General features: G+C 38.1%; 6 protein-coding genes across 12 annotated transcripts; 3 read left to right on the top strand and 3 right to left on the bottom strand.

Annotated features, from left to right (window-relative positions):
- Positions 1–2,688: 2,688 nt before the first annotated feature.
- On the top strand, positions 2,689–12,930 carry wdr41 (WD repeat domain 41). The gene is made up of 13 exons (XM_081391279.1): positions 2,689–3,215; positions 4,721–4,836; positions 5,614–5,662; positions 6,579–6,707; positions 6,786–6,848; positions 6,997–7,108; positions 7,826–7,888; positions 8,057–8,158; positions 8,267–8,451; positions 8,541–8,662; positions 8,737–8,822; positions 9,652–9,788; positions 11,939–12,930. Exons 1-13 carry the CDS (start codon positions 3,168–3,170, stop codon positions 12,077–12,079), a joined length of 1,353 nt encoding a protein of 450 aa, XP_081247405.1. The 5' UTR covers positions 2,689–3,167; the 3' UTR covers positions 12,080–12,930.
- Positions 12,931–16,159: 3,229 nt separating this feature from the next.
- On the bottom strand, positions 16,160–72,827 carry pde8b (phosphodiesterase 8B). The gene is made up of 22 exons (XM_081390062.1): positions 72,417–72,827; positions 54,749–54,805; positions 48,712–48,902; positions 47,547–47,606; positions 47,349–47,406; positions 46,310–46,398; positions 46,143–46,221; positions 45,312–45,452; positions 45,074–45,162; positions 44,651–44,705; positions 39,495–39,546; positions 38,134–38,211; positions 37,573–37,649; positions 36,386–36,550; positions 27,132–27,189; positions 25,345–25,474; positions 25,040–25,238; positions 22,176–22,393; positions 21,958–22,096; positions 21,705–21,872; positions 20,800–20,929; positions 16,160–18,210 (listed from the first exon to the last, which is right to left on the bottom strand). The coding sequence occupies exons 1-22, from the start codon at positions 72,696–72,698 to the stop codon at positions 18,101–18,103; spliced, it is 2,625 nt and encodes an 874-aa protein (XP_081246188.1). The 5' UTR covers positions 72,699–72,827; the 3' UTR covers positions 16,160–18,100.
- LOC308705510 (uncharacterized protein) lies at positions 30,976–34,356 on the top strand. Its single transcript, XM_081390556.1, has 3 exons — positions 30,976–32,078; positions 32,230–32,765; positions 33,028–34,356. The coding sequence occupies exons 1-3, from the start codon at positions 30,984–30,986 to the stop codon at positions 33,032–33,034; spliced, it is 1,638 nt and encodes a 545-aa protein (XP_081246682.1). The 5' UTR covers positions 30,976–30,983; the 3' UTR covers positions 33,035–34,356.
- Positions 72,828–77,911: 5,084 nt separating the features above from the next.
- aggf1 (angiogenic factor with G patch and FHA domains 1) lies at positions 77,912–90,683 on the bottom strand. 7 transcript variants are annotated; one of them, XM_081390291.1, is made up of 16 exons: positions 90,578–90,682; positions 90,435–90,491; positions 89,657–89,877; positions 89,405–89,504; positions 86,891–87,078; positions 84,905–85,042; positions 84,600–84,800; positions 82,188–82,692; positions 81,902–82,004; positions 81,775–81,826; positions 80,411–80,512; positions 80,157–80,322; positions 79,954–80,033; positions 78,671–78,798; positions 78,426–78,525; positions 77,912–78,329 (listed from the first exon to the last, which is right to left on the bottom strand). In XM_081390291.1, the coding sequence occupies exons 3-16, from the start codon at positions 89,858–89,860 to the stop codon at positions 78,123–78,125; spliced, it is 2,274 nt and encodes a 757-aa protein (XP_081246417.1). In that variant the 5' UTR covers positions 89,861–89,877; positions 90,435–90,491; positions 90,578–90,682; the 3' UTR covers positions 77,912–78,122. The 7 variants fall into 7 exon arrangements, with proteins under 7 accessions (XP_081246417.1, XP_081246419.1, XP_081246418.1 ...); XM_081390293.1 differs by having other exon boundaries at positions 77,919–78,329; positions 90,660–90,682; XM_081390296.1 differs by lacking the exon at positions 82,188–82,692 and adding an exon at positions 84,198–84,264 and having other exon boundaries at positions 77,950–78,329; positions 90,578–90,683.
- A 16,145-nt stretch (positions 90,684–106,828) lies between these two features.
- crhbp (corticotropin releasing hormone binding protein) lies at positions 106,829–110,434 on the top strand. Its single transcript, XM_081390772.1, has 7 exons — positions 106,829–107,138; positions 107,804–107,897; positions 108,134–108,291; positions 109,105–109,315; positions 109,514–109,656; positions 109,769–109,886; positions 109,986–110,434. Exons 1-7 carry the CDS (start codon positions 107,052–107,054, stop codon positions 110,138–110,140), a joined length of 966 nt encoding a protein of 321 aa, XP_081246898.1. The 5' UTR covers positions 106,829–107,051; the 3' UTR covers positions 110,141–110,434.
- Positions 110,435–125,530: 15,096 nt separating this feature from the next.
- On the bottom strand, positions 125,531–130,730 carry s100z (S100 calcium binding protein Z; the record flags this gene model as incomplete). Its single annotated transcript, XM_081389989.1, has 2 exons — positions 125,531–125,689; positions 130,590–130,730. 2 exons carry the CDS (start codon positions 130,728–130,730, stop codon positions 125,531–125,533), a joined length of 300 nt encoding a protein of 99 aa, XP_081246115.1.
- Positions 130,731–144,179: the final 13,449 nt, after the last annotated feature.

The following is a 144,179-nucleotide window of genomic DNA, read 5'->3' on the forward strand; positions in this document are numbered from 1 at the left end:
GAAGCATAGTTTCTAGTTTACATGAGATGTAGACTGAATAAATCCTTATCTTTAGCAAAATAAGCAAGCTGACATTCAGTACAACCCTTATTATTTATTTAGAATACATACAAATGTAATTTACGTCTTTTAGTTTGTCAAGAGATGTAAAGCAACGTTTTTAAAGACTGCGCATGCATGTGAACGTGCTCTACTAGCCTATGTAAGAACGAGCCAAATATTGAGTCTGGTAATAAAGCAAAATAACTGAGAAAAATTAGAAATGGTCTTCAGATGCCATGTCTGTAACTTATATGACAAAATCTAGCGTTAATTCGATCTCAAACAGATTAATTCAAATAAGTTATTAGTCCACCACGTGCGAGACGTCATAAACCAACGTGGTTGAACGATACTTTGCGACACACGGTTTCGGGAAACAGTCGTGACTAGCTAGTTGATTTCTCCAACGATGCATCGTACTATGGTAAAGCAGCGAGCTATATTGTACGGGAAACGCACCCCTGAAAGTGATTCCAACGTTGTAACTTTGGCGTAGACCTTAAAGGCCCGTTCAATGACGATAACTATAGGCTAGTAAGTTTTTAAAATCGTAGCAGAGTCCACACCACAACTGATAATGGCACGTACAGAGGAACGACAATCCTTGAAATCACTTTTTGTATGATTTTTTTTTTTCAGCTGATGAACTATAAAAACATTGACAGCCAACCAGAATCCACCAGACTTTACTTTCCAGGGGTGCGTTTCCCGAAAGCATCGTTGGCCAACTATGGTCGCAAGTTCATCGCAATGTCCATTGAACTCTATTGGTAACGACGGAACTTGCGACCATAGTTGGCCAACGATGCTTTCGGGAAACGCACCCCAGAGCATTTAAAGTGGCCGCAAACAATGTCATCTTGCCTTGTTATGGACACTAATATAGTTTATTACTAATATAGTTTATTAGGACAAGAACTGCTTGGTGTGGATGGGCCTCAAGAGCGATAACTATAAAGATAACTATATTAGGGTCCACGGCTGTCAGTGTTTTATGGTTCATAGAAAAAAATCGACAGAAAGTGATTCCAAGTTTCCAACGATGTCCTTCCCGTGTCGTTATCGTTATAACAGTTGTTTGGACTTCCCTGTTAGCACAGAATTAGAACAATTATTAAACCTCAAAGTTATAGTTATGGTCCTTGGCATAGGCAGATTAACCATTGGCAATTGGGCAAGTGGGGGGAACCATGCAAATATTTTCCAATATTTAGAACAAAGGGTCCTTGTTGTAACCAGCTACAGTTGACCTCTCTTTACATTGTATGGATTCTATATATTTGCGCATAGGCCATGCATTTTTATTGCATTTCTTTTTCAGGAAATGTAAATGAACTTTTAATTGCCAACATTTCTTTCCATCCCTACTTTAATTTCTTGTGCATTTTGACATTCCTGTATTTTCGTGGCCCTTGTTCAGATAACCAACACAGTTACATCTCCCTCCATCTCCTCCCCTCCCCTAGCTCCCTCTCTGCCCTTGAGTTTTTCTATTACCTTGTGGAAAGCACCTCGCCTGGCATGACAAGCGCAGCGGATTGACACTAAATCAGAAATCAACGCTAGAGCTCAGCATGAAGGTCACACTCGCTCACACACTCGTCTCTATCTGAGAACACATGCGATTCGCTCATCTGTGAGTGTGTGGGCCTGTATTCTCTCTCTCTCTCTCTCTCTCTCTCTCTCTCTCTCTCTCTCTCTCTCTCTCTCTCTCTCTCTCTCTCTCGAAGGGTCACACGGGCCCTGTGGGATTTTGAGAGGGGCCACATCTCTGTAAGGTGGGGTGATGGTAATCCTCAAATAATTACTCAGCATACACACAGAGTCCATCACTCTCACTCTTTTGAAGACCTGAGGCAGAATGTCGCCAGAGAGAAAGGCTTAGGCCTACTTTAATCAATTTACTTGATCATTCAGTAGGTGCGATACTGTAGCCAAATGCCATACTGTTGCCTTTATGCGTGTGAATAATACATTTGGGAAGAGATCATAGACGTTTCTGCTCGAATATACTGAATTTAATCCCTGAAGCTGTGGATAACCTCGTTAGATTCTCAGTTCACAGGCGTGTACGGCCTCAACAACAGGGGTTTCGAGTTGGTTGGTTCATACTGCCATCTAGCGGTTCCGTGATGAACCACAAGAACAGCTATATTTAAAATAATAATAATAATAATAATAATAATAATAATACAGGGCTAAAACATATTTAGGTTCAGTTACCTGCAACAATCTTACAGGAAAACATACACATAATATTGCAGATAATGTTTTGCTTTGTATATATAAACTAGCAATACATTTTAAAATACTACTAGGCTACTACTACTACTATGAATAATAATATTGTTTACATAAAATGTTTTGTGTTTGTAATAAACCATAATACCAGGAATACAATTCAAAATAATGATGATGATAATTATGATGATAAAAATACAACAAATAATAATTTAAAGCATAATAAATGATCTACAAGAGTTTAGCTTGCAGGAAAAAAATACATAAACACAATATCACAGATTGCTGCTTAATTTGTATTAAATTGAGACTGTTTCATCTAGAAACCAACTTGCAGCGAATGATCAAATGTAGACCTTTGGCGTTTTTCACTTCGAAAACACCGTGGGTCACGTGTGTCCCCTTGAAGCTTCCGTAGTTAGTCACATGAGTTCGCAGATTGTTTATAGTCAGTCAGCAGCTGGTATGTCGCTGTCATAGATCAGGGACAAATCTGGTCAGAAATGCACTGAGTGATAAAAGATGATTTTATATGAACGTTTCCGAACATCGACAGTGATTTGACTCCTTTATCCGGTGTAACTGAAGTGTTTTTTTGGATTGAAAGCAGAACCGGAGCAGAACTGACACACTGTATCAGACGTGTCCTGTCAATCAGAAATCGCTACAGTGTTTCGATGTGTCACAGTTGTAAATACAATCCAATAGAGATTCAGTTAACGCGACTGATTTTATGTTTTAATAAAGAGTATCAGCAGAACGCAGCGCGCGTCTCCGCCGGGCGGTTTCGCAACATGCACAGACACTGATTTGTCTTATTATTCATTTGCATTAAAAATCTGTCCGTTTGCATGTATAATCAGCTGGCTTTTTAAAAGCCCAGCATGTTGCGATGGATTCTGGGGGGCCGAGAGGCGCAGGGGACAGTGGAGGTGAGTACAAGAACACACTATAAACCAGAGATACAGTGGACATGGGTCATTCTGTGAAACTGCTGTCTGTTTCATTTCTCTTTAAGATTATATTACATAATGCCATTAAGTGTTTATAAAGTGCATTGTACCATCTATCAATATATGTAGAGATACAACTATGCCAGGATTGACAGTTCAGACTTGCTAGTTGCACTAGTCCATAAAGTCATGCAAGATGTTTATTAAAAAACAACAACAATGTGATGCAGATTACAAGTTATATATATATATATATATATATATATATATATATATATATATATATATATATAGAGAGAGAGAGAGAGAGAGAGAGAGAGAGAGAGAGAGAGAGAGAGAGAGAGAGAGAGAGAGAGAAGAATACACAGTACCGGTCAAAAGTTTGGAAACATTAAGGTTTTTTAATGTTTTTGAAAGAAGTCTCTTAACCTCCCCAATTTATTTGATCAAAAATACAGTAAAAACAGTAATACTGTGAAATATTATTTAAATTTAAATTAACTGGTTCCTGTTGTAATATATTTTAAAAATTTACTCCAGTGATCAAAGCTGAATGTTCAGCATCATTACTCCAGTCTTCAGAGTCACATGATCCTTCAGAAATCATTCTAATATGAGGATTTGCTGCTTAAGAAACATTTATTATTATTATCAATGTTGAAAACAGTTTTGCTGCTTAATATTTTGGTGGAAACTGTGATTTTTTTTCTGCCTCTTGCTCTTTAATGAATAGAGGGTTCAAAAGAACAGCATTTATTATAAATATAACTTTTTAAAATATTTTATTGATTTCATAAATTTCTTTACTGTCTTTTTAAATCAATTTAACATGCCTTTGCTCAATAAAAGTATAAATATATTATATATATATATATATATATATCTTAGCTCAAACTTTTTTATGGCAGTGTACCATGATTTTTTAAAAAAGCAGCTAAAACTGTTTTCAACATTGATAATAATAAGAAATGCTCTTAGAATGAATTCTGACGGATCATGTGACACTGAAGACTAAAATAATGGCTTTTGTATATAATATATACAAATATATATATTTCAAAAGAAACCAGTTAATTAAAATTGTAATAATATTTCACAATCATATTGCTTTTACTGTATTTTTGATCAAATAAATGCAACCTTGGTGAGACTACTTTCAAAAACATTAAAAAAAACCTTAATGTTTCCAAACTTTTGACCAAAATGTGTTTTATTTAATAAGACAGCACAGAAAAAAAAGAGTAAAGGTAAAAAAGAAAAGAAAAAGCTGTTATAAAAGTCACAAAAACTGCAGTTTTGTAGCATAACTCATGCCCATTTTGTTGTCATTATTTACCAATAAGCGGAAGATAAGAAGCGAGTTTGAGTGTCCAGTTCTCTTAAAGACAGGCCGACGCAGTCCAGCAAACAGCAGTCATTTCAGCACATTCTGTGCTAGATTGAAGCAATGATTCGTTTGTCTATTATATTCTCTCCGTGGGCAGAAGAGCGCGGCGCTGTTCATTGGGGAGGAACAGCCCAAAAACTGTTTCACGGAGATGCAGGTGCTGAAAGGACACTTTGACATTGTTCGATTTCTGGTGCAGATTGATGACTTAAGGTGAGCAATCCTCTTCTTCTGCCCCTGACCAGTGATTGACAGCTAAGACCGAGTCAGATAATCTCCAAAAGCAAACTTACAGAGCGTGACAAGAGCTTAATCATCACAGCTTCAGGGAGTTTGGTGTGTGTGCACTTCAACACACACTTGATGGTGTCCGTCGGCTCCGGGCCCGTCCGCATTAACCGCTTTTAAAAAGCTCATGTATATACAAACACACAGCGCAGGGCAGGGGTTATTTTCCTTGAAGAGAGTGTGTGTGTTACGGCTGGCTGCTCCTGGTGATCTGGGTTCAGTAGGAGTGTTTCAGGTGAGGGCAGTGTGCAGAACACACTGATTGCTTTTAGAGTCCCGAGTCCTGTTTCTCTTCTCCAAAGCCTTTCATACTTCCTCCGTCTCATCCCTTTATCATAGTTTCATTCTCCTGTTCTTCCTGAAGACAATTCGTTTCTGAGCTCGAGAGGTCAAAGGTGACCACAGCCTTTGTTAAGATCCAATCAGAAGAGAAGAACTGTCCTCCTAGTGCATGCTTTTTATTTCAAGCAGACGATGTTGGTTGCGCTTTATTTTACAGTGCTGTTTCACATGTACTTATTATAGTAGTGACACTGAGTAATAACTAGGGACTGACCCTGACCCTGACCCTAAACTTAACACGTGTAGTTCGTTACCTTAAATTACATGATGTTTAATATAGTTTGTGGTTTGCTGTATTTAACCACTCCACTAGTTAATGCAGATTAAGTACATGCCCTCTGTGTGTGTTGTGGTCGTCAGGTTTGCCTCTGCCGGAGACGATGGTCTGGTGCTGATCTGGAATGTTGAGGTGAGCAGAACTGAACATCTGGAATATGCTAATCGTATGTAAATGATATGTTAATGATATGGTAAATACATGAAATAGGTTAGAAGTCAGCCTGGTGCTGGTTGATTGTCTTTTGGCATAAATAGCATAAAAATAATATTAATAATAATACTAGCAATAATAAAACACTTTAATATTGGTACTAATAATAATTAGTGCTGTCAAATTGATTAATTGCGATTAATCACATCTAATTTAAAAGTTGTGTGTGCATATATATATATATATATATATAATAAAAAAAAAATATATATATACAATAATAATATATATTATACATATATTATAATATTTATTATACACGCATATGATGTACACAAAAAACTTTTACGTTAGATGCGATTAATCACGATTAATCGATTTGACAGCACTAATAATAATTTATTGTTATTAAAAAAAACTAATTTTAAGACCTTTGCATTGTGACACCACAGTTCTAAAAAGCCTTCTGTATTAAATATATATAATATATATTATTTTATTTAATTTCTCTCTCTCTCTCTCTCTAGAAATATATACATGTATATGTATGTTAGATGCTATTAATCGCAATTAATCGATTTGACAGCACTCATTTATATATATATATGTATGTATGTATATATATATATATGTGTATGTATATATATATATATATATGTGTATATATATATAAAATCTTTTCACAATATTGAGCTTGATGTATTCATATTTTGCAACAGTTTTTGGGAGGGTGTTTTTCTTTGTTCACACTTTAATAAAATAAATAAAAATGTAAGTTTTAATTTGTCCATTGTCATATTACTACTGTATATTACATAAACTCTCTGACCTCAAGCTCAAAATAAGTGAAAAACCAGCACAATTTGTTTGTGTGTGTGTGTGTGTGTGTGTTCAGACTGGTGATTGTTTGTTGGAGTTGCGCGGCCATACGCAGCAGATCACTGCGATGACATCATACACCATCATCAGAGGCGGAAACACACACACAGCGCTCATTACAGCATCATCAGACCGAACACTCAGTGTATCCTTTTACACACACGCGTGCTGCTGAAGTGAGTGTGTGTGTGTGTGTTGATGGTTGTCCTTAATTCTACAGCAGTTATGGGATCCAGATTCAGGAAACCGAGTGCAGAATATATCTGATCTCCAGTCCTCTGTGAAGGTACAGTACGTGAACCGTGTGTGTGGCCAGCTTCCTGTTTCTGTGTGCAGATGGTTTGGATTGTGTGTGTAAACAGTTCTGTTCCTCTTTCAGTGTGTGTAGGTGGATTCTGTGTGTTTGCACACTGATTGATGTGTGTGTTTTTCAGTGTTTACTGGTGTTGGATCGCTTGGACGTCTGGCTCTCGGGTGGAAATGAACTGTGTGTTTGGAACAGAGACTTTGAGCTGCAGTGTAAAACAGTTCATCACAGTGATGAAGGTACACACACACACACACACACACACATTAATAATGTAAATATGAATAAAGTTCCCGTAGAGCAAATTCAACACAGGAACTTCTGCCAAAGATCAGAAACTGTCTGTAAAACACAATAGAATTGCCAAAATAATTGTTTTCCCACTACTTTCAAATGTCTCTTATGCTCACCAAGGCTGCATTTTTAAAATCTAAAATACAGTAAAAACACTAATATTGTTAAATATTATTACTGTTTAAAATAACTGTTTTCTAATTTATTAGATTTTAAAATATAATTTATTCCAGTGATCAAAGCTGAATTTTCAGCATCATTCCTCCAGTCTTCAGTCACATGATCCTTCAGAAATCATTCTAATATGATGATTTGCTGCTCGCGAAACATTTCTGATTGTTGAAAAGAGCTGTGCTGCTTAATATTTTTATTAATATTTTTTAAATAATAATATTTTTTAATAATAATAATATCGATTTTCAGGATTCTTTGATGAATAGAAAAATCTTTTGAATAGAAATATGAATAGAAATAGAATATAATTCTTTTGTAGCACTATAAATGTCTTTACTGTCAATTTTTATGAATTTAATGCATCCTTGCTGAATAAAAGTAATAATTTCTTTAAAATAAAAATCTTACTGGCCCCAAACTTTTGAACCGTACATGTACAGTGTATTTAAATAAAATTATTTTAATACATTTTCTGCTTCATTCTGAAGGAATCTCAGCTATGCTGGAGCTAGCGAAGAACTTCATTGCAGCTGCCATGGATAAAGAGATTGGTAATTTTTGAATACCTAATTTTTTTTTATGGTACTTGTATTTTACAGTTTTAAAATTTAGTTCAGTTTAAAAATGAGTAGTAAAAACTTAAATGTTGCAGCTATTTTTATCGTTAAGTTTGCTTGTTAGTTTGCTTGAATGATTTGAAGTGATTTGTGATGTTTCAGTGATTTTTAAGTTGAACCTGTCTGGCTCAGACATTGTGGTCGTGGCCATGCGTCATCTATCTGACCATCGGGACACCATCCATTCTCTCATCAACATCAACGGTGAGACGTTTGATCCTATATTCATTCCCCATACACACATTAAGATTGTATCTACTACCAGCTTGTGTTGAGTATTGTTGCGTTTAGTGATGCTATTGTTCATCTCAGACGGCTTGTTTGCGAGTGGCTCTCATATCGGTGAGCTCATCATCTGGGATTCAGTGGATTGGACGATCCAGGCTTATGAGCACATTGTGTGGGAGGAGCCAGCAGTAGACAGCCAATCAGAGGTCAGGCTGACTCAACAGAAACCGATTGAGAAGTCCATTCGACACATGAGCTCAGACGGAGAGGTAAAGGAGTGTTTAGAAACTGGCTTTCCATTATAAATCGAGAAAATGCATTTATGAATGATGATTGTCTCATGTAAATGTTGCCTCAGTTTATAGTGGCAGCTGTAGGCAGTGGTCTGTATGTTTATAATGTGCCGATGAAGAGCGTGGTGGCGTACAGGAAGATCGCCCATGACTCCAATGTCTTGCACACCATGCTGCAGAAGGACGGGTATGAAAGGCGTCCGATACGTTCTCCAAAACATCTTTTGTGAAGCATTTGACTAAAGCAAAGTGTGTTTTTAGGCAGTTGATGTCGTGCTCTGAGGACGGCAGTGTGAGGATGTGGGAGTTACAGGACCTCCCCCTTCCCGCTGAGCCCGCCTCCTCAGGTGAGCAGGACACGCCCCCTCTCACAGCTCAAGCATCCATGCGTTTGATCTTTTAAATGCCCTCTCACCCCTTTCCTCTTTCCATCACAACCCACATCCTTCCTTCCCTCTTTCTGAAACTGATCCAGATGTTCTCATGTCATCATTCATCTGGCCATCCTGTGCAGAGTGATTCATGTTCAGTCCAGCTGCTGTAAAACTATAAACCGAGAGACGTCCTGAACGACCACCAATATTTAAATCGAACAGCTTTGATGTTCTTCATTTGCCCATAATCCAGTGTCTATTAATAATAAACTATGATAATAAATGTTATTATAATAACATAAGAGATGATAGTATATAATGTTATACTATTTCTAATTATTACTCAGGGATACTTGATTCTGATTGGCCTATTGCAGCAATTGTAATTTTGGGATAATGTCTAGATGACTATATCCCTCGCTTATATAACTTAAATATATCTTTAATATCCTAATTATTTAGTTATAATGGTAACACTTCACAATAAGATTAGTTAACATAAACTAACAATGAACAATAGCATTTATTAAGTTTAGTTAATGTTAATTTCAACATTTACTAATATATTTTTTTAATCAAAAGTTGTGAAGCTGTGAACTAACATAAACATGAATGTATTTATTAACTAACTTGAACCAAGTTTAATAAATTTTGTAATTTTTTTTCTAACAAATATGACTGAAAACAGAAGCTTGTAGGTTTCTTTTGAAGTCTAAATGAATCATAATGATTTTACATGATCATGAGTTCAGTGTATTTTTCGAGTGGTTCGGCCAGTTGAGATGTTTGCTCTCTCTTTCAGGGTTTTTTGGCATGTTTGGCACTTTTGGCCGGTCCAGTAAGCAGTCATGCCCTCCTGTCACGAAACTCCCAGAAGTCCCTGGTCTGCGCTCGCTAGAACTGAACGGTGATCTGATTGGTCACTCTGGAGCTGTGCAGGTACAGTACACATGTGGGTAATGTGGCACGGGTGATTTTTCTTTGACTACTGGGATCGACCTAGCTTCACGATCTAGTTTTAGACGAAAGCTTTTGATTATGAATGTAGAAACAGTGTCTTATTAGGAGTCATTGATCCTGGATGGAGCAGAGAATCGTTTTGACCTGCAGTTTAATTAAACTTTCTGACAGAGTGAAGGATGCGATCTACATACAAGTCAGCTTTCGCATTGATCACCTGACATGTAGTCTGTTTCACCAGCACACCCATCACATTAGCATTATGTTATCAAGTCATATTGCATGTTTCAATAAACTTCAGCAAGTTTTATTATTTGCTTATCTTAAAGTGATTTAGGCATGCATATAAAACAAGAGGGATGAGTAATTGATGACATCTTATTACACATTCAAATCTGAGCTTGGCAGGATTTTTTTTTTTTTTACTTTAAATATACATATATATATATTTTACCTATAAACCCCTTATCTGACTATGAAAATGTTAGTTTTGAGGCTAACAGGAGCAGATTTGACTTACAGTAGCATTTTTAACCCTGAAACAGAAGCGTCAGAAGAGGATGAGAGGGGTGGAGGACAGGAAAAGAGGCGAATTGAGACTTCATCTAATGACCTACACTTCTATTATTAGTTCTGTGTATAAAGTTTAAGAATGTTCTAGTTCCTGTAGCTGCTAGAGATTTGGCTCCAGCAATGCCAAGGTCACGGGTTCAACTCCCAGGGAACTCGCATAAAATGTTAAAAACCGATAAAATGTTTGCCTTGAATCTACTACGGCATCATATGAATGCTGACACTTTTAGTTACGTAAGCTGGATTTCATGCGCGTTGGGTAATTTTTTGTCGTTTTTTTTTTCTTTAGATTAAAATATCCTTTATTTTATTGTCATTTGTTTTAGTTCAGGTCAAGGATTTCTTACTCAGTATTTTGTCTTGCTTTCCAGTACAAATAAACTTTCTTAAATTTAGCCTACTTGAAAAGCAAAATGACTGAAAAATGGATCAAGATGAAGTGAGTTTATACTTAAAACAAGAACAAATATCTGCCAATAGAGTTGGAAAAATAATCTTGTTTTTCCTTCAAAGTACTTTTTTTTTTCTGACCCCTTTGGTTGTAGATATTTGTTCTTGTTTAATCATTAACTCACTTCATTTTAATCAATTTGATAGTCGTTTTGCTTCCTAAGTGAATTTCTTCATTTCGAATTTTTAGATATTTGTACTAAAAATACTAAGATTTGAATTTATCAACAAAAACATTTTAGTTGTCGTGAAATGTCAAACCAAATATTCAAACGTGCCAATGCTTTCTGCTTTAGTTATACTCTCTGTAAGTTACTTAAGTGTCTTAAGTTTTTAAGTGACGATTTGTATGAATCACGACGTGATTCGTGTGGAAACTTACGATTTTTAGAAAGCACGTAAGCATGAAGGTCCAGCCTTAAACTTAACCATCAGTGGGAATATTCAAATCATATTGAATTCACCAATTAGCCACTAAAACATAAAATAGTGTGTTGGACAGAACTTATACAACCTGACGAATTTTCGTAGCTTTAGCCCAAAATATGCCACTCAGTTTATGGCTTATCTTAATGGCATTTAACTTAAGAATAACAAAAATGTATTTATCCACCTACTTTTTTTCCAACGCGGAAGCTATCTGTGAATGTGTGCAAGCCAGTGTTTATAACTATGACAATACGTTCAGATAATATGGTGAGAAATACCAGTTTGCAATATCAAGCAGCATAACACAAGCTGTTTTGTAGGCTATTGCTAAAAATAACTGAAAGCGGAAGCCAGGCGGTCACTGTGATTTTGCCAAGACATGTTCCTGGATCAACATATTTTGTTGAGCTGGAAAAACTTTCCTGTCCTAACCCTATCCCTACCCATATAAGTCATCCCTAACACTGATGTAGAAGCACCTAACCCTGCTTTCAAGCCTAAACTTGACAAAACTGTAAACTTGTCCCTCAAATCTGATTGGTTGATTGGAATGTTGATCCAGGAACACGTTGCACTTGGTGAATCACGTTCACCGAAGCCAGAAACATTCAAGTTGCAAAAGTGACGTGGATACGTTATGTAACTAAAGGACTCATTTAATGTGGCTTGTGTTCCAGATGTTCCTGAGTTTTAAGGAGAAGGGTCTGGTCACCTGCTCCACGGATCACCTGCTCATCGTGTGGAAGGATGGAGAGATGCAGTCTCAACTCCGCAGCCTCGCCGTCTTCCAGAAACTGGAGGAAAACCAGGAACTGTGAAACCTAACCTGCAGACATTTCCCCCATCATCTTCAGGTCGTGTTTTAAATATGAACACCTTTCTTTGCCTTACTAACATCTGCATCACATCAGTGTTTTAACTTCAGATTGTTTCAGTATGATACAGTGCTTACAATGTTGTGATTTTAATTTGTTGGTTTTATAAGTGTCTTATAGTAAACTTCTGTTGATTTGTATATATTGTGTGATTGATGCGAGTGTAATTTTAAAACTGATTTTTTTTAAAAGTGCAATGGTACCACTTTACAATAGTCTTATTTGTTAACATTAGTTAATGCATTAGCTAATATGAACTAACAATGATCATTTTGTTACAACATGTATTAACCTTTGTTGTTATACAGTTGTTCATGTTAGTTCACAGTGATGCATACAACTTTTGATTTGAATGTATTAGTATATGTTGAAATGACTAATATATGTAGATATTGCTCATTTTTGGCTGATGTTAACTAATCTGGTTAAATGAAACCAAAATAGTGATTCTGAATACCTCTTGAATGTATGTTTCTGTATTTCTGACAAAAGTGCAGTTGATTAAAGCTTGGTGTGTCCATGTAAAATCAGATCACAAACACGTTATTGCAAATTTTTATTTTTGTGTGTGTGTCACAAACACAATGGTTTCAGAGTTGGAGTGAAATCTCGAAACGACAGCAGATGTAGAGACAGAATCAAACAGAAACAAAGCAAACAGAAGTTTTATGCATTTCTTTTGTACAACTGACAATACAAAAAAAAAAAAAAAATTCCTTCGACAAAGCAACCTGTTGAATGACATGTGACCACTTTTACCTTTTAGTGATCGATTTGTTCAATAAAAAATAGTTAATATACATTTGCGCAAGAAAAATGCTAGTGTGCATTCCCAGTACTTCAAAAATACAGTAATTGGCACAGAATCTGCACTCATCGATACAGTTCACGCTCGCTAATCGACAAGGCTGCGTCTCATCCGGTTCTCAGAGCAAGACCCGCCCCTGGCTATGATGTCACTGTGAGGTCATAATGGTGTGCCAATAAGAGAGCCCTTTGATTGTGAGGGTGAAGTGTGAAGGGTGAGACTTTGGAAAGATTCACAACAACGTTCAATATATGACCGTGGACTAATCCGTCATGAATTTATTCACCTTTTTTTTAATACTTTAGGTAGTTAGGTAAAGTTAGTAAGGTAGTAAAGTATGCTGTACTGACAGTAGCTATGTTTCCATCCAGTTGTAAATTTAACATGCACAAAACTGGAATAAAGTATTAAAGCACCATTTCCATCCCATGTGTTCAAGAGAACAAAATTGGCGCAAACAAACGGTAGTAATAAAAATGTAAGGTGTTACAGTCAGGGAAGCCACTGGGGCATAAATGACGTGTCTCAGAGTGTGCACACATCGCAATCAAAGCTGTCATGATATCTTTCGTTCATTTGCTGGTTTTTGGGAACGCAATCATGTGAAAATTAAACCAAATCATTCAGATGACAGATGCCGTTTCAGAACGACCAAACCAACTTTTGAGCTGCTGCGCGATGCAATTGGTCCACTGGTTATTTCAGTTATCCAATCACATCATCTGTTGAAGCAAAGTCACGTGAGTTTGTTGTTGCACATCGAAGGATTTATTTGGTAAATCTGTTTCCATCATAGTTTATGCACACGTCTTCTTATTAGATACAAATGTACCCACCTCAATTGTGTATTTTATGCACATTTGAAGAATTTTTATGCATAAAAATAAATGGATGGAAACACAGCTAGTTAGTGATAATGGACGGAGCATGAGCGCTTCCCATGAGCCTGAGCGTTGAGATTCTCTGAATCTGAAGACGCAGCTAAAATTAAAAGTGAACCTATAACATAACAGTAACCATCTCTAATTAAAGAAATATTTAGGCTCAAGTTCTCAACAACATTGATGTCATAATATTGACCTCAAAGCTAAAATAATTGTGACTGCAAAAATTACATCAGTAATGCTTAAATAGAAGTTCATCCACCTTAGAAATGAGTTCCAGCTATAAAATCATGACTTTAATATTACAACAATAATATTATAACTTATAATAAATGTATTTTTTCATAAATATGAGCTTTAATGTTTCTGATTTTAAACCCTCTGGAACTTTTAAGTACACTACTGTAACTGCGATATTTGCTTTGCTTTTTTAAAATAAAAGAAGATAAAAAAAATGTACAGAGGGATGAGTCAAGATGATTTTCTATTGTGTTCGAAATTATGCAGGAAATTACAGGAAATTCTGTACTGAATCCAGACTGTTTCTTTACGCACATCATCACTAAACATTCAACAACAAAGCCACCAGTAACTAAATGATCCAACAACCTCCGGAACAACTAATAATCCTCACGTTTATATCACAATGGACTTCTGAAAAGAAACAATCACATGGTCACGTCATATTTTAAATCTGCTGTAGAATCTCATCATCAGTGTTGCGTGAATGAGGACCGGTTTAACCCACCACGTGTCTATAACGGAGATTAAGGCATCAGCTTCAGTTTGCTCTCTACACTCTACATATTCATATTAATATCTTTAAAAGAGTCCATATAAATTCGTAGTCAAAACATCTGACTTTCCCTGGTTACGTTGTGTACTTCAAATTACCTATAAAGCCTGAGTGTGACAATGCAATGAAATGTTTTGTTACTGAGCAGGATAATGCAGGTCTACAGAAGACAGGAAGAGAGAGGATGAGCGGGGTGGAGGACAGGAAAAGAGGGAATAGACACATCATCTTCTGACCTACACTTCCACTATTAGTTCTAGTGTGCTCTATGGCTTATCTCTGTCGGCTCCAGACCCAGAATCAGACCAGATCGAGACTCGTCTGAGAATCTCCACTGGAATTTGTTCATCGTGCAAATTTCATTTTAACCATGTCATTTGATTTCGCACCACAGGATGTCAAAACGGATCAAATTTACCATTACACAATAAATGAGAGCATGTCCTGTCCGTAAATTGGGCACATTTGTGTACTCTACCAGTCAAAATTCTTAATTTTTACAATTTAAAAGAATGTTTTTCAAGTGTGTCCAACTGGTAGTGTCATGAGAAAATTTGTTTGTTGTACTTTCCTTGATTACTGATCATAAGGACTTTAGGTAACATGATTAAACAGCTATAAAAAAAATGTTTTTCCTAAGAAATAAACAAACACAAGCTCATTGATACTTGTTAATTCATAGTTATGTGAAATGCAACTACGTAACACTATCAATAGAGTTAAAATTATAGTCCAAGTTGTTCCCTATTTGAATTTCTTTCTTCTGCTGAACACAAAATATATTTTGAAGAATGTGTGTAACGAACAGTTGATAGTCCCCATTGACTTCCATAGAATGGAAATATATACTATGGAAGTCAATGGGGTCCATCAACTGTTCTGGTTACACACATTTTTCTAAATATATTTTGTTGTTCAGCAGAAGAAGGGAATTTATACAGGTTTGGAACAGCTTGAGGTTTTTTGGTGGTGAACTATCCCTTTATATAATGCATATAGTTCTTTAGATTTACCACTAGATGGTGACAAGAGCATCCGCCATAATTTGTACTGCAGCATTTGTATCTGTAGAGCTAAAAAAATAAAATAAAAAAATGGCATGCATATATAGTATATTATAACATAATTCTTAATGCATTTATATAATAAATCAGTTCTTGTACAAAATTGTGACCACAGTTGTAGCTTTAAAAAACACAACGCATTTAAAATTCATAAATCATTATCAAATTTCATGTGTTAAATCATTGTGTATACCAGTGGTTACACTGAAACACTTTACACATGCACTTTTTTTTTTTTATTGGAAAAAAATAATCCCTGACATCATCTGGTAAAAAATATTGTCTGAATCAAAAGTAATGATTTAAAAATGTTAATATTGGCCAAAACCCACTGATATAGCATGCATTAAGAATTATACTTTATATAATACTTTATATAATACATTACATATAGAGGCTTCAAAAGTGCTACCAAAACCACTGTTCTACCCTTATGACCACATTAAAGCAACAAGAAAAAAGGGAGGGAAACAGATAGAATCAGGAAGGATGAGAGAACAGGAAAGAGGAAAATCAAAACCCTGCGAGCTGCTGAATGTGCACCACATGCCTTAAACTGCACAATGCTTAAAAACACAGTCACTGAGATGCACTGCCAACCGAAGAACAACAAAAACAGCTGCTGCCATCTTACAAGGGCATTGCAGACCCAGACCCGTTTATGTCATTATGATGTCATCGCACTCGCGGTGGTGCTGGTGAGTTCTAGAACGGTCGCTGTGAAGTCATCGTAAAGACAAAGCTCCTTTCCAATTGCGTCTACACAATGTATTAAGAGTAAAAGGCTGAACGTCAACCGAGTTATAAACATTTCACAACTTCTTACTAAGCCTGTCTGCGAGCCAACGCAATTCAGATACGCGTCCAACTGTAATCCGGAAAGTGCCCAAATAACAAATGACACTAACAGTTACACTTTAAAAAAACGATTTCTTAAAAACTTCTCACCAATCGGTCAGTGTGACACATTTCAAGAAATCTAAATTAGTTTCAGTCGCAACGGCTTCAGCCAAACATCTGTTTAAAACTCATCATCGTGTTTGATTATAAACGTACTTTGGCACTGGATGCTTTTTGGCCTACAAAAGGTGAACGTTTGAAGCTTGTCGGCGATGTGTGTCTATGGTAAAAGCAGAACCGAGATTACGAACGCGATATACAGCTGAGCTCATTTTGTAAATAAATAATACTTAAAAATGGTGTAACACTAATAATACGTGCGAGTTCTCCAGTCAGCATGAGCAAATGTGTCAGTGGTCTCGTTATGAGGCTGTGCTGGAGTTTAGGTTTACACACAGATTAGGGAATGTTGCGTCCGTACGGACCATTGCGTGAAGTAGGAATGTTGACTGCCATGTGTAAAATGTAAAATGTTCTCATATGCTTCATATTTATCACTAAGCACATCATAACACACACACTCGTTCTCTCGCTCACACACACACACACACGCATCATCAAGCTTCACGTTATTACAGTATGTGTCTGGATATACAGTGTTTCTGAGAAATATATTCTTTGTTATTATTGGCTATTTATATCAAAATTATTGATTATTACACACCAGTCCTTGGAGTCTGAGAAAGGCTTGAGTCGTTCTGATACAGAAAATGCTGGAATAATGATAGCCCGCAGCAGGCTGATCCGTTGCAGTTTTTACATTCTCACACACTGAATCGTGTTCAGTGCTGATCAATACCAAATTCATCGTCCGAATACAAGCAAGTCTTCAGTTCTTCCGGTTTGGCAACTTGACATTTGCTTCTCTTGACAATATTCAGTCAAAATATTCCATCTGCATTGAATTTGATCAAATTAATAAGGGGGAACATGTAGTAGGACTGAAGGGAGTGCCCCATGGCTCTCTACTGGGTCCTTTGTGGTTTCCAAAGTAGTTTAGTCCTACTGACACAGTTTTCCTCCTTATAACTGCTTCAGAGTCCAAATAAAGCCCTTTTGGCATTTGGATCTATGACCCCACATATCCGTAAATATTATATGTGCATGTGTATAGTTACAGACCTCTCTGAGCATACACGTTTCAGTCCCAGTGTACATCCCATAGTTTAGCGCATATAGTATATACAGTCCTCCGCTGGACTAAGATCAGTCTTTATCTTCTAGCGTCAGACATTAAAAAATATCATTAAAAATAGCTGAAAGAACACAGAGGATAAAAAAAAGAGAAGTGAAGAAAGTAAAAAGATGCTGGAAGAGGACTGTATGCTGATAAAGTGCATTCATTTTGTCGTTTGTTTGTGTTTTACCCTTGTTACCGGGCGATTGTCGCTAGGGGTGGAGCGTCGTAGGGAAAACAGGGCTGTTTCAGTGGATGGAATCTTTGAGGCCCGGCAGAGATGCTACATTCAACCTCTGACCTTTGACCTCGAGGGTAAGGGGAGTCATGAGGGTTCACGGAGGAGGTGGAGGCCGCAGGCTTTTACATTTCATCTCATCCAAGTTCTTCCAGTATTTGTAGTTCTCCGCCAAATGCTCCATCAGACCTGGCAAACTGGCAAATGCTTGAGAGAGAGAGAGAGAGAGAGAGAGAGAGAGAGAGAGAGAGAGAGAGAGAGAGAGAGAGAGAGAGAGAGAGAGAAAATTAGGTCTGGGCAGTTAACAATAGTTGACAGCCTGATAACTGTAATGAATTATTTTGAGAAATGTATCCTTTTATTCAGCTTGCATTAAAATGATTTTTTAAAAGTGACAGTAAAGACATGGTACAGAATATCTATATTTCAAATAAATGCTGTTCTTTTGAACTTTCTATTCTAGAATCCTGAAAAAATTAAGGTTTTCACAAAAATATTATGCAACACAAATGGTTTTAACATTGATAATAATAAGAAATGTTTCTTGAGCAGCAAATCAGCATTAGAATGATTTCTGAAGGATCATGTGACTGAAGACTGGAGCAATGATGCTGAAAATTCAGCTTTACATCAAAGGAATAAATTACATTTTAAAATGTAATAAAATAGAAAACAGTACTTTTAAATTGTAATAATATTACACATCATTACTGTTTTACTGTATCTTTGATCAAATAAATGCAGCCTTGGTGAGGATAAGAGTCTTTTTTCATAACAGTAAGCAAACGTTGTTGATTCTAATGTTTTTCTTTTTCCTCATATTACCATCTGTTCCGTTGCATTGGTTTCTGGCAGACGGACTACAGACGGTAGACTGTGCATGTTTTTGTTTGCATGAGTGTAAATATGGCAATTTGTATGTTCTCACATATGGACGCACTTTCAGATCCTCCCGAGTCTTGTTTTCAGTGCCCCCCCCCCCCCCCCCCCCCCCGCTGAATCTGTCACACACGCACACGCACGCACACGCGCACGCGCACGCGCACGCGCACGCGCACACGCACACGCACACGCACACGCACACGCACACGCACACGCACACGCACACGCACACACACACACACACACACACACACACACACACACACACACACACACACACACACACACACACACACACACACAGCTCCTCTATGATAAATTGACCTGATCGTGACCTTGGGAACTAAATCTGCGGAGAGCTCAAGAGATTCTGCTTCACTGCATCCTGACCCCAGACTACGGAAATCAAAGAAACACACACAGATGCACATTCTTTCTCTCTCTCTCTCTCTCTCTCTCTTTCTCACACACACACACACAGACACACACACACCCCTGTCCCTCTCCACGATTTTTAAAGTTTCCGTGACATCACGGCTGTTGCGTGTTGACAGTGCGCAGGTTTATTCTCTGGAGTTCAGCTCAGTGGGAAACACTGAACCTAAAGTTTCCAAAGCTCACCACCACAATCATCTCAACCTCTGGATAACATTATCACAACCTTTCAGCAACCATCTAATAGACCCTCGTGCTTCACCCCTCCGGTCCAACATCTTCTGCTGCTAATGGACCATTTCATCTCTTTTAGGAGAACCAGATGAGTCAAAAGATGTCTGGGAAAGTACTCTCTCTCTCTCTCTCTCTCTCTCTCTCTCTCTCTCTCTCTCTCTCTCTCTCTCTCTCTCTCTCTCTCTCTCTCTCTCTCTCTCTCTCTCTCTCTCTCTCTCTCTCTCTCTCTCTCTCTCTCTCTCTCTCTCTCTCTCTCTCTCTCTCTCTCTCTCTCTCTCTCTCTCACACACACACTCACACAAACATACTGTAATGCTTCCACAATATTTTGTACCAGAATGATAATTTTCAACTCAATATGTGGTGAATATTTGTAGAGCCTGGATGTTTTCATAGAGCTGAAATATTTATGTTATATGGACAAAGGAAATATAAAATTCATCACAAACAGTTCAAATTATCACAGTGATCTTAAGGCAAGATCTATTAGACCAGTTTCTTGATCATTTCTGGCAACATGTTTTTAGTCACTGAAAAATATATATATATAAAAAAAAAACCTGAGTGGGATTTTACCAGTTTTGTGTAAACTATACAGTATGAAGATTAACATTGCTGTTTATTTAAGTCTGTGTACATATGAATAAAAATGACTATATTTTCTGTCTTGTCTTCAGAACTCAGTTATTTTTGTTGTTGTTGCTTTTTTACTGTATTTTAGTTGGACAACATTTCTAATCCTTAAATCTTGGCAACTGTGGCTGTGAGGAAGGTTTATTATAGTTAACTAAAACTAAAACCATAAAAAATAAACATTTAATAAAACAAACATAAACTGAAATAAAATTCAGCTAGTTGCCAAGGAAACATTTTATCTTTACCTTAATATATTAAAACAACTAAAACTAAAACTGAAATGAAAATTGATAAAAACAATATAAACATAAAAAAAAAGAATAAAAATGACAAAATAACAGCAAAATCATTAAAACTTAAACTAAAGTTAAAATGAAAGTGAAAAAAAAATAAAAATAAAAAATAAATAAAAATATTAATAAAAACCATAAGAGTATCTCTGTGATACTAAAATAACACTACTATGAGGCTGAAAGCAAATTTCAAAGCAAAATACATACATTTTGAGATAAATATCAAAATAATGTTTGATCTATGTGGCACAACCCTAATTGCTAGAATGGGCAGAAATCACCAATGTATTGCACATGCGAGTATGTGTATACTTACCATCCCAGGCATCAAACATGTCCGTGATGAAATAGTCGATAAATGAGATCTGGGATTTAGGAATGCTGCAGGTATTCCGGTCAAACACTGGCATGACAACCGGCAAACCTTGTCTTTTCTCCTCATCAGTCTAGGGACAGAGGGAGATTCCAAACACAGAAAGCAAATGATTAGAGAGTGGAGACATGTTATTGTAAAAAAACATGGTATTGTACAAATACTTGAATATATGCTGTATGCACACACACTACTGTTCAAAAAAAAAAAATTTTTAAATGTAAAAAGATTTTAATTTTTTTTTCAAAATGTGCTCACCAAGGCTGCATTGATTTAATCAAAAATAGAGTAAAAACAGTAATGTTATTACAATGTAACAGTAATATTATTACAATTTAAAACAACTGTTTTCTATATAAATACATTTATTCCTGTAATGCAAAACTTTTCATTCATCAAAGAATCCTGAAAAGAAAAAAACATTTTCCAAAAAAATATTATGCAGCACAAATGTTTTCAACATTGATAATAATTTCTTGAGCAGCAAATCAGCATATCAGAATGATTTCCAAGGATCATGTGACACTGAAGACTAAGAGTAATAATGCTGAAAATTCAGTAAAAAAAAAATAAAAATAGAAAAAAAACATTAATTTGAAATAGAAACAAAGCAAACGAAGAGACACACGTCTGAAAGGTACTGTATAAATATAGATTTTTTCACCTTAATTTTTATCAAAATGCAGTAACATCTTAACACTTCTCACGGTCCAATCAAATCCCGATGAATAAAATCAAGTCTTGCCCTACATTATTTACAACTGAATACTCGGATTATGAAAGTTAAATGACAACATAAAATTCGACATTGTAAGCATGTGCTTGAGCATGTGACTGACTGTGTTTACCTGAGCAAAGTACTCCTCTGAAATGCGACCAGCCCATTCGATGCAGTTCTCCAGAGGTCTGCAGGGATTGGCCACATCGGCACATTTAATCAGCATCCGTTTAATTAACAGACGATTCTCAGGAGAGTTGCGAATACTGGCCTGTCCCTCACAATCACTGCCTTCACTCTGTTTCACATGCAGATCAGCAGTGGTTAGATTTCACTCTTACATATGTACAGTATGGAAACACAGTAACTAACGTGTGTCTTACATTGGAGCTCGTCTCCTCAATGGCACTCATGGGTTTGTTGATGCTGTTTACGAACTTATTGACGTGTTCAAAGTGTCGAGTCATTTCTGTTGCCAACACCATGTCAATTATGGCTTGCCGTAGGGTCCGAAACTGAGTCCTGAATATTGAGAGGTTGAGAGTTTAGTACTGGACCAATGTGAGTCATGTAAAATGTATGATTAAGCAGACTCTGATACCTTTCCATGTTTTTGAAGATGTTGCACTTGCTGTCTCGTACAGTAAGCTGGAATGCGAGAGCGGCGTGGTGACTCTCCAGGACGGCTGTGTCGTTGTACAGAATCGCCAGCTCACTCCCCGCATTGCACAGGAATGAGTTGGTACGGCCCGGGTGATCAACATCATGGACTGTGGCTGCCAATAGCGCTGCAACTTCATCTAACTGGTCAAGACTGCCCTGCAAACACAGCAGAGACACCGTTGGTGTAGGCAAGGTCTAAAAGTAACCCCACATTTTTTAGGTTGACTGACTGATTAATCACTCTGATATTAACAGCATCGGTCAGTAACTGTGGAAACTTAACTGGCTTCGTCAATTAATAATGCACAATTTCGGTTTCAAATATCTTAGAGTGAATTTCGAATAACTATTAAGATTTAATTAAAATGAAATATTAAAAATGAATGTTAAATATTAATATTGAAATTATTATTTAAATGTTTTGCACTTGTATTCGAATAATCAATGAATATTATTGTTTGTATATCTAAGAATATCTAAGTCTATTCATTGTATATATAAGAATAAAATACTAATATAATATAACAAAATATAATATACTAACTATTATATATTTATAATATTCATAGGCGTAATTTGCGGGTGGGACGGGTGGGACATGTCCCCACCACTTTTTGCTAAAGGTCGATATTGTCCCCACCACTTTTGAAACATCTCAGGGCACGAATGTACCAATACAAATAGATAAAACATCTCCAGTTAACTAGCAGAGCATTCATTTAGTTCGTTTGTAAGAGGCGATCTAGCGCTGAAATGTGTTGTTTTTGAAATCAAGTGATCAAAGTGCTCGTTGCCGCTGCGATCAGTGGCGCGGATACTGTGTTCTCTTGAGGCTCGCGCAGTCTTCACTCGGACGCGCGCTTCAATCTAACACAGTCTCACCCCAAAACGTCACATACTGACGGGTCTTGACCATACGGCAACATACGACGAAAAGGGTACCCCTAAAACGTCCATATGTGACGATTCGGGTTATGGGTTGGTTTAGGTATGCGTTAGGGTACCGCTAGGAGGCGCTGCTGGTGTGCTTATGTCTTCGTCTCGTATGGACGTTTTAGGGGTACCCTTTTCGTCGTATTCCAGTAGCACCTCAATGCAGTACACAAGATCCGGGGGGAGGAGTCAGATCTTGTATAAGGGGTGGAGATTGGTAGGTTTAGGGGTGGAGATGGGTAGGTTTAGGGGTGGGTTTAGGGATCAGGGGGGGGGAGATTGGTAGGTTTAGGTATGTAAGGTGGGAGGAGTTGGATCTGGATCCGACTCCTCCCCGTGGATTTCATGTTCTGCATTGAGGACCATCTCTCGTATGTTGCCGTATGGTCAAGACCCGTCAGTACATGGCGTTTTGGGGTGAGACCGGGCTGTTCAATCCGTTGTGGAGACTCTCTATTCGTTCCGGTGATATTACAAAACAAAATGCATACAAACGTATTCTTGCCTGATATACAACCACTGATACAAAATGCATACAAACGTATTCTTGCCTGATATACAACCACTGATAAACATAATCGGTTTTAATGAGAAAAAAAGCCTATACGAGTGTGGATTAGAACCCAGAACCTCTGACACGCTTGGCAAAAGTTCTACCACTGGACCATTTCAATACACGTATTCATAATGGATTTACCCACACTAACATATAGGCTATCAAACCTCATTAAACGACAAATTAAACCCATGCACTATTTCAATCGATTGCTGGACATCGTAATGTTATTGTAAATACATCGATTTATGATTTAGCATTCATAAATGCCCCCCCCTTTAAAAAAAAAAACCCGTCCCACCCACTTTTTAAAACAAAGTTACGCCACTGATAATATTTATTAAAATATTGCAATTTTGAAAAAAATCTGATTCAATCCTGTTTACAATTTGATTTTACTTGACAACTGTAACAGTTAATTTAACATTTATTTATAAATAAATTATAAAAAAAAATTAAAATTGTATTTTATATTAATTTCATACTATTTTAATACTTAATATAATTTAATAAAAAAATGAAATATAAACAATATAATATAAAAATTATGTTTATATTATTTAGAAAAAATATGATGATTAGTTATTGAGAAATATAAGTCAACCCCTATTTGACAATTCAGTCTGGATAATCTTGATAAAATTCAGATTCAATCCAGCTATTATTTAGATTTTAATTGGCAACTTAACAGTATGGCACAACTTTATTTTTATATTTAATTTGTAGAATTATATATTTATTTATTTATAAGGAAATTATTTATACGGGACAATAATCCTTTTCATTATAATTAGACGACATGTTTTATTCATATCAGATACACATTGAGTAAGTAGCTTTAAAGTTTACTCCGATTTACTCCGATTCTCTGAACTGTGGCACAACAAACTATCATGGCGGCGCCCATCCCGCATACAGCTCAACTAACGCGATCGTTATAAAGGTGTTTAAACACAAAACACATCCACTTGCACATATATGACAATCGGAATATCAGATATTTCATGCTATAGCTAATACATTTGTGAATATTTTTAATAAAAAAGGAAAAATGACATAAAAGCAGATCATCATTCATTCAGTGCTGTTGTGGTTGCGGTGTGTCATGTGACAAGCAATGACGCGTCACCATGGAAACAATAAAGTGACATGTTCTAAATAACGATTGCCTTGAAAAACTCGCGCTGGGGGGTGAGTCAGAATATTTTAAACTTACGTGTGAAAAGGCTAAGGCACTTCTTTGACCTTACATTTAACCAAAGTATAAATTGAGACATTTCTGTTTCTGTATTCTGATTGGTTGCCAGGGTTACCTTGACTCGGTCCTTGCGCAGGAAGTAGGCTGTGGCGTGCAGAACGTCTGCGGCGTGTGTAGAATTGTGGTAGGAGTTGGAGGCGTGGTAATTAGCCTCGATCACCTGCAGCCACGAACGCAATGTGGCCTCTGTGCAGTTCAGGAACTCACACACGCCAAAAGCAGAGAAGATCTTCAGACCCAGGTATGAGAGCGGCCTGCGTACACACACACACACACACACACTATAGTACTCAGAACTTTTCCCATCAAAAATAAAGTTTTACACCACGAAGTGAACAGAATAATCTAAATTTATGGTACCTCTTGTGTGTAGCTGCTTCCAGCTCCAGGATATTGAATTCCCAGCATTCCTCCTCATTGAGCAGCTCTGCGATGGATGGCGGGATGTCGTTTAATGGCACAGGTACTGCCAGCTGACTCTGACTCATATCTGAGGGGGTCAAAGGTTCAGGGTCAAGATGGAATATGGCAGAAAGAAACAAAAACATAATTCAGACACCCAAATTATCATCAATCAAAAATGTACAACAAACACCCTGAGAGGAATTTTACATGTCTTGAGCAAAGCAGACATTTAACATTAATTTGTAATACTTAATAGTAATACCTTAATATACAGTACAAATTTCCTTTAAAATATTTGAGTATATTGTGAATAAATTACTATTAAATAATAAGCATTATCATTTAAATTTCAACACTTTTATGTATTCAAAAAAGATATTTTTTGTATTTCAAATAATATAAGCTTTCATTTTCTTTGTTCGACATTTCCTAGCCATTTTCTGCATAATCTAATTGTAATTAATAATGTTTAAGTGAAAATGATATCCTATGATGCCATATAATACATAATAAGTATGATCCTGTATTGTTTGATATCATTTGAAATGTCTCAGTGCGGCTGGTACAAAGGTCCCATTCCCACAGAAGTAAACCAAAAGCTAATAAATGCTTTAAGAGTTTAGAGATATTTAACTTACTGTGGTGGGTGTGCTCTAATGAAAATTTCCTTCTGTCCTCAGTAAGGTGTAAACTACCCAGGTCTGGAGACTTGAGTAATGCAAATTCCCATTGTTATCTCATGTTTCCATTTGAAAGAGGTTTCTGTCTTGGTCTGAGTATTTAAAGAGATGTTGCCGGAGACTCAAGGCGAGATTTGTAGTCAGATCAGCCCATAATGCAGCATTATGTATTTTTTTCTAATGTCTGGTATGCATCTAACACCACAAATCTACACTCAGGTTAGTAGCGGACTAAAATACAGCTTAGGTGGAGCATTGTGGCATGCCGACTGATATTTTAGAGCTCAGACTAAAACATTGGCATTAGTTAATGTATACTTAAAACTGTAGAGGCTAATAATGGGTTTCCCGTTTAGAGCAATAGAGTGTTGTTAGACCAATCTAAATAGGGTGAGCCTCAACCTCTGATTATTGTAATACTATTCTAACTAAATGTATGTGGGAAACCACGGCATGATTATACAAAGTTACCATTAGAAGAAGATAAGTTGGTCAGCTTGGTTCTATGGTAATGGTCATGACCTCTGGTTAGATATAATCTTGCCTTAATTAAGTGCGTTCAGATCTATGGGGACTAAACAACATATTCTAGAATGAGCAAGTAGAGTAAGGCCGTATAGAATATTAGTCAGTCACCTCTGTCTAATGACGAGTTCGTGATTATAAGATCGTATACTCGGCCAGTGCGAGACTCGAAGTGTTAAACTGTAGGAATCTGGATGAACAAGTGCTATTTCAATTTTTATTTCAATAATATTTGCGTAGATAAAATATTATACAAATGACAAATAACCAATTGGCATTCCAACCTAAATTCGAATGGAGTCAGATAAAAGTTTAATTGGAATTAAATTACTTTACCACGCTGAAAAGACCGAACTCAGAAACCTTCACTTGCTTATCGGAAACTGTCGTTGGTTTGGGTCTTTCAATCCAAGAAGGTAAATAGGGCAATTTTTTATTCATTCTGTTTTTATTAACAGTTTATTCAAAGCTAGTTTACAACATCCAACTTTTCATCCAACCTGTATTATAATAATAATTTTCAGGGCGAGAACTTACTTTGTAATGCACTTTTGGAGAAGACGTACTCGTTCCCAGAGAGCCTTCTGAGTCCATCCTGAATTAAAGAAAAATACACATCAATATATCTGACTGAAATAAAAGAGAAAAAGACTTGAGGAAGCCAAAATATCGTTTCCAGCCAACATAATCATAACAACACACTTAAGCACAGCACTACCACGCAACCCATAACTCTCCCGCGCTTGCACGCTCTCATGAGAAAAGCCATTTATCAGGCCTGGAGGATATTAAACACACAGAAAACAGATCCAGATTCAAATAGACTCATCCAGCACTTAAAACAAACTCTGTCTGAGATGTTGCAGGCGTAGGATAATAGAACTGTACATGCATAAATATGACACACACACATCCCGTCTGTAATGATCACAGGCTTCCAGCTGCACTATCTCAACCCGGATATTTCACTGTGTAATTGACCTCTGACCTCTCCCTCACAAGGTCACCCACCAAAAAGGTCATTTAAACTCTTGAGATTTGTGCATCGCATCCGCTTAACCTTCATGTAACAGAAAAAAAGTGACAATTATGAAAGGAAGCGACCTGAATTTGGCTTGTAGTTATTTAGCATTTTTAGGATTCAGAGCTACACTACCGTTTCAAAGTTTGGGGTCAGTAAGATACCGCCGCTAAAACGGTGTTTGCTAAAATCCAGCTCTGACATGAAATTTCCCTGTCCTATACGTCTTTCTGTTTGTAATAAATTTCTTTAATAAATTTCTCAAATTACAGTAGGCCTGTAACAGTCATGATATTTGTGGCTTTACAGTTTTTTTTTAAATTGCTCACAATTTCTGAAACTATAGCTCCATTTCTCAAAGCTCTACACACAAAACCACAAAATACACACACACAAGATGCAAACACTTCAGTCAAAACTATTTTAACTCTTCTAAAAAATGTTTTTGCATAGTAACTCTACACACAAACCATTAAATGATAAGCCACACACACACTAAACTAAAATGTAAAACACTACTATATTGTGTCTTTTGCTTGTTCAGTGTGCAGTGGAGTGTGCAGGAGTTTGTCACACATACATGTATGAGCATAAATACACTGTATATGCACAATTGATAAACTTAACATTTACTGAACTGAACTGAATCAACACTGAACTGACTCGATCTGAATAATGACACTATTGGCTTGTTAGAGCTGCTTTACAGCAGAATTTGAATTTGTTTCTATTGTGAAGCTGTTTTGAAACAATCTGTATTGTGTAAAGCGCTATAGAAATAAAGGTGACTTGACTTGTTGCATATTCAGTATATATTTACCATTTACAAAATAAACAGAAATGCAAGGGGGAAAAATTATTTCTTTCTTTCTGAAAAAATTTAGTTTTGATTTCTAAGTGATCAATTTATGTATGTGTTTTCACACAAGCGTTTGATGTAGGTAATCAGAAAATAAATGTGTACTTTGAATGGCAGTGTTTTATAAATGAAACACAAGAGCTGTTAGTTTTGAATGCTGTGTCTAATGTAGAGAACTGTGTTAAGCATTTTGCAAAAAAGTATTTTTTACAAATGCAAACTGAGTGTGAAGCATATTATGTGCTTGCAGTTTTGCAGACCTGATCTGAGGATTAGATATATGAGTGAATGGTTTCACTGAGTGAGCCTCAAGTAAGACTTTTAGTGTCTAAGCATTTTTAAAAAACTGTTAAGCAATATTGTAAAGTGGTATAAATAAATGTGACGTGACTTGATTGGATAGTGCTGAATTGCAGAGCTGGTCTAAATCTAAATCTCTATGATCAGTTGCTTTCTTTACTGCTGTTTTCTCACCGCTGTTATTTTTCTTGTATGTTTATTTTGTTATTGAGAGGAAAGTGCGCAGCACTTACAAATTCACTTAAACGGCGCTCTCATCAGTGTGGACGGTGTTGGGATGTTACAAAGGTATTTAAAACTTCCTTTTACCTCCAAGCAAAGAATGCCATACTAACACTTTGGATCTGTTTTCTGGTTTCTCTCAAGAAGAGGCCATGAATTATTACATGGTCAGTTAGGGTGACTCCCATTTCATTTGAAAGTCTATACCTTCTGTGTCTCTTCACTCCTCTTTTATCCTGCTATTCTCTTCCTTTCTGTTCATGTCTTCGTTCAATTTCTCCTCTTATACTTTCCACTACACCAATTTACCAATCTCTGCTCCCTCTCCTTTTTCCCTATTCTACTCTTCCTATCCACTGTATTCCTGACGACCTTACTGTGTGTTTTGAATTATGGGTGGCACTTCCGGTTTGGGGAACTTCCATTCAAAAAGGCTGAAACGAATAATTTCAAATCATAAGGTTGCCCTACAAATAAAGCTTATCCGTCAGTTTGACTGCATGAGCTGTCACTTTTCCTACATGATTTATTTTCAGACATCATGAGAATAACGTTATACTTGGTATTTTTAACGTAACATGTTATAGAATATCTATGGCAAGAGCTCTTTTCAGTCACTGCTTTCTTTTCCTCGTGATTATTTTCCTTTTTCCCTTATATCCGCTGTAAACGTATGAAAAAGGACAACATATACTGCACATTTGTGGTCTGTTCTCCCGAATTTAATTTACGATTCACTGGAATGCATGAAGAATCTCTCGTTATTCTCCTCAAATCCTCACGTCTCTTTCCAGGTTTGTTTTTTCCAGGTAAATGTAATTTATAATCTGTCAAAATTACGGAAATCACTTTGAAATAGTATCACGTAATGCTGAAGTTAATGAGCATTTTTGATTAAGGCAACATTAGTTACATTATACAGATTTATTACATGGCTTGGTTGAATTCTACTGTAGAATGCGGTCTGTTATTTCTTGATAACAGAGCGCTGCTAAAGATAACACACCGTTACCATGAAAAACAGAGCGTTGCTATGGACGCAGGATTCTAACCGTAGAGACGTAACAGACTATTTTCTTTAGCGGAAGCAATACAATCGTTTTTAAATCAATAAACTTCTTTTTAAATCAATATTTTGTGTCAAATTATTGATTTATTTGGTAGGTAGCCATGTAATAAGCGAGATAATGTAGAGTGAGGCGGTTGTTGTAGCGAATACAACCCCGACAGGCTGATCAGGACCCCGACGCGAAACAACCACCTCGTTCTACATTATCCCTTACATATATTACTACAGTGATATTTAACCCATCCGTTATTGCTGTGGAAAGATTCACGCTTTTGGGGTTATTTGGTCTGTTGAAAGTACCTTGTTGATGCTTTTACACTTTTACATTTTCTTTTAATGTTCGATGGTTGAAGGATGAGAAGATTAATGTCAACTCATTGCGACACATAACGTATTGCGTTCATAGAGCGAGCCTTTTCACTGATTGTTTACAGCTTAATGGAAGTTACACCCATAATTTGCGCAAAGCGTCATGGGGCGTAGGAATAAGGTGGATACCCTCTCCTTTCTTAAAGGAGATTTTTCACTTTTTCGACTTTAGTTAGTGTGTGTCACATGCCTGTCCTGTCTTGTGCTGCACATGGGTGTTTTGTTATTTTGGGCCATGTGCTCATGTCATTGTCTGATCCCTCCCACTTGTTATCTGATTATTGTTGAGTTTTTCCACCTGTTCCCTCTTGATTAGTTCCCTTTATAAGTCCCCTCTTGTTTGCAGTCTGTGTCGGTTCATTGTCTAATGTTCTTGTGTTTTGTTCCCAGTGTTTTGATCTGTTTAAGTTTTGTTCTAGTGTTTCCCCCACGTGGGAGTTTTGTTTGTACCTTTTTGCTTGTTTTGTTAATTAAAGTCTTATCTTGTTTTGCTGCATTTGAGTCCTCGTTTATGTTTCTTGACCGTATCGTGACAGAATGAACCGACCCATGAGGACTCAGCGGAGAAAGGGGGCGCAACCAGTCTCCTGTCCGCACTGGGAGCGGATTCTCCAATTTCAGAAACTAATCTCCCTTCGTCAGCAGGGGACGGGGGTGAGAGAATTCAGTCACGTGTTTTGTAGCGCAGCTGAGGGGCTGAATCTTGACGTGGAGGCTCGTAAAGACTTATTTAATCATGCGCTCGACGAACCGATGGACTGGCTGATCCGATCGGCGTTTGACGGGGTCACTTTTGAGGCGATGGTGGAGGGTCTTATTCGCCATCAGGAGAGAATGGCCAGGAAGGTGGTCCCAGTTCTGGTGATCCCGAGTCCGATGGTCCCGAGTCCAGTGGTCCCAGTTCCGGTGGTCCCGAAACGAAGGAGAAGGAAGACTCCCTCCGTCCCAGTCCCGGTGGTCCCAGTCCCGGTGGTCCCGAGTCCGGTGGTCCCAGTTCCGGTGGTCCCGAGTCCGGTGGTCCCAGTTCCGGTGGTCCCAGTTCCGGTGATCCCGAGTCCGGTTCACGTCACGCCTGCCGAGCCTGTGTCTTCGGACAAGATGGCCGCCGCCGAGCCTTTTCACGTCACGCCTGCCGAGCCTGTGTCTTCGGACAAGATGGCCGCCGCCGAGCCTGTTCACGTCACGCCTGCCGAGCCTGTGTCTTCGGACAAGATGGCCGCCGCCGAGCCTGTTCACGTCACGCCTGCTGAGCCTGTGTCTTCGGACAAGATGGCCGCCGCCGAGCCTGTTCACGTCACGCCTGCCGAGCCTGTGTCTTTGGACAAGATGGCCGCCGCCGAGCCTGTTCACATCACGCCTGCCGAGCCTGTGTCCCCTGACAAGATGGCCGCCGTCGAGCCGGTGTCTGTTCCTGAGCCTGAGCCGGTGGTGCCAGTTCCAGGACCTGAGCCGGTGGTGCCAGTTCCAGTGCCTGAGCCGGTGGTGCCAGTTCCAGTGCCAGTTCCAGTGGTGCTAGTTCCAGTGCCTGAGCCGGTGGTGCCAGTTCCAGTACCAGTTCCGGTGGTACCAGTTCCAGTGCCTGAGCTGGTGGTGCCTGAGCCAGTGGTGCCAGTTCCAGTGCCTGAGCCAGTGGTGCCAGTTCCAGTGCCTGAGCCGGTGGTGCCAGTTCCAGTGCCTGAGCCGGTGGTGCCAGTTCCAGTGCCTGAGCCGGTGGTGCCAGTTCCAGTGCCTGAGCCGGTGGTGCCAGTTCCAGTGCCTGAGCCGGTGGTGTCAGTTCCTGAGCCGGTGGTGTCAGTTCCTGAGCCGGTGGTGTCAGTTCCTGAGCCGGTGGTGTCAGTTCCTGAGCCGGTGGTGTCAGTTCCTGAGCCGGTGGTGTCAGTTCCTGAGCCGGTGGTGTCAGTTCCTGAGCCGGTGGTGTCAGTTCCTGAGCCGGTGGTGTCAGTTCCTGAGCCGGTGGTGTCAGTTCCTGAGCCGGTGGTGTCAGTTCCTGAGCCGGTGGTGTCAGTTCCAGTTCCTGAGCCGGTGGTGTCTGTTCCAGTTCCTGAGCCAGTGGTTCCAGTTCCTGAGCCGGTGTCTGTTCCAGTTCCTGAGCCGGTGGTGTCAGTTCCTGAGCCGGTGGTGTCTGTTCCAGTTCCTGAGCCGGTGGTTCCAGTTCCTGAGCCGGTGGTGTCTGTTCCAGTTCCTGAGCCAGTGGTTCCAGTTCCTGAGCCGGTGTCTGTTCCAGTTCCTGAGCCGGTGGTGTCTGTTCCTGAGCCGGTGGTGTCTGTTCCAGTTCCTGAGCCGGTGGTGTCTGTTCCAGTTCCTGAGCCAGTGGTTCCAGTTCCTGAGCCGGTGTCTGTTCCAGTTCCTGAGCCGGTGGTGTCAGTTCCTGAGCCGGTGGTGTCTGTTCCAGTTCCTGAGCCGGTGGTGTCTGTTCCAGTTCCTGAGCCGGTGGTGTCTGTTCCAGTTCCTGAGCCAGTGGTTCCAGTTCCTGAGCCGGTGGTGTCTGTTCCAGTTCCTGAGCCAGTGGTTCCAGTTCCTGAGCCGGTGTCTGTTCCAGTTCCTGAGCCGGTGGTGTCTGTTCCAGTTCCTGAGCCGGTGGTGTCTGTTCCAGTTCCTGAGCCAGTGGTTCCAGTTCCTGAGCCGGTGTCTGTTCCAGTTCCTGAGCCGCCGGTGTCTGTTCCAGTTCCTGAGCCGGTGGTGTCAGTTCCTGAGCCGGTGGTGTCAGTTCCTGAGCCGGTGGTGTCTGTTCCAGTTCCTGAGCCGGTGGTGTCTGTTCCAGTTCCTGAGCCAGTGGTTCCAGTTCCTGAGCCGGTGTCTGTTCCAGTGCCTGAGCCGGTGGTGTCTGTTCTAGTGCCTGAGCCAGTGGTTCCAGTTCCTGAGCCGGTGGTGTCTGTTCCAGTTCCTGAGCCGGTGGTGTCTGTTCCTGTTCCTGAGCCGGTGGTGTCGTCTCCGCCGTGGCCGCCCGAGGGGTCGTCTCCGCCCTGGCCGCCCGAGGGGTCGTCTCCGCCCTGGCCGCCCGAGGGGTCGTCTCCGCCCTGGCCGCCCGAGGGGTCGTCTCCGCCCTGGCCGCCCGAGGGGTCGTCTCCGCCCTGGCCGCCCGAGGGGTCGTCTCCGCCCTGGCCGCCCGAGGGGTCGTCTCCGCCCTGGCCGCCCGAGGGGAGGTCTCCGCCCTGGCCGCCCGAGGGGAAGTCTCCGCCCTGGCCGCCCGAGGGGAAGTCTCCGCCCTGGCCGCCCGAGGGGAAGTCTCCGCCCTGGCCGCCCGAGGGGAAGTCTCCGCCCTGGCCGCCCGAGGGGAAGTCTCCGCCCTGGCCGCCCGAGGGGAAGTCTCCGCCCTGGCCGCCCGAGGGGAAGTCTGCTCCGCCCTGGCCGCCCGATGGACAGTCTGCTCCGCCCTGGCCGCCCGAAGGAGAGTCTCCACCCTGGTCTGTTCCTCCCGTCCCGCCCTGGTCTGTTCCTCCCGTCCCGCCCTGGTCTGTTCCTCCCGTCCCGCCCTGGTCTGTTCCTCCCGTCCCGCCCTGGTCTGTTCCCGCCCTGGTCTGTTCCTCCCGTCCCGCCCTGGTCTGTTCCTCCCGCCCCGCCCTGGTCTGATGGAGCGTCTGGTAGTCGCTCCGTAGGGAGGGGGTAATGTCACATGCCTGTCCTGTCTTGTGCTGCACATGGGTGTTTTGTTATTTTGGGCCATGTGCTCATGTCATTGTCTGATCCCTCCCACTTGTTATCTGATTATTGTTGAGTTTTTCCACCTGTTCCCTCTTGATTAGTTCCCTTTATAAGTCCCCTCTTGTTTGCAGTCTGTGTCGGTTCATTGTCTAATGTTCTTGTGTTTTGTTCCCAGTGTTTTGATCTGTTTAAGTTTTGTTCTAGTGTTTCCCCCACGTGGGAGTTTTGTTTGTACCTTTTTGCTTGTTTTGTTAATTAAAGTCTTATCTTGTTTTGCTGCATTTGAGTCCTCGTTTATGTTTCTTGACCGTATCGTGACAGTGTGTAATGTTGCTGTTTGAGCATAAAAAAGATCTGCGAGGTTACAAAGCTCAAAGTCCACTCCAAAGGGAGATATTTTATTTAACAGAATCCACTTTTGAAGAACTACAACGAACAGCTTGTTTGGACTACAAAGCACTTTTTCCAGATCTTATGAAGTTATAATGTTACTCATTTAAATAATCCCCGCCCACGGAATAAGCAGAAAAGTTGGCGAGGCCAGGCTAAGCTTATTCTTATTCATATTTTTTTTATTTGTATAACAATATTTGTTACTTTTGAAAATAGTTTTTAGGTAACACTTTATTTTAAGGTGAAGTAGTTACCCGTTACTACATGTACTTACTATAGTAATAACAGTAAATTATGCATAATTACAAGTAACTAACCCTAAACCAAACCCTAACCCTAATGGTAACTCTACAGTAATGTAGTTAATTAATATTACTTAGTACTTATTTGAGCAAGTACAATGTAACTATGTCACCTTAAAATAAAGTGTAACCGGTTTTTATAGTTAGTTTTTATATCTAGAGCTGTGCAAACCATTTTAAAAACTGCATTTCCTGTGAACTGAAATAATTTAATGTGCAATTGAGAATGTGACAAACGACTTTTTTTTTTATAAATGTTTGTGATTTTTGTCAAATCAATAAAAAGAGCTGTAAGTGTTTTTTCCTGATATATTAAAATATCGTTTGGCTGTGTCAGCTATTATAAAAACTACTGTTAGGACTTACTAAAGACACGCAGTGAAAAATTAGCACTTCAAATGCATGAACAGTTATTTTTTGCAGCAGCTGCCCTTATTGCATATGTAGGAGTTTCTCTTTCAAATGCAACATTTATGGAGGCGAGTATTTAAATGAATCATGCAAGGTGATTTACTAAGGTTTGCGCTCGTCAATTGACTGTTTTTTTGCGCTCTGTCTAGTAAATCTGGTCCTAACAATTAAGCAGTTTTAAAAGTATAAACAAGTGCATATATTCAATGTCTCAATTTCTAGAAAAAAATATTTTACAATATTTCAAATTCAAATGCTAATGAAATGTTTTATAACTGAGTATAATTAGAAACTTCAATAACCTTTGTCCTGGCCTGATATTACCAAGCTTTCAAGGGCCGTGGGAAGCCTGCCAACTAACAATCTTCTAACTCGTGTCTGCAGCCAAAAAGTAAACCATTAAAACTCCTTGGTATTTGTATCCAGCTATATCAGGAAGCTGATAATTTGAGCTTCACTGTTAATCACTGCATCACTGTGCATTGACATGCTTTTCAACTTGTATCATGCTGTCTGAAATCACCAACTCTCAAATCAGTGGCTTCTGTGCTGCGTGTCCCTGCAAACCTCTGTCCATGTGAAGACTCCTTCAGTCTAACAACTCTTGGTAAAGAGGAATACTTTCAAAGCGGGAGACATGGGGATGTCATACAGATAGACTAATGTGTAAACAAGCGCGGCACTGTCATCACAGACTGCTGGCTAACTGTGAAACACCCTGTGCCAATGTATCTGTGCCACAAAAATAAGAGCATTCACATCTACTGACTGCCACTGACATACAGTCACACACTCTAAGAACTTTTTCCTGGCAGAGCAAGTCTGAATATCTCCCGTAATGATGATGCTCTGCTAAAAAAATCTGCTCTAGTTTTTATTTGCGTAGATGAAATCAGTCTGTGGAATTTCTCGGCTGTTTAATATTGATCTGTACTGTTTATGATGTTTTTGTAATGTATGTGTTTGAAGAGGATTTTAAGGCTATTTCTGTGTATCATGTGGTTTGAGATGACTTGTAGTCTGTTGTGCCATTTAGTTCCAAACAAGAGTCATATGATGGAAACAAGATTGATCTTGCTCTTTTGAAATAAAGATAATAATAGTAAGTTAGTAATAAAATATAATAGCTTTAAGAATAAAAGGTGAATGCTTGTAATAAAGTCAGTATTAGACATGCTAGATGACCCATGAACCTCTACTTACACTCATGAGCCCTCCCACCAGGTCATTGGTGTGGGGGTCGTCTTCTTTTGAGGCCAGTTGGGGTGAGTAGAGTTCGGTGGTCCGCAAAATCTCCAGAACACGATCCAGAGCTTCCGCTACTGTCACGGGACTGCTCTCCTGTGCTGCGTTAATGATATTTATCACCTATAAAGGCAACAAAACACAGGCAGACTGAAGACAGAGGGTGAGAGACAACTACACACCACTTATCAAAGGTTTAGATCCATAAATATCTCTGTAAAGAATTTCCCCTTTTGACACTTCCATTGTCACAAACAAATCCTGAGTCATGTTCAAGTAATCGTAAATATACCACAGCAGACAAAGGTGTTCAGCGCGTGTCTCAGGGTTTTGTGCCAGCTGAACTGAATTAGAATTGAAGTGGCAGAGAGGATTCAAAGTTAGCATTTAAATTTGAATGGATGGATATAAAATGTAAAATGAATTAAAATCCATATTACTGCTATTTTTTTAGCTAGAAAAATCTAAGTTTGTAAAGACTGAGTTTTAACTTGACAAAGGCTTGTTGGAAAGTTTGAAAAGTTTAAAAAGTCTTGAAATGATATATAGATGATAGATAGATAGATAGATAGATAGATAGATAGATAGATAGATAGATAGATAGATAGATAGATAGATAGATAGATAGATAGATACAGACAGACAGATAAACAGATCGATACACCAACAGACAGACAGCGATAGATACTGTAGATAGATGGACAGATAGACAGACAGATAGAGAGAGAGAGAGACAGACAGATAGAGAGAGAGAGACAGACAGATAGATAGACACATAATTTTCCAGAATTTCTGTGAATTGCAATTCAGTAAATTCCTCTTCCAAAGTCTATCCAAAGTCTATCCAAAGTCAAATTTAACAGCTTATTGTTTACTATAGTTTTTGATGTACTACTTCTTGTCAGATGATTCTGTATTGATGCAGGTGGTAATAATGGTCTATAAAGGTCTGAGTGTAGAAGTGGTTGTAGTTCTCTTTAGTGATGTGTGTGTGTGTGTGTGTGTGTGTGTGTGTGTGTGTGTGTGTGTGTGTGTGTGTGTGTGTGTGTGTGTGTTTGTGTGTGGGGGGTGGGGGTGGGGTGGGGGCGGGTTATAAAGGTTTATGGGCTTTTTGTATTCAGGTGTGTATAATAATGCAGGTGTACCTTAGTGATCGGAGCCTCAATAGTCATGGAGTGGATTCGGGCCATAGAGGAATATCTGCGATTCTGTAGGCTGGGAGCTGAAAGAGAGAAATAGAAAGAGAGAGAGAGAGAAGAAAAGAGCTCTTTAAATAGATCCATCTGCGTCAGAGTGCACTGAGACTGTGGGTGTGCTGATGTCATGAAACTATGTCACAAAAAGCCCCTCTTAGCCAGCCAGAGCTCACACACACACACACACACACACACACACACACACACACACACACACACACACACACACACACACACACACACACACACACACACACACACACACACACACACACACACACACACACACAAACACACAAACACACACACACACACACACACACACACACACACACACACACACACACTCATATACATTAAACACACATGTGCACACATAAGCACAAATCTCTCGTTTGCCCTTGCTTTTCTTTTCCATTTCTCTTCATTATTACTTCAAAACTGTTAAAGGGATTCGCTTTCCCTTATTTATGGTGTATTCTGATGAAACGCATCCTCTCTTTCTCTTACCATCGCTGCTGTGAGAGCTGATAGATCTGACGTCCACAGACTCTTTCCTCCGGTCCTTGTGACGTAAGGAATTGCACTCTGGATAAATACAAAAGAGGAATGAGTGCACACGCACATAAAGAAGTAACTACATTAATCATCTCTTACACAGTCAACCAGCATCACAATTTTTTTACCTTCATCATCATCATCATCATCATTACTATGATCAACATCATCACAAGCACAGCAGTGATTTCATGAAGCAACTGACACACTTTCCTTTCTCAGAATCCTAAAAAAGACTAGATGCTCAAATTTGTTTAATGAAAAAGCTGCTGATATAATGCATGTAATGGGTGGCTACCAGGGCAATGTTACGCAGTTGCTAAGGTCTATTAGCTGGTTGTTTGGGTTTTATTGCATTGCTATACAGTTGATAAGGTCTTCTAGAAGGCTGCAGGGTGTCGCCAAGTGGTTGCTATGGTGCTCTGGGTGGTTGCTAGGTAATTGCTTACTCTGATATTTTGGTATGTTGAAATCTGCAAAACAAAAATTATAAGTCTGATTGCTTAGAAAAGTGATAACACACCTTTCCTCAAAAAGTTGCTAGGTTTGAGGTATAATTCATATTCAAGCAATAATAACGGTGTGGAACTAGTTAAACACCACAATTAAATATTAAAGGGTTAGTGGTTGCTCAAACGATTACTATATTATTCAAATTATTATTATTATTATTAATGCATTACAGCCTTATAAGACTTTAAAAATAAAAATAATTAAAAAAATGTGATTTAAATGTGAGTTTTTTTTACAGTTAATTTATGCAGTTAATTTATATTTGAATTAAATTATTTAAATGAACTTGTTAGTATAAGGACCACTCTTTAAGAAATTTGGAACACTCTTTAGTGAAAAAAAAATCTCTTTTTCATTTTACACTATTTTTTTATTTATTTTTTTATTGTAGTATAAATAATAATAACAGTGATTCTTGCCCTAGAAAACAGCACAAATGATGTGAAATGGTGACCGTTGTTAATTTTATTGTGTCATGTAACATATGCACATGCTTGCAAATATATTGGCAGGCAAATTATTATGGCTAATTTTACCAGTCTGAGAGTCCCAGGGTGCACTGAGGCCATCTGTCTATTCTGCACCATGACCTATCTCTCTATCTTTTCTCTCTACTTCTCAGTGCAGCATTGATCTGTGCATTTTCAATCATGCTTTTGTTTGCTTCACAGCATGTCACACAAACCAAATCTATAAAGACCTGTTATGGGTTCCAGTGTGCTAATTAAGCAATCGTGCATGAGGGATTCAAACACAAATAATAAACAAATAAAATAAAGTGAGATGGTCTGGTATTGTACCTGATTGTGAGTTTTCACCACAGCTTTTGTCTTCTTTGCTCAACTTATGAACCTGCAAAAACAGATCTCTGATCAGCTCTCTCTCACACGCACGCACACACACACACGCTATGCCATGGGGTTGTCACACTACCAACATTTTAGTAGCCCATACCAATCCCAGTCTTGATACTAATTTCAATATTATCGCAAAAATAGAAATGCTATTGAACAAACTCATTTATTTAAAAAGTGAAATATTGACATTAATATGAATGCATTAAATATGATTAAATATAATATTAAATTAAATATAAAAATTAAGTTTAATTAAAAATAAATACCATTAAAATGACTAAATTGACTAAAAGTGACAGTAACGACATTTATACTGTTAAAAATGAATTCTATTCATCAAAGAATCCTGAAAATGTTCTTGTCCCAGTTTCCACAAAAATATGAAGCAGCACAACTCTTTCCAACATTGATAATAAAGACATGTTTTTTGAGCATCAAATCATCATATTAGAATGATTTCTGAAGGATCATGTGACACTGAAGACTGGAGTAATGATGCTGAAAGTTCACCTGACATTGCAATAATAAATGATTTTAACTTACATTAAAATACAAAACAGTTATTTTAAATTGTACTAATATTTCACAATATAACTGTTTTACTGTATTTTAGCCTTGGTGAGCATAACAGCCTTCTTTCAAAAACATTATAAATCTTACTGACTCTGACTTTTTTAATGGTAGTGTAACTATTAATATAAATACTAATAAATACTTTCACAATAAAAATCACAGCAATACATGTTTAATCACACACTGTGACTGAAAACCAAGCATCTAACAAAATGTCTTGTTGCCCGTCGTTTGTTGTGGCTAGTTAAGATTTAGTTAAACATTGAACAGAGGATTTATCACAATGTCTGGTTTGTGCCTGATCAGAACTTGGGTTAAGCATTTGTTGAGTTCACCTAGGTGGAAATCCTGCCCGCTGCAATCCATTTAATCCTTTTAACATGATCAACTTTTGAATGAGAGAAACAGGATTTTCAGTCTTAGGTTAGCGATTAGAGAGCACTGCCAAAAATGAATCTATGCAGTGTGATGGTTGCGCTTTAGTAAGTTACATGCTACTGGCAGAAATAGAATATGGCTGTATTACATATACTTTCACACTCATATGCGTGCACAAACACACACTCAAAAATAGATGCCATGTAGGTAAGAGGATTAAAGAGCCTAGTTACATCGTCCTGAAGGATGAGGTCACAAAATCTGATAAACCGAGACCACAGGTTATACGACAAACACACTCACTGCACCACAGGAGAAGATTTACTACATGCCCTCTGCTCTGATAATTACTGCATTACTTTCATCTCGGTTAATCCAGAGGAACTTTGTAATGCGCATTTAATTTCATACATTTCTTAATATCTTTGTCAAGTTTTCCAGTTAAATTATCTAAGAAAAATATCTGAGAAAACTTGCAGATATTAAAAATCAAGCGTAGCGTCAGTTCTGGCAGGTCACGTTAGTCAAGCTCGCATCAGCTGACTCTCAGCTGATCCACGTCTACTTATAGGAATACGACGCCTATCACTGTATACATATATAAGCTCATTCAGTGTTATCAGCAGCAGCTATCGCGTTTCTCAGGAGCTAATTACCCTCCTCCATCCCCAGCTCCGCCTCTCGTCAGTCAGGATTTGGCATTCTGATTCAAAATAAATTCTCAAATTATGTTGTACTTTAAATCTTGAATTAAATATATTTAATTGTCAATCGTATTTGACGATAGTGGTCCTGACAGAACTTGTTTTCAGAGAATACCATTCAAAAATGTGGTGTCAGTAAGATTTTTTTCTATTTTTTATATTTCTGAAAGAAGTATTTTATGCTCACCGAAGACGCATTTATTTGATTAAAGATACAGTAATAGTGTGAAATATTATTACAATTTAAAATAACTGTTTTCTATTTGAATACCTGTGATGTTAAGTTGAATTTTCAGCATCATTACTCAGTGTCACATGATCTTTCAGAAATCATTATAATATGCTGATTTGCTGCTCAAAAAACATTTCTTATTAATGTTGAAAACAGTTATGTACTGTTGTACTGTAACAATGTACTGACCCCAAACTTTTGAACGGTGATGTAGATATTGTTTTTCCTTGTTTTAAATATGCTTTTAACAAAATTGGGTGGGGTTTATGCTTACGATAAGAAGAAAAGTATTTGCTAATAAGGTAAGAAAAATAAATTCTAATTATATTCTCTGAAAACAAGCCATATTATTTTTGCTTTTTAAATAAATGTATCTTGTGTTAAGGAAGTTAAGATATTTTTGTTGATGAACAAGACAAAAACACTTGCTAAATGCCTCATGAAAGCCACTTAACAAAAGCTTCCACTGACCCAGTTGGATGGCAATAAAGATTTGATTCTAGTCTAGTCTACTATCCACTGCATTTTGACAGAAACTAGGGTTAGTTATCATGGTAGATTTTTGTAAGGCTTGTAACAGACACAGACACGAGTGAGTGTGTGAATGGTAATACTAACACCAGTGAGTAAAGCTACAGCTATTTCACACACGCGTCAGTGTGTCTGTTTCTCACGGGCCTTTCTGATCAGCAGCTCCACCTAATGCTAGAACTAACAGCAGGGTTTAGACTTGAGCCTGTGGAGGGTTATTAATAACTCTGATGCCCGTCTGGCTCTCTGACACTGGTCTGTCAGGATGGATGGTTTAGCGTAGCTAACATTTCTGCCCACTGTCGTTCCCATGAGCCTTGCACACTTAAAGTTTTGATGCTAATTTGGGGCGATTCCACAGTTTAGGGCTAACTGCAAGGACAACAGCCTGCAAAAATCAATCTTCATGGAGAAAGCCATTGTCCTCAGGTTAACATCCTGAGAAAACCTGGGGTACAGCTGTGTGAAAGGCAGGATAAATCTGGCAATGGTAAACTAGTAAACTTTGATCAAAGTTGAGTTGATGTCAAATTTAACGTATGTAACTGTCACGGTTTTGGTCTTGTTTTGTTCTTGTCATGTTTGCTTCCTTGTCTGTCATGTGATCCCTTGTAGTCATGTGATCCTGCCATGTGTCTTGTCATGAGTTTATTGTCTGATTGTTTGATCATTGTTCACAGGTGTCCCTTGTCTAGTCATTAGTCTTGTGTGTATTTAAGCCCTCATGTTTGCCATGTGTCTTTGTCTTGTATTGCTGATGTAACCACTAAGTAAGTTTCTGAGATTGTTTTCGCCATGCCTTGCCATGTTTTTTGTTTCTATGTCTGATTTTCATTAAACTGCATATGGGTTCTACATATGCTTGTTTCAGTGGACTGAGTTACAGTAACATGGACGGAAAAACAATGTAAGTTCAAGCAGAAAGTGTACTTAATCTAATTCAGTTTAATAAAATCTAGTTGAATCCCAGTTCATGGTTTACTTTGTTCCTAATTTGGTATAGTTATGAGTCATGCGTTGTGTATGGTTCACAAAACTGGTAATAGGACTTCCATGCAGGCAGGGTGGCCATCTAATATTATCTGTTCTATAAACTTAAAGGTGCATTTTTTAGTCTGGTATGTTCATAAACTGAAAGCCAGCAAAATTACTAACAAATACCACAGGTATATTTTTCTAATTTATTTGCCAAATGTAGAAGACAAAGGAACTCCTACAAGTGTGCTAAGTTATAACGTGTGTAACGTGGACGGAAAAAATTAATCAATCCTGCAAGATTCCCTTTGTAACACAAAATAATACCATTTCATGAAAACTGGCATAGAATAGAACAAGAATAGAACAAGTTCATAACACATTAAAATAACCTGTCATCATACTATCAAATTTAAAGATCATACAGATTGTGTTAACGCACTATTAACGTGTTAACTTCGTCAGCTTAAGCTATATTCTTTCGAACATTGGACAGAAAAAAAAAAATCATCAAAAAAACAAACAAAAAAAAAAAACAGAAAAATGTCATTGACGATGTTGACTTTCATGAACAGCTTATTGAGTCAAAAATACGCAGAAAACAACGTTGGAAGTTGGACAGACTGAAAATTTTCGTCTAAGTTACGAACAAGATGTGCAGAATCTGTCAAAATGTATAAAACCACCATTCATGCACGCTCTTTCACGATGAACGACGCTTTCGGTCCGAAACCACTCGCAATCATCCGACTTGCACACTCTGTTATCCTTTCTCACCACAATGATCCTATTTAATGTTTACTTAACCAAAGTTTACCACGTTCGTAACATTTTAACGTTCGTAACCTTTTGGACAGAATCCACAAACTTACCCACATTCGTCGAAATCCGTGAAATCCTGTTAACACTTTCTCACACGCAGAGTGACCGTGACCTAGACAATCTTATTTCTTTGATGAGAACCGTTGAGACATTATAGATGGAAATTCAGCGTCAGAATAAAATGTTCGAGCGTTATGATTTTTGGACAGAAAATCTCGGCCCCTGTTTTATCCCGATTTATTAACAATTTATCATGTAGCAACGCATATGAGAATTTAACCCACACAAGATGGTTTTATCGTTATGCTACTGATAGAATTACATGGAAAAATTACATCTCCGCTTCCTTTAGAATCATATTTTAACGTGCGTAACTGCTTGGACAGAAAGTGTAACGAACGTTAGTAAATGTTTCCATTGCATCGTGGTGGATTAAGGGAATTCTACTTTCAGTGTTAGTAGTAGTATTTTGTAGAAGACACACCAAAATAAATGTTTTGCGCCAAAATTCAGGATTTTATTAAAGGAAATGAAAGAAATGACTTAGGAAAAATCCAGATGCACTGAATGTCCCACCGTGACATCCGCAATTTATGGGGACGGAAATAAAATAAAGTCTCATTACACGATAATGCCAAGGCCTAGTGGGATAAAAGTAACTTTATTATTTCTTACATCTATCTTTAACAAAATAGTGAACTAAAAATAAAAAAATGACAACAACTGGGTATTATTCAATCTATATTGTTCATTACACCCCTTATGGACAGATACTGTGGAATCGCCCAGCTCAATTAATAGCTTGGTCAATATTTATTGGATACTCACTGATTAATCGGAGTCTTAAAGAAAATATTACATGGGAAAGTAGATAAGAAATGTACCTGTCTGTGGTTGTCACTGTAAGGCCTCTTGATGGACACAAAATGGCGAATTTTTCTAGAAGATAAGGAAACAATTGACTTATTTATTGTAACTGATTTGTACATACCTTTATTGCTGCCATCTACCATTTATTTAGAACACAAACATAATATATAATATATAATATGAAATATTTAATAAAAAAAAACTAAATATTTAAATAATTTAATTAATAAATACTAAATAATTGATTATATATATATATATATATTTTTTTTTTTAACTATCATTATTTTTTTTAAGTACAAATATTTGTTAAATTAATTTATTACCAAACAAACATTTTCAATTAAATTACAAAATATAACATTTAATTTTAATTAAATATAATAAATTATAATAAATTACAATTTGTATAACTTTTTTATGATCATGTGACTTACCCTCCCTGGCCAATCACAGGAGTGATTCTGACATATTGCTGAATATTGTCCCCTGACTTCCTCCGTGAAAAATAGATCCCCTGCCATTCCTAAGCAAGCAAACACAAACATACTTAAAAACAGCTAATAATTGAATACATGATAAGTATTGTAAGGGTTAAAAAAGTTGCACATTTCTAAAGTCAAATATGATCTAATATTATGACCCTCATAAATCAGTGTGCTATGGCCGGCTGACCTTTCCTTTCTTGATGCAGGTGTTGATGGTGTCCAGCAGGTCGGCGCTGTTCTTGTCACTCTTAGGTAGTTCAGTCAACTCCTTCCCAATTACTTCACCTCTGTGATAGCCCATCATCTTTTCAAACGCTGGATTTACATACTAAAAATACACAGAACAATAAAAACACCTGCATATCAACAAGTATGCATTAGAGAAAGGGGAAAACATTATGTGTATTATATTATTTTCTTATTTTAGAAAATATTTTTAAAAAGTCTAAATATACTTTAGACTATACCTTTACTATTTATACTTCAGACTATACTTAGACTAGAAATACTTATATGAAGTATATATATATATATATATATATATATATATATATATATATATACTTAAATGCTTTAATATTTAAAATATTAATATTCATTTATTTTACCCTGTTAATATTTGTTTGTTTACAAAATAAAATAATATATTTGAATTATGTTTCAAAGTTAAATAAAAGTCTTCTTCTTAAGGTAAAAGTGTATTAAAAATACAAATTATTCTAATAATTCTGATAATTAATAAATGTTATGACAATTACTCAGAAGCAACATTTTATGATTGTTTACAACCTTACACTAAATCATTTTGGATTTACAAAACATCAAAATCAAATACATGAAAATCTTGCTGTCAAAAATGATGTGGGTTCACTTTAGTTTTAGGCCATTCACTGTTCTCTCACTCTACTGGATTTGCTCCAGAGGGCGGTCCTTGTAAGGATGTTGATTTGAACAAAAAGAGCCTGCTTAAATGTGACCAAAGCCCTGTGGGATGATCTGTTTGGATACCAAAACTCACTTGAATGACATGATCTTCACTGCTGATCTCCACGGCTTCCTGACACTGTTCTAACGCGGTAAACACAGAGTTACAAGCCCTGCAACAACATAAACACAAACAAATATTATATATATTTTACACCAGCTTCTTTAATTCTGGAACTGAAGCTCATGCTTGAGACTTACCTCAGTTTGAACTGAGCTCGAACCTCTCCATGTTCTAACTGGATTAACTCATTATAACATGCCGACACACTGCTGTTCTCCAGGTACCTCTGAAAGAGAGAGAGGCATATAGTTCATAGTCTCATACAGCACTGCATATATCATACAGTATGCATGCTGTCCTATTTTCTACTGCCTGATAAAGTTGAGTCAAGTTTTTCCGGCTGGGATCAGTAAACAAACTTATCTGCTCTGGGTATTTATATTGAGGAACATCTGGGAAGTCTATGGGACACGACATTGAACTGAGATGAGTGTTGAAATGCATTGCTACTTGTGAGTGTAGTGAATGTGCTGCATAACACGAGAATGAACCTCATTGGTTCTCGCACGCCGAGCAACATGCTTGAGCTTCCGTTTACCACACCTGATGTGTGTTGATGAATGTTTATATGTGATTATAAATTAAATCTGTATATAAATTAAATCTGTTCATCATATAAAGCGATTGTGTCTCTGAGTAATTAATGACAGATTTGTTTTTTTTTGGTGAACTATCCCTTTAATAACTTTGTCTGAGCAAAATTATATCTAAATTATGACCATGAGCAAGGATATACAAGAAAGGAATGTTATGTACATGGAGCAAACTACAATTACAATTACTAAAATCTTTACAGTTCAAATAATTAATTTTTATATTTTAAAAAAAAGGGGCAAAAAAAACACCAAAAAAAAAACCCTGCGGTAATCAACAGTAAAAATGCTGCCGATAAAATGTAACTAATATTAAACTCATGACAGTCCTTTAAGACCATATTAGCCTGAACAGGACATACCCCGAGTCATGAATGTTCACCCCAAACAACAAACTGGTGTGACATAATTTCGAACAAAATTATTTCCTAGTTTCGAGAGTTCAAAACAGCTTGCCAAAATGAACTTTCCGTAAAAGTTTGCTCCGGCAAGTTAACACCTTCGAACTAACATTTGTCCATGGCAACTATGTAATAGGTAGATGTGCTCTGAGGCTCCGCCTTCTTTAGAGTAAAATACTCACTCTGGAGAAGCCAGCAGAGAGAAGAGGAAGGACAGATGGTTCCTCCTGATCTGAGGGACTGTGTGAGAGAGAGAGAAAGAGAGAGAGAGAGAGAGAGAGAGAGAGAGAGAGAGAGAGAGAGAGATCAGTAGGAGGAACATGATGGACATCTGTAACACATGGATAATAGATCCAAAAGTGTTCTGAGGTAAACCTTACATTTGTGGCATCACTGCCAAAATAACAGTGTGTTCAGAATGCTTAGCCGCTCGGATCATCCTGTTTAAAAACACACACAATAATAAAAAAGTAGGTTTTTAGATTTTCTGATTCCATCATGACTAATACAACAGTGAAATCAAGCATCTTGTAAATATTTCCCTCTCTCTTGCACACACACAACTCCAAAAGACTCCCTCACACACTCAGACGTCCACTGGGAAAAAAAGTGATTTGGCAACAACTAGATTTGGTAGAGAGTTGCCAGCTTTGAATATGTGAGTGTGTGCATGCATATGCATTTAAACCTCTGTGCAGGAATTAACACCCGCCACAAATCAAATTCAGACCATTTCCTTGCCTAATTTACTGCCAGACACTGTGGTGGGCAACCTTTAACTGGTCTTAAAGAGTTCTTAAAGATTCACAAAGAATTAAATAGCAAAAGCATGTCGTTGCAGCCCAATTTTTTCACACACAACGATTCAAAATATTTGGGGCCTGTAAGATTTTTTTATGAAAGAAGGTTCTTAATGCTTATCAAGGCTGCATTTATTTGATCAAAAATACAGTAAAAACAGTAATATTGTGAAATATTATTACAATTGAAATGCTATTTTCTATTTAAATATATTTTAAAATGGCATTTATTCCTGTGATGGAAAAGCTGAATTTTCAGCATCATTACTCCAGTCTTCAGAGTCACATGATCCTTCAGAAATCATTCTAATATGATGATTTGCTGCTCAATACATTTTTATCAATGTTGTTTATTATTATCAATAATTATTATAAAAATATAAAAAAAATAATCATCAACAGTTGTGCTGCTTAATATTTTTGAGGAAACAAGGATACATTGTTTCAGCATTATTTGATGAATAGAAAGTTCAAAATAACAGCATTTGAAATAAATCTTTTCTAACATTATAAATGTCTTTACTGTAACTTTTGATAAATTTAATGCATTCTTGCTGAATAAAAGTATTCATTTCTTTGAAAAAGAAAATCATATTGACCCAAACTTTAGAACAGTAGTGTAGGCAAAATGTACATTGTAACTGAAATATACTCAAATGAATCAGAATCAATGTCCATGTAAACGTGTAAAAGAGATGAACAAAACTGAGCGTGAGACAGATGATGGATGGTTTGTTGGACCCACCTGCAGACGGCATCAGCTTCAAAGTACCGTGAGTGCCGCCCATCAATGATGACGATCTCGTGGTGTTTATCCAAGAAACACTCCACCGCAGACTCAGGTGTTCGTGCGATGTTACACCTGAACCCCGCACGCTCACACGCCCAGCAGAAAGCATCGCTCTGACTGTCCTCTTTAGCGAAGACCAGTAACACCTGAGCGAGAGAGAGACGGAGAGAAAGAGAGAGAGAGAGGTGCTGTTGTTGGTTGCATGTGAAAGGTCAACAGTCTTTCATCCTGTTGAGCGTTGTGTAACCATGGAGCTGCGATGTGAAATTCCACATGGCCCAGGTCGTTCAGGACGCCTCTGTCGCCGCTACCTCACTCTGGAGGCCCACCGTGCAGCGGCGCATGTGCACCTACAGGGGGCGAACTGACCTCACCCGCTCACACACTATTGCCGCGTCCCAATTCACCAACTTATGCTTTGCTCTAAAAGTATGTACTCTTATTGTGAAGAAAAAGTGTGTGGTAAAAGAATAGCCAAGCTTTGGGACATATTACCATGTCAAAATATTGCATTCTGTCACATTGTTTACATGCTTTCTGTCACCATAAATTGGCCTGTCAATCATCCTGTTACAGTTAAAGGGATAGTTCACCCAAAAATGAAAATTCTGTCATCATTTACAAACCTGCATGAGTTTCTTTGTTCTGCTGAACACAAAAGAAGATATTTTAGAGAATGCTGGTAATCAAACAGTTGACTATAACCATTGACTTCCATAGTATTTTTTGTTTCGTACTATGGAAGTCAATGGTTATAGTCAACTGTTTGATTTGGAATAACATAAGGATGAGTAAATGATGACAAGAATTTAAATTTTTGGGTGAATTATCCCATTCTATTACATTAGTTTCGGTTATTTACGACAGTAACAACCACACTCTATATCCAAACTCACAGCCATACATTTTCAGGACTCTCAACCGCATTCTCGGATAACCCGCGCTGTGTGAACAGAACCGGACTGGACAACTAGTTGTCTGTCACGTGACCATGTGTCTACCGTGTGTTGTGGGTTTTCGTGTGTGGCTTCGCTTTCGGTAACTTACAGCGATGTGTCATCTGAAGGATTTAGTTACAGTCGCTGTTCTCCACCAAAGTTGCTTCTGTCAGTTTTGTGTTTTATGCACGACTAAAATGCTCAGTCTCTACGCACATATAACATATATAAGCTGCTGTCGTTTAATGAAGATTTGACGAATGAACTGGTGGCTCGATTAGACTATAGACCTTTAGACTATAGACCTATAGACTATAGTCACATCCTGTTTAATTTTGCATTATATCACCACCCATTATTGTCTACAGTATAATGCTATCTAAACATTGCACTAAAAACACAGAGGATATGACTCGTTTACAATGATCAAACCAGTTTTTTCTATGTGCTGAAATATTCCTTTATTTAAACAACTTCAATTTGATCTAATTATTGATGATTGCATCGTAAATTAAGTGCATGAAAAAATTTTAACATTATTGTGTCCCCCAAACCTTTTAATTGAATCCCCCTAAAACAGACTTCAGTTGTAAGTAGATTTGTCTAATTCTAATGCTCATTAATGTGATGTGTTGTTTGAACTGTTCTTCAATAAAGTAAGGTGATCAGACTGAAGTATGGCTTGCGCGCTCCCCTTTAAATCACGAAATAGGCACTCTGAATATTATGAATATAATATACTGTATATATGTTTATATAGAATATAAACTTTTTTCTTTGTTTCACAATACTCAATTAATGAACTGAGGGAGGCGTTTCTAGAAGAAGTATCTGTGCTGAATTTTAAATAAATAAATCACAAAAATCCTGTGCTCTGTGTTATTTTTTACGCTCCTAATTGAAGCTTCTGCTTTTCGAATGTGGAAGTGTGATAAAGGCCTCTTGCCTTGCCAAAAGTGATAAGACTTTTCAGTTTTATGGATGTCGCCATCTTTTATGTCACTTTGGTCACTGTCGCTATGAATACGGGCTTGACTCCTGTTGCACGTTCATACAGACAGTATTCGAGATGCTACTTTAAGTTGCTGTTTGAACGGGACATTTTAAGACTCACACGTAGACTGAACGTAGCCATATACACACTCCACATTTTAATTAAATTTACACTACTCAATTAATTGTATTAGATAAAAAATGTATCCAGTCATGGGTCTTGGATGAGGAGAATTTGCTTTGCAATGTATTTAATAACTCAAACCTCTTTCAGTGCATCTCTACTTAACCATCGGTCTCACGGACACCATGTTTGCCCTATGCTCTTTTCTAATGCCGGGGACACACTTAACAACTAGCTGAAACATTCTAAGACTGAACTGAACACACTTACAGACTGTTTCCAATGACTGGAGCAGATTTTAAACACCGACTGTGAACACCGACCGAACGCAACTGTCTCTGATCAAAAGTATCAAATTACATTCATAATCGGCCTTACAGTTGTTAAGTGTGTCCCCGGCTTAAATAACGCATCTTATCTTATCTTCTCTTTTCTGTTTTGTTTGTTTTCTAATTTGTTTTAATATAATCGACATATAAATACAATTTTACTTTGTTACTTATACAGCCTCTCAGACCCCTGACTTATATGAGATCTTACACCAAATCTAGGTAATACATTTCTGTAACCTGGATTTGGATTTGGTAAATCTTCTGTATATGTGCAACTGTTCAAATAAAATGAAAATGCTATTTGATGTATGAAATAGAGCAGATTAAGCGTCACTAGAAATAGTGAAATAATGAAATAGAGTGTTACACTGCCTTGGCGGATTTGGTGACCCTGCTGTATATCTGCACATGTTCACATCAGACCAAATGCTTTCTAAAATACAGAAGAGAGAATATAGACATCACTAGAGTGAATTTGAGGGGCATTACAGATAGCTTGTCTAATAATAATAATAATAATAATAATATTAATAATAATAATAATGTAAGCATTTTTGTTACTTGAAACAAAATAAATGTTAACTGGGAAATATATATATATAGCTTATTTAAAAAATAAAAAATAAATAAAATAATAAAATTGACAAAATCACTCAACAAAATGACTAATATTTAACTAAAAACAGAAAAAATAAAAATAAAATTCTAATTATTAACAAAAACTATAATAGTATATCAACGATACTAAAATAACACTGGAACTTAGTATGTAACTGGCTGGATTCGTTTTTAAAGTCAATTTAATTTCAAAAGACCTTAACAAAAAAGAGTGACAGGTGATTCATTTGTAAAATCAATCTTGATTGATTTCCATAGTTACAACAGCTGAATCTGACTTTACATAAACAGATTACATAAACAGCCTCAGTTTATTAGGTCATTAGGTTAACTAACACATTACATACACTTTCTCTTTTTAGTTCCACTTTTATAACCATAATTCCCATTAAAACTACACACCAATACACACACACACACACACTCACACACACACACACACACACACACACACACACACACACACACACACACACACACACACACACACACGCACGCACGCACGCACGCACGCACGCACGCACACACACACACACACACACACACACACACACACACACACACACACACACACACACACACACACACACACACACACAGGATAATCTCTCTGTCAATCCTCTGAGACATCTCAAGATTATCCCAGAGGTCATGAGCCCATGTTAAGAGCATAGCACGAAATTGCTATGATTAACACTGTGGTAACCATATTAGCAATGCTATGATGTCTTGCATCTTTGGTATCCACTATTTTTGACCAAAGGGTTGAGTTATGGCATAGTTATGGCATTATGGCCTGAGGCATAACTTCTGCAGTTTTACAACTACTGCTGATACAGGTGTTTTTGGGCTTGTTATGGAGTTTTTTAAGTGGGCAGGTAGGGTTTGCAATATTTTGGTAGCCTATTATTTTCAATATGAAACATTTGGACTTATTTCGGTTTAGTATGGGCTTGTTCTTGTTTGCTGTTTTTTTTCTAGCAAGACCTGGCAATACAAATGAGTCAAGGTACCTCTTTCCCTGTGATTTCTTGCACTGTGCAAACAAAAGGGAGAATTATCTCTGATGCATGTTTAAATATGTCATTAGCAACTAGTTGTTCAGTTCAGTTCCGTAAACACTGCGTAGAGTTTTTGTAAATGCGGTTGTCACAACCTGCATTTTTCAGGAGTTAATCCAGTTGTAGAATGCAGTTGTCCCTTCCATAAATTACTAAACTTTGTGTGTACAGAACAGGATTAAGCACAAAATGGTGAATTGACAATCAAATTTAGCTGCAGTGTGTGGCCTATGACGATGCATTTCTACATGGTTACACAGTGACCTGCAATTATGCTTTTTAATCCTATAAACTCATAAGCTTGAAAATAAAGTGTGGATTGCACTGCAAAACTATGCTAACCTGGAATAATGAAAAAATTGCTTGAAACTGTGTATATTATAGTGGTTGTCTAATTTGTTTGTGCTTTAATGGGTAGTGCAGACATTTAAAGAGTGCTAACAAATTGCTGAAATCAAAAATTATTTTACTCAATATACTATATTCACATTTTAAAAATGTTATTATCCACTGACAAGGCCGACAGATTTTGCGTCAAAACAAGGAGGATCTAACACTTCTGATGCTAAATTTGGTGGTTAACTTAAATAAAGTCAAAGCACATCCTTTTCATTTAAATCATTTGATCATTCACTTAAAGCAACCTGAGGTTTAGTAACCCCCACATGGATTCAGTCTCAGCAATTAACCAATTAAACACACACCTTTTGTTACCCATCCCAGATCATTAACCAGATCAAAGCCAGTAGTTGGGGGCAGGGATCCCCTCATAATTATTACAGTGATTTAGCAAATGCTTGCTACAGTTTGTACTCTCGTAATCATAAAGCATGCCTAATCAATTCAAACTAAACAGCATATACGATTTATCAACAATTTATTTCAAGTTTAACAAAAATGACATATTTAGGGTCATATGAAATATAAATTGAACTTAATTTAATGAAACTTAATTTAATTTTAATAATCAAGAATGTCTAAACAATTGAATTCATAAAACTTTTTTTAATGTTTACAATAACAGGGTCCAATGAAATGTTGATTTTTTTGTTTTAATACAAATTTATCAGCAAAAAAGGCGGTAATGAAATTAAGGCTAATCTTTTAAAATGTAATCAACTGAAAATGTAACAATTCCTTTTATTTAATTTTTTAGCAAAGGGTTGCACAACAGAGGTTTCCTGTTAAAACTAAAACATGGAAGAAATTTTTTGATTATTCCTTAAAAAAATTAAGCTTTAATAATTGTATTACTATTTTTATGTATTACTATTATTATTACGATGAGAAGTACATTCTACTGTACAATAATATATTTCTGAACCAAACTTCAATGGGTCACAAACCCCACTTTGAGAACCCCTGATCTAGACTTAAAAAAGGCAATAAATATCCTTCCATTCAAAAGTTTGGGCTCAGTAAGTTTTTTTTTTTTTTTGAGAAATTAATACTTTTATTTAGCAAGGACACATTAAATTGATCAAAAGTGACAGTAAAGACATTCATAAAGTTACAAAAGATTTCACTGTTGTGAAATTTCTATTCATCAAAGAATCCTGAAAAAAGTGTCATGGTTTCCACAACAATATTAAGCAGCACAACCGGTTTCAGCATTGATACTAATTTCTTGAGCAGAAAATCAGCATATTATGATTTCTGAAGGATCATGTTATGCTGAAGACTGGAGGAATGATGCAGAAAATTCAGCTTTACCTCACAGGAATACATTTTAAAATATATTATATTAGAAAATAGCTATATATTACTGTAATATTACTGTTTTTACTCTATTTTTGATCACATAAATGCAGCCTTCATGAGCATTACTTAAGAGACTTCTTTCAAAAACTTACTGACTCCAAACTTTTGAATGCACAGGCATGCATTTTCCAGCAAACACACAATGATTAAACATTAGGACTCTACCTGAATGGGCTCCTGGGTAAGTCGCATCGGCCCTAAACGCTCTTCTGCAGCAGACACCTGGGAGAGATTGAGAAAAACAGGTACGTTTTGTTGAAATGAGGTTACAAAAGGCAACAAATTGAAGAATGTATCCGGTTTTACCATCTCAGAGCCCTGAAGCAACATTCTGGCATGCCTAGCCTGTTTTTAATCACGCATTGTTTGCACACGTGCTTGAATGTCCACCAGTACAACCATTTACGCAAACTAGATAAGACAAACAATGTCAGTCCACCGAAGAAATAATGTTTCACAGGTTGAATTGACAGATGTAGCCATCCTGATCAGCATGAACTCCAATCCAACTGTGTTATCCAGCAGATTAGAGCATAGTTTTTAACCAGAGCTCCTAACACTTCTAACAGCAGTCGACGGATATGATGTAGATTGTCAAAAAAAGTAAATGGTTGTTTTTTATAGCGTTGTCCAAATGGTAAGGCAGCATTGTTGCAATGACAGAGAGCAGGTGGCTCAAAGCTTCCTGCGTCATCCACTTTAACACTACACATAAGCCTCTCAGCAGGAATCACACACTCACACTCACACACAAACACACATGTACAAAAAGCCTTCATAGGCTAAATACAGATCAAAAGCACTACACTCTAAAAAATGCTGGGTGGTTTCAACCCATGGTTGGGGTGAAATATATACTAACCCAACCGTTGGGTAATTAAAACATTTCAACCAATGGTTGGGTTTGTCCATATTTGACCCAAACAACCCACCATTTTTTTAGAGTTTATAAATGCTACCCTATGTAAGGCACATTTCATGTTGCAAGAAGAATAAAGAAATGAGTATTAATATTTAGATACACTGCAACACTGAATTCTTTGTTTTGATTGTAAAAATAAAATCGATTTACTTGAGAAAATTGCTTCTCTCTTTCACTCTTTTGTAAATGGGAGAGCATAAATTAGCTTTTGTCATCTGCCTGTTTTATGTTAATTTTGCCCCGTTGAGAGGTCATCTACAGTCAAGAGCTTCTATTCCTGTGACTTTACACACACTGGTCTTCCTATCATTATGAGGACAGTTCATAGACATAATGATTTTTATACTGTACAAACTGAATATTCTATCTCCTTACACAAACCCTACCCGTAAACCTATACCATCACAGAAAACTTTCTGCATTTTTACATTTTCAAAAAACATCACTTTATAAGCTGCTTTCCTCATGGTTATTAATACAATTTCTTGTATTACTAACCTTGTGGGGATATTTGGTCCCCATATGGTAGTGTTTACCAGGCACACACACACACAAACACAGCAGCTAAAGCCTGAGTATTAAAAATCCTATACAATTAGCTAAATCTACGACGCAGAGAATTTACTGTCACTCTTCACATCTTACCTAACAGCTGCCAAGTTCAGCTTGAATATTAAAGATGATGTGTGTAAGTTATAACTGCAAATAAGGAATTGCGAAAATGTGAGTGCAAAACAACACACTGTGATGGTTGCCAGGACATTGATAGTTGGTTGCATACTGGTCTAAAACAATTTTATGTGTAATAGCACACATCTCTTACGGACTAATAACATGTTTCCCAAACACCCCTTTACAGGTGTAAAAAAAAAAAAAAAAAATACAGATTACTGCAGAACAACTCAATATGTCGGTGTGAAATAAACAGTTATGGAAATGTAGAAATTAAAGATAAAGCTCCAGTCTCCTCCCGAAAATCTCGAAAGCCCGTTAGTGTCTCAGTGACTACTTTGTTTAGTGAAGCTGTCAATCACATTTTATAGCATCAAATAACTAACTAAAAAAACCAAACTTATAAAAAAAAACTATCCGAACACTTAAACTTATCACATCAGCGTGATAAAACTACCTAAAGTGACAGAAACCATCTTTGGAAAAAATGTATTTGAAGTGTAACTTGATTGTTTATTTTGTCCCATTATGTCCCATTAGATTACATGGAGAGGGTGGGGTTTATGACTTATACATTATACATATTTTTTTAGGACTTGTGCGGCACACTTGCTTTCAGGTCATCCTGTCCCAAACTCACGTCATAGGTCGAACCAGCAGTTGACCGCAGTGTTTTAATGTCGCCATGACACAGAAGTTGTGATTGAAGCCGTATTTTCTTCCCTATTCTACGGAGCCACACACCTGACATACAAGAAAAAAATATATATATCATGGCTACGAATTAAGAATTTGTTCTCTTGTATTAGGAAATTGTGGCCCTTTGTACTATGAGGACGTATATTCTGAGTGAAACGGCTTCTCGAATGAGAAAAATGTTTGGGGCGGGACATGATTTTGTCTATCAGGAATTGATTGGATGGTTGTGGTTTGCTATTGGTCGATCAGTGACAGGTTGTCTTGTGCCAGTAAACACATCATCAGAAAAGAGTAGAGATGTTGCTGCAAGAGGGAGGGGAAGTTATTTTGATTAAACATTTCAAGGACACAATGGGCACGGATGATAATTTATAATAAATACTGCAATATTCCATTTTTACCATAAAAAATGACACAGTACACCTTTAAGGAATGACGAGTGCAGTAAAATAATGTGATGGTCAGTGGTGATACAGAGATCATAAAGTATTTGATGGCTGTGTCAATAAACAAACCAAGCATTTTACTTCTTCAAATTTCTCTTAATTATCTTTAAGTGACTCCATACGCTTCATTTCAGTCTCTCTTTTCGTGTGCTCTTCAAAGAGCCTTCAGCTCTTCTCATGCTGCAGATCTCTCCAGGATAAAAGATCTGTGCTACTCTCCTAGATTACACACGCACACACACACACTGAAACAGAGGCGCTGAATGAATTCTGGGCTCATCTGAGGTTTTAGAAACTAGTCTTTGAAGTATCTGACTGTTTCTGACATCAAACCTGATTCTATGATTTCTGCCAAATTTACCTCAGTTATAATTGCAAAACCATGATAAATTTATAGAGCACTCCTTCATGAATTTTTTACTTATTTTATTAAGGACATTGGTGGCAAAAACTAGGATTTTATTGGAGTACAAACTAATGAGTGAGGTACTTTGGTGGAATCTATGGTTACCATGATAAATATCTGTAAGGGCTTCATGTTTCTTCTAGAGATGTGACATTATATAAAATATTTAATTTTATAGACCAATGTAGCGCAAATCTGGGCACTAAATCTCTATCAGATGTCGACCGATATAGTTTATTTTAATGGCTGATGGAATTAAAGAGGAAAGTTGAAATATAAATAATATAAATAATTACTATAAGTATATACTATAATAATATTAAAGTATTCAAAGTACTGTTCAAAGGTTTGGGCTCAGTAATATTTTTTTATAAATAAGTCTCTTATGCTCACCAAGGCTGCATTTGACCCAAAATACAGTAATGTTGTGAAATATTATTATAATATATTATAATAAAAAATATGAAAAACTATTTTAATATAATTTAAAATGTAATTTATTTATGCGATGCAAAGCTGAATTTTCAGCATCATTACTCCAGTCTTCAGTGTCACATGATCCTTCAGAAATCATTCTAATATGCTGAATTGCTGCTCAAGAAACATTTGCTATAATTATCAATGTTAAAATGATAAAATGTATTTTTGTGGAAACCGTGATAATCTTTTTTGGTCAGGATTCTTTGATGAATACAAAAAACAGCATTTATTTAAAATAAAACTCTTTTGTTATGTCTTTACTGTATACCTTTGATGAATTTAATGCATCCTTGTTGAATAAAAGTATTAATTTCTTTCAAAATTTCTTTGACCCCAAACTTTTTGTGTAGTCTATAAATTAAAATAATAAAAGTAAAAATATAAAATAATATTGACAGAGAGCAATTCAACATAACTGACTATAATTAACACTTATTTTACACAAAATGTACTAAATATATCTGAACATTTTACCATTTTTTTGGATAACTGTTATAAAATAGCATTAAAAAAGTTAATCCAAACAAACAGGTCCTCCACAGATTTACATTAGAAAATAGCAATGCTTGTCTGAGGATATGAAGGACAGATGCTTTGCAAAATTACATAACTGCATTTATAAATATGACTAAGTTACTTTTGTTAGTCTTATCTTAAACTCTTTCATCTCCTCTATTTTAAAGCATCCCTTTCACTCTTTCTCTCGTGGTGTGTTCCTCTTCCCAGGACATTGTGTGTGTTTTGACTCAGTCATGTGCTTTTATTGAGGACAACACACACACACACACACACACACAGAGAGAGAGACATAGAAAGAACAAAGGCACTCCTTCACAGAGTATGGGGTCACGATAAAATATGATCCCCGCTATATTTAGAACCCCCCAGATGACAGAAGGCAAGCAGCAGCGCTTTATTGATTTAGATTTGCCTATCACATGTTACATAAGATATCACCTAGATAGTGGTTCTGTCCCGTTGTCTCAGAGGAACCACACGGTAGAATGGCTTGAAGATGGTAGAATACATCACATTCTCATTGGTGCAAACTTGAGGCAGACAAGTTTTTTTATTTAAGAAAAAACATTAATAATTATTTAAAAAACATATCATTTATAGCAATGGCGCTTTAACGTGCTTAGCTTTAGCTTTGGACATTTTGAACAGTAAAAACCATGAAAAAGTCATCTCATCTTGTAACAAGCATCCTAATATTTAATTTATTATTTTTTATGTAATGTTATGTATTTTAAGGTATGTTGTCTTAAAAATACATCAATTAATACATTTTAAATTATATATAACATTACACAAGAAAAGTTATAAATGGCCAATCGAAAAATATGTTCTGTGTTTTCAGTTAGTTTGTGTTTACCGGTTGGTATCTAAATGGGTGAATGTTAGAGACTTTTATTTTATAAAGCTCATCAAATACTACTCAGTAACATACACACGCTCATTGGCCACTTTATTAGGTATACCTGTTCAACTGCTCGTTAACACGAATATCTAATCATCCAATAAAATGGATTCATCCTGCCTTGTCTCAACATCAATTGTATGATGCTATCATGTCAATGTGGACCCAAATCTCTGAGGAATGTTTTTTTATCACCTTGTTGAATCGATGCCACTGAAGAATTAAGGTAGTTCTGAAGGCAAAAGGGGTTCCAACCCAGTACTAGCAAGGTATACATAATAGTGTGTGTGTGTGTGTGTGTGTGTGTGTGTGTGTGTGTGTGTGTGTGTGTGTGTGTGTGTGTGTGTGTGTGTGTGTGTGTGTGTGGTAAAAAAACTAAAATCATCAAATTGTGTTTCTTTGCTATTTTTTTTTTTTTGCAACTCTTGTTTGTTTTAATTATTTTTCAAAAGTTGAGAAGTTTTAAATTTTGTCATTTCAAATTTATTGGACAAATCAATAGGATAAACACGGTAAATTAAGCTTAGTTTACTAAAATCCTATGTCTGTCTGTATCCAAAGGACAGGCATTTTATTATTTTTAATTTTATTTAGCTTACTTCTGTGGACAAATTTGCCTTCATAGTGTAGCTAAGTAAACACACACACCATGTATGTACAAAAATGTATGACTGCGATCTTAAGACCACGTGTGATCCATTGTGCTGCTTTTATCAGTGGTCTCCATCAGAACAGAGTCGTTAAGTAATCATTCAAAGATCCCTTTTAAGTCTTTACTTACTGACACCAACAAAAAGGTCAAAAACATTTGTGTGTAGCCAACACAACAAGCACATCTCTTACAAAAAGTTACCATAATTCATAAATTATGCATAAATGCTTTTGAAGATTATTCGTAATGAAATATTTGTTATGAAAAATAATACACTTCACTGTTAAAAGCTGTTCCAGTTAAACAAATTAAATGTGAAATTCTGAAGTATTTACAAGTTAAAGGGGCTATATATAAGAATTTTCATGTGAACAGCTTGTAACAAAACCTTATTTGACTTCCGAGCCCGAGACCCTCTCTTCCATTCCATGACACATGAAACGACCATATAACATCCGGGAAAAGGCCATTCTGCATGCCAATGCGTTATGCACAGAAACAGAATTAATTCAAACTAGTCAGATCTATATAGCCTAGTCTATCTCAAATATACTTTACAATCAAACTACCATAACAGTGTCATTTAAAATGATTTCGTCTGTCGACATGATGCCGGTGAATCGCAGAGCTGGAGCAAACATATCCACATCACTATGATCTCCTGCTTTCTCACCACTGTCATTATTGTGTGTTTATTTTGTTAATGAGAGCAAAGTGCACAGCACATACAGGTGAAACAAAAAAAATGTGAATATCGAACAAAAGTTCATTTATTTCAGTTATTTCAGTAATTCAACTTAAAAGGTGAAACTAATATATTATAGACTCATTACATGCAAAGTAAGATATTTCAAGCCTTTATTTGTTATCATTTTGATGACTATGGCTTACAGCTTATGAAAACCTTTTCACAATATTCTAATTTTGAATTTGGGGTTTTCATAAGCTGTAAGGTTTCCTTATAAAGGAAAAAAAACATTAACAATGTACCGAATCTAACCGAAAACCGTGACCACAGAGCCGTTATAGAAACCGAACCGAGGATTTTGTGAACCGTTCCAGCCCTACTTTTAAGAATCAGTGTAAGATAATTTATAGAGTGACACCTATGCAGTACTGAGGTAAATTACAGGATATATCAGCACCAAAAAATGCAAATTACCACTGGCTATATTAAAACATGATATAACTGGCAAGTCTGAAACATTTTTCAGTATTTCAACAAGATACATGCTCTCTGAAGGACAAATTGAGGACTGTGAAATAACTATGAATCATTTTGGGCTAAAAATCACTTCATGCTGGAATGTGTATCAATGTCTACTTTCAAAATTACTTTCAAACTGTTACTTCAAATTCCCCTAATCATGACCAGTGGTTACATTTTTCCCCTGAGACAATCATGCTGATTTTTTCATTGTAAATACATGAAATGTTCAGTTTGTTCACAGAAACGAGACCACAACCAAAGCGGTTTATGAACTTAAAATTCTGATAAGAGCTTCCCGATACAGATATAATTCAAAGTGTCAATACTGGTGTAAACGATATGAAGTTTTCTCTCAAGAGTTCCTCTAAACTGGGCTATAAATAACCTCATAAAACAGAGTGTTATCTATTAATATACAGCTTACCAGCTGAGTGATTAATCAGTTCATCTTCCTAAAGTTGTAACTCAACATGCACAGCTAGGCAACCAGAAGAGGTCAAGATATACACAAATTCAGTTCAAGCCATATAAACTGAAAGTAAACAACTAAATCTATAAATCTTCACAAAGGTATCCAAGAATATGTCTAATCTATATGTTGTAAATCTATAAATCATACAAATTAGATCAAGTTCATGCCTTCTGACCTTTTCATGACTTTCCAGTAGACAATATTTTTAAAAATCATTTATAATTACTGTACTAACAAAGTGCATTTTCTAATACAAGTTACTATGTGTCCATTTAAAATTGGAATATCGCATAAAACATTTGCAAATAAAATAGCGTTTCCATCCCCTGTGTTCAAGAGAACAAAACTGTCACTTTCTGGAAATTTGGCGCAAAATATCTGTACTAAAAGTGCATTGCTGCAATTGGGGAAGCCACTGTGGCTCTTTTTTCCTACATCATAAAGGACTTGCATCTCAAAGTGTGCAGAAGAATGGAATAAACGTTGTCATGTTATCATGCATGCGGATTAGATGCCTAGTGTTTGAGTGGGAACGCAATCATGTGAGAACCCCCTGGGAGGGAGTTAAACCAAATAATTCTGATGACAGACATTGGCTCAGGTGTTTCAGAATGACCAAACCAACATTTGAGATGCTGTGCGATGGGATTGGTCTGTTGGCTAGTCCAGTTATCCAATCACATCATATCTGTTGAGGCGAAGTCACGTGAATTTGTTGTTGCACATGGAGATTTAAACGGTAAATGGTGTTTCAATCGTATTTTATGCGCATGACTTCTTATCAGATAAAAAATGTATCTGCCTCAATTGAGGGCATACGGTTTTTATGTGCATTTTTCAAATTCATGCGCATCTTGCCCTTTCCATCCAGGATTTATTATGTGATATCCCAAAGGCCCTGTTTATGTCACAGTCTGTTCTGTTCTATTTCAGTTATCATGGACATTCAGTTTATTTTCATGTCACATGCCTTCCTTTGTTTGTATTCCCGCCATTTCTTAGGCTATGTTTACACGGAAACGATCTGAAGAGAAAACGCAAAAGTGGCGTTGCGTTATCACTTTTTTATTTTGCGTTTAGACGAGCGTTTTGGGGGGAAAATCTGCGTGCATATGGTGATGCAAAAGTGTGTGAAATTCGATGTAGTATGTACTCCAGGCGGCTAGGTGGCAATGGACCGGTGATCGGTGCCTTCACTGTCTAGCATACTTTTGCGTTTTTACCCTTTAGACGGGAACGCGACGGTGGAGCGTTTTTAAGATTTCCACTCTGGAGGGTGGTTTCACTTTTTTGCGTTTTTAAGCCCCAAAAACGCCGTCGCCGTCTAAACGAAAGGCACATCTGATAAAATATTTTTACGTTTTCACCCGCGAGCGTTCTCGTGTAAACGGGGCCTTAGTTACCATGATCACCTCATTATGAGTTAATTCTGTTCAGCTGTGTTGCTCGTTACCTAGTTTGTGTTCCTATTCAAGTTCTTCCTTTTCAGTCACTCCTTGTCTGTTCACCATCTTGGTTAGTGTGTGTTTCTACCTGATTGTCTGTTTGCCAGAATTACCATTAAACCTGTAACCTTCCCGCAACCACTGTGACAGATGAACAGACCAGCCCAAATGGATGATAGGGCTAAATTTATCGTCATGGCTCAGCAGAGCCCTGATTATTTTCAATTTATTACGAATTTTTGTTTTTTAGCCAGCAACTGCCCTCTGGAAGATGAAACCCTCAAGACCCTGTTCTGGATCGGAGCGAACTTCCACAACACCATCCACCTCCCGAACACCACCGGACTGACTTGGAGGGAAGCCGTCATGAGGTGTCTGGAGTGCATCTGGCCCCGATCCAGAACCCAGCCAGACCCAGAGCCCATCCCGTCACCACCCCGTTCGACGACGCCTAAGCCCCCTGCAGACTGGAAGCTTCCGCCTGCCGCCACGAGTAAGCCTATACCCGAGGATGGGAAGGCGGAACATACCGTCGCCCCGGAGCCGAATCTCATCCTCCTCTCAGTGGCAAGGTAAAACCGTGAACCTGCTGATATGAGCCCGTGGTCCCGCCTCCAGCCTCGTTGCATTCTGTCCCGCCTCTACCCATCGACCTGGCTCCTGCACCTATGCTCCTTCCTCCCTCGACTCCAGTGTCGACCATCGAGCATTCGGCCTCGCTGGACTCCCTTGGACCATCGGCTCCACCTGGGTTGGATATCGCCAAGCCTCAGCTGTCCTTTGCTTGCCAGCCCTCCATCCCTTTGGCTTGCCAAGCTCTACCTCCACCCTCGGTCGCACCAGCTCATCCTCTGCTCTCTGGATCTCCACCTCCGCCTCGGGGGGGTCGTCGATGTGGCTCTGTTGTGGCCGGCCAGGTCATCGACGCACCGTCACTGCCTCGGACTTCCGTCTGCGGTGAGCTCCACCTCCCAAAGCTCTGTCGCCGACAATCCTCACCCTGAATCCATCACCATCAAGATTCCTGCTGCCGTTGACTCCGCCTTGAGCATTTGGCATGGCTGAGCTCTGGGTCATTTCCACCTGGACACTCCTACCCACGTCACCACAATGGATGCTACCTCCTTCTGTCCCGCCCTGGTCGTCATCCTCCGTCAGTCTGCCCCTTCTAGTTTGTGTTCCTATCTAAGTTCTTCCTTTTCAGTCACTCCTTGTCTGTTCACCGTCTTGGTTAGTGTGTGTGTGTTGCTACCTGATCTGTTTGCCAGAATTACCATTAAACCTGTCATTTGGATTTCTTATCTTCGTCTGTGTTTGCCTTCCAGCAACCACCGTGACAGTTTACACCTGGTATTAAGATGCATTTTGGCCGATCGGATCACAAGTGGACGATGCTAAATACAGGTGTAAATAGGGTCTAAAACCTATTGAGCTTGTCCACTTTCAACCACTTCCAGAGCTAGTCAAAAACTCATTCGACCGGATTGCTTTCGTAGTGTAAACGCTCATGTGGTTGAACAGCCACAAAAGACCGTGTACTCTCCACCTACTGACTGATTATGGGAAGCGCACTTGCCAGATTTAAACTTTGTCAGAAGTGGTTGAAAGTGGACAAAAGAGACAGATTAAAACATAAGGTGTAAACGAGGATTTGTCTCCGTCGTCTACTTGTGATCCGATCGACCAAAAATCATCTATACCAGGTATAAACGGGGCCAAAATGAGCATAAAAATAGGTGGATGGAAACACAACTAATGACATGCATACATCTATAGATCTACATCTATTTCATATTATAGAAATTAAATGTCCATGATTTTTCTCGAGCTGGATTTTATTTTTATTTTTAACGGTTCACCATAACTAACTATGGGGCTGTTTACACCTGGTCACTTCATGCGTTTTCTCTGATCGGATAGCTATCTGATCGTGAACAGACCAAGTGTAAAGTAAATGAAACGCTTTTGAGATGGATTTAAATCTGATCGCTCAAACCATTTCAGGAGGTGGTCTGAGACGCATTTCTGCGAAACTGGACAAGTCTAAATACATCTGGTTGTTGAAACCACATAATGTAGATTTTACTCCTCCCTAAATGTAAAAAAATAAATGTGTGAGCGTGTTATAGGTTATATGACATGTTATAGCCAGATATGATGGCGCTATGGCAAGATGCATCACCACAGATGAATTGTAGTCTCTCCTCAGCAAACTGCCGCAAATGAAGGGTGCTTTCACACTGGCAGTTTAGTTCGGAACGGGCACGGTTTGCATGAAACATTGCGGCAGACGCTCAAAACACAATCATCTTCATTGAAAAAAGTAGTGAGACTAAATGATCTTCCTACTGCTGATGTCGCTCTCTCTCGCTAAACACAGGCAGGCAAAAGTTAAAAACACAGTTGTCATCTTTTACACTCAACGGCTCAAAATCGTTCACACTTATTTGTGATTACGTGATCAAACCAACTGTACAAAATAAGCCAGCTCAAAGTGCACAGGTGTTTCCAACAATAGATGGAAAAAATCTGAAAAGGAGAGGAGGAAGAGGATGTGTAAGAGGAGGAGGTTGAGGAGGAAGAGGATGAGGACAAGAAAGAGCAAGGTGTGGACAATGCTGTCAAGGCTGGATCCGGCACACTAGAGGGTTTTTCCCTTTGCCTGGCAAGAGACGACACTATGATGTGGACTAAGTCCTCAGGTTTGACCTAACACAAAGACGTGATTCTGAGGCAGAATTAATCTCTTTTGAGTGTATTGTAACATGCTTTTCATCTAGATGTTTTATTTTATTTTACTTTTTAGGCTTTTGCAGTTGGACTAATGTATTTTTACAGTATGCAAGTGCTGAATATACAGACATTCAGTACTATACAATATTTAGTACAGCACTATACTTCCAGTGCATACAGTATAAAATGTATTCACCTTACTACTGAAAGTTGTGATTACTATACTTACTATAATTGCTATAATAACCTAATTGCAAAATTTGTTTACTGTGTTATACTTTATTCTGTAACTACATGCTTTGGATGCAGTGTTCTCCATTTTTTGATTTAGTGTCTAATGAATGATCTGTAGTGTTTATATGATTGACTCGTGTGTATGATCGGAAAGCATTATTTGATTTTGAGCACAGATTAAATGGTTTTGAGGCAATTGTTTGATTTTGCGAGAAGAGATGTTCTCTGATTGTAGTTAGAAGATTTGGTTTTGAGAAAGTGGGTGATGGTTTTAAGAAATGTGTTTTTGTAAATCAGAAAAACTGTAATAAAGCTACTACGCCTAACTTTAATTTGTAAATATAAAGCAGTAATTTTACCTAAATGACTTTCCATTTTTCACTGTCACATTTTTATCACTTTCCTATCTTCACTTGGTGGTGCATTTGATTAATCACGGGTGAAACGGCACACAGGTTCCAGGAATGGAGTCTATTCAATGGATATTAATAACAGCCAGAGAGAATGTGAGAGAGAGGAGGAGGAGGAGGAAGAGAAAGAGAGAGAAAGAGAGAGAGAGAGAGAAAGAGAGAGAGATATGCTGGTTGAGGGGAAACAGATGGTCATTAGTAGATAAACAGGCACAATTAGATGTCTGATGATGACACAGACAGAGTAATAAATTAGGAGTGGGAAAAATGAGAGGTTTGTGATTCTCTAGCTGTGGGTAGCAGTTATGACTTGTGTTAACACCAACATACAGCAAAACCAATATCCCAGTCGACAAGAGACAACAGGGTCACCTCAGTCTCACAAATCAATTACATAATCATAACTGTGATTGGGAGAAGTGTTATTTTTCTGGTAATTAAAATAAAGCTGAAATAAAATGTACAAATGTTTTTAGGTGAAAAACTTAAAAAACGTAAATGGAAATTAGTTGAAATAAAGTGACTGACTGAAATAAGTTTGAGTTGACATACTAAAATTAAAATAAATTAAAGCTGAATAGAGATATTAAAAACAAAAACAAATAAAAATTGACAAAGGCACATGACAAAATAACTAAACTTAACGAAAATTAAAATGAAACTAAGAAAAAAACTAATTAAAAATATTATACTATAATAGTATATTAAAAAAATACTAAAATAATACTGATTGGGAGCAAATTAACTAAAAGCTGTGACAAGTACTAAAATTACTAAGTTAGAAAAATATATATATACATATAGATAGATACACATAGCCTACATGTATATCATAATATTTACTTTTTACTTAAAAAAAAAAGTAGCTTGACCGTAGTTTAATGAGTAGCTTGTTACTTGGGAAAGTAAAGTTTCAGACTATCTTGCATCCTAATAAAATTAATAAACTCAATGGCTCTTGCTGTCTGTTAGCAGAGCTGCTCTTGGTGCGTCCAGCTTGTAAACCGGAATGTTTCACATTTAAACATATTTCAAACAATCTGTTCCCATCCTGTAAGATCCTACATACTCCCACGATCCTTTCAAGTGTTTACAAAAAACTCCCAGATGATAAACAACGTTACTAATGCCACCATCATGGACTACTTTGGAGTTCTGTTGCTCTGGCTGACTGAGAGAACACAGTCTCTAACACGACTTCACACACACACACACACACACACACACACACACACACACACACACACACACACACACACACACACACACACACACACAAACACACACACACACACACACACACACACACACACACATACACACACATACACACACACACACACACACACACACACAGACAGAAATGAAAGGAAAGCACATGAACAAACAGAGAAAAAAAAAGTCTAATTTTAGTTTCCTGTCAAACCTAAAAAAAAACACTATCTGGCACCACCAGTTAGTAATTTTCATTACTACACTATTCATTATTACACACATGTAGCAGATGTAACATAATCAGGCTAGTCAATGCTCGGATCACATCTACAAATCAGTCACGATATCTGAATCTGAATCTGAGGTCGCAACCTAACATGAAAGGATAATGATCTTGCGTATCATGCTAACCTTGTTTCTGTTTCTTAAGATTGGTTCTGACAATGAAAGCCATCACGAAGCAATCTTTGAATCTCAATGAACCAGTTTTATCTACAGACAGCCTTATTTTAATCAATGTATCATTTTAGTTTTTGGTGAACTGTACAAATATTATGTGCAAAAATCGAATTATATTATGTAAACTACTATTCAAAAGTTTGGGGTGGATAAGATTTAAAAAATGTATTTAAAAGTAGAATCTTGCTCAAAAATACAGTAAAAACTGAAGTATTTAAAACAATTTAAAATGTTTTCCATTTGAATATATTTTAAAATGAAATTATTACTGTGATGGCAAAGCTGAATCTTCAGTGCCACATGATCCTTCAGAAATCATGCTAATATTCTAATTTGCTAATACATTACTTGTGATAATGTTTTTTCAGGATTCCATGCTGAATAGAAAAATCAGCAGAACAGCATTTATTTAAAATAGAAATTGTTTGTAACATTATAAATGTATTTACTGTCACTTTTGATCAATTTAATGCATCCTTGCTGAATAAAAGCAAGTGTTAATATTGATATCTAGTGTATAATATTGAGATTATATGCATTATATGCATGAAGAAAATAAATGTAATTTTTTAAAATATTTTTACAAAATGGTGTAGTAATTGTCAATTACTATTATTATTATTAGTAGTATTATGAATTTCTTTAGGCTTCAGATTTCTAAAACATCTTTAAACCCTGGGTTTTAAGCCAACCCAGCCAACGAAGGGAGAGATTAATATCTTCGAGTTTATTTATGCCTAATGTGCATGTTATCAAAAGCAAAGTAATCTGCGAACTACATGATGCAAACTCATGGGACAGAAGCTGTAGGATGGCACTAATCATCAAGAAGTGATTTCATTCTGTTATCTAAATGTTCCTGACCTCCTGAGGGAAGCCGCAGTCAATCAGATTGTACTTTGCGTTAGGCTATATTGTGAAAGTGATTTGTCCCTATGTTAAGTTGAGACCGCTGATGCCCCGCTACATGTCTCAGGGCACCTCTTCCCGCAATGCCTCGCTCTAACCATGTGTGTGTGTATCTGGTTTGAGATTCATCAGCCTTTTTGCATGTGATAGTTCACACCCTGCAGAGCTCACAGCCAGAGGGGTAAACAAACTCGGTGGCCTGAACACACACAAATGCATATAAAGAAACACAGAATCGCTCTTTCTTTAACACAGGGCCTCTATCTTTTGCAAAGACGTTGAGATGCACGGGCACAGAGAAGCAAGCAGGATCGCTCTCTCACACGCACATTCAATTCAAAATGGAAATTGGCTCTGTTGCTGTGAACACAATTGAGAATGTGTCTGAGTGATAGAGAGCCATAGAGAGTTACACACACTTCAATGGCATCATTGAGTTCCTCGCCAGTCTTGGAGGGCGCAAGCATAGCAGAGTGTACCAAAATTGCTACGTCTCCTTTCATACTGACAGATGACCAACATACAGCTGGCCACACACAAAGAGTCCTCTAAAAGCCATTATATAAATCTATACACAGATCTATAAACTGTCCTTATAGGACTTTAAAATTACATTAGTAACTGATTTGTGTTGCGTAACAAAAATACCATAGATTTGGATGGTTTTAAAATCTCATTGATTTGGCAGGTTTAACTTGGCTGAATTAGTCCAAATAAACCCCTGACCATGATTTTATCATTCTCTGACAGAAAAAATGTAATTATTCTTGGACAAAACTAACAAAAAAGTGTGTTTATGACAGGTCTAAGAGAGTGTGCTCACCTGCAGTGAGACTTTTTCTAATCTGAATTCTGCACGCGATCTGACTGTAAACACTTTAACTCAGATAAGGCCGATATTCATTCTAAACATGGCAGGATTTACGGCGTTCCGGTCAACAGCCTTCCAACATCATCTCCAGAATGTAAGCAAACTGTAAAGGAAAGATATCCCAGAAAGTGGATTACATTTTTCAACAATAAATCTCAATGCTACATTCAAGCACTCTGAAATAGATGCAAAAAGTGTAGCCTTGCAAAAAACACTATAGAGTTACCATGGTTGGGTAAAGTACTTCAAAGAATTCTATAGGTTTACTGTCAAGGTGATGTTCAAAAAACATGGAATAGAACTGAAACAGTCACTGAAGTGAATTATAGTTTATTATAAATATTTTCTATGGAAGTTTCCACACAGCAGAGTTTTGCGATTTAACCTTTAACAAGCAAAGCTCATATGTACATCACTCATTCAATAAAAGATTAAGATAAAAGACATTATGGAATACGGATACAGTGGATTTTTAAGTGTACTTAAAGTTTTTGGGATCAATGCATGTACTTATACAGCATCCCCCGTTTTCACAGACAAGACTCAGGCCTAGTCCCAGACTTAAGTGCATGTTTGAGCTGTCTTAACTGAAAGCAACTTGCTCTGACAAAATATGTTTTTGCCATTTTAGTGCAAGATGCACACCAGTCTAAGGCACATTTATAAAAGTTACTAAGGTCTAATCCTGGTTTAATCTAAGTCCTGTCTGTGAAACCAGTCCCATAGTTTCTCAACTGGTTTTGCATCATGACCCAGATTTGACTTTATTCAAGTGGCGACCCAAATCAGTAGCAAAATTGTTTATCACGTAAATGTCAACAAAAATGCCCTTAAAATCAAATGTGAAACAATATGCCAAATTATTAGTATTAGCATGCACGGGTCCTGTTCGGTAAGTCCGATCTGACTAGTTTAACACAAAGGCCGCACCCACATTCAAACAAATCTACTAAGGTACAGAAAAACTGATATAAGGGAGGGAGTTTCGCAGTGTGGAAATTTAATGTGTCATAATCACAGACACAGACCATTTAATACGTTTGAAAAGTGCATAAATAAAATAACATAACCAATGAACATTATTTAAAATGTAAATACAGTGCAGTATTTTCATACCAAAAATCTGTTTGATTTGCCTTTGCAATCAGTTTTGCCTTTGGTGTAAAAAAACCCTAAAAACTAAATGTGTTTTCTCTGCTCTGTAAAAATGTGAAAATCTACCATGAGTTAATAATTCACTATCACTATCATACAAAATGATGTTGTTTTCTTCTATGATGACCACCATCATATGCCTTTTACAATAGAGCATGATGCTAGCAACGCCAAGGCCATAGGTTTCATTCCCAGGGAATGCATGAACTGATAAAATGTATACCTTGAATGCAATGTATGTTGCTTTGAATAAAAGAGTCTGGCAAATGCATAAATGTAAATGTGACTATATCAAAACAAACCTGAAGCCTTCTGGTTGTGACCCACCAGTTCAACATACCTGCTATAAGGACCATCATGGCGACTATGTTCACACACATCAGCTCCCACCAGGGTCTGAAAATAACCAGGGCTCAGGGCACAAATGCTCCACATACTTTCCTCCTTTTTTCTGTTATCTAACATTTTATATATTTTATAATTTTCAAAACCTACACAGTGATGGGTTTAGTGCCTCCATAGAGATATTATCATCCATCTATAGATCAAAATCTGCTCTGACAGCTGGTGAGAGATCAGCCAGTCACGTAAACAGCAGCAGAAGATTGCAAGATCTTGAACAAAAGTCAAATTGTTCATCGTAATACACTGATTCAATTGAAATATGATGACATGATGCGTTCTATATGGTTACCTCATAAAGGTAAATAATGCCCATTAAAATCACTTTCACAGGGCAAATTTTGGCCATTACTGGCTCCCACCTGTTTGAATTTGAGAATGAACAAAACTCATTCACTTAGAATTTTTTTTAACCATTTGTACAGTATAGGAAGTGTGATGCATAATAAACAATAAACATATGGCAGCAATAAGCATCCAGCTGATGATTCACAACAACACACGTAATACATGCAGGAGTGACACAAAAACATTGAATGAATGACAAGATGGTGGAAATAATGCGAGACTTAGATCTAAAAACTGATTCCCACCTTATCGCCATTCATTCATTCTTCATACCTTGACGCTGGTGCAGCTGGTTTGAGTCTCGGCCTCTGTGCGCATGTGTCCGCCGCTGTTCTCTTTCCGCTCCCGCTGAGAGCTGGTGCGAGTGTGCCTAGTCTGGTACGCGATCACGGAGGGGATGGTATCCGCCGCGTCGGTCTTGATGAAGAGGCCGTGCAGGGTGGTCGCCGTGCCCTGCGAGATGGTGGTGGTCTGGTGCGGAGAGTTGGACTCGTCCGAGTCGCGGCAGTAGATCACCCCGCTCTGCGAGACGTGGATGCTGGGAGCGCAGCCCATCGTTCCCCGCGCCTCGTTGCGTAAAACCCGGAGGAACGAATGTGAAGACCACCGCTGTCACGCCGCCGCTGCCGCTGCCGCTCCCGGGCCGCTGTCACGCCGCCGTCCCCCCGGTACATTGGCCGGTGTTCGCGCTGCTCAGTTCCGCCTGCCTGCCTCCCGCGCGCGTCAAGGAAAAACGTAGAGGAGATCCATCTCACCGCGCTATTTATCAGTGATCATATCAGATCAGATCAATGACACATCGGCTGTCCAACCGTGAGATAGATGCGCTTGTGCCATGTCACATATTTGGCCAAATTACACCCTCATTTCACCTCGGCGTAAGATACTACAGGTTCAGGCTGCTCGATAAGATGCATTTTCTAGCGGCATTGACGATCTGTATTTCATCACGACGTCGGAGCTCTTAATAACAGGCGCAAAGCATTAGACTCTGAGAATATGTCTCAAACTTACACTCATGGTCCTTTAAGACACACGAGCGTCATTAGTGACTGACACGCACATCAATGACTCCCTCTTCCCATGAACACACACACACACACACACACACACACACACACACACACACACACACACACACACACACACACACACACACACACACACACACACACACACACACACACACACACACACACACACACACACACACACACACACACACACACACACACACACACACACACACACACACACACACACACACACACACACACACACACACACACACACACACACACACACACACACACACACACACACACACACACACACACACACACACACACACACACACACACAATTTATTCATTCTGGAATAATGCTGGATTCATCTTCTGCTGTTTGCAGAGTTTAAAGATGAACTTGAGCAGAGAGACACTGATATTCATGACTAATCCCATTTAATGCATAAACAAGACTAGTGATTGACTCAACAACCGCGATATCTGGACAGCAGGGTGGCCCATAAATGCAGATACAATTTAATGACAGCAATTGAAGTTTACAACTTATAAGTGTTGAAAATAAAGGGTCCAAAAATGGGTTTTCACAGCATTTTGTGCCATTGAAGAGTCTTTCAGTGAACAGACCTTAAAATATCATTTTTTTTTCTTGGTAAAGAATATTTTAAGAATCTAAAGAACCTTTTGTGCATTTGAAAGGTTCCATGGATGTTAAAGGTTCTTCATAGAATCATCAATGCCAATAAATAACCTTTATTTTTTAGAGTGTACTTCACACCATATTTATTTATAATTCCCTCAAAAAGAAAATATGTGTTATACATCCACACTGCTGGAGGACCTACAACTCGAGTGAGCACGCTTATCAGCCGATGATCTCAAAAAGGCCACATTTGAGGTCTATCACTAAACAAGGCCAAGCAATTGACCTTAGCCTTGATGCATCAAAAATGCTTTGAACATTTTGAATGTTCATAAACAATGACTTCAAAAGCTCTTCAAGCAATAGGCTGGTAGAGAATGGCCAAGGGTTCAAATTCAGTGCATGAACCGATAAAATATGAATGCATTAAGTCACTTAAAGCGACTGCTAAATGCATAAAATGTACAGTGCAAGACTGTAGGATCAGTGATAGCACATCTGGGTTTCCAAATGTTTGCATATTACAGGTCCAAGCTGTAAAATGTTCCAAACATCTGTAAATGACTGATAATCCCAGACATGACTACACTGACCTTTTATTATGCTGGAGTTTATTTAACAGATTCTTGCATGGGTGGGAAAAAATGTTTTTGGCCCAACTTTTGCAAGTCACTCTGCACAAGTGCCACGGGCTGCATGTGTATGCAAAATGTTCAATTTTGACATTGCATATTCTGGAAATGCCAAAAATGTCTCTCTATTCAGATGCTCTGTTCCGATAAACTAAATACACAACCTTCCACAGATAAAAATCTACCCACACTCATGTCTCTCGAAACTCATGTCACTTTTTCCCCATGAAACACAAAATGAGTTATTATAAAAATGTCTGTTCAAAGATGCCAATCAGTGTTGCTGTCTTTATTAAAACCACTATATTTGCATTCTAAAATTAAAATTGTTCCCATTGGTGCTAATTGATGCCATGTCTTCAAATAAATAAATAAATAATATTATTAACTATATATATATATATATAGATATAGATATAGTATGATTAAAAGTGTGACATTGCATTGCAAAAAAGTAGGCTATGTTATTATTATGTATGTTATTATGTGTTCTGGACAAAATACTGTTCAATACAGTAAAGCGGACACCATGTAAATGCCATGTTATATAAATATCATCCAGTACCACAGTACAATAAATCAAAAATACAAAGCCAGTAATAAAACATGCAGTTGTTAAACATTTATATAACCAGTGGGAAATCTTCAGGTTGTCAACTCAGGCTGTTAGGCTCACAGTCGACACCGGTTAGAGCAATTAAAAGAGTTTTTTTTTTTTTTTTTTTTTGCAATGCAACTTTTTTATTTTATTTTTTTACACCTCTCCAGTGTTAGAAATTTGCAGAAGCTCATAGCAGATTCATTATGCATGAACTGTCAATGTGATTAGTTAAGTATGCTTTAATCATCCATTCTTAATGGAATTGCACAGTACAATTACAAAATTAAAAATGTGGATTATATTAACTGTGAAAATTATCCTTCAGGATATCTTATAAGTGTTTAGGGTTGTAGCTGAGAACATTTAGGCACTCAGCTGGAAGCTTCGACTGAGGTATTTGTTGTAATCTTTGCTTTAAACAAAACACCTAATCTCTCCATCAGCCAGTGGAGTTCAACAGATTACAACATCTCATCTTCATCACAGAAATGAAACTTTCCACTGTCCCACAGCACGTTACATTGACTGTTCGCTTGACCTTCTGCTCTCTAATACACACACCACCCATGACCGCCCTCTGCTGGAGAACTTCAATACTGTCCAGGTGAAATTAAGTTATCTACCAACACTTAATGTACAATGTGACAGAAAGAACGGGAATGCGCAGTGTTACAGTGTAACATGCGCGTACACCAATAAAAGCTTAAATTACTAATAATGACAGCAATGACTCAAAGGAACCCATAAGTGAAAAAACAAAAACATCTACTTTAAAAAACAAATGGTGGGCAAAAAGATTAGTGCTCATCGTTAAGCCATTATTACTTTGCACGTATACACTTAAAGGGAGAGTGAATGTGATACCGCCTTAATCTAGGAAACTGCACAATGATATTTAGACAGAGCCAATCAAAGCAACCTGTGATTAAATAGGCTGGCATACACAATATTTTTTTCTATTTTTAATACATTAAATACATTTATTTATTTTATTTTAATTTACATTACATTAATCATGTCAAAACAAATGTAGGCTATTCGTCTATATATATTTATTTATGCTGGTTATTCACCACCGTATAACAGTTTTATTGTAATAACCAGAACCAGATATTCAGATGCACATTTCTCAAGTATTCCCCAATGACTCAACTTACCCCAAGTCAAGTTCACTTCACTCTTTTTTGTGGCAAAGTCATATTTTTAGGGCCCTATTTCTTCTCGTTTCAATTCAAGTCATATTTTATTGCCTTTATTTCAGTAGATAACAGCTATGCTCAAATACATCTGGGCATATTAGCGTTATTTCTTTGTCATTTCTTTTCGCCTAAAGGGCAACTTAAATAGTGCCACAACTTACCCCACTCTCCCATACTGTGAGAACTGAAAGCTGTCATGAAGAGCATTGACTAGCGGATTAAGCAGAACAGGTCAAGTCAACCAGCGTTATTCAGCCATTTAAACTTCTTATTAACTGATTCATTTCACTTACAGTATAGAAAGAACAGAACACCAGGGTAACTTAGTGTTATTCTTTCAAAACTGTCACATTGGTTAAACTTAATCTAGTTTAACTCCTCTTTAAAGCCAAACACCTAGTTATGAAACGACCTTCGACGGCCAGAAAAAAAGCCACGCCGTGTTTTGTAAGAACCCTTTAAAAGTGGGATCCTCCGGTTGTGAAGCGATCAAAGTGAATCTCACCTCTCTCCGTGGTCCGTTGGACAGCAGCTGTGTGCTCGCGCTCATCTCTGTCCGTCCCCGGTCCCAACTGCCCTCAGCGGCTCGCTTACATGAAATCCCGCCTATTTAAAAGTAAAACCTCGCGGAAAGCACATTTTGACAGTATTCTCTCCACCACATCGCATCTATAGACATGGCTGTCTGGGAACTTTTTGAGGTTTTAGGTAGGCGACGTTTCTCTGAACTTATTCACCCACACGAACAAATCGGACAACTGAGCGCGCGGTCCTAGCGCCGCCGGCTCAGCGCGCGCGCACTACTTCGAAACAAGGGGAATCTCGCGCTCACATTTCTCCTCAAATTAATAATAATAATTTGATTAATAATTATTTTTTAAATTAAACTAAAACATAAAAACTATATAGACATATTTAATCATAAAAAAGTCAAATAACAAAAATACTAAAACTTTAAAAAAGAAAATATAAAAATACAATTAACACTAATACTAAAATAACATTGTTCCAGACATTTTGCTTGTTTTAATTAAGTATAAGGGCAATGAGTATTATCATATTATATAAATGCATATTCATAATTATTTAATTCTAACGCTAATTAATATTATAAACAGTGTCAGGTGATCTGATGAGATTCACCACTGAGGAGAATTACAAACAATACCAACAGTAAAACATTAAGGAACTTTGTTATTGAGAATTTGGGAAAATAGTATCCTAATGCAGCAAACTTAAAGGTCCTAAAACTAAAAAGATATATATAAAAAAATATTTTTTCTTTCGATTTTAAGCAGAGATCTGACCCAGACATGAGGTTGATACAATAAAGAACCCCACAACAGCTTATGTGTAGTCAGTGTTACCAAGGTAACACTGCTTCACAATCACAACACATGGGTTTTTGTTTCCTATAACATAATTATTTGTTGTCCATAGACAAGCAGCAGTAAGAAAACTAAAAGACTATAATGGAGTTGCACAACTACAGTAGTTCCTTTCTGATCGGACAGGTTTAACTGCAGCTGAAATGCTGCAACATGATCCACAAAACATGTGCCTTTGCAGATATTGTATGGCTACAAGTGTGGAACCTTTTGCACACATGCAACCTTTAGCAAGCATCTTACACAGTATAATGCAACACCTAATATAAATGTGTATATAAACAACTGGAAAGCATGATTGTTTATTATTGTTTATTTGTCCAAGATATTCTTTGTTATTGAATTTCACCGTAAACAACAAACAAAGACTTTCTCAGACCATCAATCTTTAAAATGAACTGACATCTATTTACAAAAGGCCTTCCACTGAAATGATGAAAAAAAGTTAACCTAAATAATGCCCGGCATCAGACCAAATTATCACTAAAAAGTCACTCTGTATCCTGACTTTTGACCCAGGCTTGAGGTGATTGGCTCGTTTCAGGATGGGCGGAGTCAGCCTGGCAGGCGTCAGAGAACCGTTCCCGTGCACGTTCCCAGTTCCTCTGGGTTTTGTTTCTGGCAAGTGTGGCGTCTTCTACCGACACGACAGCTCCAGAACCAAGACCAGACTGAGCCTTGCGCATATGCAGCTGAATCTACGACACACACACACACACAAAGGGAAGTGAGTGTAAATCTCATGCACTTATGTACATGACACTGCGTAAACAAATGAGGAGAAACTATATTACCGGATCCTTCATTCCAGCTCCGTCCTTGCCGAGGCCTTCTCCTCGTTTCCAGCCCATCTTCTCCAGCATCCGTCTACCCTTATTCTCATCCCCGATTTCACTATATACACACACACACACACACACAGTGAGAAAAGGCACAAGTCTGCGAAAACATCTTTAACCTTGATACAGTTACGCAAGAAATCTACTGTAGTGCAGATTGGTTTTACAGGGGTAAATGTTTGACTGAATAGGTTACGTACACATGAACAGAAGCAGGAGCATCGTCTCTCTGGAACGTTCCCTCGCTTCCGACTGTCTGCCGGCGGTTTTCTGCTCTATCTTTATACCTGCTGTTCTTCAGGGCCTTCTGCTCTTCATAATCACTGCTCTGAAACACACACACACACACACATATATAAGTCTTTAAGTAAAACAAGCATAGTAAATTGATAGAAGGCACAACCAGCAGACCAATAGCAGTGCTTTAACATTATGAACATATTATGAATATGAGAGGGGCCTTTCATATAGTCGGATTTTTCATATTGTGTTGGACACAGGGTTATTATCGTTAACTAAAACTAAAACACATTTTCATTACTTTAAATAAAATAAACATTAACTGAAAAAAAAATGTATACATAAAACTAGTGCTGTCAATTAACTAATTAATTATACATTTTTCTTTAGTCACAATTATGTGAGATTCACAGATTGAGCGCCAATACAGATTTAAGTTCATTTTTTGCATCTTATCATGCTTAAATGGTTTAATAGCACTTGAATGAATGATAGCGTGATCCTATACAGTAGCGCCGTCAAGATGATGGGAAAAAATGGATGCTGCGTTAAATATTTTTTAACGCATTAAACTAAAATAAAAAAGAATCGCATGCATTAACGCGTTCATTTTGACAGCCCCCCAAAAAATTCAACTAGATGCCAAAGCAACATTTCTCATTTTTGTTTAGTTTAAGTTAGATTACTAAAATAACTTAACGAAATAAACGAATACATAAAAATTATACAGAAAAACTAACAAAACTAATTAAAATGACAAAAACACTAAAACTTTCAAATTAAACAGAAAATATATTAATAAAATCGAATTCAAAATATTAACAATAACTACAATAGCGAGCCAGTGATACAAAAAAACAAACACTGGTTGGACAACTTCAAGTTAAAAAGGCTGAGAAGCACTGGGTAGCACACATTGCGCAATCACAGTTATGCGGCAAAAGTTTAATAACTGGCGTTAATGATTTACAACAAACCCTCAGACAAAGTATGGACAATATTAATAGTGATGCTTACCATAGCATGATATCTTGGATGACAGAACCATTGTTTTAGTGGTTTAATATTTGACCTGTTGTAGCTTTCAAGTTGTAACACCCAGGAATAGTGTGATTGTCTACTTGCTGACCAAAAGAGGGCAGCACTGACCGCACACAGTTAACAAGCCAATTTAACACACCTGACTTGTGCTCTAAAACACATTTCACAACCGAAAGAGCTTGTACAGGACATAAAAACTTACTTTAAGACCATATTTAACCTTCATCATCTTCAGTTCCTTCTGTCTTTGAACCTCCTTGTCTTCTTTACTGAGAACAGTTCCTGAAACATACCATGTATTGCAAAAGAACATAAGCTGCAATTGATTCATAGTAAAGCAGTTTAGAGATGTGTATAAGATAGCAGAAGTAATGACAAATTTTTTGGCAATGTGTGCATGCATACCAGAGGTCTCATCTCTCTTATGGCGGCTCAGGTGTGCTATGATCTGTCCTGGTTCACAGCCGTCACATGTGTCTGTTCCTGTGTGGATGTGGAAGGACAACACCGTATCTCCCATCTTCACTTCATCCCCGTGGGTCAGAGGGCAAGGGTCACAGCAAACTTTAGGCTGTAGGGACACAGACATTTACAATTCTGATAAACATCCTCATATTGAGATCAAAAGGATTCTGGGATACAACAGCTGTTTGTGTTACCTGTAGTATTCTGTTCCCATTGAGGACAGTGCCATTCTGACTGCCCTGATCTATCAGCATATAACACTGCTGCTCCTGGTCAAAATACACTTCTGCATGGGACTACACACACAAAAAGAGAAAAAAAGAAAGAGAGAGAGAGAGAGAGATAGAGTGTAAATATGCTGTTAAAATGAATTCAAAATTGACCCCATTTACTTTTTAAAACACATTATCCTATTTCACTCAGAAATACACTACTGTTCAAAAGTTTGGGGTCAGTAAGATTTTTTTTCAATAAATCATTACTTTTATTCAGCAAGGATGCATTAAATTTATCAAAAATTACAGTAAAGACAAAAAAATCAGTTTTCATCATGATAAATATAAGAAATATTTATTGAACAGCAAATCATCATATTAGAATGATTTCTGAAGGATCATGTGACACTGAAGACTGGAGTAATGATGCTGAAAACTCAGCTTTGCATCACAGGAATAAATTACATTTGAAGATATTAAAATAATATGTATACATATTTTATGTAATATGTATGCATATTACACAAGTAAAATGGGCTGCAACTGAAGGTTTAAAATACTTAGATGAATTTTTTTTAAAATATATAAAAATAATGTATAATTGATTTATAAAAAAAATATATAACTGAAACTAAAACAATAAAAAAAATGTTAATTGAAATAAAATAAACGTTAACTGAAATAAATTAAATATATAAAAAAATTATTTTATATTTCAGGTAGTATTAAAGTCCACCTGTGGTGAGTGAGTGGAGACGGGGCTAATTTGCATATTCATATAACCGCACATTCATATAACCGCGTATACTAAATGATGCAAAGGTGTAGACTAGAGTTACATTCAAGCTATTTTAAGCCTTTTTTTACATTCAGCAGGGACTTTTTGGCAACATTTCTCATTTCCATTTAGTTTAACTAGATATACAAAAAAAAAACTAAAACTGAAATAAATGAATAAAAACTATACATATTTTATCAAACCAAACCCTAAGAAAAATTACAAACGCACAACAAAATGACTGAAACTGAAAAAAACATAACACAAACATGAAATCTAATTCAAAATATTAATAAAAACTATAATAGTATCTCAAAGATACTAAAATAACACTGCCCTCATCTTGAGCACCAGGTGCAATTACTCATGGGATTTAGAGAATATGTTTCAGTGTACTGAACAGACCTTCTATTAATGCATGACTATTAACTGAAGCCCGTCACCAATAAGACATTAGGCCACAAAAACGCATTAATTTAGATTGTTTAATGTCATAGTAAAAGTGCTTTTGGTCAAGAATGTTTTGTCTGTAGTTTGATTTGAGTGTTTTCGTATAGTGTCTTACCTTACTGACTCCCATCTCAGGGATTCTGATGGCATGATTCATGTCCTTCTCTCTGCAAACAGATACACAAAAACATGTTAAAGAACATAATGGATGAACAGAACCACACACACAGAACTATACCGACCGGCCGATAGTGGCGACTGTGTCAGCCGTGAGGATGAAGAGCGTTCCGGTCTGCAGAACAGGAGAGCGAACCACAGTTACCCGAACACATGGCGGCCAGGCTTCTGAAATATAAAAATCACAAACATTACGGTTACAAAACAGATAGACAAAAATAAAATCCTACTGTAGTGCGCGCATTCACCTGATGCACATTCAATTTTACACGGCATCTACAAACGGCCAATACCAAACAAACAGCCACCAGGGGGCGCAGTGTTCAATTCCCTCTGAATGTGCCTCCTCACCTTCCTCCTGTATCTGCATTTCCAGTTCTCTTTCAGGACTGTCATGTGCTGGCTGGACGGGAGATGCAGCCGAGGATGATGAAGAAGGTTCGTTCCCTCCATCTGACTCTGTGATCTCACCTTCCTCCGGCTCGCTCTCACCGCTCATGTTATCAGAGCGTGACTTCCGCTCTCTGCGAGTCTCAGAACGTGACCTCTTCTTCTCTTTCCTCTTCTTCCTCTTCCTGCTGTGCGTGTCATCTGAATTGGACCCGTTCTCTCTCCGCCTCCTGCTGTGCGAGTCATCAGACGGCGACTCGCTCCGCCTCCGGGTTTTCTTTCTGTTCGTAGAGCGCTCTTTGCTTCTGTCACGGCTCTTGGTCCGCCTGGATCGTTCTGTACTGGGTCGCTGGGGGCTTCGGGACCGAGACTTTCGTCCTTTTTTAAATGACGACGCATCATCCTTCTTACTTCTGTGGTGGTTTTCAGACTGTCTGTCAATCTCAGACCCCGCCTCTTTATGGTCCTGTCAGTGAGCAAACACTTAGCCAATCAGGACGTCACAAATAGTGACGTCACATTGGTTTGATGTGACAATATAAGATTTGTTTTGGCTTTCAAGTTTCATTTGAGTCTCAGTTTTGAGTCAGTTCAGGAAAATGTAATATATGATGCAAAACCACCATCTAAATCATCAACATCCAAACAGTGCTTTCCAATCTGGCTCAAGCCTCACATCATAGTTTGATGTCGTTTTCACCACTTTATTGTTTAAAAAAAAAAAAAAAAAAAAAAAAAAAAAAAAAATCAGGCAGAGAAGAGTTCGGCATGGGATAAAGAAATCCAGATTTGAAGAAACAAGCATGTGTGCAAACTGCTTGGCCACAGCTCTGACGCCACATGATGTCTTGGCCCAGTCAAAACACAACCAGAAATGTTAAATGAAAAAAAAAAAAAAAAAACACGAAGACTTGAGCAGTTTCTTTGCTGCTCAAGAAACCTTTCTTATTATACTTATGTTTTCCGTCATACATTTTTTCAGGACTCTTTGATGAATAGAAAGTTCAAAGGAAGAGCATTCATTTTAAAGGTCCCGTATTATGCCCCTTTTCACAAGATGTAAAATAAGTCTCTGATGTCCCCAGAGTGTGTATGTGAAGTTTGAGCTCAAAATACCCAACAGATCATTTTTTACAGCATGTTTAAATTGTCATTTTTTGGGGCTCAGAAAAACGCGCTGTTTTAGTGTGTGCCCTTTAAATGCAAATAAGCTGCTGCTGGACGACCCAGGGGGCGGAGCTTCATGAGCTCGCGCTCAGTCTCTCAGGACAATTTCATCTCACGGAATGATGATAATATCAGAAACTCTCAGTAACGGTGTTCATTTCGAGTCGGACAATAATGCCTACAGAGTCAGAGTGCTGTATAGAGATGGAACAGGTATAGTTTAGTAGTTTAATTACGGTTATTATAACGTATTTGTCATCTGCTTGTATGTATCCATTATTTATTAATAGCCTACAAGTCTGCTGTCTGAATGATGATCAAACATACTGATGAGTTTAATAAAGTTTATTGTACATCACACAAAAGATGAAGCGTCAGTTTTACTTCAGAAAATCACCGTAAGAGCTGAGTAAACACAGTAAGTTATTAGAAGTGCGCAAGTACATAAACGAATTTCGGTAGAGTTGAGGGAGCATTCCTGTGGGCGGAGGTTAGTCAAAAAACTGTTCTAGTGACGTCATTAAAGAAGGAAGTAGAGGGATGTAGTCCAAACGGGCCGTTCGATGTAGGCGACTTCTGTTAAATAAAATATCTCGCTTGGCATTGAACTTTGAGCTTTATAATTTTACAGATATTATTTATACTCTAACAACAACATTACACACTAACTAAAGTTTGAAACATGGGATCACGAAGAACGGGACCTTTAAATAGATGTTTTCTGTAACAATATAAATCTCTTTACCATTTAGGGGAAAAATACTAAAACTCTATATAAGTTTAAAGCTATAAACAAGTGCGTACCTCTCACTCCAACCAGTCTCAAACGTTCTATCTTCAACTGAGCCATTGAGCAAGTCAAATCCTGAACCTACAGCGAAAGAAGAGCACACGGTCAGCTCCATCAGGCATTACATTTTCAGAATTGCTCGACGGACCCTCTTCTGAGACCAGACTGTTCTACGGACCCTCACAATCATCAACCGCTATTCGATGAGAACAAGAACCAGAAGCCAAAAAGCTGTCTGTGATTGAAACAATACTGAAAACTGAGACTCAAAATGGTGGGAAACTTGATTCAGAAACTCAACTTGAACTTGAAATGGGAAATCAAGTTGAGGAAGGTAAGGGGGATTGAGAGTCAACCACTAAATCTCTGTGATTACAGAACTATGTAGAGACAATGTGTGTCTGTGTGCATCTCACCCCTCCATCAGGACAGGAAGCTCTATCTGTGTTCTTCACCGACTTCCTGTTTTTCCAATCTTTGGTCTTCCTCTGTGGCGTCTGCTCCACTTCGGGCTGTGCTGTAGGCACCTCTATCCTAGAGTGGAATTGGTATTTCCCGCTTTCTGGGTCGTAGTAATAGTACATTCCAGTGTTAGCATCATAGTACAGCTGACTGGACTGGTGGAAAAGAGGAAAAAACACATTAACACAGGCGATTATGATTACACATGTTGATTACACAAATAACAGCAGTCAAACGCCCCCAGAGAAGAACAACTTACAGAGTCGTAGTAAAATCCAGTGCTGTGGTCGTAATACATGCCAGAACTTTCATCAAACACAAAGTTGGTCTGGTTCAACGCCTCCTCTGCTGTTGCTCTCAGCATGTCTGCTATAGAGCCGCCTTCACCAGAGGCCTCCTGAGAACAAATACAGGGTTTACACAGTAAAGAAACTGGCTAATAATTATTTACATATGTTTGTTTGTGCACGTATGTTTAAACATTTTGGTCATAATTTTATACCTTTTTTGCCTTTATGTTTGATTGCTTTGATCATACTTTTAGACTGTTTTGCCTGTATGTTGTGGTATTGTGGCTATGTTTTAAACTTCTGGAAATTTGTTAGTATAACTTAACTACAATGTAGATTATTTTGGCCTTATTTAAATTTATGACAAGTTGTATAATTTTATATAATACAACTTAATTATTTTATATAATTTTTAGTTTTATAATTTGCCATAAAAATGCCATATTCGGCCATATTTCACACTTTTTGTGATGCTACATTATTTTAGCCATAATATAGATTGTTTCATTTTTACTATATTTCAGATTATATTGGCTATGTTTTAGACATTCTGCATTATGTTGGATTAATTTGGCCTTAAGGCCCGTTCACACCAAGGATGATAACTAAAAAGATAACGATAAAGATACAGTTCTAAAAAATCGTTCTCAATATTAAAAAATAGCAGAGTTCACATCACAGCTATAACAATAACGGCACAGAGAAATGATTTGGTTAGAATCACTGATCTATATAGAATCTCTTTCAGAACGATTTTTTCCAGCTGATGAACGATAAAAACATTGACAGCCAATCAGAATCCATCCTGCAGTAATGAGCTCGAGCATTTAAAGTGGCAGACAGCACGCGCTTAGAATACACAGAACGATATTGTCCGCTGGTGTGGACGCTAATATAGTTATCTTTATAATTATCGTTCTAAGTGTAAACGGGCCTATTAGAGTTACATTTTGCAAAGGGCTGAATTATTTTGGCCATATTTTAGGCTGATTTGGATATACGTTGGATTGTTTTGTAAAATTCAATTGTTTTGGCTATATTTTAGCCATATTTTGATGCTTTGTGAAATGTTATAATGATCTTACCAATGATATAAATAGCTTTGGTAATATTTCAGATTATATAGGCCATATTTTAGACATTTGTTGATATGTTGGATTAATCTGGCTTTGATTTAGACTGCCAAGTTATATTTTACACTGTGCTGGATTATTTTAGGCATATGTTTTGGCTAGATGTTGGAGTTTGACTGACTGTAATAAACAACATAAGCCACGCGTTCCTTCCACCGCAGGAACGTTTTCCAGGAACTAGGGACTTTGGGGTGATACTCTATGTTTCCACTGCAGGAACCAGGGTCTAAATGAAGTTCCAGGTAAAAATCTCCCCCTCAGAAAGTCCCTGCTTGCAAGGAGGTAGTACTTTTTCAAAGTTCAGGAACTTGTGGGGGTGGGACTTGGGCGCTGAACATGCTGATTGGTTTATGCCGCATTTTGATTGGTTGATTCCAAGCATTTTATTTCAACCATTTTTATTTCGCCATTTTCTAAAAATCTGTTGCGTGCAGTAAGAGTTTGCTATTCAAATCAACAATGGAGTTGGAAAAATACGACAGATGGACCGACGACAAGGTTCAGGCCTAATTTGCCTAATCTTCACGTTACTTTAGACCACGATGGAAACACAGACGGCAACAGGTCTGGGGGGAAAAGTTCCTGTAATTTCGGTGGAAATGTGGCTATAGAGAAGACATCATTCACATTTTATTTTACCACAATATTAACTTAAAACACTCTTTTTAGAAACTTTCTGAATGACGTACAACAGTAGATTTTGTAGAATTCATGCAACACGCAAATTATGTCAATACCAACATTAATAAATGCCTAGATCTGTTATCAGAATTAAATAACACTTAAATAAGTAGTAGTCTAAATAAGTAAGACTTCTCATACCTCTGTTTGTGGAAAGTCACTTGATTCATTTGGTTGCTCAGGATTGGCTGGTGCCGTCTCAGCTGTTATGGGATGGTCCTCAGTGTGTTCATAACACTCTTGTGTTTCCATGACAACATTCTCCTGTGTTTCTGCTGTTGTCTCCGTTCCTGGCTGGTAGTATCCACCATAGTAATAATTATAATAATCTGTTTCAGGAAGAAAATAACATTTAAACCTCACATATACGGTGTAGATGAATATTCCAGGCATAGTCCACCCAAAAATGAAAATTCTGTCATCATTTACTCACTCATGTCGTTCCAAATCCATAATACTTTAGTTCATCTTCAGAACACAAATTTAAAAAAAATGTTATGAAATCTGTGAGATTTCTGTCCCTCTATTGACCCAAAACCCTGACGCTTCAAAACGTTCATTAACAGATGGTAAAATAAATCCTTGTGAAATGAGCAGTTTAGTCCAAGTCTTCTGAAGAGAAACGATCGCTTTATATGATGAACAGACTGAATTTAGTCTTTTATTCACATATAAACATTGATCAGTGAACAATGTTGACAGCATTCAGGTTTGGTAAACAGAAGCGAAAGTATGCTCGCTTGACATATGAGAACCAGCGAAGGTCATTCTCATGAGTTACGAACTTCTGCAAGAACTAATGAGGTTTGCTCTCACGCGTCAAGCAAGTGCAGTTGAGCTCCTGTTTATGTTCACCGATCAATGTTTATATGTGACCCTGGACCACAAAACCAGTCAATCAATTTTCAAATTGGTCAATTTTTTGAAATTGAGATTTATACATAACCTGAAAGCTGAATAAATAAGCTTTCCATTGATGTATGGTTTGTTAGGATAGGACAATATTTGGCAGATATACAACTATTTGGAGATCTGGAATCTGATGGTGCAAAAAAAAAAAACGAAACATTGAGAAAATCGCCTTTAAAGTTGTCCATTTAAGTTGGCATAAAAGAAAAATCTATAATTTTGACCCATACAATCTATTGTTGGCTATTGCCACAAATACACCTGTGCTACTTGTGACTGGTTTTGTGATCCAGGGTCATATATGTGAATAAAAGCCTAAATTCAATCTGTTCATCATATAAAATGATCGTGTCTCCTCAGAAGACTTGGACTAAACTGCTCGATTCATAAGAATTTTTTTTACGATCACTTTATGAACGTTTTGAAGTGTCACATCATGCTTCTACGTGGGATCATTTTTGTCTTTTAGAATGCAGTGGGATTATATGATAAAAATATGAAACTCACTGACAGAAGGCTGCTTTCAATTTCAAATACTCGTGCGCACTTTATGAAGAGTGCTTGTGCATGCGGCTGTGTGCAACTCTGTGAAAGTGGTTAAATGTATTTGCATCTCATGCTTGTATGATGCTAAATTAATGTAAACAGTCAGTTATGACTTAAGGGTTTAAGGCCCATTCACACCAAGGACGATAACTATAAAGATAACGATAAAGATATAATTCTAAAAATCATTCTCCATATTAAAGAATAACAGAGTTCACACCACAACTATAACGATAAAGATATGAGGAACGATATCGTTGGGATCACTTTCAGAACGATTTTTTTCCAGCTGTCGAACGATAAAACACTGACAGCCAATCAGAATCCATTCTAATTTAAAGGTCTCGCGCATTTAAAATGGATCTGGATCATCCGGGCGCGCGCGTGCTTAAAATAAAAAGACCGTTATCGGTCGTTGGTGTGGACGCATATATAGTTATCTTTATCGTTATCTTTATAGTTATCGTGCTTGGTGTGAACGGGCCTTTAGACTAGACAAAAATGTATATATTTAAAAAGAGATCTGTGCATTAGTGTGAATGCAGCTTATTAGATCTCTCGCTGTCTATGTCGTCATCATTAATAATCAAGCAACTGTAAAGCTGAGAAAGAGAAAAATCACTCGCAGCTCTTGAACGGAAAATGTTAAGATACTCTTAAAAACTGAAAGCATTCTTTGTTTATTGACTGTAACATGTTTCTTTGTTCTTCTTTATTGTTTAGGCTACAACTTGCTTTTATGTTTTGAAGCGATATTAGTTTATATATTTAAAACTCTTAAGATACAATTGTTTTAAATCAATTTTTAATTACTTTAAAAATTATATAAAAAAAGACTTTGATTTTCAAGACGGTAGAATTAATTAATAAGAAAAAAAAGTAGATCAAGAAACGTTTTGGAATCGGATCGTGACTCCCTGGATTGGATCGGATCGTGAGGTGCCTAAAGACTCCCATTCCTAGTGTGGACTGGTTCTAGCTGTTGTGGTGTGACGCGATAACAGTTGCGTCCGGTGTAGACGTGTGAAGAGACTTTCAATGGAGGGACAGAAATGTTTAAGATTTCATTAAAAATCTTAATTTGTGCTCTGAAAATTAACTAAAGTCTTATGAGTTTGGAATGACATGAGGGTGGGTAAATGATGACAGTCCTCATTTTTGCATAACCATCCTTTGTACAATGAAATAAAAGAGACTCACCTGTCTCTGTCCAGGTATACTCCTCTGTCTGAGTCTCAGAATCAACTTTCTCCCTCTCTCTTTTCTTTCGCTCATGGATTTCTTCACTCAGTTTATCAACCTAAATCACATAGATCAAAAGCAACATATGTTATCAACAATGTTCTTGTGTTAGCATGTTTTTGGGAGTACACTAATCATAAAAATGGCCTGTAACAGTCTTGTTTCCACAAAAAAACAACTGCCCCTGTTCTCCATGAGCACCTGGCTCACCTGCTGTCTGAGATCTTCATTGTAGCTTTCTGTGGTCTTCTGAAGTCGTTCGCTTTGGCTGAGCTGTTTCTGTAACTTCTGAAGTTCATCCTTACATGCCTTCAGATCCTGTCGCAACGCCTCCGCTTGTGATCTCAAAGAAACGAGCTCTGCTTGCAAACCCTGATCATTAGGTTCAGGGTCTGGTTGTCCTTCTGCAGCCATTGCGGAGGATGTTCTACCTAAAATGTAGATTAGAATAAGAAAGTATAGTAGACTAAAATTATTATTCTTTAGATTCAAGTCACCATGTAACACATTAAATAAGAGTCATTATAAAATGATACACTGCAAGTTATTATTAATTTACTTTAGTATTTTTTATCTTAATACACGTCATCTCGTTTGTGTCAATTTATATCCAGTCTCAATCTAAGACAAAAATCTATTTACCCTCACATAACAATCAATTCTTAAAAAATAAGTCTTTAAAAGTACAATTATAGAGCTGCATTTATATTTTTTATTAAGTGAGTTCCTAGCAAACATCATATTTGGGGGTTCCTTGCATCAAAAAGTTTGAAAACTACTGTAACTAGTTAAGTTTAGGATGCCGTAAGTATGCATAAATTGAAAAACGACAATAATCTGAGCAAAAATTCACAACAACCAACCAAACGACTCCTCTAATTGTATATACAGTTTAAAAACATATAATAAGAGTATGTTAATAAATAGAAAAGTTGTGTTTTGAATTTGAATTAGGGCACATTTGATTTTTAGTGCACATGATCCTCACCGACTTAAACCACCCGTTTTCTCTGCGCGTTCCCAGATTTCCTGCGCGCGCGTCAATCTGCAAATCAAAGATAAACATCATATGACCAGCGTGCATTGGACACATATTCGTGTAGAAGTTTGTGTTATCGTAAAGTGCGTTACAGGGAACAAACGCGATGAACTTTAGTCCCACTTCAACGGACGCTGCCATACTTTTTACTTTGTGATGTCATGGCTTACTTACACCAGCATCACTTCCGTTTTGTCCATAACGCCACAGCGCCCCTAGTATAAAACTCTGCCAACTGCACTGTCACTGACAAGAAAAGTGACAGTGAAATTTGAAATTTGAAATGTTCATTTTTTTTTTCAAGATATCCTGGGATTTTTCAGGTAGCCTAATACCAAAATGTTTGGACGTTTGGCTAAAACACTCTTTCCCGCTTTCAATATGCAACCAGACTGGGGATACTTACAGTAGCCCATGATTTACAAACAAAATGTATAATAAATCAGAAAGTAGGCCTATGTATAATATAAACAAAACCATCCTGTGATATAACATGGTTGAGAAACGAATGTGCAAAGTTTGGTTCATGTATGCTTAGTTGCAGGCACTGCAAGTACAAATACAACAGATTAAAATATTAGGAAAATATAAATAAATTCGCTTTTTTTCCCCTCATGTGACCCCTATAAATTAGCCCCGTGTTGTTTTTAATAAAGTATCTAGTTTATACCAAGCGGCAACCTCCCCGTCTCTCTCTTGAAACCAACACGGAAGTGAGTTAAACTGCAATTCATTGACTGGCCGCTTGGCCTGGCTGCAGAAGTGAGTCAAATCTGTATCTCCCTCATGTTAAAATTACCAACTTTACAGCAGAAAAAAATATGTTTACAGCCTGGATCTCTATGTGGCTTTGGTCTATACAGCTAATTGTGTCCTTCATAACAACTGTGAGGGGGGTGAATTATTTTATAACTCGTCCGTTTAGTTGATTAATATTTAAATTTAAGGGTGTGGCCAGTGGCCACTTGAGTGACAGATGGATTGCCGCTGTCAGTGCTAGCCGTTTGTCTGCTGTTACTAGCCGTCACTTCACCTCAGCAATGTTAGCTGCTGAACTTGCCATCTCTGCTGTGTTTGTGCTTTTTTTCGGGATTATTTCATACAATTTAATACTTGGGTACAAAGCCCACGTCTTTGGATTTCGTCGTTATCGTTCGAGACAACAACCAGCGCTGTATTTCAGTTGTTTTCCTCCGTGAACCTGTACTAATGGATGTCTGACAATTTCGTTGCTTTTGGGGGTTTTCAAATTTAAAACGTCAATACATGCTCGTTCGTTCTGCTCTCACGGAACAGATGGATTATAACGTTAATATGCTTATGTACCGTCAGGTGAAATCCTGCAGGCGTCGGCGCTTTCTCCGTCCATGCAATAAATGCACATGAATGAGCGCGGATTTTCTAGCGCATTTACTTGCTCTTCAAAGGCAATATATCTATGGTTTAACCCATTTGAGAGACGGCCAAAATCAGAATCTAAAATGGACTGAATAAGCTCTCTACGAACTTGAGTGATGCCGCGCTGACGGACCATGAAAGAGTGACGGACATGTATGCACATAAATCACTGTCACACACAAACACTCTCGAAGTAATACACAGTCTCACTTGTAGCCATGTCTTTTAACTATTATAATATTTCGAAGGGCAAAAATAGGAACGTTTAATTGGCTTTACATCATCAGCTAACTCGATCACGTCGAGCTAGGTGATTTCAGATAGCCAGGCTCCTCAGCTCCACTCACGAGTCACGCCCCGCCTGTTTGTCTATTTTCTGTTATCCGGGAGTGACGCAAGGCCAAGATGGCGACGGCCGGCTCCGCCCACTTTAGGCTTCAAAAATGCTCTTCAGAAACCTACGGGTGACGTCACGGACACTACGTCCATATTTTTTTACAGTCTATGGTTTATACCGAAGAAGCTCATGAGTGACATTTTGATTTTGGGCTGCAGAGGGCAGTACAGGCCCTTATTTTCAAAGAGATGTTTAAAAATCTTTTGAACAAACTGATTTCTCTGTGTTGAATGTCACCACCACCTTCCTGTCTAAAACGTTCTGAGTTTGGAAGCCAAACTGTCTGTGACGTCCCTCATGAAGCAATTTTATTCAGGATATAAGACTAAATCAAATTAAAACTGTGTTCATTCTAACACCTGTGTCAGGCAGCATGGTAAAGAAGATGAGACCACAGGTGCATTTATTATGAGAGAAGCTTAGAGTGCTGTAATAGACAGGAAACAACAGACTAACAGCCTGAGGAAATCAAGGGCGAGAGATTTGCTTTTCTTTCCCACCGCTTATGTCGCCTCGAGCGTTAGATAATTGACATTTGCATCAAGAGCATAAGAAGGCCCAACGGAAGTACATCCCTTATTAAAACCAAACCTCAAACAAGATATCTGTGAGGCAGAAACTTAACAATTTACAAAAGCAGGATGTTCATCACATGAAGGAAGGGTTTATTTAATTAGCCTACTCCACTACAGTCAGAGTTGAAACTTCATTAAACTGACAGGTTGAGAACTTGTCATAAGTGACACACTGATAAGCACATACACACTCGTTCACACTAACAGCTTACACTAATGAGAGAATGTATGAGTGTCATGACCCACAAGTAAACCCTTCCCGTGAACAGTACATTGCAGTAAACGTTCCATATCCATCGATTTATGCAATATTTGCACATCGTTTTACTTTGTAGCATTAGCTATGAGTAAATGTAATTAGTGGTATTCGTTAAGTCAAGCATCACTACTACTTAGTCTGATTTAAAGATAGTATTTTCTTCTCTGTTTGGACATATATCCAAGTAAAATGGCTTCTTGAATGAAAGAAAATGCAGAGCGAGGCTTTATCCGAAATCATTGATTAAATGATTCCTATTAAAATGGCTGGATTTTGCCTGCGGAAATTCGCAGAACACTGGTAAATGTTACTCCACCAAATGGGTGATATAAAATATTACATAGACATGGAGGTGGGATATTTTGACTTGGGTCAGTAAGCAACCACACATATCACCTTAGCAACCAGATAGCAATGCCCTAGCAACCACCTACAACATTTGTGCAGGCAAAAACCACTCAAATACAATGCTTACATCATGTGACTAAACTTTTACTACATGTATGTGATTTCAACCGTGAGTGGACACAATAAGCTGGTTAAAGGAAGATATTTAGAAGAATGTCAGTAACCAGACACTTTTTGGTACCATTGACTTCCATATTTTTTCTACTATGGAAGTCAATGGTACCAAAAGGTGTCTGGTTACTAACATTCTTCTAAATATCTTCCTTTCTGTTCAGCAGAAGAAAGAAATTCATACAGGTTTGAAACAACATGAGGGGGAGTATGTGATGACAGAATTTTCATTTTAAAGTGGAGTGGGAAACTATTTCGTTGTCACCAGTGCCATTTGAAAAGTAGAAAAAACAATGTAAAGATTTTTGTGTCATTGAGTCAGAGGTCAAAAGGTGCTTGCATCCAGGATTAACCCTGCAGTGTTTGTGTGACCTCACTCAACCATCAATCATCTGAGATAAATCTCAGCAATGGATAAGGGATTAATATATATAATTTTTTCAAGATTGCGCTATCAAATAAACAATTACAAAAAGGAATAAAATGGATGCCGCAGGGATAAATATAGACAGAGATTGTTTCTTTTTTTGATCAGATATGATCCGCCTCGTTCTCATATTCCGCGCACCAAGAATTCAATCAGCGTTTGTTTGTGCATGGAATTGCTGCTTGTTATAGTGTCATAAATGACAAAAGATTCCTGTTGTGCGCTCGGATTTTAAAATGCAAATGCCCTTTCTGATGAGCTCAGCGCGTCAGGGCTGTTGCACCGTTTTGCAGAGAAGAGATTAGCCTGTGATTAGCCTGTGTGTGTGTTTGTGAGGAAGAGTGTGAATGGGTTTGTCGGTGCAAGGCATGTGTATGTGTGTAGGGAGAGTATGTTTATTCTGCTCTGTCCTGGAGCCAAACATATCATGCCTCTGTGAATGTGTGTGTGTGTGAGAGAAGTATCATACACACAAGGGAAGGCTCTGCAGGACTTGCATTATGATGACATGGAGTTGTGCGTAACAACAACGTCATCCTGGTGAGGAACAGCTCTCCAAAAAACACAAAGCGCAGAGATAATATCACACCAAACAGCTCATATCCCCCACTATCAGAACTTACATCAGTTTGTCCTCTGTAATATTTGGAAGAGTACTGTAGGGTTATTATAGGTAACTAAAGCTAAAACCATTTTAAAAAATCATTTTACCTGAGAAGCAATGTGAATGAAGTGATTGAAGTGAATGTATATATAAACTACAACGGCTCAAACACTAGAGGGAGCCGTTTACACAACACCTTTTTCAACTAAAAACGTAAAACTTTTTATGCACTTTGGCCGTTCATTTATACGACAACAGCGTTTTGGGGGCCTGAAAATGCAAACGTTTGAAAATGGGTTTCAAGTTTTTGAAAACTATAACGTTATCATCTCCGAGTAAACTACAAAAACGCGAAATTGTGAAAACGGTGAAGTCATGCACATGCGATTTACATGTTCAGTCTATGGGCGCGTAGTGTTTCTTAAAGTGGCATCGCCAAATACTGGCCTGGGATGAATAATACACCGTTTTTGAACGTTTTCGCGGGTCCGTGTGAACAGGATCATTTTGACAACGTTGTTGTCTGTATGCGAAAAATGCAATGGAAAGACTTTTCCGTTTTTACCATTGTCATGTAAACGTATAAAAATTGAAAACTTTTTATGCGTTTTGGCCGTTCACTTACATTAAAACACCGTTTTAGGAACCTGAAAACGGAACTTTGAAAACGGGTTTCAAAGTGCACGTTTTTGAAAACAATACTGTTATCGTCTCTGTGTAAACTACAAAAATGCTAATTTGTGAAAACAGTGACATAATGGGCATGCGTATTACTTGTTCAGGCTATAGACCTTATTACTTGGCTATAGACCTTATGCGCCAGAGAAATAAGGGCGCCGCCATCTTTAGAATATTGTCTTTGAACTTCCGTTTTTCCAGTCGCTCTGTATATCTCTATTGCATCGTTGTCCAGGAGTAATTGGCTTTTGAAGTGGATTTACTTAATGTAAAGTTAACGAAAGTTATCATGAAGATTGTAATGTTTAAAGCAGATGTCTTGACAAATGTCAGTAGACTGCGGGAAGATTTTAAAACGAGCCGTTCATTCATAAATACGCAAGATCGCTGTAAAAAACAAGGAGTGCAGCGCTGAAAAGGGGCGGGGCTACATAAGGTCTATAGGCGTGTAGTGTTTCTTTACAGAGTGACATCGCCAACTACTGGTCTGGCATGAATAATACATAACTTTTACTCCTTTTCGAGGATCCATGTAAACGGGGATAATTTTGACAACATTGTCATCTGTATGCAAAACTTTTCAAAAACGCAAAGGAAAAACTTTTCCACCTTTTATGAGACTTGATCAAAACCCATCAGACTTTTGTGTGCGAACGGAAAATCTTGAACAAGAAATTTTCCGGCGTGCTCACCCGATACCGTTTCCAGTGGGCCTACGTTTTTCCCTGCTCATACAGTTTCTCGAAAATATATATTTTTATTGTGTGCACTCAGAAGTTAAACATAATTTTAGTTCTTCCAGAAAGACTCGGGAGAATAAATACTGTGACAATTATACATTTATTAACAGCCCAGCAGGCAATAAAGTTCTTTGGCGTAGGCCCCGTTCGTATAGCTCGCAATCTGAGGGTCCGGACTCTGCATATACTGCCTGAAGACAAAGGCAGGGGCGCAGCCGACCCCCTGTGAGGTATGGGAAGGGACCATCCTGGTGGTGGTGGGGAGGATGGAGGGAAGGATCCGTCTTGGAGGTGGTGGGGAGGAGGTGAATGGAAAGCGTCAGCATCTGCGAACTCAAACGTGTGTAAGTACCAATCTTTTATACCACGAGTATTAGAATTTGATTGGATAGATGAGAAGGTAAAGTGACGTAACAATTTAGTCTTCCCGGCAGAACTTATGCTGAAGCTTTCATGGGCTCTGTATTTGGCATGTGACGCGAGTATCATTGGTGGTATTGGTATTTTTCTTCTGAGAAACAGCTTAGAAGAAAGCTGAAAGAGAAATAATTGAGATACTAAAAAAAACCTTTACCTTTGTAAACTGTGGATTTTTATTGATAGTTTATTGATAATAAAAAATGGAAATACAGCACATTTTACCTCAGAAAACATGGAAATGAGAAGCTCAGATATATAACTTCTCATGTGTTTACTGGAGGAAGAATAAAAGTATTTCAGCTCCATCCATGCAAAGAGCTTAATGCAGCAAATTTGAATTAAACAAATATAACACCATAAATCTAAATAAAGTGAATACAAAGTTGAATAACGAAACTGACTTGAGGAAGAATCCTGGATCTCATTCATCAGACGCTCTGAACGCTCAGGCTGATGGACACAGCAGATGAAGAGCCAGAGGGCAGAGAGGCTATGCAGCCAGAATCAGACCTGAATATCATGAAGGATCTATATTTAGAGATCCCATTAGAGCCTTTTTAGACGCATGGAGAAGACATGCACCAAACACACACACATCAAAAATCACCGACTCCTCTGTGAGTGTGTGTTTCTGAAGATACGTTCTGCATCACAACAACCTGTCATTGTCCTTTGGCTTATTTCCTGTCTGGCCTCGTTTTTTCTCTCGTACTTTTTTTTCAGTGTTTCTTCTTTTTCTCCCTTTGGCTGTTTATGTTGTTGGGTTTTATGTTGGTAAGGTGCCAAACCTGTGTCAGACTGAATGAAGCATCTCGCTGTAGGGAAGCTCGGGGCTGATCATGATGGCCTGTTTGATGAATGTGCTGTGGTGTTACTATCGCTGATGTTACTAACGCCAGATTCAAGTCAATCACTGAGGTGTTTTTTTCTCCTCTTTTCAACCGGGGGTCTGTGAAAGTCCTGCAGGGGAACAGTGAACAGATACACCTCTCAAAATATTGACGTCGTTTGGGGATGTTTTAGAAAGGGTCACCAAGACTGCATATATTTAATCACAAACAGCTATATTGTGAACTATTAAAATAGCTGTTTTCTATTTTAATATTTGTTGAGAAATGTAATTTATTCCTGTGATACATGCAAAGCTGATTTTTTTTAGCATCATTACAGTCTTTAGTGTCACATGATCACTCAGAAATCATTCTAAAATTCTGATTTGCTGCTCAAGAAATGATCAATGTTGAAAACACTTGTGCTGCTTAATATTTTTGTGGATATTGATATTAAAACATATTTTTAGAGTATTACAGTCACTTTTGATCAATTTAATGCATTTTATCCTTCCTTTTTTTAATTTCTTAAAAATGAAAACATTTTACTTCTAACTTTTAACATTTTGCATTTTAAACAGTGGTTTATATAAAACATATAATTTCTTTGAAATTATGTTTAAAAATTCTACATACATTTATATACAGTTGTTTCTTTTTATAACATTATGGGGGTTCCCCAGTATAAAAAACCCCTGATCTTTAAATAGTCTCTGGGTCACTCTGTGCATTTATTATTATTATTTCTCAGTTATTGCTCTTTTATTGCTCAGAAACGTTTTGATTCATTTGAGTCCTTTTGTAAATCTCCTCATATCTTTTTGTAGAAAAATGTTTAGTTAATTCTACTATTCTTCACTGTTTTCAAAATAGGGTGCTTATTGTTTATATTTATTGTAAATTCATCCCAAGTCATTCGATTCTGGCAAAAATAAAATAATTTAATTTAATAGTTGAATATTTAAAAAGATAATGCCACTTTTAAAAAAAAAATTCTTGTGCAAAGATAATGCTTTAAGATAATGCAACTTTTTTGTTAGTATCTCCAAACTGTTTTAGGGTGGCTTGACAATAGAGTCGACATGAAACGGAAGTTGTGATAGTTTTTTCTATTCTGATGTGAATCTTCTTTTTAAACAAGGAAAAATGTGTAGGGCAGGACTTGCTTTTGTCCATTGGGAATTGATGGTTGATTGGATTGATTGGAGTGACAGGTTGCCCCGTCCTTGAGCAAGTAAACGCATCATCAGGAAAGAGAAGAAATGCTGCAAGCATTAATATTTTGATTAAAGATTATTATACTGTAGCTAGCCAGATTGATTGAAGAACTTGGTGACAATTGGTCCTTCATTCATGACCAGCAGGTTTAAGTCAATAATTCTATCTCAGAAGAACCACCTGAAGAGAATTTAAGAACTGAAACTGTAAGACACTCCATGCCATGTAGAAAAACAATGAACTAAGTCTGTTTGCAGAATCTCTACAATACCCGCCTCTGGTGAAGCAAATGAAGTCTTCATTTGTTCTGAATGACTCTCAGATGAGCATCTGCTTTGGGCCATGTCGATGTTTCACGCAAGCTTGATTTTCTCTGCTTTTTAAGCTCTGATTGGTGAATACACGTCTTTGACATGCTCACAGATTCAGAGCATTGATCAAATCTCCTCCAAGATGAGATGGACACCAACAGACAGAAAAGCGGGTAAACTGCAGTGATTTGTTCACGATTGCATTGATTTCTCATCAATCGATCTTGACAGCATGGTGCATGCTTGCGACTCGCTGGGCGCTACTACGGATTGATCACTGAAGAGTGTCAGTGAATTTGTTCTTTGTATGAACAGCCGCACAGAAGAGCTCAACAGATGAACGGTTGTGTGATTCAATATGGCTCCAAATATGCTTGACATCTGAGATCAGAAAACTTCTCCTTTGAGCACTGCCGTATCGACGTCATCAATAATTAGGACGATGCATAAGCATGATCTGGGTGGTTTTCAGACAAATATAAGAGTGCATGCACTGCTGACTCCTCACGTTCATAAATATCTGAAATCTCTGTGGGCCGTGTGGATCACTTCCTCGTGAGACGCTCCATTAAACACATTACAGCTATTACGTCTCTGCAGCGCTCAGCTTTATTTATGCATCTCTTCTTTTATAGGAGTGAAGTACAGAGCTTCAAGAAAGACAACATTTTGTCTGATGAATTATGTGGGTATACGGCAAAGTTGGCGGTTTGGAAAACTAGGGAAAACAAGGATGGATGCTGAGAGATTTGATAGCTTTTTGAGAATTTTTTTAGTTTTTTGTAAAAAAAAAAAATTATTATTTAAAAAAATGTATATACACTATACCATTCAAATATTTGGGTCAGTACAATTTCTGTTTGAAATAAATTAATACTTTTATTGAATTAGGATGCATTCAATTGTTCAAATGAGACAGCAAAGTCACAAAAGATTCCTATTTCAAATAAATGCTGTTCTGTGAACTTTCTATTCACCAAAGAGTCCATGAAATGGAGAAATATTAAGCAGAAAAGCTGTTTTCAACAATAATAATATCAGCTTATTAGAATGATTTCTGAAGAATCATGTGACACTGAAGACTGGAGAAATGATGCTGTGTTGGTGAGCAAAAGAGACAAAAACATTTTTAAAAAATATTACTGACCAAAAAAACTTTTGAACGGTGGTGTATAAGAAAATTAAAATAAATAAACAAAATAAAACATATTTTTATTTTATTATAAATAAGAGCCTAACTGTGTGAAAGAGACTGATGTATTAGGATACAGCTGTTTTAATGAAGATGATTAAACATCTCTTCTCTGCTTTATGTGTGTTTGTGTGTGTGTGTGTACCTCAGGCACTTTGACTACACACACAAACACGGATTATGCAGGGAGATCTGATTTAGTTGCATCTGTTATGAGAAAAGCAGCTTCAGCGTCACATTACGTTATTATTAAGCTAATATTATATTAGCATTACATCAGTATTTCTAGAGTAATTTAGTGCTGGAGGCTTTCAGAACACTGAATACATGTTTATAATACATAACATCTCCACCGACAGCCTCTTAATAGGCGAATGGGTCTCTGTGTCCCATTATTGACCCTGAAACACTGAACCATTAAAATGTGTAATTCCACGTCTGTCGGTTATGAAAAGCCATCTACCCCTCATTTACCAAAGGGCACTGCTTTATTTACTTCTGCATGCAGATACTGGCCTCTATTTACACAACTTTTCCCCCTCTCTTTCAGTCACCTCTCTCTGGCTGAAGTGTTCAAAAGAGCCTCTTTAACAAATCCTCTCTGTCCGTTGTCACAGATGTACACGCACATCATTCTGAGTGTGTGTAGGCCTCCAAAAGAGAAATCACTCATGTTCGTCATTACATGAAGAGTCAGTGTGTGACCTCGTCCAGCAGGCCCTCATCAAACGCTCCACTTTATGTGTCAGGATGAGCGCTTTAAAGAGAATTGAGCACAAACCCCGTCACATGGAGCATCTGAGCCTTTTTACGGTTCCCTGACATATTGTGATGAAATGCTTTATGGAATCAATGACATTTTACAATTATAGAAATCATTTCCCCTTTTTTTGTGAGAAAAAGACTGACATTTACTTCATTGCTTGCTGAAAATAACATTGAAAAATTACATTTTGTTACTTTTGTTTCATTTTAAAGTATGGATAGTATTTTTTTTTTTAAATGTAATCATTTTGAATAAGCTAGGATGCATTCAATTGTTCACAAGTGATAGTAAAGACATTCATAATTACAAATGGATCGCAATTTCCACAAAAATATTAAGCAGCGCAACTGTTTTCAACATTGATAATACTAAGAAATATTTCTTGAGCAGCAAATCATCATATTAGAATGATTTCTGAAGGATCATGTGACTGAAGACTGGAGGAATGATGCTAAAAATTCAGCTTTCATCACAGGAATAAATTACATTTTAAAATGTATGACAACAGATTTCTGTAAAGCTACGGTGTTTCACAGAAATCGCACGACAAAGGAGTTCCACAAATAAAGCCTTTAATTAGAATATAAAAGCTAAAGAGAAGAACTGAAGAGAGAAGAGAGAACTGACAAAGAAACAAGGAACATGGCTTAAGGAAACATGTGAACGAAATCAGTAATCAAGGCTACAAACAAGGAGAACTTAAACTAAAACTGCACAGGAACATGAAAAAAATCTGTCTAAACAACATAACTCTGACAAATATAGTTATTTAAAATTATAATAACTGGTTTTACTGCATTTTCTATCAAATGCACACAGCCTTTGTGAGCTTAAACATAACAAAATGTTACCGACAAACATTTGACCAGTTGTTTATTTTAGAGTATACAATAAATGTCTTTGAGTTGTAGCATATCTCTCCAAACTGTCATGAGTAAGTTCTCATAATGAACACATGGTTATATTTTTCTGCCATCATCAAACCGTTCAAGAACATCTCATAAACACATCCATCATATTTATCCTAACAAAGAGGATGCTGGAGCCAAATGCTCCATGTGTTGTACACACGTTTGCCTCCCTCACAGCTGAATGATAGTCTGATCTGATGATTCTCCTTCTTTCTGTTTGTCTATACGGATGCTGTGTATTCTAGTGTGTGTATACACATACACACATGTTGAGTCTGTCGACAACATGTAGGACAAATGGAAGACTAAACGGTGGAAGTGAGAGGCTGTACTTTTAGAACACTGATATTTGATAAATGTGAATTTTGTTATTGTTTTGTTGCAAACAGTAAGGCTAACATTTTCATCCTAACAGGCAAAAAACTTCAATTTTGATTTCATGGGGACTTTAAATGCTTGAGCTCTGTAAAGTCTGGTGGATTCTGATTGGCTATCAATGTTTGTATTGTTCACCAGCTGAAAAAAAAAAAGTTCGGAAAGTGATTCCAACAATATAGTTTTAGTGGAGGAATTAATCAATCGCTTTCGAATGTAAAAAAATGAATAAATACAAGCTGCACATTCCTGCCTTTAAACTCATCTTTGAACTGTCGGTCCCCAGACTTTCATTGGCCGTGCTTTACTTTGCTTATTTTTATGCAGAAACTAAAATGAAAGAGATGTCCGCCATGTTTTTTGTTCTCACGGCCTGAATCTTGAAAGTCACCTGACTTGGACGTAAAACAACAGGAAAAGAATAGGCAAAAAAATGTAACAGTCATACAATTCAAGAGCCATTATTGTAACCCCTCTACGTTTTGCACTTTGGACCAATGTAGTCAGGGTACGTTTTTATATGAGACTGGGTTGCTATATACACAATTTTTGTTTTTGCAAACCAAGAGACAAGTCAAAATTATTTTCTGTGGTCAGCGACAGCATGTCACAGATGCTGTCGATGGAGCTTAACTTGTATTGAACCCGAAAATAAAATCTTAATAAGTTATTCTTGAAACAGAGAGACCACGGAAACACACACACAAGAGATCTCCAGTCCGTAATACTGTGGCGATTTCAACATCTCGATCTGTGCACACTGGTTAGAGGGCCAACGGAAATACATTCCTGTTCAGACAAGTCAATACGCCTGTGTGCGAATGATATCCTCGGAGAAATGGAAGATTAATGCTACAACAGTGGCCTCCTATCTGCCAAAGTGCGTCATTCTTTCTTCTCTCCCGCTGTACTCTCCACTGCATGGATGCAGGAATGAAATAAACGAAGCAGGGGGGACGCCACACAGTTAGCTGGGATCAGTCAGAAATTTGGGTCGGATTCCAATAAATACACATCACACAGCTTATAGTAGGTTGTAAAATAACGAGCAAACACATGGCACATATTAGGTTTCATAGACCTCTACAGGTTGAGTTCAAGTGAACAAACATTCAACACACAGGTGCATATATATATAATTAAATATTACACCACAATTGGTAACAGGTAAATCGTTTTCCCCAGACATAATATTTTTGGTGGGATCGTACATTAGTGTTTTGTACTTTGCACACTGTCTAAACCAGCCTGACACAGCCACACTGGCTCAACCAATGGCACGAGTTGGGGGCGGGGCTATCTGTTTGTTTGACCAATAGAGTGCAACAGTCGGGTTCCTGAAGTAAAAACTCTGTTCATTTTCTCCATAGGGAAATTGATTTTGAACCATAACTAGTAAACCTTAAAAGGTTTAATTCACTCTTCCTCTTCTTCTGAATCAGTTTCTGGTTCAAACATATATGGCTGAATTAAACCAATATTTCCACTAGCCATCGTGTAGCATTTACTACAGTGAAGTTGACAGAGTGGGTGGAGACGGGGCTCATTTGCTTATTCATTGTTCCATACTAAATGAAGCAAGGGTGTAGAGTTACATTCAAGCTATTTTAAGGCATGAATAAAAGAAATTTCACTCATTTTGGTGATCAAAAATGAGTTTTAAGTTAAGATAAAATGATTGACTACAGTGGGACTTTAAAGACAGCCCTACTGTCAGCCAGAAGGTTAATCGATAGCATTTGCTTCTGTTGAAGATGTCAGCCCATGTTATTTCAACTTGTTTTTTAAAATAATTGTGTTTAACAGCAGAATTCGTGGTGGAAAAACTACATTACCCATGATGCTGTACAGAAAATTCCACCAATCAAAGTCAAAACAAGCAAAACATGCCTAAAGATCTTGTTAGCTCCGCCCACTCCCATGGATCACGGCGAATGATGCAATCCCTACTCTCTCAAAATGCTTAAATATTTGAACACATTCTCATAAGGCGTCACTTTTTGTCACTTTCAACCATGCTTCAATATCTGACGCTCAAAGCACCCTTTAGCGTCCATATGTGACGCTTCGGTTATGGGTAGGTTTAGGCGTCATGTAACTGACGCTTTCGGAAGCGTCAATATCCGACGCACAAAGCACCCTTAGCGTCAATATGAGACGCTTCGGTTGGGTAGGTTTAGGTCTGTGGTAGGGTTATGCGTCTCATTAGGACGCTAAAGGGTGCTTTGAGCGTCAGATATTGAAGCATGGTTGAAAGTGACGCCTTGGGTGTATAACAAACATTATTAATCAAGTAGTTTTATATTTTTCTACCTTTGTATTTTTGTCCAGTTTTCCAATCAAATTTTGTATTGCTATGATTCACCTGGTAGCTTTTGGGCCAAGGTTTATAAAGCTTTAACAAAGACTTTTTCAAAAAAGAAATAAATGGAAAATATACTTCCGGAAACCAATGCCGATGAAAAAGTGGGTGGGCGCTGTTGCACTCCATAAAGTGTTCAAGAAACCTGTTTGGTGTCCATCAGAAGTAAATGTCAAATAAATAATTTTCTGTAAATTTACTTAATTTGTGGCTGTCTGATGAGTCAAAACAGGGATATTACTTCACAAAACACAAAAAAGAGAATGTCAAGTGCATACAGATTTAAATGCAACATGCTCAGGTTGTATACTGAACATTGTGAAAATATTTCGTTCAACACACACAAACAACATCTCATACTGCGCACATACATATGCATACTGCACAAAAACCATTGCCATTCTGAATATATCCATTCACAATCTGCCAGAAGTCAGAAAGGTGTACTGGTCCTTATAGTTCACAAGAGGCAAATGTCCCCTGATTCCAGAGAAAGAGTGTGAGAAAGACAGCTGACCTTTCAGTTCACCCGGGGCAGGTAAGACTCTGATAGAAGCGGACACCCGAGCAAGAGCCGGCTTTCAAATACCAGAACAGGGTGTTTGATGGGTAGGAACGTCTGCAGCTCCCTGAAGATGGTAGTACACACTGGGTAAGGACAAACACAAACAGCTAGAGGTTGGTTTCATTGCAGTATAGAAAGCCCTTCAAAAACCTCAGTACACATTCAAGGCACGTTTTACATTATGCAACAACAACAAAAAGTCAAGTGAAAAATATTACTTAAAAGAACTGAATGAACACCATTTTTAAGGGTCAGATCATGAGATAATAGAGCTACATTCACACTGCAACTCTTGGAACTTAAATCTTCCTCCTTTGTCCAACAAGAGCAGTTACTGAACTACAGCACTACAAATGACTCATTTATACTTTTCCACAATTACCTGATACCACACAGATAAATGCATGGTGCTGTATGAGAACCAAACTCAAGCACAGCGATCAGTGCTATTACTCATTTTTATACAAAAAGGGGGCGTTTCTTAAACAGACCACTTAGAGAGAGGGTGAAAAATGGTCACGACACTAAACAGCTAATAAAAATGCATGATATGAATGCATTAAAACTTTATATTGTGGTTGGAACCTTCTGCTGACTTCTGTTGTCCTAAATTGAGCTAATTACTAAAACAGCCCTTTACAGATATCTTTTGAGACATTATTTAGTTTTCTTATGAAGCTGTGTTCAAGGAACCCTCACACACACACACACACACACACACACACACACACACACACACACACACACACACACACACACACACATTCTGATTGGATTTTCACCCGAGGTGACTTTTAGTGACTAATTCTCAAAGACCTTTAAGCTGAGAGCAATTAGGTTTAAGAGCAGTAAACATCTGATTTACTGCGGCGAAGCACTGTTATTCAGCTCACCTGACACTGTTGCTTCACTGTAGGTGTGAGAAAATAACACCAGTCTGAGACAATTAGTGGGACGTAGTATTAATTTGCTAGTGAAAAGTTCACCTGCCTCATTATATTATAATGAATACATGTTAAAAGGTTAGTTTACCCAAAAGTAAAAAGAGAAAAATGTTGTTCATTCATGTTGTTCATGTTGTGACGGTATAACACAAAAAGAAACATGTTATAAACACTTCACATTGCGTTTTTTTTTTTTTTTTTTTTTTTTTGCACAGAGGATGGCAAATCATACAAGTATGAAACGACATGATGGTGAGTGACAGAATTTTATTTTTTAGATGAACAATTCTTTTAAAGCACCCAATCATACCTCACTGACTCACTGTTATTCATTACTTCAATCAGTCCACCTTACCATCCTCCCACTAGGTTTCTAGATTTTTTCAATTTTTCACTATAGATGAAGATAAGAAGTAATTCTCAAAGAAAAAATACACACATGGGGTTGTTTAGGTGCAGATGTGCACAGGAGTCTTTTATGATGTTATAAGCTGCAAGGATATTTTAACATGTGAATGCATATTTAAATATAGTATATAATGCAGCCTATATGTTTAAAATAATAATAAAAAACGTAGATGTTTTGTTAATAGTACTTATTTTTAAATATTATTCATATAATTTTACCACAGAAATGGTAAAACATCTCTTTTTTATGTCTCTCTTTTTAATTGTTATTCTATGTATTCTAATAGTGACTAGAAAACAGTATTATTACTTATTAGAGGAAATGGGAAAATCACAATTTTTACATTTCTTAGCATTCTATTAGAATTCATTTTATTAGTATGCCTACAATTAAAAATAAATAAATAAATAAATAAATAGTTTCTTAAGTCTTTGTACTAGTCTATTCAATTGGTAGAGGGAAAACTAGAATAAACACTAGGCGTCTGTCATGCGCTCTCTCCCTCACTCACTCACTCACTCGAGCTCGCGGACTCACATCAATTGATCCATACAGGCAGCCCCCCCTCTTCTATTTGTGTGAGGGGGTATAAAAGGAACAGTCTGCTCGGGAGCTCTCGGAATTGTTCTCTTTTTGCTCGAATCCACGCGGACAGACGGCACGGAGATGTCGGGCACTTCGCGCGCACAGCTGTGTTTCCTCCTGTTGAGCGTCACGGCTCTCCGGGGACACGCGCGCTTTCTGGACATACAGGTGAGATATTGACACCTGCTCACCTCTCTCTCTCTCTCTCACACACACAGACACAATCATTAGAGTAGCTTTCTACAACTTTTCATGTGTATATCCTGTACTTTGACCTCAATATGTGTGTTTAATATTAGTACTTTGGCCTTCAACATTCCTTATAACGTGTGTATATTATAATATTATAATAGGCTATATAGGCTAAGATGTAATGTAATATTTGTAAATAAAGATGTGCATGTACAACTTTTTTATACCATTCATTGTGAGTAGCTGTAAAATATTTTTGTCAGGTAACAAAACATTTCTTTAATGTGGTAACATCTAAATTGAGAGGTTTGATTCAATGCAAAAATATTGTTTTATGTGACTAACTCAAGATGATTACATTGGGTGACACCAGTGAAAGTCATTTTAAGGGTCGGATCAAGCAGAAATAGATCCTCAGTGTCCTTTTCTACTGTACACATATGTTTTGGCATTAAATATTTATGTATATTATTCTATTTTTATAATGTGCAAAGCCTTTTATGAAACTTCCGAGCTCTTTCCAACCCTTTTGGTAAAATCCTAAAATTGTTATTGCCTTGAGCACATCTGATTGAAATGCAATCCTTATGTATTAATATTGCTTATTTTTTACCATGTCCTGTTTCTTGTTGTTTTATCAGGATAATGAGATCAGCCCAGAAGGATTATTATCTTTGCTGAGCTCTGAACTAAAGCGAGAGTTACCAGAGGAGTTTGTGTACCGTAGAGCGCTGAGTGAGTGACAAACCTCTGGGATTTCATTTGCCAAAAAAAACCCCACACGTCTCATGATCTTGACTTCATTTTTGTTTCAATAAATACATTTTTAACTGCTGAATTGATGTGCTAGCACATTATGGCATTCCTTAATATTTAAATAGTGGTTATTCATCACAAATACTATGTATATATTTTCATGTGGTTCAGCCCTTTCACCTTTTCTTGTCTTTATCTTCCTCCGTGTCTCTCAGGATGTCTGGATATGGTGGCCATAGAGGGCCAGTTTACATTTACAGCAGAACGTCCACAGTTAAACTGCGCTGTGTTTTTCATCGGCGAGCCTAGTGACATCATTAGCATTGAGTATGATTCGGTCAACATCGACTGCAGAGGAGGAGATTTCATAAAGGTGAAATGTTCACACATCCACAATTCATCACCCATATACCTTACATCCATGTTGTTTTTGAGCACAAAAAGGAATGTAATAGTAGTGCAGACACTTACTTTACTATACAGAACAGCGGGTGTGTTTATGTGGATATCTGTACCGTGTTTAAGCTGTGAATCGTACACTATAAGCCAGGTTAAGTCAGGGCACCAAAAGATCACATGTGATGTCCTTTTAAGCCAACAACCTTGATTACATTCTACTCTAAAAAAAAATATCATTAAAAATCCAATTGAGCAAAACTGCATAAGTAATTCCAAACTAATTGCATCATAGATTCTGAGTACAAGTTCAGCTTTCATAGACTGAGCAAGGTTTATCCCAATTAAATGCAGTTTAATAGGACTGAAAAACGCAAATTGGATATCGTTAAAGATAATGTACTGAATTAATTACTGTTCAATGAAATGGACATAAAATGAGTGGAAATTTATTATAATTTATTAGCACTCAACTGACCTGAAGCAAATGCAGTCGAGTTGAACTTAAGAGAATTATGTAAACTTCCCCTGACCTAAACTAAAATGAGTTCAACACAGTTAACTTGAACGGAAAAAAAACAATGGTGTAGGATTTACTTTGAAACGATTTTCACTCTTTAACAAATTATTACAAAGAAATGGTAATTATTTTGAAGTAGAAAGACTAAAATTGTAGTTTCTTGTACAATGTACTCCACTAATTAGCTTTGAACAATATGTTTCACTGAATGCAGTAGATGAGATGAACAGAATGCTGTTAAATACAAACTTTTTTTTTTTTATCTTGAAGGTATTTGATGGCTGGGTTATGAAGGGCGAGAAGTTTCCCAGCTCACAGGACCATCCTCTCCCTCTGTACGAGCGTTATTCTGATTACTGCGAAACCGGAGTGTCTCGACCAATCACACGGTCGTCTCAGAATGTCGCCATGCTGTTCTTCAGACTCCACCAATCAGGAAGCAGCTTCACAGTAACATTCCGCAAGCTCATCAACCCGTTCCGTAAGTGCACATGCGCAGAAATACACACACACATATATATTAAACGTGGCATTTTCAGTAATAATGTACTTGAAAAACTTGAGTTTTGGTTTTATCTCAAAGGTGCAATACGGCTAATGCAGAAGCCCTGCTCAAAGCTTAACATGTAACATATTGATGGTTAACCATCTGTCTCTCTCTATTTCTCTCTTTTTGTAGCTTGTAATGTTGTTTCTCAGACCCCAGAGGGCAGTTTCACCATGGTCATTCCACAGCAGCACAGGAACTGCAGTTTCTCCATTATCTATCCAGTGGAGATCCAGATTGGAGAGCTCAATCTCGGCCAACACAATGATCTCAAGGTGAGCAAACATCTGATATCTGGTCAAGAAACACAGCATTTACTCAAACCAGTGTCTTCACATCAACTATTAGAAAAAAAAAATGAGTTTGAGACTTCTGGTTTATCTGTAGCGGTCCATTCTCGGCTGTGCTGGTTCTGGAGACTTTGTCGAGCTTCTGGGTGGAAACGGCATGGACACTTCCAAGATGTTCCCTATGGCAGATCTCTGCTACTCCTTTAATGGACCAGGTGAGAATTCTCTCTTTATCTGGCGTGCATCATCATTCATTCGTGCTGTGCAATTTAGAGTGCAAAGAATCTTATAACCCTCTCCTTATCTCTCTTCAGCTCAAATGAAGGTCGGCTGCGATAACACTGTGGTCAGAATGGTGTCGAGCGGGAAGTTTGTAAATCGAGTTAGTTTCCAATATCGGCTACTGGGCCACCACGAGCTTCAGCAGATGAAGGGCAACAGCGTTGAAGATGTGTGTTTAAGAGCATAAGACTCTCTCTCTCTGTTCCCTGCTCTTGCCAAACTAACTTCAGTTTGAGCCCTTATTGTATATTTTCCTTATTAAAAAATTATTTATTTTTTGCCTCATCTTTTCATTCGACTCTTCTGTTCTTTTTAATATAATGAACTTGTAAGATCTGTGGCTGATGTTAAATAAAAGATGTACTTGTGTTGGTGCACATCACTGTTTTGTTCAGCATGTTTCATTTTGCAGTGCCCAAATAAACACTGGAATCTAGCGAGCAGTACTGCACAAGTATTAAAATACAGTATGTACGAAAAATGTAATTGTCTTTATTTATTTATCTGTATTAAAGAACTTTTGTAATAAAATCAGTCGACATGAGCAAAGCAAACTCTGGTTACAGTAATTTCTAATTTTACACCAGAAAACACTCACATTTACTCATTTTGTAAGGTGAAGCAAATTATCTGAACTAGTTATGTCACAAATTACTTAGTGACCTGCCATTAAGACAGAACATACTCTGCAAAAGGTGAATATAAACACATTGCTTTTGCTTCATATTTAATGGAATTGCAATGCTAATTGTTTTTTTTTAAGTGCCATTAAAACAGTGGAATTGTTACCCAATGTCAGCGGTCATTATGTGCTAAAAGCAATGATTGCTTGAGAATATCAATGCTGATTTATGAACGCAAAGTAAAATGTCAAAGGACTCTAGGATGCATCATGTGAATGACGAGCTGTTTTATAAAATTTAATCACACCTAAAACTCATCTAAACTGTACATGCCAAGACAAGATACACGATACACCTTTTAATGAGCTCAAGTCAGTTGGGCCTCTTTTAATGAAAATTGCTGCCCTGAATTCAATGGACTGCAATTAATCACTACTGTTAAATAAACAGATCGTTTCAAGTTTTACCAATACACTCTTGTACTGCGGATGCTCGTCATTATCGCTGACAAACTGCTCACATCACGACTGCAGAGGAGTTCAGCTTTGCCTTATCCTGTCAAATCTGTCCTATGATGGAGGACACGTCTTTCTTGTATATGCGCCAGGCGTCTTCAAGGTCTCCTCAACGTCTTTACTGTCCCCCAACATGACGCAGACACTAAAATAAGTGGTGGTATACACTTAAAGGAATAGCTCACCCAAAGTTATAATTAAATACTGCTATTTAAAAATAGGTTTTAGGTGCAGTTATATAAACTGTCCCTGCTAAAAAAAAAAAAATAAATGGTTGGGTGGTCCTAGCTGATTTAAGCTGGTCTCCCAGCCTGGTCAAGCTGGTGTTCAGCTGGTTTAGCTGGTTGGTCAGCTGGTTTCCCAGCGTGACCAGCTAAGACCAGTCTGAACATCTAAAGAAGTGTCCAAAAACCCTCTAAAACCAGCCTTTTAGGCCCTGTTTACACCTAGTATGAAGATCCGTTTTGGTTGGACGATGCTAAACGGGGTCTAAAACGTTTTGAGCTTGTCCACTATCGACTACTTCCTGAGTCGAAAGCGCATTCGACCAAGCACAATTTTCTCTTACCATTCCTGATGTCTAACACTGGTTGTGGCTATCAGAGCAGAAACTAAAGCTGATGCTCTCCTTATGCTTTTCCGTATGTTCATCTCCGGGCGTGTTCATATGTAAATATGTAAAAACACATACATTTACCATCCCATAGACCCTCCCCTTGAAGAAATCAGGACAGAAGTGGTTGAAAGTGGAAAAAAGAGACGGATTGAAACTCCAGGTTTAAACGAGTATGTGTCTCCCTTGTCCACTTGTGATCCGATCGACCAAAAGTGTGGGGTGTGGGGTACGCCACCAGAATAGTTTGCCTGATTTTTGTAACTGTGCATATTTTGTACACGAAGGTCGCACATGGTCATTGAATTTGTTTCGCACTAATCAGTTGTTCCATAAGTTGGCAACACTGGTCTGCATGGGCTGTTGTTTCACAGTAGAAACAAAATTAAAGATTCGGAACAACAACAAATTACCAGAGACTGCAACAACAACAGACGCCCGCATTGACAATCACTTGTGTGAGGGGGTTTTGAGATACAGTCTGCAACTTTAGTTTAAAAGAATACAAAGACATTTTTATCAGTCATAACTTCTGGAGAAAAATAGCACAGACTCTGGACTAAGATGAAACTTTCTAGAGCGCATGTGTCGACATGTATAAAGACATTATATAGATCTAGATCTAGTAGCCTAAAAAAACAAACCAAGAAAATAACTTCACAACAACAAAAAAGTTTAGGCTATTTAATATGTTGTGTGAAACATTTATACAGAATGTTTTATGAATGAAATATGTGTGTGTGTGCATGCATGTGTGTGTGTGTGTGAAACTACAACTCTACAACTCTGTGGGATTTGATGAGACGGGTTGCCTCACGCTTGATTAAAGGTTGGCGTTCACATTATCCTGGTCGGAACCATGAGCTCCAGAGAGAGTTTAGCAGAATAATTGATAAGGAACTGAGAATCCCAGCAGGACGTGCAAAGAGGTAAGCACAGCTGCGCTAGTTCCCTACTGAGCACATCAGCGCAGAAATCAGCCAACAGTGGAAATTACACCACCACTGCCACACGTGGGACTGTTAGTGTGAATAAGCAAGAAAGACAAAAAAAGAGGGAGAGAGATATTGAGATTGAAGGAGAGGCTTGCGTCATGAGAGATGTTTAAGCACAGCCTAGCAGAGTTTCACAATAACACACTCATAAAGTAGCCTTTTGCAAAACATGTCAAAGTTATCAAATCAAGCTGTAAAATGACAACTGAATTTGAGAGCTTTATGATCTGGGGTTGCAACTGAAAGCTTGCAACTTTAAACCAGTTTCCAGACCTGATAATTTTTGAGTATTTTTTTTTTCATGTTACCATGGCTTTTCAGCTTTAAAAAGAATAAAAAGACACCATACAAATAATCCATACGACTTGCATTCTATATTTAAAAATGTGCGCATGAAATGAAAATAAATGCATGTTATAGATCTTCAATTCATTTGTGCACGTTTCTTTTTTCTTTTCTTTCAGTTCACACTTACATATGATTGAATAGATTAAAGGGAATGTGTATTTGGCGTGCAGTCCACAGGGTGGGCTTTGTGGCTTGACCCAGAGTACTCCTTCTGTTGCCGGTACAGACTGCATAGTTTCAGCTTATGGGGATGTGACATGACAAAAGAAAGAATGACTCAAAACCGGAAGGTCCTGAAGGGTCCTGAAGACCCAGCTAAGCAATTAATGAATCATTTCTTCTTCTCATAATTTGGCCTTGGCTGCATTATAGTTTTTTCATATTCTAAATGTGATCAACGTTTGCGTAAGTTGATGTGTTGGGGAATTTGGCTATTAACATGTAACATTTCAATTATATTCTGCTGAAATGAACGAAATGAAAAAGATTAGTTAATTTTGCTGAACGAGGCTCAAAGATCCGAGTAGTAAAATGATCCGAACTTCCCATCACTATGCTTTAAAACATCTGAATGAAAATGTTCTTAACATAATGTTACTATGAAAGTAAACTCAAACAATTGAAAAGTCCCAGTTGAATGATATCTGTAAAAAAATAATAATAATTTCATACTCAATGTTTGTCTCTAATGTTGTTATTCCTGTTCTTAACCTAAGCACAAGCTCCACTCTTCACCACAGTGGTAACCACCAAAATTACACCACAGCAGAAACTCTTCCTAAACACTACACCCCCGCCCCCTTTCCCTTATCTTTTCTTAAAAACATTTAATTTTAACTTCTAGTGTGTTTCTCATGTCTTAAATGTGCATTCTCACTTCCTTCCCTCTCTTTCTAACTCCACCCCCTCGCCCCATGCGAAGGAAAAAAAGGATGCAAGGAAAAAAATAAGGATAGAGGAATTAAAGGAAAGCTTATCTGTACAGTACATTGGAATATTCTTGATCACTCAAGCGTCACTTCACAGCATCATCACCTGCGCTCAAGGGATCTTGCCCTTATATTTTGTTAATAACACTCTCTGTCTGGGGATGAGTCTGTTAAAGCCGGCATGAAACGAAAGTTGTGATAGACTCTCCTTCCCTATTGTGACATATCCGAGTGAAATTGCTTCTCAAACAAGACTAAATGTGGGGCGGGTCTAGATTTTGCTTATCAGAAATTGATTGGATTGCCGGATGGTTGTGGTTTGCTATTGGTGGATCTCATGTGATTGACAGGTTGTCCCGCCCTTGCGCCAGTAAACACATCATCAGAGAAGAGAAGAGATGCTGAGTTATTTTGATTCAACATTACGAGGACACATGAACTTAAAAAATAATGCGGTACATGGATAAATCATTTATAATAAACACTGAAATATTACATAGAAAAAGTTGGTTCCCAAGCTGATGGTTCCCTCCATCAGCTTCTTCACTCTGCTCTGTTTAAGCAACAACGAACACACGTAACTAAGATGGGAATCAAATGAGCATTGAAGAATCTGATTAGAGAGGTTTTTATAGGCTATAGAATATTTGATTATGTCATTTACGTCAGCGGACAGATACGCAGGCACAATAATAATCAGATGTTCTACCACCTGACCACATCTCACAAGCTTCTGCAAATTCATCTTGTTTGCTCTTAGAAATCATTCAGTCCCTGAGATCAGAGAGACATCTGATACAACAGTACTTATGAATGTACCAAACTTTGTCCTGAGGTTTGCCTTATAAAAGACTTAATTTCAAAGAAATCTTGAATCTAAAAGGGCAATTTTATAAAAATGGCTGGAATTCAGCATGAGCTCTCAGCCGGCTAATACCACAAAACAGATGCAAGGAGATGCTGCGTGGACAAAGAGAAAGAAGAAAAAAGATGAAAAGAGGCCTTATTTGTGTGTGATTAGGCTAATGACCCGTATCCTGTTTATCAGACTGGAACAATCGACACTAATGTTAACACTATGACGCTATCACACAGGGTTAATGATGTCACGTACACACCGCAATCACGGTTCCCCGTAAGGTATTGTGGGTAGCAGGTCTACCTAATGGATTCAAAACACTGAGATGGGAGACTGAAAAGGGCAATCAGAACATATTTGTTCTTGACGTAGAGCCTATTGCACGTGTGCGAGGAAGATATTCACGCTTGGCCGTAATGAGAGACCACTTCTTTAAGAGTGAAACTCACCATTAGAGGTCTCGCCGTCTAATCCACAGAAAAACTGTCAGAGGAGAAGCAGAGAGATGTGGGTGGATCTCACAGGACCTGTCAACACATTTAAAAAGAAATGTTCCAGAAGGGGGGTTTCACAGCAATGCCGTAGAAGAACCATTTCTGGTTCCCCAAAGAACCCTTCATTGAACAGTTCTTAAAACAACCATTTTTTCTTAGTGTGAAGAACATTTTAATGATCTACAGAACCCTTTTCCACTATAAAGAACCTTTTATGTGATGGGAAGTTTCTGTGGATGTTAAAGGTTCTTTATGTTTTATCTTCAATGCCAATAAATAACCTTTATTTTTAAGAGTGAAGAGCATGTCTGGGTCATATTTCAACTCAAAAAATAAATAAATAAAAAAAATCTAACATTTATAGGCCTATTTTACTTTAAAATAAAGAAACTGTGTTCTACTTAAAAGCAAACCATTAAACAGTATTTTTGTTACTGTAATATAGACTTACAGTAAAACATTACTATATATTGTGGATAATTTAATGAGAATCACCACTGGGAATAAAAAAATAAATAAAAATAAATAAATTAGCATTAAAAAGATTTAAAAAGGCATCATTACAATAATAATTCTAAATTTAGTATTTTTTATGTTAAATGCTATATCTTTTTTTTACTTTCTGTCAGTGTTGAAATTGAAATGAATATTAAGCTAAGCCAAAATAAAAGCTAACTAAATAAATAATAAATAAAAGCTAATTGAAAATAGTATAATATTAAAAAATTATAAAATATTATAATAAATAAATATAAATAATACTAAAATAACACTGCTCAATGAACAGAGAATGGCATGATTACAGAAAATTTTAACAATTGTAAAATCTCACATTATAGAATCCACTGCTGGGAACTAGCAAAAAATGACTGTATTTTACATAAAATACGCTGCAAAATATAATTTCTTAATTTTTTCCCTTGTGATATTGGTGTGAACATGTTTTTGTATGACTATAGATTTTGTATCAGTTAGTTCTTTATCATTTAAAGCCTAATTTTGTAAGCTAACACTATTTTAAGGATTTATTTATGTCCACTATTGAAATCTGTGTGCGATCGACTGCATGGATAAATTCACTGCTGCTGGTTTTTTGGGGATGCAGAGCTTGTTTTCTGCAGTATCTGAGGTTATCAGTCTTGGTCGTGCACGCTTCTCTGTTTATATCCCTGTTTGCTGTTCGTATCTCCACCTCCACATATATCCTTACACACACACTCACACACATATAAGCAAACAGTAACACACCGACTCTTTCCTGCCGGTTGAATGAAGGAACATTCATTGTGTTCTTATCGGTGCGGTAAGCTGCATCTTCCTATCTGAGTCACTGGGGGAATAAAGTTTGTGTCTAAACCGCAGTGAGCACACACAAATGCAACACATTATACGCTCTTAAACATCCTCTTTGTCTCAGATGTGTTTGCTAAAAGAAATAAAAACAGAAACAAATGAGAAAATTGCTGCCATAACACTAAAATGGAATGGATTGCATGTACACCATTAGTTTGGAGTCTGAAATATTTAGTAATATTTCTGAAAGGAGTCACCAAGCCTGAATTTATTTGATTAAACATAAAACAGTACACTGTTAGAAAAATCTGTAGAAATTACAGTATTACCGGCAGCTACTTGCCAGTAACTTACTGTAGATTTAAATTGATGTTATTTACTGGCAACAATTTGTTCAAAATTAAATGAACATTAAACATTAACAAGTCTTTATCTTTACAGAATAAAACTAAAATAACATCCTCATGCAAAGCATTCTGGGAACCAAAATCTGAAGGAAAAAAACAGAAAAAGGTTGATGAAGATTTCTGGTTCCCAGAATGCTTTGCATTAGATTGTTATTTTATAATTTTATTCTTTAAAGACAAAGACTTGTTAATGTTTAATGTTCATTTAACTTTGAACAAACTGTTGCCAGTAAATAACATAAATTTAAATCTACAGTAAGTTACTGGCAAACAGCTGCAAAACTACAGCAATTTTTTTACAGTGTAATATTGTGAAATTCCAATTTAATGTAACTGTTTTCTATTTGAATATATGTTTACATGTAATTGATTCCTGTGACGCAAAGCTGATTTTTCAGTATAAATCTTCAGTGTCATGATCTTTCAGAAATCATTCTAATACAGTATGCTGATTTGATGCTCAAGAAACATTTCTGATTATTACCAATGTTGAAAACTTGCAGCTTCATATTTTTGAGGAAACCGTTTTTTCAGGATTCTTTGATGAATAGAAAGCATTTTGCAACGTCATAACTGTCTTTACAGTAATTTTGATCCGTTTAATGCATCCTTGCTTAATTTTAAAGATCAAAACTAATCTTTCAGACCCCAAACTTTTGAATGGGAGTGTAGATACTTTGAAAAAAAGATTGAGATCTCTGAGTACAGTTTGAGACAATATTGATTCTCCTGAAACTCAAAGAATCTGGTAAGGCAGGAGAGTTAAGCCTTTGAAAATAATTAAAGATATCTGTTTTTGTAACTTTTCCTTCAAATCAAGAATCCCCTTTAATGAATCACCACCAAAACACCTCAATGTAGAGGAAGGGTGAACGTCTTCCTTTAGCTGAATGAGAAATCAAATGCTTTTGCTAAACAAATACCAATCTGCTCCTCAGAAATCACTGCAGTTCTTCTGAAAATCCTGCTGAGAAAGCAGCAGACGCTTAAGCCTCAGGTGTGTCTGTGTGTTTTCAAGGATATTTGGTGTGATGTCCGCTCATGTCCAAAGAATGGGATTGTACCGTGTATGAGTATGAGACCCATAAGTGATGCAAAGCCTTTCTGAGTGGTTTAGCTTCAGCATGACAAACTCACTGTCCACCTGCTGTGAAAGTCTATAAAGGTGTGAAAGACACTGGTACTAACTCAGGGTGACGTGACGTTGTTGGCGCTGATAAGCGCTTTCATCTCATGCCACTGGAGGGCAAACCCCACAGAGACGAGCGTCATCCTCTTCGTCACACTCATCATCCTCACGTCACTTGACAAGTTTTCTTTAGAGGACGTTTGAAAGTTGTCAATTGCAGCGCATTCATACACAAATCTTCTGCTTCTTCGGTATAGGCAGATGGAAATGCATGGGTTGAGGAGATCTCATCCATAGACCTCACATGATTCAGATTTGTCAGTTTCAGCTCAAATTCTATTCTTATTTCATTTCTTACAAAAAACAATTACAGAATATAAAACTGGAAGTGAAATTTAGTTTATGTTTTGGGTAGTTACATGCGCTTCTCAGAGACGCGGTTTGGAGATCCAAACGCAGCTTTGTTCAGTGTAATCCATAATTGTAATCCATAAAACAGGCATAAGGTCAAAGCCAAAGAGCAAACCATCCAGCGAGACAGGCAGAGTATCAAGACCATGACACGAAAACCAGAATTAACAATCAGAAATGCAGTGTAACACCAACAAGACTTCGCAACGAGTGAATGAACACACAGGGTTTAATTATGAAAAACAGGTGACAGTAATTTTATTTAAATAAAAAAAAATATATATATTTTTTGTTTAAAAATATTTTAGATTAAATAGACACAGGGTAATATGTAATATTTAAACACTTTGGTTCCAGATTATTTAATATTTATTGCATAGCATAGTCGAGATTATGTATAGACATTATTGATATATGTTGATACTGATATGTAAAGAAAAAGCCATAATTATAAAGTAGCATTTAGTGTTCTTTCAATCAAACTATGCTTAAAAAAATATTTACACTAATGTTGGTAGGATTTCAATATTGAAAACAGTTGTGCTGTTTAATATTTTTGTGGAAACAGTGATATATATATTTTATTTTATTTTTTCAGGAGTTTTTGATGAATAAAAAGTTCAAAAGAACAGCAATTATTTGAAATGGATTTTTTTTGTAACATTATAAATGTCTAGAAGGTTTACTGTTTGATCAATGTAATGCATCCTTTCTGAATAAAATTTTCTTTGAAAAATAATGTTTAAACTTTTTTTTTTATTGCTGATGAATCTGAAAATAAACTAATAAAATTTGATTGCCAATTAACTTAAGGTTCATTTTTATACTTGCACATAAGAAATACATTTAAGTCTGAAATCATGCATAAATTATGTTTCCGAAGTCAGAGGTCATATATATCACGAACAAATTGATGTAGGAATAGTTTTAAATCACATCAGCTGAACTTATTTCACAATAAGGTCCAAAGGGTTAAGAAAGAATCCTATTTTAAAAAGAGAAGATAATACATATCAATACTTTCATTCCATATTCCAATCTCAGTGTAATTCTCAGGTACATCGTTCTTGCGTATTCTCTGATGACGTTTCCACCGGTGAGCTACGGGGGCTCGCCCGCTCTTCAAATAGCATGTAAGTGAATAATCCTCATTATTGTCAGCTATAAATACAATTTCTCTCACAGCGTAATGACCCATCTGTGCAGTCTAGTGTGCGTATGGCCGCTGAGTGAGTTTTACCAGGCCCTGCTCTTCTTTAGATAGAGCGGCGGGCCATAACTCAGGTCTAAAACAGATTACAGATGTCCGGAAGGATGGGCGTGGGCAAGATGGATGAAACCGCCCAGCTCTCCGACATATCACTCACTTCTAACGAAGAGTCGGTGGATGGTGGGAGTGACGCAATGCCTGACGGAGGAGTGGAGGTGTGGAGGGAGTGTGCGAGGAGAGATAAGGAAGTGTCTAAAAGTGTCTCAGATAAGGCCGAATGAAGGGTGGTGATTGTGATTATCCTGTGGGAACACGCCGGAAATGGATCTCGGAGTGGAGTTTTAATGGGGCTGTGCACACACTCCTCCGCGCACCTCTCTTTTTCCCCATTAAACGCACACCGTGACTTCTCCTCCTCCTCTTTCTTTGACCCTTGTGTCTGTGGAGCCCGGTGATAAATGGCAGGTTCGGTGGGAAGGATGACGAGAGGGGGGCGTAATCGCTTCCTCTCCTCGTCCTTGTTTCGTCTAGTTTTCTCTTATCGTTGTCACTGGTAAACAGACGGAGCTTCACAGGGCTGGATTTGTCTTTGTGAAGGCCGCTGTTGACGCGAGCATCTCTCTTCTGCAGACAGCTGGTCTGAGAAGAGGTCTAATCTCAGACACCATCTCCCCGAACTCATTCACTGATAGCAGCCTCGATGAACGACCTGAAACAGCAACAAAACCAGCAGGATTACACCCAGAGCACGGTGGTGAAAGAATGGCTCTTAGCACCGCGGGTTCAATAAAGAAACCATTCTGCGTGGTGTAAAAAAACACTAATTTGAGTCGGTTCCCCTGTGGTGTCATATGACATGAAAACGGTTCATGTTGCATCACATGGAACCCATACAATCCATCTGTGGTTCTTTTATGGCAACATATAAAAGCAAAATTGTTCTATAGCCTAATGGTTGTTTAATGTCATCATAAGGAACTGAAAAGAGTTCTTGGAACCTAAATGTTCTTTTATGATTCTTCTTAATGTTCTTTAATGGAATTAGGAAACCATGGTATTCATGGTTCTTTTATAGCATTATATGAAATTTAGAAATTGAGAGAGGGACATTTTTATGGCATACTGAAAAGGGTTCATCATAAAGAACCAATGTTAGGTGTAATGCATTACTATGTAATTCATTTCCTTGATAAAGTAAGGGATTACTCTTAATTTGTCTGTAATTTAATTACAGTTACTTTTAATGTAATTGCATTATATACTATATAGACCATAGTTCAACAACAAAATTCAACGTCTAATGTGAAAATGTACACTTTTTTTAAGATTTACAAATTTCAGTTGTATAGTAAAATTCCATCAAACTGATTTAATCCTTACATATTATTCATATTATTGATTAAGAATAATAAAAAAAGAGTTTAATTTTGTGTAAATCTTAATAGAACAAGGGAATGGACCATTTTTAGTTTATGTGATTCGTATTCATATATATTTTTAAATTTACATTCGAATCACATAAACTTAATAGTCCATTACCTTGTTCAACAACAATGTCATACAAAATGTTAAATTAAGCTCTAGTTTTTTTTTTTTTTTGTGTACAGATGTGATGTAATGACGCAAAAACATCCTCGAATTTCCCGCGGAAATCCACCAGTACCACTGGGATCAAAAACATTATTACAAGCTTACCGTTTTGAATCGAGCTAAGGCTAAAAGTTAAAGACTGCAGCTTTAAATAATTAATGTGGTTCAGATAACATAATATTTTCTGTTTCTGTTGATTAAACCAATCACCTTCATTTTAACCAACAATCATGTTTTACAGTGTACGTTTTTAATGTAACCTTCTCCCTTGAAATACTTTGATCATTTCAAGAATCGTTTATGCCATTTTTTATCATTTATTGGATATAATTAAAAGAGCAGTTTCATGTCTATGAAGACATGAGTCAAAACAATGGCACTGACATATTTTAAGATACAGTATATCAAGTTGATTTCAGTTAAAACAGCTCAAACATGCATTTTAGTCTGGGATAGGCTTACAGCTTTGTCTGTGAAACCGGGGTTCCCTGTAATTTAGTTTACTGATTTAGGTTACTGATTATGCCCTAGTTACTGATTAGTTTCACCTGCATTTCATTTGGCTCCCTTTGTTTGCTCAGTGTATTTAAGCCCTGTGTTTCTGTTACTTCATGTCGGTTGTCATTAATGTATGGTGTAATTTTTGTTCCTGAGATTATTCTAGTGTCTGTTCTGAGTAGGTAAAGTTTAATAAAGGCTGTTATTGGAATGAGACAAAACAATGGAACTGACATATTGCACAGAATTTTGTTGCACTGGCATGCGAGTTGTATGGGGGGGGTACTTAAAATGTGTTCACCCTAGGGCACTAGTACCGAACTGTGACGGGCAATATCCCGACTATGACAAGAAAAAAATGATATGAGTGAAAATTCTGTCCTTTTAAGGGTTGCAATTTGTGGCATCATGTCCCGTTTTTGGTTAGTTTACATGTCTTTGGTCCATGTTGTGTTCATATTTCATTTGAACCGCACCAGAGTTTGTTTGTAAGTGGACTGAGACCCACATTTTCAGCGTTCTCGGTCTGCTTGTTTGGTGTGCACCAGGTCAGGGTGTTAAGAGGATGTTAAGAGTTCACACTGTATTACCATGAACCGCATTAACTGAGCAATCGTACCAGGGTTCATTTTAATCAAACCAAATCTACCATGTGTGAACCCCCTAAATCAGCCGGCAGACTAACCAGACTTGTGGTTAGAACAAAATGCAAAGGTTTTGTTAATGATTTTGCTGCCGGATGTTTTGGATGAAGTTTACGTCTGTACATTTTGAATAGAACATTTTAATAAACAAACCTTGATGACCCTGCCTGAAATGAACTGATGCAAGAGGCTTTCTACACATAATAGAGAACATGTACTACTATCAAAACACCAACATTAAGGCATTAATAGGCCATTTACTCAGCAAGACTTCCACTCAGGTGTAATGGAAGAGGATAGAAATGGAAGGGGGAGAAAAACAAGAGGCAATGATGAATCACAAATAGAATTAGAAGCCATTAAGAGACAACAGATAATTATCACATCTTACCCATCACTGTCAATCACGACTGATTTATCCAAAGAAAAAGGACAGAGAGAGAGAGAGAGAGAGAGAGAGAGAGAGAGAGAGAGAGAGAGAGAGAGAATGTGCACTCGAGGAGCATTTATTTATTATTTGTCTGAAAAGTCTCAGGTATCACTGATCGTCCGGCCACTGAAGGACGTTTCATAAATAGCAGCATACTGGCAGTTCATCACAATGAACCATGATATTACAGGTCGTGTCTCCGCGCTCAGGTTTGCAGTCACGCTCCTCTGCTGAGATCTTCATTTGTCCTTTATAAAAATACCCAGGCTGATTGACAGCACCTGGAAATGAGGTCGTGTATCATTCTTACATCACATCGCATCATCGCCGACATCACAAGCACTCCCAAGCGTGAAACATTAACCGTCCGTTAGAAGACACCAGAAGTGAACTCCAGTCAAAGAGGACGGAGGACAAACTGGGAAGGAAGCATGTCAAACGCAGACGGTTTAACCTTTAATTGACAGCAGCGAGTTCCAGAAACAAGTCTCTTTTACAGGAGTGTCTTTACAGTGAAACCTAAATATGAAGAGAAAGTGAATTATAGGCTAATGTAAACAGTAGTAGCAAAATACTAAAATATTCACACTCTGCCACACTCTGACTAAATAGGTCTGTTCTAACAACAACGTTCAAACACAATTTTATGAATATATACAATACTATTTTATTATTTAAAGTCTATAAAGTGTAGGCCTACATTGTATTTAACATGGAATTATTTATACATGTTTGGTTACTCTTGCTTACATCTGTTGACATTGACTATTGAAAGTTGGTGCAGGACGATGGATGGATGGATGGATAGATAGATAGATGGATGACAGACAGACAGAAATGGAAAACTGGAAATGTACTAATGCACTAAAAAGTATTTTAAGTCTTAACTCTCTTATCCATTAATGACTTAATTCAATTAAAGGATTTTGTTTGTTAATTAAAATGACATTTTACACAGCGAGCTTCTTTTGTAACACGCCACACTTCTCACTGATAATGCATGGGATACAGACGGCGAATGCGTCACACAGTGAGCTGAGCTCTGGAGAGAATATCAAGTGCTCTATAGAGAGAGGATGAAGCGTACTGTTGAGGGACAGGCAACGGAAATGAAATGTTTCTGAAGCTGTTACTGAAGCACAGCGGTGTTTTGAGGGCAAACAAGACTTCTGGTAAATAGCATGCCTTTTGTCTGATGACACTTCCAGACTTTAAGATGGACTGTAAACTGCAACACATGGTCATCTAGTGCACAGTTTAACTTTATAGAGCAGATAGCAGGGTGATAAAATAGGATGTGTTCCTGGAGCAACATCATCTTCATACTCTTCCCGGAACAACATCCCTGCCATACAGACGTCCCAAACTCCATAATTCACTCAACAATGAAAATCATCTCATCATTTACTCACCCTCATGCCATTCCAAACCTTTATGACTTTCTTCTGTGAACAACACAATATAAATTATGTGAAAAAGAACAACAGCACACATCAATTTGTCATGCAATCCATTACGCAATGTACTTGAATTTACCTTCCATTTCCAGTGTGTCATTTCAGCTGTAATTTTTAAAGCGATAGTTCACCTCAAAATTAAACCTGCCATTATTTATTCACCCTCATGTCGCTCCAAACCCATAAGGCTTCAGTTCATCTTCGAAACTCAAATAAGGCTCTTTTTGATGGAATTCTGTCCCTCCATTGACAGCTAAGCAACTACCACTTTGACACTACAAAAAGTTCATAAAGAGATCGTAAAACTAATCCATATGAATTGAGTAGGTTAGCCAAATTTTTCTGAATAGAAAATTTCATTTAAAAGATTCATTTGTGTTCTGAAAGTCTTACAGGTTTGTAACGACATGAGGATGAGTGAATAATGACAGAATTTCCATTTTTGGGTGAACTATCCCTTTAACTCCTTTTGGAAAAATCCGTACAAGTAAATTACTGTATATATTTTTTAAAAACTGGACACACTACAGTTAAAGAAGTTGCGATAGTCTTTTCTTCCCTACAAATATCTTCTTCTCAAACAAGAATAAATGTAGGGATGGACTTCATTTTGTCCATTGGGAATTGATTGGTTGTTTGTGGTTTGCTATTGGTGGATCTCATGTGAGTGACAGGTTGCCCCGCCCTCACACCAGTAAACACATCATCAGAGACAGAGAAATGTTGCTGGCTACAAGAGGGAGGGGAAGTTATTTTGATTAAATGTACAAGGGCACATGAATTAAAAAAAAATAAAGATGTAAACGGATAAATCATTTATAATAAGCACTGCAATACAAAACAAGAATCATCCATTTTTGATTTCATGGTGACTTTAATAATTTAACAAATGAAAAAAAGACTAACACAGAAGCAGAGCTCACAGAGACGTCTACACACTATCAGAACTATTATTATCGTTTGCCTGTAGAATATGAAATTTATATAAAAATGTTATTTAATGTTCAGGGAAAGAAATCAAGGAAATGACAGCTGCTAACATTAAGGACAAGAGGACTGATAAAATGGTTCATAACAAATGGTTTAATGCATCATAGAGCATTACACATGCAGGGACTTTCATGCATCCGTTTCATTTGCCTTTCTTCTTCTGTTGTTCCTGGAAGAAGTCATTGCACGCAACCGTCAGCGCCGCCACCAGCACGACAAACTCGTTAAAGTCGACTTCGTTATCCTTGTTGGAGTCCAGATCGTTCATGATCTTTTCCACCAGCATGGGGTCCTTCTGAGACTAAACAAACAGAGGATAAACAAAACAACTCAGCACATCATGTAATATATCAGTTTTATATTGTGCATTTACAAATCAACTGATCTGGTCTTTTTGGTCTGATCAAGTTTTTTTCAGTCTGTATTAAGATTTGTTGTATTCAGCCTTTACATGCCTCTTGGGGACAATAACATAACACACACTCTGATAGGGACTTCTTGTTAAAATGTATTGCTTTCGTACGAAGATTGCTTAAGGTTGTTTTGATTTGAGCACCAACTCTAACTTATATGTCAATGATCCTGTTGCAATAGACCATTTTCAGACCATCCAAAAAAAAAAATCATCAGATCAGTCTCATGGATGTCCATCTATCCTGACAATATTTCCACATGAACCCATACGCCCATCCCAGCAGTGGCTCTGGTGACCATTGAGCCGTGATCAAACCATCAAAGTCCATCAGCCTGTGGCTACACTGTATGATTGACTATCTCTGTGTGTGTGCGGTTAACACATTATGCCACCAGACACAGTTTAACATCTCACTCATTACTCTTTCTGCCTCCTAGTGTTACAGTACACACTCCCGAGAGAGAGAAAGAGAGAGCGAGTGTGTAGTGGCGAGGGAGAGGTGAGAATCTATATCGGGCTGTGTTCCAGCCAGTAATTGATGATGCGTAAGCAACAGCCTCCTTCTGATGATGCGTACACAGCTGAGACCCACATCTCATGAAAACACGTCCAGCTCATATTTCACCCAAAACATTAAATGAAGAAAATGAATAATTATGTTACATAAGAAAAAAAAACTGTTTTTGAATCACTCAAATTTGGTTGCATTGAGACATTATTTGCATGACAATTATGCTCATTTGTCCCCATAATCATAATGCAATCATAACATTCTACTTTTCAGTTTTACTTTTTCCAGTTCCATTCAACTGTATTTTTTTATTTAAATTAGTATAAATTAGCATCATTTATTGAAATCACTTTGTATATATATATATATATATATATATATATATATATATATATATATATATATATATATATATATATATACGCATACACAGTATAGATACATGTGTATTTATCTATTCATTTATTTTTGCATTACAGTAATGAAAATTGGAGATTTTTGCATCAGGATAATGAATATTTTAGGGGAAAACGTCATGAAAATAATGCCCCCCAAAAAACTAAAATTGGTCAAAAAATAGGGCTTTCCTTCATTCATTTATTTTTAATAATTTAAACATTACTATTTTTTTTTTTTTTTTTTTTGGTGTGAAATATGATCTGAATGCGTTCTTTGTTGGGTGGAAGGCATTCCTTTTCACTAATCAATTACTGTAATTTAATAATTTTTCCCTTGATAAAGTAAAGTAAGGGATTACTCTTAATTTTTCTGTAATTAAAACAGTTACTTCTGATGTAATTGCATTAAAGCTACAATATGTAATTTTACTCTAAGCTAACCTCTTACAATAACAAAGGCGTCGGTTGATGATACATAAGCGGAATTATGGAACTTGTCGTCATGCCGAAGGATCTAATAATGTTTATGGATGAGTGAATACAATGATGTTTTTAACATGACTGTGGTATGAAGCAGGGCGCGATTGCTAATGAGAGACTGATATCAGCGAGTCCCGCGGATATAAAGGAATAAGGACATTTCATTCTACCGAACTAACTTACCCGCAAGTGCTGGATTAATACTCACACAGGTCAGTTTATTAGACGAATGAAACTTGTGAGGTAACGCAGCGCTGTTTCACTTGGTCTACACTATCACACTAAACTGCATTTGAGTGTGTTGAAAGTTATAATGTTATGCTATGTGTTAGTTTGTCAGTATGAGACTAGCAGTAAAATAGATCAACATTAGAATAACAGACTGATCATATTCTAACATTTCATCATGTTGAGCTATTTGACATTGGTTAGTTTACTGTACATTTGCGCATCTCTGCCGAAGTTTGTCACGGACGTGGAGCTCTCGGCATCTCGAAAACGCCACGCTGATATTGATCCTCGTTTTAGCTCTCCTTTTGTCCCAAAGTCTGCTTGCCATGGTCCATGATGTTTGAACGAAACAACAACATCGTGAGCGTGCCGCTAGACGTAATGTAGTTGTCCACGTCTGTCGCCATGGTTACTACGGCAGTACGAGCGGAAACCAGAGATAACGCGGACATAAAGTCATTGACAGGCGACAAGTGGGACAGGGCGACAGGGACAAGCCATTATTTAAAATGGGAATTTCTCTGAAATTAAACATCTTTGGGAACTTTTAGGGATATTACACAACTGCAGGAAATATATGTGTGAATATATGTAATATATGTAAATATACAAGTGATTTTTGGATATTTTATTACAAAAATCTTACATATTGTAGCTTTAATCGATCACATGTACAATTTTAGTTGATCAATTATTATTATGCACAGTTTAAATGAATAAATAAATGAAGGTAATATAAATATGCTTTAAAATCAATAGATAAAGCTGTAAAATGACTACATTTGAGCTTAAATGTTCAATTCTCTCTATAACTTCATCAACTGTATAAATTAACTTCACAACTTTAACTTGCACTGATATAGCAAGACTTTTTCCTTTTAGTTGTCCTCTTTCATAGACAGCTATTTTCTTATTGCTCTGTAAATTGTTTAAATTCTTAGTATTTTTTCAATCTTGTAATATTCTGCAGTAGGGCTGTCACTTTACGTTCGAAAATCGATTGCACAATCGATCGGACCAACCAACACAAGTTTCGAAAACGAAAATAGGGAATCGATTTTAACGGTCTTCTCTCAGAGCGCGTCCAGCTCGTCACGATTCGCCCGCAGCGAACACGCGTCACACAGCAACTGCAGGCTCTGACAAACACACATAACAGCAAATTATACTTCTGCAAATTATACTAATGTGTCTCTTTTTACAACAAAAATGTGAATTCTGCCGGTATTCAGACAGTCTCATGCATACAAATACAGATTCGGGCAACGGTCTACAATCGCCTACATAGGCGAAATTTGTTTGACATTTCTAATGGTAAACACAGCCATGTTAAAGCCTGCAGTAATGTTTGTCATTGATGTTATGGCAGTCCACTCTGCTTATTGTTTTTCGAGAATGTTGCTCTCCTGTTTGTCATTGTGCACGAAACTTCACGCCAATAAATCATCAGGAATATTGCTGACTTGTACGCGTCTCAAGCGCCCTCTCTACGTTCGTCCTAATGCCTGTTAGTTGTCCGTGGATTTGACCATATTTGGCGTTTAAAATGTAAACGTCTTTTGGATAATCGATTTTACAATCGATTCAATGAACACTTATGTCTCAAAAATCGAACAGGATTTTTTCACAAAAGTGACAGCCCTATTCTGCAGAAGAGAGAAGTGAATCGCGCTGCTTCTCTCGCGAGAAATTAATCGCAGTTTCACTCTTTCTCAGCATGTGATAGGCTGTTCGCTATGATGTCACACCTAAACTCAGGATCAAAGCCCGATCAGCATCATGGTGCCAACAAAGCCTGGTTGGATTGGTTTGGTTTGGTTTTCGAAACTAATCCTGTAACCCTGAGTTTGTTCAACTACCATCATGGTACAGGGAACAGGACAGTGTGTGACCCAAGCTCTGTTTTCATGATCTTCGTCTCATTGAGATTCAGATAAAGTTTCCTAATTATGAATGGGGCTAGTTTTATGTAACGATAATGTTTCTGATGAGGAAGAAATAATTCATTTAATTCACTTCCTCAGATTTGCAGCCAGCTCACCAAGTGGTCTGTCCCAGTGTGTGAGCTGGAATTACATGCCTGTGTACACAAGAAATGAATTCAACGCAAACACAGTAAACAAGATGAAAAGTTCATGGCAAAATTAACCAAATCATTATCACTAATCAACACGCCGGAACCAAAAGCTCAATCACATGAAAAGAGCGCTGGATGTCAAGATCTTAAATATTAAAAGATGTAATTAAAGGATTATTTAGGGTTGACTAAGCAGTCAGTGAGGTGATGTTATGGAAAGAAAGCGCTTTGAACTCCACGCCAAGAGATTTCCCTCTCGCTCTCTGTGTTTGCGTTCATATAACAGCTCTCATGTGACATGAGGTCAAAAGAGGATTTAATTCACATTATTTAAATTCCCTAGCTGATAAGGAAACCAAAATGAACCTCAATTCCCATTAATACTTGCAAGAAACAGGCTGCAAATGAATTCATAATTACCCATAGTGTAATAAAATTTCTATACACACTGTCAAAATCCAATATAAATCTTGATTGTGAAAAATGCTCTATGGTAGGTAACTTTTTGCAGTAACATGTACAGTAAATTACTTGTTTTATTAATAAAAAAAGACAAATATATATTTTAATATGACTGAATCAACCTGACTGCATTAGGCATTATTTTTAAGATTAAGGTCAGATAGAAATATTTTCTTATTTCACATTTTCACTTTTAACACGTGTTTATAAATTCATTGTGATGCCAGTCTATGCAAGTAAACAAGACATATATATATATATATATATATATATATATATATATATATATATATATATAAAATAGTTACTTATTTTCTAAATGTGCATATAGTATAAATTCTATTTAATAATAAATATATACAAAATGTAATATATATATATATACATTCTTGCATTTATTTATTTGTATTTATTGATAATATATATATATATATATATATATATATATATATATATATATATATCCCAGTGTGGATTAAGATTTGCTGTATTCAGTTTTTATAATGCCGGCCTCCTGGGGCCAATAACATATTGTATTCTGATAAAAGCTAGAAAGATCCATGCAAATGGTCAAGCTAAAGCAGAGACTGTGTGAATAAACAGATTTTGCCATTTCTGATTGCTAACCGTGAGGAAGTCGGTGAGTTCGCTGTTTAGAAGATCCTTCAGCTCTCCTTTACTGAGCTTGTATTTGTCTCCCTCACTCCCCGAGTAGTTGTAGAAGACCGTGATGAGCGCATCCATGGCTCCCTCCAGTTTACTGGGCATGACTACTGCAGAGCACCTGTGGAGCGGAGAGAAGAGACACGTCCAGTTCAACCCGACCCGACCCGACCCGACCCTACCTGACCTGACATGACCCGACCGCTGCTGGTCATGCATTATACGCAAGACTTTCAAACTTAAAGGTTACATTTTTAGCTTGCCATTTAGTGGCCATATTCACTAATAAACACTGCAAAAATATCAAGATATTTTTCTGGACATGGTGTCATGGCATTTCTATAGCACATGAATTTAATTATCATTCAGTACCATGATGTAGTATATCAAAGTACCATACTCTCACAACCAAAATACCTTTGTTTGCAAGACAGTTCAGAATCATTTTAAATGTAAAAAAGTCATTATTAGCCTTCTTTCAAATATCAACTGTGGTCTAAAGTTTGTTGGCTAAGAGAAAAGTGCCTTACCTCGTTCAGAGCAGAGAAGTGAACTGCGTTTGCGAACAAATTGTTTTCTGGAGTGGGTGAAGTTGTTTATGAGGTGACCTGTGCAGGAAAAGGTCCTCCTCTGTTGCCGTGACGATGTATCGTAGCTCAGGTGTTGCACCATAGTAACCCTGTGATCTTGATCCGCACCCTACCACACACCTGCACAGAAAACACACTCGAAATAAAAGAGCAGCGGCCTCCTGAGAGCCCTCCATACAGACCAACACACACACGCTCAATGTCTTTTAATCTACTGGTGTTTTGCTGCTTTTTAACTTTTTAGTGAATGCATGAAGTTCACACAGGTATCCTACAAATGTTCATCAGATTAACCATGAAGATGATCCACTAAAGCATCACAAACACAAAGTTTGTAAATACTTTTCTTCATTTTGAACAGCATATCTATTGTTTTATCATTTAAAATTGAACTAGTCATTTTTGTGATACATTTCATTTGAAAGGTGTCTTTCTTGTTTCTTCTAAATAAATTACCTTAATAATTTGTTATACAGTGTGATGCAATGACATTCGTTCAAGATCTGGGGTCAGTATGATTTATTTTTAAAGATTTTTTATTTTTATTCAGCAAGGATGCATTAAATTAATCAAAAATATCATTAAAGACATTTATAATTCTATAAAATATTTATATTTCTAATAAATGCTGTTCTTTTCAACTTTATATTCATCAAAGAATACCGAAAAAATAATCACAGTTTTTACAAAAATATTAAGCAGCACAACTGTTTTTAACATTGATAATAATAAGAAATGTTTTTTGAGCAGCAAATAAGCATATTAGAAGGATTTCTGAAGGATCATGTGACTCTGAAGACAGGAGATGCTGAACATTCAGCTTTGCCATAACAGGAATAAATGACATTTTAAAATATATTTAAATAGAAAACTGTTATTTTAATCTGTGTTATATTTTACAATATTATTGTCATGCAATTTCGCACCGGTGAACAGATAAAACTTATTTCAAAAACATTAAAAAATGACCACAAACTTTTATTAGCCTTATTAACACCAGCAAGACGTTCAGGGTCAACCAGCTTCAGCAGAAAGATTATAAAAACTACCCAGGACAAAAAGTGTAAAAGTAGCCCAATTCCGTGGGAAAACCTCAGACTTGGCAACACTGGCTACAGTACAACAGAAGATAGAGAAAAAGAGAGAACAAAGAACAAGAAAAGATGCTTTTAAACAGAATTTATTTAAAGGAAATGCCTTTAATTGCAATTATAGTATGATGATGATGGAGATGGCAAAACAACTTCCCATATATCTAAGACATTCTGGTGCCTAGATATGGCAGAGGCCCCCAGGGCTCTCTGGGACCCCACATGGGGCCTCTGTACACTGCCTGCCCCACCTCAAAATGGCCCACCCTCATGTCTCCATACAGCTGGAGCGCCGAAGGGTTCAGAGTCATGGAATCTGACATCTCACATGATTCCATTTAATTCATGTCCGCAGCACAAATGGTAGGGGCTTCATGTTTAGTAAAGTTTAATATATAAGGTTAGAAAAATTATATAGCAATGCCTGCATTACCAAGCCCTTCTAAAGGCGATCAGCATCTCTGACCTTGACGTATACAAAAGAGCTCATTTTGGTCATTAAGTCATTGCAACTGATCAAATAACAAGGCCTATTACCTCTGCCAGGGGAATGAGAGCGCGGGTGAGAGAGAAGATAAGAGACTACTATTAAGGTTCTGTACTTGGCTCATCACTTCACTGGAGCTTGTTTATTAAATCATGTGGTTATTAGTGTTTCATAGAACTAGAAGTACTCGATTCTGAACACACACACAGCGAGAGAGAGAGAGAGAGAGAGAGAGAGAGAGAGAGAGAGAGAGAGAGAGAGAGAGAGAGAGAGAGAGAGAGAGATGGATAAGTTGAAGGTCGTTGCTTGGTTGTGTTTCACTTGTGATATACAGTAGGCTATGTGGTTTAATTAATTAAAGGCCAGTTCACACCAAGAATGATAAAGATAATCATATTAGCATCCACACCAACGCATGATAACGTACTCGGTTACTAACGTAACCTCGGTTCTCTCTAGAAGAGGGAACGAGTACTGCGTTTTATCAAAACGCTACGGGAAAAGTCTCTTTTCACGAAACACTGAAGCAAAAAATTATCCTTTAATTTTCATATATGTAAAACGCGTTGCGGCAGCAGCAGTCAGCTATGGCGAGACGGCTTGCTCGCTCATTGGCTGCTCTGCGGCAACTGCTTAAGCCTATCGAGCGAGGCCTGAGATGACGTCAGGCCAATGAGGGCGCTTCGCGCCCTCCTCGCCACTTCCCGCCGAAACGGGCGTGGCTTACCTCTATAAAAGGAGCTCGAGAAGGCTGATTCACTTGATTTTGATCGCCGAAGCGAACCAGAGTGAACCGTACGCACGGCAGAGAACGCAGTACTCGTTCCCTCTTCTAGAGAGAACCGAGGTTACGTTAGTAACCGAGTACGTTCTCTTACGAGAGTTCTCTCGTACTGCGTTTTATCAAAACGCTACGGGAACCCCTTGCAAAACGCCGTGCGTGCTGGGATAAAAACACTGATCACCGGAGGCTATTTCAGGCACACAGTGCATAATCACCAGATTGACTCACACAGAGTCAGGGAATAAGGGTGGGAGCCTTAATTCCCTATACTGTAGCGTCGTAGAATAGACATGTCCACAGACGCAAGTATAACATCACATAGACAGGGTAGGGAACCTGAACTAATGTGGGAAATGTGGGTCTTACACAGTTCTGCCCAAGATAGTCGGTAGCGCATTGCGCATGGGTTTCAGTGGTCTGACTAGACGGCTGAACAGATTACACCGACAAAAGCTTAGCCTGTAAGGCGGGAACCTCTAGGTTATAAAACCTGATAAATGTAGACGGAGAGGCCCAGCCTGCCGCCGTACATATATCCTGTAGGGAAATCCCGCTGGACCAAGCCCACGAAGAAGCAACGCTTCTCGTAGAGTGCGCTCTAACTCCCTACGGGCATGGAATGCCCTTGGCAGTATAAGCCAGCGCTATGGCGTCAACTATCCATCTGGATAGACTTTGTTTCGAAACAGCCATTCCTTTGGAACGTCCACTGAACGAGACAAAGAGCTGCTCTGTCTGTCTGAAGACAGCAGAGCGGGACATATAAGCTCTTAAAACCCTAACAGGGCAAAGAAAACTCGAGTCCCCTTCCTCACTCGATGCCGGCAGGGCAGCCAGGGAAATAACCTGAGCCCGAAAAGGCGTGTTGAGGGCTTTCGGCACATAGCCGTGCTTAGGTTTGAGTATGACTTTAGAGTCATTAGGACCAAACTCCAAGCACGCCGGGCTCACAGAGAGCGCGTGCGGATCGCCTATGCGCTTCACTGAAGCGAGAGCCATCAAAAACACTGTTTTGAAAGACAAATGTTTGAGGCTAATAGACTGGATAGGCTCGAAAGGGGCACCTTTCATGGCCGCCAGGACCGTAGAAAGGTCCCACATAGGGACTGAAGGAGGTCTGGGTGGATTCAGTCTCCTAGCTCCCCTGAGGAAGCGGATGACTAAATCATTCCTTCCCAGTGACTGACCCAGCGTTGAACCGGAGAACGCTGAAATAGCCGCCACATACACTTTGAGCGTGGAAGGGGATCTGCCCTTATCCAACAGCTCTTGTAGGAAGGAGAGAACCTCCGTTACCTCACATTCGAGGGGTGAAAGGCTCCGAGCTGTACACCAGCCGGAGAAAACCGACCACTTTGAAGCATAGAGTCGCCTGGTCGACGGCGCTCTAGCCTCCGTGATGGTATTCATGACTCCCTCTGCGAGACCAACGGGTATCCGTTGAGCGCCCACACATGAAGGGACCATAGTTCCAGGTGTGGGTGCCAGATCGAGCCCCTGGCCTGCGAGAGGAGATCTCTCCTCAACGGCACTGGCCATGGAGCGATGTCTGCTAACTGCATCAGAACTGGGAACCATGCCTGGTTCTTCCAGAACGGTGCTACAAGCAGCACTGGGCATTTCGTTTTCCTGACCCGTTCCAACACCTGAGGCAGGAGGAAGATGGGGGGAAAAGCGTATAGCAGGCAGCGCGGCCACTTTTGGGACAGCGCGCTGTCAGTCTTTGAAAAGAATGCGGGGCAGTGAGCGTTTTCGCGGGACGCGAATAGGTCCACCTCCGCTTTGCCGAATCTCTCCCACAACAGCCGGACTGTTTGTGGGTGTAGAGACCATTCGCCCGTAGGAACGTTGTTCCTGGACAGTCTGTCCGGGCCCACATTCAGCAGCCCGGGCACATGTACTGCTCTCAGCGAGCGCAGGTTGTGCTGAGCCCATAGCAGGAGGCGTTTCGCCAGCCTGTACAGGGGTATGGAATTCAGACCGCCCTGGCGATTTATGTAGGACACCACTGCCATGTTGTCCGAATGGACTATGACGTGTTGGTCCTTGATGTGGGGACAAAAACGCGTCAGCGCTTTGTGCACTGCCAGCATTTCTAGGCAGTTTATGTGTTGGAGCTTTTCCCGTTCCGACCATAGGCCGAAGGACGGTCTGCCCTCGAGCAGCGCTCCCCATCCCGAGGTGGATGCGTCCGTAGACACCATCCTCACCCTCGAGGAAGTCCCCAGGCTTACACCTGATTGGTACCAGTCGTTCGCCATCCAAGGCACCAGGGCTGTGACACAGTCCTGATCGACCTTGAGGCGTAAATGACCGGACACCCACGCTCTGCGCGGAACCCGCGCTTTCAACCAGAACTGCAGCGGGCGCATGCGGAGCAAGCCCAGCCGGAGAACTGACGATGCTGAGGCCATGAGACCCAGCATCCTTTGAAATTTTCTGAGCGGGGTGAAAGCGCCGCGGCGGAAAGACATCGCCGCGCGCTGAATGTTCAGCACACGCTGTGGCGACAGCCGCGCTGTCGTAGACTGTGAGTCCAGAACTATACCCAGAAACGGAATCGTTTGGCTGGGGTTCAGTGAACTCTTCGCCCAAATGACCGTGATACCAAGATTCTCGAGGTGATCGAGTAAAATGGCTCTGTGCTCTATGAGCTGAGATCGTGATTGGGCTAGGATCAACCAGTCGTCCAAATAGTTCAGCACTCGCATGCCTCTGAGTCTGAGAGGAGCGAGCGCTGCGTCCATGCATTTCGTAAATGTACGAGGTGCCAGGGACAAGCCGAAAGGCAGGACTGTATACTGGTATGTCTGACCCTCGAAGGCGAATCTCAAGAATCGCCTGTGATGTGACGCTATCTGTATTTGAAAATACGCGTCCTTCAGATCTATCGACATGAACCAGTCTTCTCGGCGAACATGCGCGAGAATTTTGCTGGTTGCGAGCATTTTGAAACGGCGTTTCACTAATACTCTGTTCAGTCGTCTGAGATCCAGAATGGGTCTGATACCGCCGTCCTTTTTGGGGACTAGAAAGTATCTGCTGTATATCCCCTGTTCGCTTTGAACTCGGGGAACAAGCTCTATCGCCCCTTTGCTTATCAGTTTTGATATTTCGGCGGCGAAGTAGGTGTGCTACATTCAGCGGAACCGAAGTTTCGACGCGCGCTGTGAAGCGCGGAGGGCGTCGACAAAACTGTAGCGAGAAGCCTCTCTTTATAATGCCTAAGACCCAGTCCGAAACCCCTGGAAGCGCTGCCCATGCATCTGCATGGTTGGCTAAGGGCCGGATACAGAGCGCGCTCTGTTCGCCGTGCGACAGAGGTGCTATGGGGCTCACAAACATAGGCGTTATGCCTGCGGCATTTGAGGCGGGGGGCGCGCTTAATACAGCGGGCGGAGCGCTCGCCCTTGACCTTACAACAGTGTTTGGCTGAGTGAGGGGGGGCTGCGCGAGTCCCATGGGACTCATGTGTGCGAGTAGATGTGGGCTGTGAGCGGGCACATTTACTGCTTGGGGCGCGCTGCTTGTGTAAGCAGCGCGCGCGCTCACAGGTCTCGTTTTTACAGAGAGCCTGTGATCTGATAGACATAGTGTTCGTGGGCACTGAGTAGTGGGCACTTTTACTATGTGGGGAGCGCAATCAACCTGAGTCGATTTTATTTGCGCGAGCCCTAAGTGCAGGGCTGTGCTTGTGTGTAGGGATGGGCACTGAGAAGTGGGCATCGACACTACATTTATAGCACCATCGGCCGTGGCCGGGACACCAGAAGTACCGTGAGTAAGTGTGGGCGCGGGAGAGCGGGCACAGTTACTGCAATGAGTGCACTGTCTGTCTGAGCAGAGTGAATGCACACAGGTTTCGTCTTTACAGAAACCACAAGGCATGCAGAACATAGTGTTTGTGGGCACTAGGCAGTGGGCACGTTCACTATGTTGTGTGCGTGATCGACCCGAGTCGAATATATGAGCGCGGGCCCTGTGTGAAGGGCTGTGCTAGTGTGTAGGGATGGGCACTAGCAGTGGGCATCTTCTCTACACATATAGCATCATCGGCCGTCCTCGTGGGCAGCAAAAACACGTCTGTAGTTGCCTCTCGGGGAACAAACAGAGTGATTTGCATTCGGCGGCATAAATATTTTCTGCCGGCCGGCCTGGGATTCGAACCTCCGATCCCCCGCGCGCAAGTCTAAGAATCTACCACTGGACCACAGTGAAGATACATTGACAAAGTCAGCGCGAGTATTATCCGCACTGGCGTTTGCTTGTCAGGCATGTACCACGTGCTTGTGGGCAGCAAAAAACACGTCTGCAGTTGCCACTCGGGGAACAAACAGAGTGATTTGCATTCGGCGGCATAAATATTTTCTGCCGGCCGGCCTGGGGTTCGAACCTCCGATCGCCCGCGCGCAAGTCTAAGAATCTACCACTGGACCACAGTGAAGATACATAGACACAGTCAGCGCGAGTATTATGCACACTGGCGTTTGCTTGCAGGCATATATACCACGTGCTCGTGGCCAGCAAAAAACACGTCTGCAGTTGCCTCTCGGGGAACAAACAGAGTGATTTGCATTCGGCGGCATAAATATTTTCTGCCGGCCAGCCTGGGGTTCGAACCTCCGATCGGCCGCGCGCAAGTCTAAGAATCTACCACTGGACCACAGTGAAGATACATAGACAAAGTCAGCGCGAGTATTATCCACAGTATTTATTTCATTATCCAGTATTGCCTCTCGGGGAACAGACAGAGTGATTTGCATTTTCAGAACGCCTGCAAAATGCCAGAATGTGAGAAGAGTGGAAATCGCCCAGATTCAGCGGGGCTGAAAACACTCCATTCTCTTTCGCCAGTGACGCGCGGGAACCGTAGAAACGGTGTTCGGTTGCAGGCAAGCGGGTACTACGCGCTCGCTGGCTGCAAAATGCATCTCTGCAGTCGCCTTCAGGGGACTTACAGAGCAAAGCATTGGCGGCATAAATATATATGCCGCCAGACCGGGATCCGAACCCCGGTCTCCCGCGAGGAGAACCTATAATTCCACCACTGAGCCACAGGGGGATACAGGCTTTGAAAGCGGCGTCAACATGTATTCTTCGGCGTTTGCTGGCAGGCAAGCATGTAACAGACTCACTTGCTGCAATAATATTTCCAGTCGCCGAACAGGGAACTGAGAAATGTGAGAGAAAAGAGGTCAGACCGACCAACGGTGGGACTAAGAACACTCTTTTCTCCTTCGCCGGTGAATGACGCGTGCAGAGGCAGGGTAGCTTTTCTTGTAACGTAAAGAAAAACTAATCCCGCCGTCCGCTTCCAGGAAGGGCAGCCTCGGAAAGGATGCCTGGCGAGTCCTCAGAGTCACCGTAGGCAATTGGCTCGGAGCGAGCGCGAGCGCTGCATGAGAAGGCGTCTTGAAAAAGACGCAGCTCTTTTAGGGGTGAGTGTTGCAGCGAACACACACACACACACACAGAAAACAGAGCAATATAGCAATAAAGGATATAGGCGTCGGAAAGCGCAGCAGGTACGGCTGTAGAAGGCGGCGTTGGCCAGCGGCTTCGAGGGCTCGTCCCGCTGAAGTGCTTGCTTCGAACGACGCTTGCTTCCGTGATCCAGCGATGCGTGCGCTTCGCTGAAGAGATTAAAATCAAGTGAATCAGCCTTCTCGAGCTCCTTTTATAGAGGTAAGCCACGCCCGTTTCGGCGGGAAGTGGCGAGGAGGGCGCGAAGCGCCCTCATTGGCCTGACGTCATCTCAGGCCTCGCTCGATAGGCTTAAGCAGTTGCCGCAGAGCAGCCAATGAGCGAGCAAGCCGTCTCGCCATAGCTGACTGCTGCTGCCGCAACGCGTTTTACATATATGAAAATTAAAGGATAATTTTTTGCTTCAGTGTTTCGTGAAAAGAGACTTTTCCCGTAGCGTTTTGATAAAACGCAGTACGAGAGAACTCTCGTAAGAGAACATTCTGTTAATTTAAGCACGCGCTGCACTTTTGTCCCATTTTAAATACTCAAGAACATTTTTGTAATCTTTCATCCTTTCATTCGTTATTGTGGTGAGGACTTTTGACAAAAAACGTTTGGTGTGAACTGGCCTATAGGCCTAGTTGTTTTTGTTCTGTTCTGTCTTGTTCAACATGTTCAGAAAGGTTCAGTGCTTCGATTGGAAACTCCAGCATCATCCTCCGAGCAAAAGCGTTTACGTCACGACTATTATTGCTCGAAGGAACGGGACATAATGACGTACGCGCCGTTCTTGTTTTCCTAAAACTGGGCTAATAATCCCATGGAGTTTACTCATAGATTTTAAAAAACGTAATTAATCTGTGAAAATCAAGATTTATTTATTATATATAGACTTAATAGGCTATGGTGTCGTCGTGTTTCGAGATCTGTCTTTCTCTCAAAGGATCAAGACGAGTCTATTTTTTACCTCCTGATTTTACCTGAGGGAGAGAGCAGAGAAGGTCGGGATGAGGCTCAGGTGTGTTTCACCCCCATCCCCTCCAAGCTAAAAGTGTTTTCCGTTCCGTTCATTAAGATGATGAAACGTTTCCCTTCGAACTGCTGTGTGAATTAGAGTGAGAAAACCTATTGAATTTGCATTATGAGCAATGAGTGACCCATAAACTCTTCATTTTTCATATAAATTCTCAGTAGTTATCGTACTGTAATTGTCTAAACATGATTAAAGTAAACAGCAAAATGCAGCACATGGTAGTTTCCTCACATCTCGTGACGGTCGTTTCTAATGGCGATGTGTTTCTGACCTCTAGTGGCTCAACTTTGGCAGTGTCATTTTAGGATCGAGATATAATTACCCTATACTTTTTATTCATATTTTGAGATACACATAAACACTGTCATACAATCCTTCAGAAATCATTCTGATGATTTTGTGTTCAAGAAACAATTATGAATGTTGAAAACTGCTTAATAAAAAAATAAAAAGCTGCTTAATATTTTTATGGAAAATGTGATAGGCTACACGTTATTCAGGATTCTTTGTTGAATAGAAAGTAAAAAAAACCCAGCATTTGTTATATAGAACTCTTTTGTAACAATACGAATGTTTTTACTGTCACTTTTGATTAGGCCTTTTTGATTTTTGATTTTTATTCCCTAATCTTTCTGACTTCAATCTTTTGAACTGTATAGTGTATGTTTTAAAGTTTCAGTATTTGTTGATTAAAGTCATTTGGACGGGTTTAGTTTTAGGAGGTAATAAATTACTCATGTTAATATTACAAGTTCCGTGCTACTTGTATAAAGATCACAGTGGTTTAATAGACGTCTGGTAAACTGTAATCAAATGCACTTAAAAAAAATTAAAAATTACCTTATTTAATCATAAAAGAGTTTCAAGGCTGTTCTCCTTGTGCCAAAATACCATCATGTAGCACCTGAAAGTGACATATGACCTGAAAAAAACAACAACAACAACAACAACAACAACAACAAAAAAAAACCCACAAGTACAAGAATTAGTCTTAGTAATATTTACAGGAGCATATACATATTGTCTGTACATCTGCATATACCATCTATTTTGCATCTGATTTACTCCCATAACTGGCCCATAGTAGCAGTAATTAATTCCTAAAAAAATAATCTGCATAGGTAAATAATTTGATAGGTCTATAGTGCACACTCTTAGAAACCATTTAACCATTTCCTGACTCAATTTTAAAGAGCCCTTTATGACAAAAAGATTCAATATAAGGAAAAGGGTCTTAAATGATTGCATAATACTTTCATGTTTAACTGTTTTTTTTTAATTAAAATTTTCTAGTTATAGCCTAACTATATATAGTTTTTCTAATTATATATATAATTAAAAATGAATTAAACGAACTATGTAAATTTTGACCCTCTAGCGGTTAAAAAACAAAATTGCACAATATTGGTTTTGGTTGTGGTTCAGCTCACCAGTTCAGTTCAGGTGTGTGTGTGCGGATGAATATGACCCCTCAACAATAGTTAGTGCTTTTTTACAATGAACTCTGTTAGAGAGCTACATATGACAAACGATCTGTTCAATAAAACACAGTGCTCATCGGTCGAGTGATAAACATTTCAAATCCTCAAATCCCTCAGTTCTAAAAAGTCAAACCAGTTTTGATTCTTGTTTTATTACAAGCTCTGTTGCGTTTTCTTTTGGCCAGCAGACGCTCCTGTAAAGCAAAACGGGTGTTTAAAACGGGTGATTCCTAGGAGGTTTGAGATTTGAGATGTTTCATATCAACCTTTCTCGCTCTTTGTGACAAATGACCTGTCACTCCCACTATACACGCATCAAAGCAGCTGGAGCAACTCTTCTCTAATAACGGATATGACGCTCACGAATTTTACAAGGTGGCTAATTCGTACGATTTTTTGCTAAATCACACATATTTTACGAGTTGCCCAATTCGTATGAATGACCTACGAATTCGTACAATGACCTACACCTGACCCCACCCCTAAACCTATACCTATCACGTGGGATTAGACAAATCATACGAATTCGTACAAGTGAATTCGTACGAATTGGTCATGAGATAGCGTTGCACGGGCGAGTAAAAGGCTACATACACAATTTCCCAACTATCCCGACAGGTCTAAAATTGAAACACTTATAACAGGCTTACCATAGTGAATCAGGGTAAGACAAAAACATGTTTTGGAAGAAGTATCATTTTGAACAAAAAAAAAAGTTATGTAGTGTTGGCCTACCTTTAATTAAAACTAAATCCATAAAATGATGGCACCTCTTAAAGGTTCTATATACACTCACCTAAAGGATTATTAGGAACACCTGTTCAATTTCTCATTAATGCAATTATCTAATCAACCAATCACATGGCAGTTGCTTCAATGCATTTAGGGGTGTGGTCCTGGTCAAGACAATCTCCTGAACTCCAAACTGAATGTCAGAATGGAAAAGAAAGGTGATTTAAGCAATTTTGAGCGTGGCATGGTTGTTGGTGCCAGATGGGCCGGTCTGAGTATTTCACAATCTGCTCAGTTACTGGGATTTTCATGCACAACCATTTCTAGGGTTTACAAAGAATGGTGTGAAAAGGGAAAAACATCCAGTATGCGGCAGTCCTGTGGGCGAAAATGCCTTGTTGATGCTAGAGGTCAGAGGAGAATGGGCCGACTGATTCAAGCTGATAGAAGAGCAACTTTGGCTGAAATAACCACTCGTTACAACCGAGGTATGCAGCAAAGCATTTGTAAAGCCACACGCACAACCTTGAGGCGGATGGGCTACAACAGCAGAAGACCCCACCGGGTACCACTCATCTCCACTACAAATAGGAAAAAGAGGCTACAATTTGCACGAGCTCACCAAAATTGGACAGTTGAAGACTGGAAAAATTTAGCCTGGTCTGATGAGTCTCGATTTCTGTTGAGACATTCAGATGGTAGAGTCAGAATTTGGCGTAAACAGAATGAGAACATGGATCCATCATGCCTTGTTACCACTGTGGCTGGTGGTGGTGTAATGGTGTGGGGGATGTTTTCTTGGCACACTTTAGGCCCCTTAGTGCCAATTGGGCATCGTTTAAATGCCACGGCCTACCTGAGCATTGTTTCTGACCATGTCCATCCCTTTATGACCACCATGTACCCATCCTCTGATGGCTACTTCCAGCAGGATAATGCACCATGTCATCAGATCTCAACCCAATAGAGCATCTTTGGGATGTGGTGGAACGGGAGCTTCGTGCCCTGGATGTGCATCCCACAAATCTCCATCAACTGCAAGATGCTATCCTATCAATATGGGCCAACATTTCTAAAGAATGCTTTCAGCACCTTGTTGAATCAATGCCACATAGAATTAAGGCAGTTCTGAAGGCGAAAGGGGGTCAAACACAGTATTAGTATGGTGTTCCTAATAATCCTTTAGGTGAGTGTATGAAGCGCCTGGTAGAATCTTTTCTTCTAAGAGTGTTAAGTCCAGAACAGCAAATGTGAAATAGAATACCTGGATATTTTCCTGGATGCCTGTATTAACCGTCTGTGAAAGCTGCAGGCTAGAAATCATCAACAACTCACTGCAACCAGATGATGATGAACTTGAGCGCTCCTGAAAGCTCTTTGCAGCAAGTGAACTGCATGGGCTGAAAACCTCCGTCAAGCTGTAGTGGCTTTGATTGAGCATCTGTGATGAGAAACAATGCCAGTTCAAGTCTCACCAGATCACAAAAATGCTGAAAACACTTTTATGCTAATGAAAAAAACAAACAAATATACATTGTTATGCAATAGAAAGAGGCGTAGAGGAACAGTTCACCTGAAAAGGACAATTATCATAATTGACTCATTTCAAACCTTGATGCAGATTTTTATTTTTTTATTTGTCCATGCAATTAAGGTCAGTAGTGTTCAGCCAGTCTTCACATATTTATAATCGTCAATCTAAAATGTAACATTCCTGCTGGAATACAAAGTTAAGTCAATTTTATATTTTTTATGCATCAATGTGAATATCTTACAAATACATTAACAGTGCTGGGTACTTACAAATTGAAGTCGTTAACAAATTACACAAAAAATGTTGTTAGGAACAGAATCCATTACATTACACATGTTATATTCTAACTACTTTTT

This window comes from Scardinius erythrophthalmus (assembly GCF_964197995.2).
Source record: "Scardinius erythrophthalmus genome assembly, chromosome: 17".
In the NCBI taxonomy this organism is placed as follows: domain Eukaryota; kingdom Metazoa; phylum Chordata; class Actinopteri; order Cypriniformes; family Leuciscidae; genus Scardinius; species Scardinius erythrophthalmus.

Bases quoted from the DNA above. Each gene is read 5' to 3' on its own strand.
- wdr41 (XM_081391279.1), top strand. From the start codon at position 3,168: ATGTTGCGATGGATTCTGGGGGGCCGAGAGGCGCAGGGGACAGTGGAG. The intron at 7,109-7,825 runs GTACACACACAC...TTCATTCTGAAG, and splicing joins AGTTCATCACAGTGATGAAG to GAATCTCAGCTATGCTGGAG. The intron at 7,889-8,056 runs GTAATTTTTGAA...GTGATGTTTCAG, and splicing joins TGCCATGGATAAAGAGATTG to TGATTTTTAAGTTGAACCTG.
- LOC308705510 (XM_081390556.1), top strand. From the start codon at position 30,984: ATGAGGACTCAGCGGAGAAAGGGGGCGCAACCAGTCTCCTGTCCGCAC. The intron at 32,079-32,229 runs GTGCCTGAGCCG...CGGTGGTGTCAG, and splicing joins AGCCAGTGGTGCCAGTTCCA to TTCCTGAGCCGGTGGTGTCA.
- pde8b (XM_081390062.1), bottom strand. From the start codon at position 72,698: ATGGGCTGCGCTCCCAGCATCCACGTCTCGCAGAGCGGGGTGATCTAC. The intron at 27,190-36,385 runs GTAAGTAGAGGT...TCTTTAATTCAG, and splicing joins TGGTGGGAGGGCTCATGAGT to GATGGACTCAGAAGGCTCTC. The intron at 21,873-21,957 runs GTAAGACACACG...CATGTGAAACAG, and splicing joins TTGAGGAGACGAGCTCCAAT to AGTGAAGGCAGTGATTGTGA.
- aggf1 (XM_081390291.1), bottom strand. From the start codon at position 89,860: ATGGCTGCAGAAGGACAACCAGACCCTGAACCTAATGATCAGGGTTTG. The intron at 87,079-89,404 runs GTGAGTCTCTTT...TTCCTGAAACAG, and splicing joins GTATACCTGGACAGAGACAG to ATTATTATAATTATTACTAT. The intron at 80,513-81,774 runs GTAAGACACTAT...TTGTGTGTGTAG, and splicing joins CTGAGATGGGAGTCAGTAAG to TCCCATGCAGAAGTGTATTT.
- crhbp (XM_081390772.1), top strand. From the start codon at position 107,052: ATGTCGGGCACTTCGCGCGCACAGCTGTGTTTCCTCCTGTTGAGCGTC. The intron at 107,139-107,803 runs GTGAGATATTGA...TTGTTTTATCAG, and splicing joins CGCGCTTTCTGGACATACAG to GATAATGAGATCAGCCCAGA. The intron at 108,292-109,104 runs GTGAAATGTTCA...TTTATCTTGAAG, and splicing joins GAGGAGGAGATTTCATAAAG to GTATTTGATGGCTGGGTTAT.